Genomic DNA, 144,179 nt, shown 5'->3' with positions numbered 1-144,179 from the left:
ATTATTATTATTATTATTACCATTATTATTATTAATTATTATTACCATTATTATTATTATTATTATTATTATTATTATTATTATTATTATTATTATTATTATGGTGTTATATTATTATGTTATAAAGGTCACTCATTCCTGCTGCTACCTGATCATAGCTTTATAAGTGTAACTATTAGAGTAACGACTGCAACCACGCACCATAGCTGCAACAATAACTGTAATAACTTATGTGCAATAAGCTATTTAAACAAGGTGCTACAATCCGTGCATTAAGTCTGTGCAATAATCCTGTATAAACTGTATAAACTGTGCAATAAGCCTGTGCAATAGTCCTGTATTAACTGTATAATAACATATGTGCAATAACATATTTATACATAGGAGTGTACAGAGAATTGTATATTGTATATAACTGTATAACTGTATCTAACTGATTCTACTTACCTACTTTGACACCTTCTTCTGACTTTTGACTATTGAGCCGATGGGACAAGTGAATTTCTCCACTGTGAGATCAATAAAGCTTATCTTAGAATAATATTCCTCCACTGCATGACCAAGTTCGGAACAATTCAATTTCAATTCAATTAAATTTAATTTGTATAGCGCCAATTCATGAAACATGTCATCCCGAGGCACTTTACAAAGTCAAATCAATCATATTATACAGATTGGTCAAAAATTTCCTATATAAGGGAACCAGTTGATTACTTCAAAGTCCCGACAAGCAGCATTCACTCCTGGAGAAGCGTGGAGCTACAGGGAGAGTCGTCTGCATTGCCCATGGCTTTGCAGCAATCCCTCATACTGAGCAAGCATGAAGCGACAGTGGAAAGAAAAACCACCCATTAGCAGGAAGGAAAAACCTCCAGCAGAACCGGGACTCAGTATGAACGGTCATCTGCCTCGACCGACTGGGGGTTACAGAAGACAGAGCAGAGACACAACAAGACAGCCAAAAAAGCACAGAAGCACACATTGATCCAGTAATCTGTTCTACATTAGATAGATGGTAATAGCGGGTGAGCCGTCTTCTCTGAATGATGTCACAGTTAACAGAACGCCAGACCAGGTGTACCTACCATGAAGAAATAAAGAGAGAGAACATAATGTTAAAAGCTGAAATGACAGTCATTTGAATGTAATACAATGCAAATCTGGAGAACAGTAGACAGGAGAACAGTAGAAATCAGTAGAGTGAGAAAAATAGGTCCTGATGTCCTCCAGTAGCCCAAGCATATAGCAGCATAACTATAGAGGTAGCTCAGGGTAACATGAGCCACTCTAACTATAAGCTTTGTCAAAAAGGAAAGTTTTAAGATTAGTCTTAAAAGTAGACAGGGTGTCTGCCTCACAGACCAAAACTGGGAGTTGGTTACACAGGAGAGGAGCCTGATAGCTATAAAGCCGGGCGTACACTGTACGAGTTTTTCAGTCGTGGTACTTATATACATCTCAAACTGTGCGACGGAACCGCGGGGTTTAAAAAGTTCACCGCTCACGATCTGTGCGGCGCGACGCACGGACGAGACCGGACTGCTCACACTGTACGTCGTGCCCCCTCTGGGACCGTTCGCTGTGGTGGCAGAGGCAGGCGAGCAACGGTAGGTGACAGGGACCCAGAGCAGGGGTTCGAGCCCAGCTCTGGCGAGGCCCGCAGGAGGCACCGGGCGTCGGGGGAACGGAGGGGAGAGAGAGGAGAGACGAGACTCATCGGCGGCCACGCGGCACAGCAGGTCGCCTGGCCCGCACCCACCCCCCCAGCAAGCAGAGGAGTGCCGAAACAGGCGGCCAACGCGTTGCGCGGACCGCGGAGGCGTGCCGAAACAGGCGGCCAGCGCGTTGCGCGGACCGGACGGCTTGCCCTCCCCAACACCGGCCGGAGGTTGCTTCAGGGACGCCCGCTTTCCTCCCTCCGCTGGCGGAGACGGAGAGGAGGGGAGGGCGCCCCCTCGTAGCTCTGCTTGAACAGCAGGATGCGCTCACGAAAACCTCACGACAGCCGACTGAATTTCAAACATGTTTGATTTTCACCGATCGTCCGATTCCTGATCGGGAGGTAGTCGTGAGAAGCCAGTCCCCCCTCCTCCCCCCCTCTACGATCAAGCTGAAATTCGGCCCGATTCAAAAAATGCTCGCACGACTGAAGAATCGGCCCGAAAAGGGGAAAAACTCGTACAGTGTACGCCCGGCTTAAAGGATCTACCTCCCATTTTACTATTAGAGACTTTAGGAACCACCAGTAGACCTGCAGTCTGAGAGGGAAGTGCTCTGTTAGGAATATATGGTGTAATCAGAGCTCTGATATATGATGGAACTTGATTATTAAGGGCTTTATATGTTAGAAGAAGAATTTTAAATTCTATTCTTGATTTAACAGGAAGCCAGTGAAGGGAAGCTAAAATTGGAGAAATATGATCCCTCTCGTTGATTTTCATCAGAACTCTTGCTGCAGCATTTTGGATCAGCTGAAGACTTTGAACTGCATTTTGTGGACTTCCTGATAGTAAATAATTACAATAGTCCAGCCTTGAAGTAACAAATGCATGGACCAGTTTTTCAGCGTCATCCCTGGACAGAATGTTTCTAATTTTGTGTCACGAACGAGAGATTGAGGACCCAGTATTCAGCCAGACAAGAGAGGTATAAGCAAAAAAAAAAAAAAAAAACAGGATTTATTAATAAACAGGGACAGGCAAGGCTCAATGGTCAAAAAGGAAGTCCAAAATCTGGTACACGGAAGGCAGTCCAAAACAGGCAAAAGTACAGACAAGGACAAGGCAAAACTCAAAATATCCCAAGGCAGGTCCAGGTCAGAGAAACAGGTAAGCAATCATACAGGGCAAGAAAATCAGGTTCAGGGATCAGGCTGGCTCAGAATCCAAAAGGCAATCGGGTCGGTATCAACAGTGCTATCAGAATTCAACGCTGGATAAGACTCACCAAGTGGCTCGAAATGATCTGTCAGATTGCAGAGGTTTGTGGCAGGACTATATAGGGGAGTGAGCAGGTGAACAGGAGTGAAGACTAATTACAAGTGAGCAGGTGGAACTAATCAGGGCAAGGGAGCTGACTGATTGCTGAAAGAGAATTGGTCCAAGGACTGAACCCTGTGGTACTCCACAAGTAACCCTAGAGTTTGAAGAAGATTTATTATTAACATGAACAAACTGGAATCTGTCCGACAGATAAGATTTTAACCAGCCTAATGCTTTTCCCTTAATTCCTACAGTATGCTCACGTCTTTGTAGGAGAATATTGTGATCAACTGTGTCAAATGCAGCACTGAGATCTAGAAGGACAAGTATAGACACAAGTCCATTATCTGAGGCCATGAGAATATCATTGGTGACCTTCACCAGAGCTGTTTCAGTGCTATGATGAGCTTTGAAGCCTGACTGAAACTCCTCAAGTAGGTAATTACTTTGTAAATGTTCACAGAGTTGATTAGCAACTACTTTCTCAAGAATTTTAGATAAGAAAATAAGATTAGATATAGGTCTGTAATTTACTAACTCATCTTGATCAAGAGAAGGTTTCTTAAGTAAAGGTTTAATAACAGCTACTTTAAAAGCCTGTGGTACATATCCATTTACTAAGGATAGATTAATTATGTCTAAAATAGGACCACTGATCAAAGGGAATACCTCCTTAAACAATTTGGTTGGGATTGGGTCTAACATACATGTAGAAGGTTTAGATGAAGCTAATATTTTAGATAGCTCAGAAAGCTCTACTGCTTCTAAACAGTTCAGGCACCGTGCAGGTTCTAAAGATTCCTCCAACGCTGCCTCACTCACTGAGGATGAGGTAATCATGTTTGGGAGGATGCCAATTATTTTATTTTTAATGGTATCAATTTTATTTATGAAGAATCCCATAAAATTATTACTGCTAAGAGCTAAGGGAATGGATGGATCAACGGAGTTGTGGCTCTGGGTAAGATTAGCAACTGTACTGAAGAGAAATCTTATTATTAATGATTATTTTTATTCTCCTCAATTAATGATGAAAAATATGGTGCTCTAACTCTGCAAAGGGTCTTGTTATACAACAATACGCTGTTCCTCCAGATTAGGTAGGATTCCTCTTAGTGTGTAGAGCACCATTTTCTCTCCAATTTCCTAACATTGTGCTTCAAGGAACGCAGCTCTGAATTAAACCAGGGAGCCAGCTTCCTGTAAATAATCACCTTCTTTTTCAAGGGAGCTACATTGTCTAATGCAGAACGCAATGACGAAGTCATACCGTTAACAAAGACATCTATTTGTGAATGGGAAGAAACAACATTGCTGCTATCTGCAGGACATTTCTGCAATACTGACAATATTAAAAGGGGGACAGACTCTTTAAAGTTTGATGCAGCATTATCCGATAAAGATCTACTATAATAGAACAGTCTTTTAGGGGTGGAGAACTCAGTCAGATTAAACTCAAATGTTATTAAAAAATGATCATATAGGACAGGGTTGTGAGGAAATACTGTTAATTCTTTACAATCAATGCCATATGCCAGCACAAGGTCTAAGGTATGGAGCCAAGAGTGCATCGGTTTATGCACATTTTGAGCAAAACCAATTGAATCTAGGATAGTTTTAAAGGCTACACTAAGGTTATCACATTCTGTGTCAACATGAATGTTAAAATCACCCACTATAATAACCTTGCCAGTGTTTATCACCAAATCAGATAAGAAGTCTGACAGCTGATCCAAAAACTGAGTGTAAGGGCCCGGTGGACGATACAAAACAACAAACAGAAGAGGTTTTATTGCTTTGCAATTTGGATGAGGGAAACTGAGGGTAAATGTTCAAAAGAACTGTAGTTATTAATTGGCCTGGGACTAATTAATAAATCAGACTGAAAGATGGTTGCCACTCCTCCTCCTCTTCCCACAGATCTGGGAATGTGGAAATTTGAATAATTGGAGGGAGTTGACTCATTTAAACTAACGTAGTCCTCTGGTAGCCAGGTTTCTGTGAGACAAAATAAATCAATCTGATTATCAGAAATCAATTCATTACCTAACAAAGTCTTTGGAGGGAGAGACCTTATATATCTTATAGACCACATTTAATTGTTTTGTTTTTTGGTTCAAGGTGAGCCGTATTGATTTTTATTAGATTTTTATGATTTGTTCCTTTTAGATCAGTTTTTGATCTGTTAAGTTTTGGCCGTGGGAAAGACACTGTCTCAATAGGGTAATGGGTGGGTGGCAGTACAGAAACTGCAGAGAGGTGTGTTAAACTACGACTCTGCTTCCTGGTCTGGACCCTGGGTTGTCAGCATTTAGGAGAACTAATAAATCTGGCCAGATTCCTAGAAAGAAGAGCTGCACCATCCAAAGTAGGATAGATGCATCTCTCCAGATCAGACCAGGTTTTCCCCAGAAAGTTCGCCAGTTATCAATGTAGCTTACGTCGTTTTCAGGACACCAACTAAACAACCAGCGGTTGAATGATGACATGCGGCTAAACATGTCATCACTGGTCAGATCAGTCAGGGGACCAGAGAAAATTACGGAGTCCGACATTGTTTTAGCAAACTCATACAACGAAGCAACACCAACTTTAATGACCTCCGATCGGCGTGACCGGGTGTCATTACCACCAGCGTGAACAACAATCTTACTGTATTCATGCTCATCCTTAGCTAGCAGTTTCAGGTAAGATTCTATGTCGCCCATTCTGGCCCCTGGCAGGCATTTAACTATGGTCCCTGGTGTCTCTAGTGCCACGTTTCTGACTGTAGCGCTCCCAATCACCAGAGTTGGCTTCTCAGGGGGGGTGTCGCTAAGTGGGGAAAATTTGTTAGAAACGCAGACGGGTTGGTGGTGACCTGGGGGCTAGAATCTAGAGCTATGCTTCCTACGAACCGTCACCCAGCCGGCCTGGTTACCCGGCTGCACGGGTGCCGCTTCTGGAAGATCACTAAGTGAAGTAACGCTAGGTCTATGTGGCTCCGTGCTAGCAAAGGGGCGGCTATCAGCTGGTTTTCAACAGCACGGAGCCGGGTCTCCAATTCTGACACCCTCACCTCCAAAGCTACAAAAATACTACATTTATTACACGTACCATTATCACTAAAGGAGGCAGAGGAATAGCTAAACATCTGACACAGAGAGCAGGAGATAGGGGGAGATGGAGAAGCGGAAGAGAGAGCAAGGGGGGGAAGCCATTATGGAGCTAAAGCTAGGCTAGTCTAAAGCTAGGCTGGCGCCTTTTTACCACGCCACAAAGCAAATCGTGTGAAACACGAGGAGTTCCCAAGCACGATGTGCAGCAACAGAGAATGTTTTAAAAGTGCTTATGTGTTAGAAACAGAGGTTACAGCAAAGACATTAAAAATAAGAGCATGAGAGTCTGAAGCAACAGACCGCAAATTCACACCGCAAATTCAAACTGTGACAACAGGAAGTGACACAATATGCCTTACTCCAAACAGAAAGTTCCCACCAATGGACGCACATGTGACGTCAGCCCCACATTATTTGTTGCAGACTGTAATGCGCAGGACCCTTTAACTCTGTTTTGACAGGTACACAACAAAAAAATGGTGTTTTCTCAAATCTCTACTTTTGGTCGGAGTTTTGAGAAATAATAGTTTTTAGTGATGTGAAACAAAGTTTTTGTGTGAATGAAAGGACAAATCAGGCCTGATATCCGGCTATGTGTGGACAAGGCCTTGTGTACAGAAAAGACATGATCACTGATATGTGGAGCAGGTGAGTCTGTTTAGGGTAATGTAGAACAGTTGTGAAAAAGAACTGAGGGAAGGAGACTAATTAATTCAATTCAATTCAATTCAATTCAATTTTATTTATATAGCGCCAAATCATGAAACATGTCATCTCAAGGCACTTTACAAAGTCAAGTTCAATCATATTATACAGATTGGGTCAGATTATACAGATTGGTCAAAAATGTCCTATATAAGGAAACCAGTTGATTGCATCAAAGTCCCGACAAGCAGCATTCACTCCTGGGGAACCGTAGAGCCACAGGAAGAGTCATCTGCATTGTACATGGCTTTGCTGCAATCCCTCATACTGAGCAAGCATGAAGTGACAGTGGGAAGAAAAACCACCCAATAACGGGAAAAAAAACCTCCGGCAGAACCGGGCTCAGTATGAACGGTCATCTGCCTCGACCGACTGGGGTTACAGAAGACAGAACAGAGACACAACAAGAGAAACAAAAAGCACAGAAGCACACATTGATCTAGTAATCTGTTCTACATTAGATGGTAGTAGCGGGTGAGCCGTCTTCTCTGGATGATGTCACAGTTAACAGAACGCCAGACCAGGTGTACCTACTATGAAGAGAAAAGAGAGAGAACAGAAAGTTAAAGCAGAAATGACAACACATAATGCATAATTGAAGAACAGTAGAACTCAATATAGTGAGAAAATTAGATCCTGATATACTCCAGTAACCTAAGCCTATAGCAGCATAACTATAGAGATAGCTCAGAGTAACATGAGCCACTCTGACTAGAAGCTTTGTCAAAAAGGAAAGTTTTAAGATTAGTCTTAAAAGTAGACGGGGTGTCTGCCTCACGGACCAAAACTGGGAGTTGGTTTCACAGGAGAGGAGCCTGATAGCTAAAGGATCTGCCTCCCATTCTACTTTTAGAGACTCTAGGAACCACCAGCAGACCTGCGGTCTGAGAGCGAAGTGCTCTGTTAGGAACATACGGGGTAATCAGAGCTCTGATATATGATGGAGTTTGATTATGAAGGGCTTTATACGTTAGAAGAAGAATTTTAAATTCTATTCTTGATTTAACAGGAAGCCAATGAAGGGAAGCTAAAATTGGAGAAATATGATCCCTCTTGTTGATTTTCATCAGAACTCTTGCTGCAGCATTTTGGATCAGCTGAAGGCTTTGAACTGCATTTTGTGGAATTCCTGATAGTAAAGAATTACAATAGTCCAGCCTTGAAGTAACAAATACATGGACCAGTTTTTCAGCATCACTCCTGGACAGAATGTTTCTAATTTTGGCGATATTCCGGAGGTGAAAAAAGGAAACTCTGGAAACCTGTTTAATATGGGATTTAAATGACATGTCTTGGTCAAAAATAACACCAAGATTTTTTACTTTATTACCAGAGGCCAGTTTAATGCCACCCAGATTAAGTGATTGGTTAAGAAGTTTATTTAATCTAGATAACACAAAGGGAGCTTAGCTAGACAAAGGCACATAAGTCTAACGCTAATAAAAAATAAATCTACTAAATGTACCAATAGTAAACTATAAGCAAATAAAAGGCTAAATGGAAAAAAAAAACAATTGCTAAATAGGGCAAAACCTAACCAAAATAAAGAACACAGGAGAATTAACTGATCAAGAGAAGCCCAAAATGATCAAAACACAAAAACCATTGGATCATGACAAAAATTGATTAGTAGACTGTAGATGATTATAGTCGGGCTGCCAGTCATAGTTATCGTAACTGTTGCACTAATGATAAGAAGAATTAAATGAAAGATAAAAAAGTAGAGAGAACTTACGAAAAGAACAGTAATAATCTCACTGCCCACATAATGAAATCTTTCTTTCACAACAGACAATATTATTGTCAAAGTACCACACATTAAGCAGGGAGTCACACTGTATTCCCATGAATTCCTGCATAGATCAGTTTTGCCAATTTTAGTGAAGGTATTTTGCAATGATTTTATGTTGTTACCATATTTGTTTATTTGATTGATGAAGCAAAGCTTTCACTATACATGCTTGGGCTGTACAAGTAAACTGCCATACAGCCTCGTGATCCAGAAATTAAGATTCCAAATGTATTTTCCCATACACTGTACACTGGGGAAATTATAATTTTGTTTTATTACAAGCACAGTTGTATATTTGATTAGGTCATAAACATAGTTCTTTCTGCTTGTAGGTCTCACAGTGATTAAGTTCCACTGAGGTTATTAATCATACTGATAAAAAACTGCAATAAATATTGCAGAACAGCAACAAAGGGACAGCAGTTAATGACATACAATATGGTATATGAGCTGTTATGAATCATGTTATTTGTTGGTCTTTAAATACCAAAGCTTATTACTATATACAGTTTTTCTTTCCAGAAAACAAATCACAAACAATGCAATACAAGGTTCCAAATGGCATCACACTGCAAAGAACTCCAATAATACATATATATTAAAAAAAACTCTTTGGTGTTTTTTTTTATTTTCATTTTTGAGACTAGATTAACTGATATTAAAATCCAAGTGAGCCACCTCTGGGAAAGCTATTATTAGTGGCTAACAATAAATTCCTGTTCAACCACCATTGATTTAAACTAGCCTGAAAGCAAATATTCATGGGTGTTGTGTGTGTGTGTGTGTGTGTGTGTGTGTGTGTGTGTGTGTGTGTGTGTGTGTGTGGGGGGGGGGGGGGGGGCTATTACCTATTTCCATCTTTCATTGGGCAAGAGGCGAGATTCACCCTGGACAGGTTGCAAGTCCATCACAGAACATTGCAGGATAAAAAACCGTACACACACTTAGAATCAGAATGAGCTTTACTGGCCAAGACTGTGTGCACAAACAAGGAATTTGACTGTGGTCTCAAGTGATCACAGTATACAGACTTTTAGTACAAATATAGAAACGTTAGAGGAAATAAAATAAGGATAAGGAAGTAACAGTATGCAGTCATACTCAATAAATTAGAATATGCATTTTAAGAGGCCTTCTTTGAGATCAAAAGTACCTTTGGAAAAAAAATTATTTAAGCTGGTATTAATCATATTTTCCATTAAGTCTCCATTTCTGCCTGAAAATTGTTGCTTTTTTATTGGTCTGATCCAATATTCTAATGTTAAATAGAGGGTGACGCTTTTTTTCAGCTGGAGGTGGAAAGAAATTATAATTAACAGAAATAAAGATTAATAAAAATAATCAGGTCATGTTATATAATGCATTGCAGTGGCACAATTTTTAGCATTGTTGTTTTTCAGTAGGAAGGTCCTGGGTTTGAATCCCAGCTAGGGATCTGTGTGTGTGTGTGTGTGTGTGTGTGTGTGTGTGTGTGCATGTGTGTGTGTGTGTGTGTGTGTGTGTGTCTCCCTACGTTGCCTTGTGAGCGACTGGCAATCTGCCCAGGGTGTACCCCACATCTTGTCAAATGATAGCTTGAGTTAGGTACCACCACCAGCTCCACCTGTGACCTGACATGGATATGCAGGTATAGACAATGGATGAATGGATAGACCTCCAACACAATGCATCATGAGTGACATCATGAAATAATAAAAATAAATCAGGACACATATCAAGTTGTTTAAGCAACTGTCCTCTCTGTCGGGAGGACAGAATAGAACTACACTGCCCTGTTTTTCTAAAGTAAGGCTAAAATAAATGTAAGCTTTACATTGAATTAACTTACTAGGTTTATTGTTGCTAGCACGTACTCTGGGTGCGGGTTACCTAAAGGCTCCCACATACTCTCAGGCGTACTGTGCGCATACTGTGAGCTTTGTGGACTCCACGCTGACTGTCCACGGACGTTTTACGCTTCATAGTTGAGCATACTGGTGCCTACATTTCTTGTGGCAAATTCCTATAATTCCCACATTTTCTGCCAGCTAGCTGAGCAGCTAGAGCCATTTCTTTTCCAGCAGGCTCCCACCGCACACCTGTCAGTGAGAACAGAGAGACTGCTGACTTAGAGCAGCTCAGTGTGTCAAGCTTGGTGTCTCTTGCCTTCTCTCCAAGAAGTGCCTCCGAGAAGATTATAGTGTGACATGCACTTCAATGCGCAGCGTACGCATAGAGTACGCCTCAAGTACGCGCAGACCTCTGCAGAGTGAAATATGCTCGAATATGTGGGGGTCTTTCCATGAATGCACTTCTAGTTTCGACATTACAGTCAGGCAGTCTTGTAATAATAATAACAATAATAATACATTTTATTTAAAAGGTGCCTTTCTGGACATTCAAGGTCACCGTACAAAAAAGATAAAAAACACAATGTCAGAAACAAAGTCGAAACACAGAATAAAAAACATGCAGGAGGCCTGACAGATATGGGGGTTGCGGGCAAGGTTGTGAAGGGCCTTGAATGTCCCCATGAGAATTTTATATTTAATGCAGAACTGCACTGGGAGCCAGTGGAGCTGTCTGAGGACCATGTTGATGTGGTGGATAGAGGGAGTTCTTGTTATAATGCGGGAAGCAGGTGTCAGGTGTGTCCCAGGACAGAGCCCTGGGGCACAGCTGAGGTGACGGGGGAGGGGGTGGATTTGAGGGTCTTATGTTGAATGAACTGAATGTGGCCAGAGAAGTAGGAAATAAACCAATCCAATGTAGAGTTAGTGATGCCAATGGAAGAAAGCCTACTAAGGAGGGTCGTGTGACAGATGGTATCAAAAGCTGCACTCAGGCCAAGGAGGATGAGGATGGTGAGTAGTCCAGAATCAGATGCCATGAGGAGGTCATTGGTGATTTTGATGAGTGCTGTTTAAGCGCTGTGGAGTGGCCGGAAACCAATCTGAAATTCTTCATACAGGCTGTTGGCAGATAGGTGAGAATGGAGCTGGGAGGCAACTGTTTTTCAAGAATTTTGGAAATGAAAGGTAAGTTGGAGATAGGACAGAGGTTGTTGAAGTTGATGAGGTCAGCACCAGGTTTTTTGCACAATTGGGGTGATGGCAGCAGTTTTGAGAGGTGTGGGGACAGTTCCAGTGGTGAGGGAGGTGTGGATGATAGCGGAAGTGAGGGGGACCAGAGAGGGGAAACGGGTTTTGACAAGTTGCGTTGGGAGGGGGTCCAATTGACAGGTGGATGGTTTGGATTTCCGGATGAGCTCTGTGATTTCCCGAGAAAGTGGGAAGATGGAAGGAGGAGAATGAGTGTGTAGGTGGGGGTAGATCTGCTGAGGTGCTGAGATGAGGCTCATGAATGTTCTTGATTTTTTCCTGTGAAAAATGGCATGATGTCATTGCAGAAGGAGGTTGTGTAAAGTTGCAGGGGGAAAGAGTCCTGGGTTTTGATGGTATTGTTGAGTACAGATAAAAGTGACTTAAAGCCAGTGTTGTAGTCAAGTCACTATGCCTCGAGTCCGAGTCCAGGTTCGAGTCTCCAGTGTTCAAGTCCGAGTCAAGTCCAAGTCATTAAAAAAAAAATCCGAGTCGAGTCCGAGTCAAGTCCACTACTCATCCGAGTAAAGTCCGAGTCGAGTTACTATTGATCCAAGTTCGCGCACCGTCGCGGCTCTGGCCGGCCGGCGGTGCGCGAACCCCGCCCGCCACCGCAGATGCTGTTACGCATTTTCCTCGCCCGTCCACCGGGCGATTCCCACAAACGCGTTCGGCAGCGCTCCCACATGACTCACAACAAATCTGGTGCAGATCGGTCGATGCAGCGAGGAGATACAGCCGTTGGATAATGATAAATTCTGGCCACCGGACCGGACTAAATTGTTCGGCGGGCCGGAAAATTTATACCGATTCCTGGACGGCCGTGACGCCATGAACACGGAGCAGGAGAAAAACATCAACTTACCATTCTATCAACTTGGCCCGTTTTCCAGTCTTTCTAAGACCTCGACACTCAAGCGATCGTTTGAGCTGAACGTCGGTACTACATAGCACTGAAACAGCACTCATCAAAATCACCAATGACCTCCTCATGGCATCTGATTCTGGACTACTCACCATCCTCATCCTCCTCGACCTCAGTGCAGCCTTTGACACCATCTGTCACACCACTCTCCTCAGTAGGCTTTCTTCCATTGGCATCACTAACACTCCGTTGGACTGGTTTATTTCCTACTTCTCTGACCGCACTCAGTACATTCAACTGAAGACCCTCAAATCCACCCCCTCCCCCGTCACCTCAGGCGTGCCCCAGGGCTCTGTACTCGGGCCCCTCCTCTTCATCATCTACCTCCTTCCCCTTGTCAATATCTTCCGCAAATTTAACATCCAATTCCATTGCTATGCTGATGACACCCAGTTCTACCTCTCCACACAATCATCGTCCTCTCTTCCCCCCACCTCCCTCACAAATTGCATCTGTGAAATAAAAGCCTGGTTCACTAACAACTTCCTTCAATTAAACAGTAGTAAAACTGAGGTTCTCCTCATCGGCACCAAATCAACCCTTTCCAAAACCGACAGTTTCCCACTTGTTATTGACAGTTCCTCCATCTCCCCCTCCCCCCAGGTTAAGAGTCTGGGTGTCATCCTCGATAGCACCCTATCTTTTCAATCCCATATCAATAACATTACCCGGTCTGCCTACTTTCACTTAAGAAACATCAACCGCCTCCGTCCCTCCCTTACCCCACACACTGCTACCATACTTGTGCACAGCCTTGTCACCTCCCGACTGGATTACTGCAACTCTCTCCTCTTCGGCCTTCCTCAGAAATCACTCCATAAACTACAACTGGTCCAGAACTCAGCTGCTCGCATCATAACAAGAACTCCCTCTATCCACCACATCACCCCGGTCCTCCAACTGCTTCACTGGCTCCCCGTGCAGTTCCGCATTCAATATAAAATTCTCATGGTGACATTCAAGGCCCTTCACCACCTAGCCCCCCCTTATCTGTCAGGCCTCATGCACATTCCCACCCCCTCCCGTGCTCTTAGATCCTCATCTGCTTTACACCTGTCTGTCCCTTCCGCCCGTCTCACCACCATGGGGAGCAGAGCATTCAGCCGCTCTGCCCCGCGCCTCTGGAACTCTCTACCACCCCTACTTAGAAACACGGACTCACTTCTAAATTTTAAATCACAACTCAAAACTCATCTGTTTAAGACCGCCTATTCTCTTTAATTATCAATTTCCCTGTCCCAGCCTCGATATTTATTTATTTATTTTTTAAATGTTTTTTGTTTTGATTTTGTTTCTGACATTCTGTTTTTTACCCTTCTGTACGGTGACCTTGAGTGTCTAGAAAGGCGCCTTTTAAATAAAATGTATTATTATTATTATTATGTTGTTCCATAGTTCTACCAGTAAAATGGGCGCCTGGACATCCTCTTGTGAAAGTTTAACAGCTGAAAAGTCGGTCATATCGTTGTATCTGTTGCATGTGTAATGGCTGGTTGCTACGTGCGCTCTCACACTGTTTGCCCTACCTTAGCAGCAAGGGGCGTTGCTCATGAGATGGTGACGTCACGTGCGCGGTACGCCATTTAGATATTAAAATCATACACCAAAAATATTTTAATGACATATTAAAATTATATCCTAATGATATATAAAAAAGTAGAGTCTCTTTCTCAATTTCTGAGTCAGAATGATCTGAATGTAGGAGTCCGAGTCCAAGTTCGAGTCATCAGTGCTCAAGTCCAAGTCAAGTCACGAGTCTCTAAATTTAGCTAATGATGCGGACTCGAGTTCGAGTCTCTGACTCGAGTACTACAACACTGCTTAAAGCTATGTTGATTGGCAGTGATTAAGCTGGAGTAGTACTGTGTTTTAGTGCTGGCAATGGAGTCCTTATAGTGAAAGATGTCATTATTGTAAATTTATTCGTGTATATTGAGACCAGTTTTTCTATAAAGTCTTTCAAGATGCCGCCCTTTGGCTTTCATGTGTTGGAGATTGGGGGTGAACCAGAGGGCGGGGAAGGAGAAAGAAATAAATTAGATTTTTAGTAGAGCAAGAGAGTCAAGAAGTGTTGTAGTGAGAGACCAGATCATCAGGGGTGAACAGATTATTGAAGTCAAGGTTGCAGGAAGAGTGGATATTTGAAGTGAGGGTGGATAGATTAATGGTCTTTATGTTCCAGAAAGATATGAGGCGGTATGTTTTAGAGATAGAGAGAGTAAGATTTACTGCAAATGAGAGGAGAAAACGGTCAGTTATGGGGAGTTTACCAGCTGTTATGTTGAGAGGGATGACGCCAGATAAGCAGATTAAATCCAGAATATGTCCTTTGGAGTGTGTGGGAGTAGTGGTGTATTGCTGACATTCAAAACTCTCTAGGCAGGAACTAACGTCTTTGGTGAGAGGGAAATTGGTATTGTCCATGTGTCACACTTTCTTATGATGAACCCGTACTCAGCCACACACAGAGAAACGTTTCAAGGATTTTATTGAAGAGATGGTTATGGAGGAATGAGACCAACAATCTGAACTGGACTGCAGCAGGATGATGGAGATGGCAGGAGAAGGTGGACCAGAGAGAACTGGATGACTGCGGGTGCTGCGCAGTAGAGCCAGGAAGCCTTCAGAGCAGGTAGGTTAGCGCTGGGGTTGAGGTGGAGCTGGCAGCGCAGCAAAGAGATACTTGGAGCGCTGGATTAACAGCTGAACCAGCAGCACAGCAGAGAGAGTACTTGCAGCACTGGAGAAGCAGCAGAACCAGCAGCACAACAGAGAGAGTACTTACAAGCAGGTAGGAAGGCATAGACGAAGGGAACTCTGGCAGGCAGACATAGGGAATTCTGACCGGCAGACGAGGGAAGCTCTGACCGGCAGATGTGGGAAAGCTCTGAGTGGCAGACGTGGGAAAGCTCTGACTGGCAGACGAGGTTTGGATAAAGACCATGAGCAGTTGTGAGCAGTGGACAGCAGACAATCTGACAGGGAAGACTTAGGTGATCTTATAAAATAGGTTGAGCAGGCCAGGCTTGATTAAGGCTGACTGGTGTAACTGATCAGAAGGTGAAGTGGAGAACTGGGGTGTATGGGAGGTGGAAAGTGCCACAAAAATGCCCATGGTGCAGCAGGCAAAGCTGCACTATGACACGTAGATGTGGATATTGAATTACCCAGTAGTATAAAGTTTGGTGAGAGAGAGGATAGATGGGTGAGAAAATCAGCAAACCCAGTTAAAAAGACACTATTCGGTTTTGAGGGGCGGTAGACAGCAGCGATGATGGTTGGAGTTGGACCAGATAGCTTGCAGACAATGGATTCAAATGTGCTAGAGACTGGTGGTTAGCAAGCTCCACCTTATGCCTCTCCCAAATATATAGAAAAACTTGAAATGTTCTGAAATTTAAGGGTAGAAAAAATGTGTGAATGTTTGTTTAGAGATTGTGTCAGCTCTAGGAATTTATAAATATGGCTATTGTTTGTGTTGCAACATTATACCCACATGTACAGCATTTGGTATTTTGCCAACTGTATTTTATTCAGATGCTCACAAACATCTATTTTGTTACTGTTCAAACTGAACAGCATTTTTGAATATCATACTAAAGCAGCTTTGAACCACATGAGGCAGTTGTTTGATATCAATACCCTTTAAGGCAATGACTCACAGTTTTTCATACACACATTGTGCGCACACATGGGTATACAACTTTTCTTATTGCATCTCCATGCATGACCCTCAAAACACCCTGAAACAAAATTTATTCATTCATCAAATCATTTTGGCCCCTTCAGTGGTTGAGAGTAGGTGAATAGGCCCATTGTGCAACCTGTGTACCTCAGCCCCTTAAGCACTCTGGCCAATTTTTGCTCCCATGCTGTCCCCTCAAGAGAGGAGAGCTTGAAATGAAAAGTGTTGCCCTTTTTTCTTCCTCCTGTACACCCCCAATACACACACACACACACACACACACACACACACACACACACACACACACACACACACACACACACACACACTCACTCTGTTTTAAATACAAAGTGAAGAGACTACCTTAAGTTCCATTCATTCTCTACCCTTTCCATGGCCTTACCCTGACTCTAACCCTACACCTAACCATTACCAGTACATGCCTAACCCTAACCCTACCCTAAATCTAACTGACACCATAGTCCTAATTCTAACCCCTAGCCCAAAAAAGTGAGGACCAAAAAAATGGCCTCACTTTACCAGTAAAATAGGCAAAAATGTCCTCACTCAGCTGCAAGTAGAAGTATACACACACACCATCATCCTCCCCTTCTCCTCCTCTCCTCAAAAACAACCCATAATGGGTGACTAGAGGCTGTCTATTTTTTTTTGCCAAAAGAGGGATAAAAAAGGCTAGAGTAAGCCAGAGAGGAGGGAGAGAGAGAGAAACCAAAAGTGAGCCCATCATCCTTGATTAGGCCTGTCACCACCAGGTAGGAGGCAGCAATTAGCCTTGGCCAGGCCTGTTCCACTGAGAAACACACATGGCCACATGCCCACACAAGCTCCCTTACGCACACACGTGCATATTTACACCGGCACAACAGACAGTCATGGAGATACACTTCTGTACACTTGGGAGAGCCGCTGAATGAGTACGGCATCTGTTGGAGAGTGATTTGGCTGGCGGAGTGAAATAAAGGATGGATGAACGCACGGTAAGGAGAACCGTGGTGTGGCCCACTGGCGTGAAGAGATGAAAACGGGAAGCAAAGTCATGGTGAAGGACAGGTGAGGAGACTGAGGGAGGCCAAAAAAAGTTTTAAATAAAGGTGGTAGAAGGTAAACATGACATTAGAGAGAGGACAATGAAGGATGCTATAAATTTGAGTAATGTCAAAACTGTTCTGCATAAAAGGCTAAATTAAATAATGCAGAGAGAAGTCTACAGGCAGCAAGAAGAATGACTAAATAGCCTAATAGTATGTGTTTGGGTCAAAGGAATTGCATAGCGTTAAAGGAATATAAGGAACAAGGTGAGGAAAGGGAAGGAATGGGACAAAGTGAAATAAGAAATGAGAAAAAGAGGGAGGGAGGATATGAAGAATAAAGCACAAATGTAGAAAAAAGAGGTTGAGGTGGAAGATTCTGAGGTGGAAGGCAGTTGGTGGGTGCGGTTGGGTCGCAAGGATATTAGCTTTTTGGTTTTGATAGTGTGCCAAAGGGATTGTGGCTGACAATCTTGCAAAAGAGACACAAATGGGTGTATTAGGTCATATTCTGCTACTTCCTAAATTATAGAAATCATGAAAATATACTTTTATTTTGTTGTCTCGATGTCTAAGTGGGTAAGTTCACTCAAAGCTAAAGCTAGTTAACCTCTTAAGCCCAAAGGATTTCAGGAGCAATTTTCGCCTGAAATGACCTATGTGATTTAAATCAAGTACAGCTCCAAAGTCATAAAGTGGAAATATAAATAATAGTTTTTGTATGACACAAAGGCAATAAAGAATATTTTTCAGATGGAACCACTAATGCAAATATCACCATATCTGAGTTATAGGCGACTTAATCAAATTCCTTTCCAAAATAAACAGTATGAAACACCATGAAAACCCCTTTAAAAATGTAAGAGAAGCCTCAGACTTTATAGATCCACATCTTGAATACAACTGCATCGTCACTTCTCTTCTCATGTCGGATCACCCAGTTTGATGTCTCACACCAACTACCTTTATATATTGACTTGCATGGTAAACTTGACAAAGGTTTTACACTAGATGCCCTTCCTGATGCAAATCTGCATTTAGCTGGGCATGGGACTGTTCCAAAGTAGGACAATGTGTGGGGGGTTATAAATGCATTGCATCCCTTTTTCCTAGATAATTGGCAAATTTCCTTACTTGCGTTTTACAGTGCTTAAAAATATGTCCTATTTTAATGACTTTCCCCTGCGTTTGGCCAATGGACACTAAGTCAACACAAATTCTGGTCAGAGCCATAAATAGCAGCAGTCATACTGTGCATACTCTTCCAGTTCAGATTGCACTCTACAATGAGCCACTTATACTGCGAGGGAACACTAGCATGTTAAATCACTTCATCTGTAATTGCTTGCATTTACTTTTCCTTAGTAGGGCAAGCTGAAGAAGCTCTCCCGGGCCTAATGAAAGCTGCTGTTGCTGACCATGTTTCTGATGAAGAACTGGGGGTGGGGATTGGAGGAACAGGTTTGATGCTCATTTTTCACAAACAATTTTTTCATTTTTCTTCACAGGCAGACAGTTGGCATTAGATTAGGGGAGGCCTAACAGAGGCAGTGCTGCTAGCAAATTGTGTGGCTTGAAGGGCAAATGCCCTTCTGAATTTATCAACTTATGGCTCTATTGAGCTGCGAGGGATGGTGATGACCTTAAGATACCCTCCTAACATGATTTTACATGTACGTTGTCGTACATGTAAAATCACCGTAGATTACCATAGTCTACTAGTCCAAATAAAAAGTTTATATATTTTAATCAATCATAAGTACATGTGCTTTATTCGGCTAAACTGAATGCTGTATTTTTTTACATTAATATATAATGCCTTTATTATCATTGATATAGCATTGAGATTGCATGGATACTTTCAAGGCTTTCAACATGAATCTCTGCATTATAGTAGAATTTAACTTTTAGCTAGTTTATGGTTTACTATTATAATTTATAAAGACTAACAGCACACAATAAACCTTAGCTCTCTATTTCTGTTTTTATAACTTTGAAAGAATGAAGACATAGATGTAAACATTACATTGTTCTTTCAAAGTCTTTCAAACAATGCACATTTGTAACAATGACATGGAACATTATGCAAAGCATAATGCAAAGCAGATATAATGGCACCTTGATAGTAACCCATAACACTATAAAATGGACAATGCCTGACTTTGGCCTGGGGAAAGAGGACAAGAAGAGGGTATTGACGCACAATATTTCCAGAGAATTTCTGACACTGCTAGAAATTTGTTATAGATTGTCTTTGTTTTTTTTGGACACAAAACCAGCTTTTGTGACAGGATTTTGTGACTGTATGTTGCCCCTATAACTCCTCCCTGCTTCATTATAAATGGATTTACTGCAGTCAAGCCCATATAAATTACCTGTTGTCAGTGGTGGAAACAGCTAACCAAAAATGTACCTTTGCAAACCCATATTTGGTAAACAAAAATATTACCTTCACCCCCATTAAGCCGGGGATAAATAAGGAGGTTTGAGGAAGCTAACGCTAGCTTCTAACGGCTAACCAAAAGCTGTCACTCAGTCTGCGGCTCATGACAAACATGCACAGCACTGCATGTTTGAGGGATAGCTGACTTTTAAACTTTAACTTATACATGGCAGTGAAAGCATATAAGAAGAAAATTCCCTCCCAGGCAGCTGCTTTAAAAAAACTAAAAAAACAGTGCAGGTCGTGAAGCCACACCAGTGTTGCCAGTAATTGCGAGAAAAACAAGCATCCAGCTCTATTACTGTTACCTTGTAAACAGTATAAATGAACAAGCCCAAAGCCACTGATAATAATCGGGCCTAGCAACCTGACAGTGACGTAAATGGCAGATTGATTTCTTGCAGTGAACATTATCGAAACCCAATAAAATGGATGCTAACTGGTCTGCAAGCAATTTCTAAATTTAGATTAAACAATAATGTGATGAACAAAAAGTTAGCTTTGCAATGATCTGTTTTCATATTATACGACTGTGCCAAGCACTGCCTGTTTTCTGCCCCTCATATGCTCACTGCAGACAGAACAGTGCCAGATTATTGAAAGCTTTTTTGTGAATAGATGTCCACTGTTTCTTTTTGCCTCATTACTATGTCACGACCTAGATCTTGTTTCCTGCATTTCCCTGTCTTGCCTTCCCATGTCAAACATCTACAAACCTGATTTCTGGATGTTACCTTGATTTGTTCCAGGTTGATATGGCGTGACAGTGGTACAGGAGTTAGGGAGTTCTTCCTGTACCAGGCAGGTTGCTGGTTTGATCCCACGCTCTAACCGTCTTAGTTGTTGTGTCCTTGTCAATTACTGAATACTAAAATATAAAATCCCAAAGGGAAATTAAATGCTTGTGTAACTCAAATCGTGCAGGGTTCTTCAGTGAGTTGTTGTAGACGGTGATGGCTGCAGCCAGGATCTCTTGTACCAGTCTGTCCTACAGCTGATCTGGAGAGGCCTCTGACTAAAGACAGAGTACGTATCGATGCTCCATGCGGGATGCTCTTCTCCTTGGTCAGATTAAGTTTGAAGAGGTGCTGCAGAATCCCAGAGAGCTGTTCTGCACAAGCCTTCAGGACTCTGGGGTAGACACCATCAGGACCTGCAGCCTTATTCTGGTTCAATCTCTCCAGTTGCCTCTTTACTTGACTTCTAGAGACAGAAAAGTGGAGGGGGCAGCAAAGGGAGAATCACCATATTCTGCTGAGAAGGCATATGGCTGAGGCAGAACATAAGACATCTGATGCTTGGCTACGGGCAGGAGCGAAGGATGCCGAGTTTGTTCCTGAACTGAACCTGTTGAAGAATGTGTTCAGCTTATTGGCTCTGTCCAGATTTCCATCTATCTGATCCCCCTTCTGCTTGAAGCCTGTGATCGTCTTCATCACTGACCACACATCACTTATGATATTTTCATATTTTAAAGTACTGTAGTGCATTGAATAAACACGGTATTCCAACAGCTTCACCAACATTTATGCTGGATGGCCAGGAAGCGTCCACGATGGCCGGGTTTTGAAGACTTCCAATGTTTATTGCCTGGCAGAGAGGGGGGAGCTTTTTCCACCAGTAAGCGTTTACTAGTGAGTGACGGAAGACTTGGTGATACAATTGTGTTCATGATGTATTGTTGACTAGTGTATTTTCCAAATTTTAGAACACTGAAGAGATAATGGGTATTCAAGTGCCAATCATGCTGCTTGGTGACCCTGCTTACGCCCTTCGAAGCTGGCTGCTCAAAGGATATTCGGACACAGGAGCACTGACAGTTGAGCAACGATGCTTCAACGAATGCCACAGCAGAGCCAGGATGACAGTGGAGTGCGCCTTTGGTCGGCTGAAGGGCCAGTGGAGATGCCTTGTTAAACGCCTAGATGTGGACATCTCTGCTGTTACCAATGTCATAAGTGCATGTTGCACACTCCACAACATGTGTGAAATGCATGGTGAGGCCTACGAGGAACCTGGTGCACCTGTTCCTCCCATTGAAAGATGGGCAGAAGGAGGTGATGTAGCAGATGTGCAGCCCGCAAGAGTCAGAGAAGCACTCACTCAGTTTTTCAGTAACCAACGTTGAACTACCAACATTTTTATTTTTGGTGGTCCACTGTTTATACACATGTTCAATCATTTTTGTTCAATACAGAAAAATAAAGTTTTCAACAACATTACCTGTTTTTACAGGTAAAATAGTATGGCTCTAGTAGTGCAATTTTTTTATCAACTTTAACAGCTTTTAACAATGTTTTCGAATACAAAAATAGAGCAATCCATATGAAAAAATATTGGACCTTAAATTCAAGTAGTAACTAATAAAGTAAACTTAACCATTCATTGCAACTGCAGTATTTAAATTAAAATGCAGATCAGCATCCTTCAAAACAAAAATCAGGACTTTTCAAAAGTGTTTACATTTCATCCTCATCTTGAGACTGGAAGGCAGGAGGATAATCATGAGCATTAACTAGTGTTTCGCAAAAGGATTGAGTGACATGTGAATGTGGATGAGCATCGTTGAACAGCAGTGGTTGATTTAAATCCTGAAGAAAGGACAGAGGCTTGATGTTGGATGGACCCGAAGCTACAGGAAACGGTGAGGGAAGAGTAGGAGGTTCTCTTGGGCTGTAAGGCTGTGAAGGCTGCATTGAAGCCTGGTAAAACAGTGGCTGAGGACGGTGGCTTGATCTCTCTAAGAACTGGGACAGCATGGAGAACATTTTACGTTCATGCTCATGCTGAGCTGCTTGCACTTTTAATAAAAGATCAGTGTCTTAATTTTTTAGGGCACTGCCAATTTTGTCAACAAAGACCTCCAGTGTTGTCTCCAGCTTTGACTTTGTTTTTCTCTTATTAGCAGATCTTGCTGTATTAAGAAAAATAATAGAACAACCATTGCACATTGTTATTTTTCTGTAAGACTAAGAGAATTTAAAACTGTGATAGAATTAAACTATTTTCTTTGTTTATGGTAATAGCAAGTGTAGTTTATGGACCTTTACAATAAATAAAGGAATTTCAGGAAGCAAGCAGAAAACATTTCCTCAACAAATAATGCACAAAATGACTATGTTTTATACAGTAGTAGGTATGTTTGGGTAAACTGACAAAATATAGAGACTTTCTTACAGCCAGTGGATGTAGATGGTGTACTGCTGTTAAAGCTTGTATCATCAGTTCTTGGTGTAGAACTTTCCTCTGAGGTTGAGGCAGGAGTTGAAGGTGAGGCAAGCGTCCCATCACCTACATACAAATGAAAATAGGTCACACGTCATCACGTTATGTCACAGCTGATTATTGCGTTATATGTAAATAACCCACCTGTATCACCGCTGCCGGTGCTGCCTGTGTTTGCGGCAGGACCTGGGCTCCTCTCCTCAGGCTCCTCTCCGGCAAAGCAGCTATCCACCAGGTATAGTGGTTGAACACCCGGCCGTACAGACACAGGTCGCATTTGAAAAGATCAGATACGTATCGGATTCAGGACCACATATCCAAGTGGCTTGGGTCGCATTTGAAAAAATCTGATCTGTGTCGTTCAGACTGTTATAAAAAGATCAGATACAGGTCGCATATGGGCAAAAAAATCTGAATTGGGTCACTTCAAGCTACAGTGTGAATGTAGCCTTAAAGAGCACTGTGTTGTGCAATTATACACTGTTTAAAGTTATTTAATGTTTATTAAATAACCCTCTGTCTGTTAAGTATTGTCTGGTGACGATCAGCTTTAAGCTCATATCAAGACAATGGTTGAAAGGGATGAATTCGAGCACTAGCGATCTTTTAAGAGCAAAACCTGCACACACATAGAATAAAGGAGTGACAACTTCTTTTCAATTCCAAGAATTTAATAACAGAAATAAAAACAAAACAAACAAAAGACAAAACAAAAGTGGTTGTTCATAATCAGAGTAATTCAGTGAATCCCTGTTCACCGCAGATCTGATAAAAGAAAAACATGGAGTGGAGTTAAGAACCGGAACCGGGGCCTCGGGGGTTCCGGGGTGTGTGCCCCTTGGGGTCTGGGCCGGCGTGCGCCCGGGTGTCTGCCCCTGCACGGGGCCTCTGGTGCGCTGGGGGGCCTCGGGGCCTATTGAGGTGGTAGGGGGGCATGGTCATTAACATCTCAGGGCAGATGCTCTTCCCTTTCTTTGGGTTGGCACTCTGCTAGTGGGGCCCCCTGTCCCGGTCCTGGTCCGTGTAGTCTCTCGGTGCGGGTTTCGCCTGGGGGGTGGGGTTTGGGATGGCTGGTGCGGGCTAGCTGGCCAGGGTCCCCCCATTTTATAAATTTATTTGTTTATTTATTTTTATTTATATATATATATATATAATTTATTTTTTTTTTGGGGGGGGGGGGGGTTAAAGCCAGTAGGCTTGGTGGGTGGGCTGGATGAGGTGGAGGTGTTGGTCCTGGTGGGTGGTTGGCTGGCGGGCCCTGCGGCCTCTCCCTGGCCCCCGGGCTATGGTGGTGCCGCTGGAGGGGCCCCTTTCTCCGGGTGGGGCTTTCGGGGAGCGGGGGTGCCTATTGGAGTCAGTAGGGGAGCTGGCTCCCTGGGTTGGCTCCCCAGTCCTTTGCTCCCCATCCCCGGACTCCTCCCTCTGCCTGCTCCGTCACGCCGCCACACATGTAGGTCCTTGGGGAGGGGGCGTTACTGGAGGTTGCCACTTTCTGGTGACGTCCCTCTCCCCAATTTTATCATGCATTTTATACACTTTTACTTCAAACATTTTCACAACGCGCATTCATGTAGGCCATGATATGGGGGGGTGGGGGGAAGACGTCTGGGGGGGGCTTATGTTGTGTGAGCCTCTCTTCGGACGGCTCCCTTCACCCCCCCTCACATTTAGATATTGAGGGTTCTGGGTAGTTGCTTGGAAGGGGGGCGCTGGCACCAGCTTCCTTCCGGAGGGGGGGTGGGCTGTGCCGTGCACCCCCTTTGGCGCTCCCAGTTTTTAAACGAGTTTTCCTTTTTTTTTTTTTTCCCAGGTATGGGTGTGGTCCGCTCCCTCTCCCAAGAACATCTCAAGTCTCCGCTAGGTGCGGAGCCCATCCCCCCACGTCCTGCCCTCCTCCGCTGTGCTGGCGGGCGCCTTGGCCCTTGGTTGCTTTATGTCCGTTGGTTGTGCTGTTCTTTTTGCGTCTCTTTCCAGGTGATGGAGCAGACAGAGCACGTTTTATCATTCTCTTCCTTTTATCTCTTCTTTCTTTCACCTCTTCTCTTTCTTTTTTTTCTCTTCTTGTTCTTCCTTTACTCTCCCACTTTCCCATTGTAGTGTCCATATAATTTGAAATTCTCCCTGCAGGAATCACAATAAAGCTATTTACATGCACAAATCAAGCGGAGCATTATGGCGAAAGCTGTTTGCTCCACTTGTGAAAGCAAAATCTGTTGAGCTCTATTCGGCATTAAGACATCAATTCTTATTGCCACATTGCTAGACAGGACACTGGGAAAAAAACAAAAACAAAACTATTGGCATGTATTTCAATCCGTTCACAATGCAAAGCCCAAGTTAAACAAAACATTATTTGATGAAATAATATTTTGTTTAAGTTAAAGAACCAAAGTTCACCCTAAAGAATGTGAATCGTGGTTAAATTAGCTTAACTAATTCAGAACAACATTTGACATGCGTTTCAACCCATTCACAATGCAAAGCACAAGTTAACCAGAACATTGTTTTGAGAAAATAACATTCTGGTTACTGATTTGCCCAGTACAATCATTTAAACCCTTACGACCGAGTTTGTTAATGCGATTCTCCCTCCGGGCATCTGGGGTCACTGTAGCAAATCGGTGGCTAAGAGGCTACAACATAAAGTTATCAAAATTACCCTTACACCAACATTAATATTCAATATTAATGCGGGGATAAGGCACATTGCACCATCAAAGGATGGCGGAGCCGAACGATTAAGCATTGTGCTTTGAAACAAACTCCTTTTGAAATGTCCGGGACCGGATGTTAGCGAGGTTAATAGCATTAAGGCTAGCGTGAGCTGCCTGTTAGCCCTTTGTTCTAAAGCATTATATGTCCAACGAGTTACAGACATTTCCCAATAAACCCTTTTACTTCACCCTCAGCTCCCTGTCCAAACCAGTCAGTTCTGTCAAGTTTGGCCATTCACGGAAGGAGCATTGAAGGAGGGAGGTTGTTGGCTTGTTGTTGGCGGGCTAGCGCTTAGCTCTGCAGCACCATGTGGTCGGGTCGGAGGCCTGATGTCCTGCAGACAGTCTCTGACTCTGTTGCAGTATGATTTAAGCAGATTTCTCCTCAGCATGGGGAAGTGGCTCCTGTGCCGACTTTTCAGCTCTGCGTTGCCTGGAACCAGCTCCGTCTGGGGTCCGCTGAAAAAGGAAAACAAAGCTGGCATAGACGGATTCCTTCACTTCGGCATCTGTTTTATTCGGCATCTTGCTTATTGTGCAAAGTCAACATTAACCAAATCTGGTAGTTTTACAATATGCAGTGACCATTCCTGTCTCTGTACCACCTTTCAGCTTGAGAGCCTTGGTGTCATCCTGGACAGCCTCTCCTTCACTTTCCACATCCATAACATCACCTGGTTAACTTTCATATTTGCAGCATCAAGTTCTTCCTTCACACTTTTGCCAAACTGGTCCACATTCCACTCACCTCTCCACTTTACAGTTTCAGCTCCCTCCCCCCCCGTCCTCCAGAAAACTCCATATACTACAACTAGAACAAAAGACAGCAGTTTGCATCATTACATCATCTACTTCACACCTGAACATTAACTCCACTGGTTCCCTGTCAGATTCAGTATAAATTAATCCTATGAACATACAAGGCCAAACACAACCTGGACTATGCAGGACACATAACCAACACTATGATAACGTCATAAATTTGAGTTTAACACAGATTGCACATTACAATAATCAGGCTCTGCTTTGCCCATTATTGCACAACAATTAATTATCACAACTCATGAGTTTATAAAAAGACATTATTTAACTTTTTTGAAGTTTAATAAAACTGTTAAATCTCAGCCCTGTGACCTGTCCAGGATGGACAACCCCCCCCCTCCACCACCCTGTGTGACGTCGAGCTGCGTTTCCCCATCAGATATGGGTTGACGTTACACCTGTAGGGAAAAGCCGGTATAGAAAATCGATGAAGGATGGGATGTTACATTTTTAAAGTTTAATAAAATTGCGCAAAATTTATCAGATAAAACACAACTTGCTCCTAAATATGAACATTTTCAATTAGCAAAATGTTATTAATGTATTTTGTAAAGTTAAATATTGTTGAAGGTAATCTTGGCTGCAGTACTGTCTGTCTGGCAGGTGTTTTGGGGTTGTAGTAAAATGAGTCCATTGATCCACAGGATGCTTTTTCAGCGGTTTCTAGTACGAGTTGCTTCTACAGTGTAGTTTCATATCGCGCTCCACTCCGTGTAAAAATAAAAAAAATAACTTCATAACAGCTCTCTAAGAATCACCTCTGGCCTCACCCTGTTACGACCGCTCTCCAGTCCATGTTGTAGCTGCAGTTTATTTTTTGATGTAGTTTCCTTAATAATCTGTACACATCAAAATCCTTGTCATTTTAATAAGAGTGTCCCGGTGCGCAGCTGCTCATTAGATGGATGCTGTTGTTTATTGACTGACAGCAGCTCTGACTGCAGCTCTGCCTTCTTTGGTTCAAAAAAGCGCAGGAGAAATTATTTAATTTTCTTTTACTTTTTCCAAATTTGACCCAGTAAAATGCGGGACATTTGTTTCACTTCTGACCTTTCTTCAAGAAAAAAAGCACGTCATGCTAAATTAGCCTGAGCTAGCGCGTTACTCTGAGTTTTAAATAAAACATAATAGTAAATCATGAGGAGATCCCTGGTTGGTTTATAAGCTAAGTTACTGGAAGCCTGGGAATAAATGCTGGCAGGTGACATGGCCACAGGTGGAAATAATTAATTAATTAACTGCAGGAGCAGCGACAGACACGCTTACCGAGGGAAGTTGTTGTCAGATGGTCAATCTGCTGAACTTTCTCACCTGCTGGCTCATGAATCCAAATAAAAACTTTGACCACCGCTACTTTTATCTATGTCATCTGTGGCCAGTTTGAGACGCTCTTCCAAAAGTTATGATTGAACACCAATGAAACTTGTTGGCAGAGGTCCGCTTTGCAAAGACCCGCCCTACTCTCTTTCTGATTGGCTAATGTCCTGGCTCTGCCAGGTTTCATTGGTTGAGTGCAGCTTCTGTCTAAAACCTTGAATAAAAAGTGTAGAAGGAAAAATTTGCACTCATTTTCCAAATGACGGCGAACTTTGACCCCTGCTATAGCCCCATTTACACTACCCTTGTTAAGCCGAGCTTGGTTCTGACGACCGTTTACACATCACGCTATCTCGGTTCCTTGATTTCCTCACCTCCTAGTGATGATCTGCGGTACTACTGCTCTCTTGGATTGAAGGAGGAAATCAAGCAAATAAAAATGGCGGCGCCGTAACATTCAGGCAGTTATGTTTGGTTATATTTCGTTGTTTCCGGAGAGTCAGGCGAAGACGGCAACTTTTGGTGAATTTACTTGACAGAGTTGGCTTTTGGGAAGTGGATAAGAATAACGAACGTCTAATAAGGATTTACAGACACAGGAAACAACGACAGACGCTGAGGTTCATCACACTGCTAAGCAGAATCATCACTGGAAATCGTGTATCATGGTAGAGAAGCTAGTATTTTTCTGAATGTCTGAAATGTCAGCTGGCTGTAAGAAGATGACGTGGTCTGCTCATGCGCTCTTTTACCCCATTTACACTACCCTTTTTTAACCGAGCCGAGACCAGTCCGAGCTCGGTAACCGAGATAACTCTCGAGTGTAAACGGTAAGTAGACTGAACTGAACCGAGCTAGACATAACTGGACCGCGCTAAATGCAGACCAGTTCCAGGTGTGGTCTCGGCCTGGTTATTTCTGTCCCAGTTATCTGATAACTAAGAGCGCATGAGCAGACCGCAGATCGTCACTAGGAGGCGAGGAGCAACCAAGGAACCGGGATAGCGTGATATGTAAACGGTCATTATAACGAGGCTCGGCTTGGTTAACTGATTCAAACTTGGACTGGTCTCGGCTCGGATCGGTTTAACAAGGGTAGTGGAAATGGGGCTTTTGTCATTAGAAAACCGGGCCAGAAAAAAAACGAGCCGAACCCACACATGGAACTGGGCTGCATTTTGTGCGGTCCGGTTGTGTCTGGCTCAGTTCAGTTCAGTTTGCGCTCCATTTACACTCAATAGTTATCTCGGTTACCGAGCTCGGAAAACAGTGATTCAATGATTCGTCATTGATCAAAACATGGCGACGGTCCAAGACCTGATTTTATTGCATTTGCTCCGTAAGCGAAAGAAAAGTAAAAAAAGAGATCGACGGTGGAACGTGAGGCCATTGAATGTCAGTCGCCCTTTTGACGGGGAATTTTGCAGTTTGGTGTTGCAAATGCGGGAGATGGATGACGAGCGGCATTTGCAATACTTCAGGATGTCCGCTCCCACTTTTGACAGGTTGCTGAGGCGCATTTCCCCCCGCATCCAACATGCCGCTTCTCACAGTGCACCGATTGGGGAGGCAGAGCGCCTGGCTGTGACCTTACGGTTCTTGGCTTCTGGGATCAGTCAGCAAGCCCTGGCAGCCAGCTACAAGCTGGGGATCTCCACGGTTAGTGGGATTGTGAAAGAAGTGTGTCGCGCTCTCTGGGAGGAACTGCGAGCGGACTTCATGAAGTACCCTCAAGGTGATGACTGGGAGGTGATACGACGTGAGTTCTGGCAGCAGTGGCAGTTTCCAAATTGTATTGGGGCAATAGATGGGAAGCACGTTCGAGTGCGAGCGCCAGCCAACAGCGGTAGTTGTTTTTTTAATTACAAAGGGTTTTTTAGCTTTGTTTTGATGGCTGCCTGTGACGCGCGTTACCGTTTTTTTTTTTGTTGATGTGGGAGCGTACGGGCGGGACAGCGACGCTGGAGTTTTTGCCCGCACAGATTTTGGCGCGCAACTGATCCGAGGTCAGCTTCCCCTTCCACCTCACGCACCTTTGCCTGGAATGGATATCGTGACCCCACCAGTGTTTGTCGCTGATGAGGCGTTTCCTCAAAAGGTGAACCTGATGCGTCCATATCCAGGTAAGCAAACACATCTCATGAATGAATGAATAAATTAATGACTACCTTGTAATATTTTACATGAAATTACATTGACACAGCTGCTTCAATACCTTGTACTGTAATTATAATATTATAATGTCATCATATGACTAATAAAGTTTGTTTCTAATAATGCATTCTGTTCTTTATATACTGTTTTACAGGTCCAGTTCTATCAGAGGACCAGAAAGTGTACAACTTGCGGCACTCCAGGGCCAGGCGGGTCATTGAAAATGCTTTCGGCGTTTTAACAGCCCGGTGGAGGATCCTTGGGCGTGCCATGGAGTGCTGCATAGAAACAGCGGAGGACATAACAAAGGCATGCCTCATCCTCCACAATTTCCTTGCAGCCAACGACCAAGGTTTGACGGAGACTGACCGCTACATCCCCCACACCATGTGCGACAGAGATGGCACGCCCGGTGAATGGAGAGAGTTGGTCCAGGGTGACACCAACTTTCTGAGCTCTCGAGCATATACTGCTGCAAGGGCTACACAAGATGGAATGGCTGTCAGAGAAATCTTTAAAGAGTTCTTCCAAACAGACCAGGGCATGATTCACTGGCAAGAACAGCACGTCCGACGTGGGACCCTGGGTCATCATTAGTTGTTTATTAATTTGTTAATTGGCTGTTCAAAATCAACCTGTTTTGTTTATTAGTAGTAACAAGTACATCGAACAATAAAAATAAACCACATCAATCACAATCACTAAAGTTCGTTTTTTATTATTTAAGTGCAAAACAGTTCTGCATAAAGACATCTCTTAAGAGAATACTGTAACATTCTAGAGTAGATATAAACATAAGAGCTAAGTAAAGACAACAGTATATATATGAGTATATATAAACACATAGATAGAGAGAGAGAGAAACGAGAGATAGAGCGAGCGAGATGAGAGAGACAACCGAAGAGAGAGAGAGAAACAGAAACACAAGATATAGGAGGAAAAAGAAACAAAGAGAGATAGAAAAAAAACACAGAGACAGAGATAACCAGAAACACACATAGAGATAGGAGAGAGAGAGAGATAGTAGAGAGAAAGCAGAAACACAGAGAGATATAGAAACAGAAACACACAGAGAGAGAGAGTATAATATATATATATATAGTATAGATAGATATATAGATATATAAACATAAACACACAATATATATATATATAAACATAAACAGACATATATATATATATATATATATATATATATATATATATATATATATATATTCATTAGTTTAACTAAAATAATTTAACATATCTAATTGAACAGAACAGTAAATTGTTATATTTTATAAAAAAACATAAAAAAATGCAAAAGTGCAAAAAAACGGGTGAAGTTTGACTTTAGTGATATGTCAAACTGTCAAACATATCAATATGTCAGCATCAGGCGCTGTATGTCCTTCACCAAGGCCTTGGCATCATTCTCAGGAAGCTCAAGCAAGAAAGCATTTAGGTAATTAGTGAATGCTGTAAATACATTCTTGCTCTCATCGAGCTTCCTGAGAATGGCGGCATCAATAGGGTCGATGTCATCTGCAGACCTCTTTTTCTTCCTCTGGCCTGGTCTTGGCAAAGCACTGGGTGGAACAGAGGAGGTTCCACAGGCTTGCAGTGGTGATGATGCTGCTTCTGCTGCAGGTGTTTGTGGAGGGGAGTCAATGCATGTCTCACCCATGTCATCATCGTCTTGACACTACAAATGTGTACAAAACGTTACAGACTGTCATTAATTAACTCTAAAAAAAGGACAACCACACTGAAATTATCTTAAGAGGCTAGTCATTAAAACTTGAGAGAAAGGGGGTACGAAACAAATTTTTTAAAAAACAGAACTTACCGCATTAGGAAAATTGCTCACAGTGGCTCGGTGAGAAATATAGGGGCTCAGCCACACCAGGCGTTGTAAAATTGGAGGGCCTGCTGCAGACACCCCGTTTGCTCCATCCCCGCTTTTTTTGTTATTGAATTTGCTATGTGCGCGCACATAGCGCTCCCTAATTGCGGCCCACTTGGCCTTTGCGACATCCCCTGTCATGCCCAGAGCCTCCCCGATTTCCTGAAAGCTATTCAAAATTTTTTGTTTGTCCCTGTGCCCCGGACACGACACATCGTAGATGTGTGGGTAGTTGCGGACAAGCTCCGACAGTCGTTCCTCGAATCCCGCCATTGTTTAAAGCCCAGAATTCTAACCTTCTTTGTGATTTTGTTGACATTTTGTACTACAAACTCAATAGCGCCCCCACCGTTTCCGGTAGTATTGCTGATCTTGACAAAATGTCCCAATTCAACTAAATAAACACAAAAGTTTAGAAGCGATCGTACACCAGCTAAGTTTCTCCTCCTGCTGTCTCAATGTTCTACCCACAGGTTTCTTTAAGAAAGTTTTGCCACGTCCCTTCTGTCAGTTGTATTCCCTCAATCCCTAAAACAAGCAGTATCAAACCACTGTTGAAATCGACCAATTTGGACAAACTACTTCTGCAGAACTACAGGCCCATCTAAAATCTCCCTTTCATCAGTAAGATTATTGAAAAAGCTGTGCTTCAACAATTAAATGCTTTCTTAATAGGGCTGGACGATAATTCAATAACAATATATATTGATTAATAGACGTGTGGCGCGATAGGAAAAAATAGGGTCGATAAAACTTCGATAGAAACAGTTTTCCTTCCTTCCTTTCAGCCTATTATATTAGTTGATACTGCAGTCACTACTTCCTCTCGACCAATCGTAATCGCGGACCCAGGCATGCCGTCACCAAGCGCGGCCCTCTCAAACCACAACACTGAGCACGTGAATATGTCGCAGCAAGGAGCGGCGGAGGAAATTGTCCCAAAACGGGGTTTTACTAGTTCGCCAGTCTGACAGAAATAAACCACAATTATTTATAAAACTTGCAAGGAACCGGTAAAAACAAAGTCTGGTAGCGCAACCAACTTGTTTCATCACGTAAGCCGCTCACACCCGCAGCAGCGCGAGCTGTGTCAGCCCTGCGCAACTCCGCGGATATGCTACTGTTGTCTGCAGTTGAAAAACCTGGCTTCAAACAATTACTCGCCACTCTTGATCCGCGATATAAAGTTCCAGGACGCAAGTTTTTCTCTAACAGCGCTCCTTAAATTGTGCAACGAGTGCAGGGAATCAGTGCAAAATGAGCTGCAGTCTGTGTCCTTACAACCTCGGACCTCAGCCCTGTGTCAGCCTCTCAATAATGAAACCTGAGAAGTAACTAGTGTACTATTCCCACCTAAATAGGCTATTTTATTTATTTATTTGGCTTATTTGGTTTATTTAGTTTATTTTGATCATTTTACTGGTCACTTTAGTTTATTCTTTTTCAGTATTTAATAACATAACTCAGGTCTCTTAAATTATTTTTCTTAAAAAAAATCTGTTATGGTTAAAAAGATGGTTAAATAAAGATTTAATTGGAATTCTGTGTTTGTGTTCTTTATTAAAATTAAATCATTTAGCAATATCCTAAAATGTCCTGGCAGAGCTGCAAATAAAATATGGTTTTAAATATTTTCAATAATTATCGATATCGATCAATATGCATTTTTTTTATCGATAAGCTTTTTTTCTACATTGTCCAGCCCTACTTCTTAACAGCTGCTTTGATGTTTTCCAGTCTGGTTTCCATGCTCACCACATTACAGAGACCACCCTTGTCAAGGTGTTTAATGACACGCCATTGGTTAACCTGTCCCCTCTTTTACACTTTAAGTTTCAGGTCTCACACCCAAAAAGATTTGTGTCATGTTTAATAAAAAGCCATCGTAACCTTCTGAGTCTGCTTTGAGGTTGACTTGGGTCATTGAGTTAACTCATATGGCACTGGGCACCAGAACTTTAGAAGTGGATTGTTTATATTGTGTAAATTGTTGGTTTAAGAATTGGACCTGTATAGTGGGATCTCATGGTCTGTCAGTCATGTGGGAGCTGGAGAGCTCGTTAGCTCCCCAAGCAATCCTTATCACTCTCTTTGAGTTGTTTCTGTGCAGCTTTTTCAGTGTAGAGAACCATGGTTGCCCTCTTGGGAGATGCTGTCAGAGAGTGTGGCTGACAGGTATGCTTGGTCGAAAACCAGATTTGGATGGGTGTGGTGTGCCAATATAACATCAACATAAATGCCAGTACCCTAGGTGCCAGAACAGAACACTGCATTGTAACAAGAGGGAAAAAGAACAATTTGTATTTACTTCATCTGTCAGTGGTTTTAATGCTGTCACTGATCACAGCAGATTTAATAAAGATAGAACCTGTGATCTTTCAAAAATCAATGTGATTACTATGATGAACACATGTAAGCTATTGTCAGAGACCTCTGGGAACTGAGTGTGCCAAAACAAGAGTTCCAGCTACATGATTGCCTTTGCTTTTGCTGTTCAAGCTATCATGGCAACATTAAATTATAAACTCCCTTTCATAACCTGGGGTATTGCAGAGCTTAGCAAAGGTGCGGCTTATTCAATTCTCCTCATACAAAAACCTGGGACAGAGTGTCTGTGATCAATGGATCATTTCCATGTTACATGTCCTATGGATTTCTGGGGTGTTGAATGTAATAAAAAGTGCCAAAACCTGTAAAACTTCTTCTCACGTTGTGTGTTGGTGTGAGAATGGTTGTTCAAAGGTGTGTGTCTGTGTGTGCGTGCGTGTGTGCTTGTGTGTGTGCACGCACACACACTTTATCTTGCCACCCAATATCCACACTGCCACTCACTGCTCTTTGAGCAACAAATGGAACCAACCGGTATGGTGTGAATCCAATTTTCGGCACTCTGTAGGTGTCATTTTGTGCCTTATGTCAATCTCCACTTCACACCTTCCCTTTACATCATTATAATTAAAGCATTTCTCTCTCCTGAACTAATAATTCTTTCATTAGAGAGCATGATGTTTCATCTGTACTAATAGTCGTCACTTTTGTTAAACTTCAAGGCCATTTGTTGGCAATTTTTTTAAAGTGTAAGGGTGTTAAAACTGGAGGTATGTTATAATTTTCAAGATGTACACTTGAGGAATGAAATCTCAAAGCACAGGCTCCAAATTCTGGTTCATGTTTTTTGTTGCAAACAAATTTTGGTGCCATCCCTTCACCTATTACAAAGAGTCATATGGAGCACTAAAGTGAATATTCCATCATATTCCATGGCCATAAAACCTAAAAATCTCAAAGCAGATAAGTGATATTAAAACTTCCTTTTTTGAAAAAGTCAAGCCTCCTGGAACCAGGACGTACTAACACATACGGATGGTGAATATCCCACACAACAGTTAAAAATTATTTTATTGAAAAACAGATATCTTTCATTATGTCAAACTGGTGTGTGGCTGTTTACTGTAAATAAAAAAATCACATAAAGAAATGAGTATCCATGTTGAGTGACCATGGTTGAGCTTCCTGGAAATAGGCAGGGGAAGATGGCAAATTTGTCAACACCCACTGAAGACACTCCGTTCACTGGAAACAACATTTTACCCTTGTTTATGGAAAAAGAGGAATCTTGGATTTAGGGAGAGCAACATCCCACACCTGAGTAAAAAGGGCACAGGGGGCAGTTTCTACTTTCTCTGTATCATCAGTCAAGACAAAATGTCTGCAGATGTCATGTTAACCAATAACATCTCTCTGCAAATAGTCCTCATGCATATTTAGCCACAATAATTATCTTAAACTCATTTTTACTCTGCCTGTGGCTAAATGAACAACAAAGTGTTGGACTGTGGCTCCAGTCTAATTGTTTATCATTATTTTAAGTTCCTCTTCATCCACCACTTGTGTAGTGGTGGATGAAGAGGATATACTTTACTTTATAGATGCAAAAACATTTTGTGAGAAAAGTAGCTGTAGATATACTGATATAATTTGTGTGGTGTGACACTAGGTAATCTCAAAATAAAATTTTGAAGGTTACATTACTCTAGTTAACTTCTGTTGTGCAATTATACACTGTTTCAAGTTATTTAATGTTTAATAAATAACTCTCTGTCTGTTAAGTATTGGCTGGTGATAATCAGCTCTAAAGATGATATCAGGACAATGGTTGAAAGGGATGAAGTCGAGCACTAGCAATCTTTTAACAGCAAACTCTGCACACACATAGAATAAAGGAGTGACAACTTCTCTTCAAGTTCAAGAATTTAATAACGGAAATAAAATGAACATCCAGAGAACATCACTGTATAGCGCTGTTTATCTGAATTAACATCATATTTCAATTAACAAATCCTCTCTACTAGGCTAGTGAAACTTAACTAAACTACTAAGCAAAATTAAGATAAAAGGAAGCTAAGCTAAGGAACTACTTACATGCACAACAAACAAAAGACAGAACAAAAGTGGTTGATCATAATCAGAATAATTCAGTGAATCCTGATTCAATGCAGATCTGTCTTAAAGTACATGGAATGGAGTTAAATTAGCTTAACTAATTTAGAAAAACATTTGGCATGTTTTTAATCCATTCACAATGGTAATACTGAGTAAACAAAACGTTATTTGACGAAATAACATTTTGTTTGAGTTAAAGAACCAAAGTTCATCTTAAAGAACATGGAATTAGTTTAAATAAGCTTCACTAATTCAGAACAACATTTGGTATGTGTTTCAACCCATTCACAATACAAATCCCGAGTTACACAAAAACATTTTTTGAGGAAATAACATTTTAAAGAATGATTTGCTCAGTAAAATAATTTACTGAGGCCCGATTTGATTAATGCGATTCTACCTTCGGGAGCTAGGGGTCGCTGCAGCGATTGGTCGCTAAAATTAGTTACGGGAAATAACGGGAAATCAGAAGTTACCAGAAGCTAAATAGCATTTTGGCCAGCGGAGTTTCGGCGCTACTTTAAAAGCTTCAGCTTTTATTTAAGTCATAATGAGTGGGCCGGATAACATAAACATTAATATCCCATCAAGGTATGAAACCCTTGTGGAGATAATGCTTGTTAGAACCATAAAAACACACTCAAATCATAACAGCAATGCCATGGAACCGAATGCTAGTATGAGCTAATTCCGTTAGCTCTTTGTTAAAAAAAAATAAAAAGACACCATGTGAATGCATTACACATTTCCAAATGACCGTGTAACCTTTTCCTGCCTCAATCCTGCCCGACCTGTCGGTGCCTCGTGTGAGTTCGGTCCACTTTGGTCATCCAAGGAAGGGAGCACTGAAAAGGGACAACGTCATTTCTACAGCAGTGGCTAGTGGCTTAGCAGTGGACATGTGGCCATGAGCTGACATGTGGTCGGAATCAGAGGCCTGGGCTCTGCGGCGTCCTCTGGGTGGCCCCAGTCTTCACCTTCTTCCTTCCTCTCCCTCTCGTCGAGGGCTCCCCCTCTCCTCGAGGGCTCCAGGAAAAAGTGGTCTGAGAGTCTGGTCAGAAGTGCTCTGACCTTTTGTCTGTGGGGGAGTGGTTTGGGTTTACAGCAGGCACCCTGCTGTGAACAGAGGCCATCCCAGCCTGAAACCCCCTCTCTCACAACCCAGTTTTAATCCATCCCCATGTCACATAGTGTTCAACATTCACACAAATTAGCCATGGCATGGTGGCATAACACTTCCTAACACAAGTACTACAATGCATAAAAGGTGACATATAGTCACTGTATGAGTTGCTAATATAAAAGAGACTATTCTGATGAAGGAACAGCCTAACAAATCCCTAACCAACCATCATATTTGTAGAGCAATGCATGTAGGAACTGGAGCAGAAATTACATCTATTCTGCTTTCATAATTGTGGTGTTTAGATCAACACTTCATAACAAACTGTCATTGTGGTGAATTACGGTGAGACTAGGGTTGCAGCAGAGCACTTTTAAGTCCATGCATAGGATAGATCAAGTCATCATGCTACTTCACCCAGATTACAGTTATCTTCATTTTCTCCTCCTCACTAGATACATTACCAAACACCTCTTGATTTTATTAACTCAAATACATGCTGGAGAACTAGCTATCACTACATTTGTCTTGTGTTGTGCAATTGGTGCCAGAGTTTGACATTTCCAAATGCAGCACCATCACTCGCCAACGACTGTATTCTTGGCCACCTTATGCTTTCTGTCTTATTTACATTTTTGGCAAAATATAAAAAAACTTTTTGTCTTACTACTGTGAGCTACTAACCTGAACACAATGGATGAGAAAAACTTGTAGAAAAATTTGTGCATATGCTCTTTAAAGTCTCTTATAAATTATAAATTAGCAAGGCAAAAAAATATGGCAGCATCAGCACCGTACTTCTATCAGTGAACATAATAAACAACTTTAACACAATAAATTTACAAATGGTGCATTTCTGCTCGTTACATTGTGCATCCTAACCACCGTATTCTCTTAAGACATGAAAATGAGAGAAATCATTAAATCATTCTCTCTTTTTTTGGAGGTTAGCTATTACAGCTCTTTGTTATGTCTCACTGGTGCAGACAGCAGTCCCTCAGTAATTAAGTACAAATGCTAGAGAGAAAAGAGAGGGAGAGAACGAGATAGGAGCCAGGCTCAGCTGGTTCCTTGAACATAGAAACAGGTCTAATTAACAGTGTTGACTTCACACATGAGATTGATTCAAAGGGGAGTGAATTGAAGGCAATTACTCATACAGCGGAATATCATTTATAGGCAATTCATTTGGAAATTTATTCCAGTTACTGACGTGGAGCTGCTAGGAAAAAAACAAGCTTAAATGTCCTATAATGAGTCCCAGGTATAATAATATTTACCAATGTACTAGCCAACAAGGTGAAGGAACTGATTCATTGAGACATAAAAAAATGCTTGCAAATGATGATGGCAGATGTTAAAAAAGAAATAAAAGAGAAGTAAAATGTGAATGTAAAAAACACATTCTCCTGATTATCCAGGCATTTATATATGTGATGATAACACAAATTTACATCACTACCGAAAGGCTACTGCTGTCAGGACAAAGGAACATACCTATTTTGCCCAAAATATAGGCCAATTACACCCCTCTTAGTTTGGCTTTTTGTAAAGTTGTTCTGTTTTCACAATGGGGATATTACCTGGCGCGGGGATTCTGCTTTGTCATCAGGTTTCTCAGACAAGAGATGGAGAAAAAAATTGCCGCCGTCTCTCCCTATTTTCTTTTCAAAGTGAGGTGTGATAAATGGCTAGTCAGCGTCCCACTGGAGCACGATATAACTCCAAGCCTTTGCTGTCTGTCCATGTCTCCTGTCTGTACCTCTGCCAGTATTTTTCCTTTTTTGTCTTTTTTTTTTAACAATGCACAGACATAGAGCACACACCTCCCACCCTTTTCATTCCATCTTAACTCGGTCTTTCTCTTCTGTCTGTAAGAACCCCCCCTCTAACCCATCCCTTTTATACCATCCCTTTCCTCTCTCTTCATCATCACCCCTTACCTTCCTTCTACACAGAATAGAGAAAGAAGCCAACATTATTCTAGCAGAGGAGCAGGTGAGGGTTAAAAAGGCGACCACAGCCTAGTCTTCCAGGAATTAAAGGGAAAGAGCTTGGGGAGGCAGGGGATAAAGACAGGGCCTGTTTAAAATTCTGACACCTCTCTGCTATAAAGTAGGATTTCTGAGCCACTTGGGGCACAGGGAGGAAGAAAAGAGACTTAAGCAGATGCAGAGGGTAAATGCGAGGCTTTGTTATTTCTGACAAGCTCGCAGAATGGAAATGTCATTAACTGACTGTAAATATTCAAACTCTATCTCCGCACTCACTGATGGAGGATTTTTACATTGCTGTTTTGTCTTTAGGCATATGAACAGATAATCCATGTTGCACACTGAGAGGAAATTCTCCAAAAGTTATATCAATAATTCAGCTGCAAAGGTGGAATAAAAGAAGCCTCCGTATGCAGAATTATTCATTTCATTCATTCTAAGTGAGCCTTTCTGAATTAAGAAAAAAACTTTAAAGTGGCAAATATTTCTTAGCATGCACATTTTATGAATATTGTTATATTTTTTATGTAGACAATGTGTTTGATGTGACATAAACTGTTTTTATAAGAACTTAATATAAATTCTGCAGCAGTTTACGATGTAAACATTAAAGTTTAACTTCTTTTCTCAAAATAAATGTGACGACAGAGTATAAATTTACCACCAAAGTCTTGTAGCCTCTTTATAAAAATAAATAAATAATTAAACCATTAATCCAAAAAGACAAACAAAATTCATTAGTAATAATAATGATGAAACAAATAAAGTAAAAAAAAAAAATACAAACTGGAAATTCAACTTATCAATGCTTATTTTCAAAGTCATAACTTAAAATTTTTCAGTGTACAAACTAAATATTGAGAAAGCAAAAAAGAACCAGTTTACAAAATACTCACATATTATAGAGAAGTTTTGTTTATCTTCTGTTTTATCTTGCCAAGCTTTTCTTTGCCCACACTCATACAGATTGGCAGTGTCAAGTTAGTTCACCCTTATCAACAATGTGTTGTAAGTTCATTTCACACAGTTAAGAGTAACATCAAGGGCTCAGGTGATTACTTTAGCGCAACAGAGTTTGTTTCCTTCAGATAGTTTTATCTTTAATTTGCTGCAGGTTCAAAAACGTACTTGAACCCCAGAATGGACCAAACAGGCAAATTCTTGTCTGACTGAAAACCGGAGTCTTGGTCCATTTGGAGTTGAAAACAAGTGAGGTGCTTTTACAGAGGAAAAGCAAACAGTGTCCAGCAAACCATAGAGATGAAATGGTATAGGATTTATTGACATACAATATGTTCTAAAAAGTTTTAAATCACTGCAATATCCCACTCAGTGTCTGTGACCATAGCAACTTGTCTTGTTCTGTCCCTCCTCAGTAGCTGTTTTTCCATTATAAATGTATGCAAAAACTTTGTTGATATTCTGCTAATGTAAAAACAACAACAAAAAAAAAACCCACAATTTCCAAATTGTGGTGTTTCCACTAAATAAGAAATTAATATCACATGTGAATAAGTTTGTTCATGTGAAAAGTCACTAAAAACATGGCGGTGACAGATGTAAACACATGAGATATTCTTATTTCAGCCATGGCCCTAGCACTCATCATCAGCCAATCAGAGGAGGGGTCAGCCTCTACTTTGCTGGCTGACAAGCCCTTCATACTTGAGAGCGGCTATGTATGAGGGTTTTTTGGGAAATTGTAGTCGCGATTTTACAGAAGAGCGCTTCCTGTCATTTTTCTTTGCTTTTTTTTTTTTGCCTGTTTTGCTGTTAGAAACATCTAATTGTTGATCATATGACTTCTGGGATGCAAAAAATCTGTTTCCATTTAAATTTTGCAAAATAAACCAATTTCGTTACGGCCGAAAAATCACCTCATCATGGTGCACTTAGGAACTACTTTGTTTATTTTTTCAATCTTTGTCTCACGATCTCCAGGTGTTTGCCCTTGCATTTTCTTTTGTGTTTTGACTATTTCTTTGCTGTTAAGTTTCCAAGACTGTACACTCTTTTGTTATTCCCATTTGCTTATTATCCTTAAGTGTTTGTGTTTTTGGCTTTCTGCTTTCTAGTTGCACCCACTTTTGTTCATAGTTTTGTGGATAAGTTGATTTTGTGGATGTTAGTGGATTTTGTTCCTAGTTCATTCTATGTAAGATTTGCTGTTAGATCCATTCCTTTTTCCTTCAGTTTCCATTTGATTTCCTGCTGAGTTTGTCTGTTCCTCTCTCTTTGCTGATGTCCAGTTCCTGTGTGTCCTGTCTGATCTCTGTGTGTGACAATTTTTCTTTTCATTATTAAACCCTTTTGCCTTTCCACACTCTGTGCATGGGTCTTCCTAAAATCACACCATGACATTTTGTGTGAAATAAAGTGTTCAACAATGTGCAGACCATGACATCATAAGTTTTGTTGCAGAATCATTATGCTGTCACGTAGTAAGTAAATAAGCTTTGTCAGCTTATTTACTTCCTTCAAATTTTCTCCTGTTTTCTTTACCTAAATAAATAGTTTTATATCCTTTCACGGATAAGCGGATAAAATCAATGGCTAGATTGATGAATTCATGTGATTACCATATATATTTTTTTGCATTTGATATATTTTATTTGTAACTTTCAATACAATTTACTGTTTTGATTACTCAATAAATATTTCAGACATATATTCTGAAATTATTTAAGTGAAACACAAGGCAGCATATATGGAAAGAGCAAACCTTTTTAATCAAGGCAGACATGCAGCAGTCAACAGTCACAAGCACAACTTTCGGAGAAGAAGAATTTAGACAAGATACAGATCGCTTAAACAAGGGACAAACCAAACCAGATGACAACAATCTCAGCCAACATCTTCAAGGACAAATGGAGCTGGAAGTCACATGGCACCTCAGGACAGCCAGTAGGATCCTCTCTACCGGCATATATTTATCATTTAGCCCCTTGGCAATTCAGCCCACCTCCAAGACATTTAGAATGCCTCATCAAATGATGTTGGTGTTCCCTTTCACTGGTTTTGTGTTGTTTGCCCAAAAGCTTCAAGGCACATTCATCTTAACAATAACCCCATTCCCCCTTTTTTTTCCCCTGCCCTTGTAGGTTTGTGGAGAGGCCCATATGAGGGCTATTTGTTCCCTCATGCTGAGCACAAGAAGCACGTCTATGAGGGCTGATATTGCAATATCTTTTACACTATTGCATGTCAGGGACATTGCAAGCCTTAAACACTAAAAACACAGTAAATGCTTTTTGTTGTTGTTGTTTTTTTTATAGCTGAACTGGGGGAGAAATACTATTCAACCAGTAGGTCAGGGTTATACTTTGATTCAAACTGTAATACCATCAGGAATTTATTTTGTTCAACAGTTTGTATAGTCAAAATAAATCTGCATAAATCTTTTACAGGCTCTAGTGACTGGAGTATGCAAAACGGTGCAGGAGATCACCATTTCGCTTTGGAGATTTTTGTTTTCCTCCATTATGATCCATTCTTACTTTATAACATGAGTTTGGGTGCTTGTCCAGCTTGGTCACAGTTCGAGTTGTCATGTTTCAATTTTTGTTTTGTTTTAATTGTTGCTTGGATTGTAGATATGGTCAAGCCTGAGTGATTAGCTATTTTCTACCAGTCATTTCTTGACATATGAACAGCAACACACATTTGCCTTATGCTGTCTTGTCGTTTCCATTTTGAATAATTGCTTTGAGAAATCATCATATTTACTCCCAGGGAAACAAAAAGTCATGGATAACCAAGTAAAAGTTTCCTGACACTTGCCAATGCCTGAGGCATACATAAAAATGCTTCTGTTACATTTATGTAATAGGAATTGTTATAGATGCCACTAATTGTTGTACTTTGCTTTGCTGACTCTGTGGATGCTTTTATAAACCAAGTGAAAACTATTTTGTTCTTCCTGGCTTTTGTGTCATGATTATATTGCCCATTTTTATCCTTGTTCTTATACTATGAATAACTTAAATGCGACTTATGTTGTACATTGATTTGTTTCTGTGAAACTTGCTTTATATATAAACCTTTTGTGCTTACATACACTGGCGATTTTGTACTCAAAATGGGTTAGAGCTTTCTAAATGTATCAATACGAGATTCTGAGACGACAATCAAAGGTGAAGTTATTTTAAAGCTGTTCCACACCTCTTTATCAGGAGTGCCAACAAATATTGAGAGTGTTGTAACTTAAATAAAACATTTGGATGGATAGTTAATTAACCTTTTTTTGCTTTGCTGCTGTCTTTGCCAGGACACTCTTGGAAACGAGATCTCAATCTCAAGGAGGCTTTCCTGATGAAATAAAGATTGAATTAAATAAAAATGAAATATTTTAGGTATTGTTTTGTATAACCAAATGCTAAACAAAAACCAACATATTTTTTTTATTTAGTAATCAGAACGCTGTAATGAATTAGTCATTAATTATCCATTCAAACCCAATGATGATAATTTTATACACTACAGTTCTTTGTTGGCTGCTTGTTATAAAAAAATGGAAAGGCATTCAACATCAATGGCACGCACGACTTATTTTATGTGCTTTGCACGTAGTGAAATTGGTGACATTTGGCCTTTAATGGGTTTGCTGAAACCTCATATCCCTTCTAACTACTGAATGAGGACTTCTAATGAACAGGCAACCAGCTAAGAGAGTTAGTGGCCAGTACTCACTGAGCTGAGAAACTGAAAGAGGCAATTATCAAGGTTCCCGAAGAGCACTGTTCGAGGATCGCTGCCCCAAGCAATGTTTTTAACCTTGGTTTTAGATTCCTGCTTTTACTGCAACGACTCCACAGCAGCAGTCATCATTAAATAAATGTCAATGGGCTCTTTTAGGGACAGATTTAAAAAAAAACAACAACCTGCCATGCAATAAAAATGGGTCACTTAAAATAATATTTTTTTATTTAAGTTGATCAGAAGTTTTTGAATACATGCTACACAGCTACACAGCCAAGCCTCTAGATCAGCTCATTCATCATGTTATAAAAGGTCACACAGAGCTAACGTACTGACCCAGCAACCTGCAAACCTGCTGAAGGGGAACAAAGACCACATGTTTTAAAGTTCAGTATCACTTTCTATGCCTTATATTTTTACTGTCTGTCTGTGATATTGATCCATTAGGGAGGTTATTGGATGTTCTGATTATTGACCTCAGATGAAATTTATATATATATATATATATATATATATATATATATATATATATATATATATATATATATATATATATATCCCTCTGTGGTCTTTTCCTTGAAATGCAGCTAGATTACCGTCCACCAAAGCTTTATCATGAGCAATGCAAGGGAGCAGGACTGAACACATGACTGCCCCAGAGTCACAAGAGAGCTGTAGAAGTGTAAAGGTAAGTTTTTTTTTTTTTGTAAAGCAGCAATGACTACATCTTCTTCTCTGTCATATATTCATTCCTTCCATCTCGCAGTCCTGCATCCCCACTTCCTACCTTTCCTCTCCCTTCTTTTTGCTTTACCCCTAGTTCTCAATTATTTTCAGACTGCCAGGCAAGGCATTGCAGGGCACAGGGGACCATTTGGACTTAGTACATTAAAGAATTCATGATTTGAAACCACCACAGCCCACCCTGACGACTCTATGATATGACTTTTCAGTGCCTGAAGCTCCTTCGTTCTTTTCTGCTTTTCCACCAGACTGACTTTCATTCCCCCCGACTACTGACATTGATCTATCCTTGAGTCTTTTAGCTGCAGGACTCTCATACCTTAAACTTCTGGCTCCTGACCATTAAAAGAACAGCACAGCCGGTATTTATGAACGTGTCTGTAATGAAATCCGTGTGCTTTTTGTGTGTGTCACCTTCTGTAAATTGGCTTGTTGGTATCAGAACCATGTTGCGGGAGACGCAAAGGCCAACTCCAGAAAAAAATAAGAAAAATTTTCAAACACATGAAAGAAAGTTGGATTGGTTCTGAAGACAAAAATGAATAATGGCTGTAATTTGTGTTGATCTCAATAATAGAGGTACAATGAAAACAAATACACATACTAGAATAGATGGCTTTATTGTTAACAGGATCATTCAGATATTTTTGAAATTAGGGTATTTAAACAGAGCTCTATTTACCAAAGCCAGCCACCACAGAGACAGTTTTCCACCCCCACATTATACAGTCAGATTTTTTATTTTTAGACCATTCACATTTGCACCAAATGTGCAAATGTTTCTCTCTTTTGTAAAAACACTGTATACATCCATATTTCTAATAATTATATTTTTATTTCCCTTTTAGATATTCAAAAATAAATGTCTGTATCTGAAGCCCAAACTAAAAATGTTCATATGTGTTGGATGCAATACTAACATTATTCACTATTCTATCAAGAGTATGTTTTCTGGTTGCTATGCTAAACTTAAAGTGGTTAAGGCAGACGCTGTATCGATCCACTTCATCTGTGGTGACTCATCAGTCTGCTTTAAGTCTTAAACGTGGAATAACCATTTAGATTTTACATCAGGCTATACTTTAACAATGACAACATTTTTTATACTGATACATTTTACATTTGTGCAAAGGGACCCGAGATGATACCTTTCTCTCTTGTTGGATACCGTCATGTGATCTGACAGATTAGCTGAATAGGCAGAATTATGCAGCAGCCTCAGGCGATGCCGTTTTGTGTAGCAGCATGGACCATGTGAAAGACTATCCTGGCAGAAAAAGGCTGAGAACACAGAGAAATTCAACAACTGTCTTCTGTGACACTGTTTACAATTACTATTCCCTGATTGTTTCATCCCAGGGTTGTGAATATTTTTTTTTCAGTAAGCTTTAACGTGTCAAAATCTGCTAAAGCGGTGGGCTTCTGTCTGACTGCACAATCAACCTGTCACACCTCAGAGGATTTTGTTTTGTACAAACCCAGTGATATGAAATCTATCCACCAGAGGTTAGGCAAATGAAGACAAGTTTATTTATATACTACCTTTCAAATCCCCAGAAATCCAGATTGCTTTATAAAATATTTAAAAGAAAATATGATAGCTATCGTGGATACTAACGTCACATGAACTAGTACAAAAGACTTACCTTTTCAGCTGAACTTTAATGTGTGACTGATGTGAGGCTGCTCTACAATGCTTATTTGCATTATGAGTAAAATTAGAACAGACATGCAGAGAGTAAATTGAACTGCCAGATCAGCAGGAAAACTCAATATTTACTGATTTGTATTCAGGGTCATACCATAACAGATGAAAGTGTGTTTTTATTTGAACAACCTGAATAGTACCATTATATTTTGGTGTTCTATTAATAAATATCAATCTCCTAAAGAAACATTCACACATGTTTGCATCAGGTTTTTACAAAATTCCCAGATTTTGCCATTCAAGGCGTATCTTTAAGGTGAAACTCTAATCTGCATGTGATTCACAATGTTTTCTGCACTGGTTTCTGTTTGATAAAGACATTTTTTCCTCTCTGACTAATACGGTGCAAATCAAGGCTTGTTCAATGTGAAAGGAATACAGTGCCATCTTCTGCCCAGACTTGGTACAACTGTCTCTTTGGGTTCAGGTTTTGGCGAGCTTGTCCAACACATCTGTCTGCAGACACTGAGCCTCTGGAGAGTTTGTTTTTCCTTTGCTCGTCACCTGTTCAACCTGTTGTTGCTCATGCTGCTCAAAGACAGAGCAAGAGAAGAGCATCTGCCAAAGTCAAGACACGTGTTTTATTTTCCAGGATGCCGCAAAAATTCTTCCCGTGCTTTTGCTACGACATCCAACACAACACAGGCACCACGTCACTGTGGGCGGCATGCTACTCCCAGTATGAGCTCCCTAATGGCCATAATGGAGGACAAGGCCATTTATTATGACTGGAGGGGGTGAGGTATGTATGCAGCTACAATTAGGGAGAAAAACATCCTAGTGCTTGTAAAGGGCAGTAATGTGACTTCAGTAGTGATAGATGTGGGGGGGATGAGTCTTGCAGGCCTGTGGGAGTATCTTATTATCTGAGGCAGGTGGGAGATCCGTCATTGAGGAAAATTAGAAATAGGGGTAAGAACAAGTAGGAGAGAGTGAAAAGAGTGGGGTTGGGGGGGGGGGGGGTTGGCAGGGCTTGTTAAAATTGGAAAGATTAGACAGGTCATGTGAAGTACAGAGAGATGGGTAAAATACATGTTTGAGTTGTAGTGCAATAACAACAGTCATTACCATCATGTTACCATCTCAAATCAATTGCCAGTAATGCAATCTATTTTGTAAACTTGCATGAGATTTGGATTACTAATGGGGAAAGTACTGTATAAAAAAAATAATCCAATTCCCCCCGCCTTCGACTGAGTATTATCTCCTTGCTGTGTTTTTTTATTGTATAAATGCATATAATGGTAACTAAAGCTTTTTAAATAGTTTTACAACAAAACATACCAGTATATGTATCAGCTACTGTGTACATATTGAGCTAAATTGTGTTGTCCAAAACCACTTCCCTGTCTGCATGAATTGTGTTTGCATGCAGAACACACTTTTTAATATAATCATGGCTATCGTGCATATTTCGGTCAGTAGCCATCATCTAGTTGTATTGCATCATTGCAAATCAGCTGCCAGTTTTGTTTGCCCAGACGCCTTCTTCTATTTTTGAACAAATCATGCCTATAGGCCATTTTAGTAAACTTGTTGGGCGGCCGTAAACAAGCATCACCCATAGTAACAGCTGTAGCCTGGAACCCTGTTAAGAAGCTGACTAGGTAATCAGCCGCACGCATATCTCAATTACATTGACAGGCGATGGTGGACAGAAAAAAAATAGTCAATGTTCCTGAAGAGCACGGATGAGTGCTTTACTGTCTGCTTGTGTACCTATGTATGTTTGCGCTGGTAAACATGTTTCACATCTTGGGATGAGCAGCCATATGCATAAATTTATTCTGTGGGACAGCAAATGCCAATGAGTGCACTAATGGCACCATTAGGCTCTGACAAATGAAAGCATTAACTTCTTCCAAAGTGGAGATTCATATGTTTCAGTGCATTTGGCTTCTTAACCATTACTCCTGGGTCAATCTTATGATTATCTATCTCTGTGACATTGTGAACCACAATTTATTCAAATGGACCATTCGTGTCCATGGATCAGTGTTATTCAGATTGTGCAGGAGATTAAATTGAGGAAAGTAATGTGGACTGATTTCATTATCATTGGCAATTGGTTTCCAGCTGGAATACTGAACAAAATCAAGCAATCGGAGAAGGTTAACTCTGCCTAGACAAAAAATTTAAAATACAAATGTTTTATGAGGCTATGAGTGACAAAGACGTGCAAAATGTTGAAGTGGTACTAAATGATACAGGGTATATATATATATATATATATATATATATATATATATATATATATATATTTAAAGTGTGTCTTGCATTTGTTTTCAGCCCCTTTACTGTGAAACTCCTGAAGTTCCAGTACAACTTCTTGCCTTCATAAGTCATTTAATAAATGGTCCAGCAGTGTGTAATTTAATCTCATCATAAATCAGGAATTGATTCCTGGAGAAGATTTAAACAGGATTAGGTTATAAAACCACACCCAAGCTATAGTTATTTTAGAGCACTACAAAAGCTATCTAAAAATGAAAAGAATATGGCAAATGTACTAATACTTGGCTGTCCGTCATAACTGACAGGCCAGGTAAGACGAGGAATATTTGCAGCTCAAGGCCCATGGTAACTTTGTAGGAGCTGCAGAGATCCACAGTGGGATAATCTGTCGTTAAGACTGCTATTAGCTGTGCACAACACTAATCTGGTCTTCATAAAAAAGTGATATGATGAAAGCCATTATAGAAAAAAAGTCTTAAGAAGTCATGTTTGTAGTTATCTAGAAACTATAAAAGGGAAAGAGTAAACATGTGGAAGAAGGTGCACTGCCTATATGAGACCGGAGCGCTAAACCCACTATCCTGATTATAAAAAAGTTAAAAAATTAATGGGTTATAGGAGTGCTATAGGAGTGTTTTTTTTTTTTTTTAAATCAGGGACAAAAGGTTGTTCAGAGTTATTTGAAGGACTGAACCAAATACAGCCAAATTTTGGAAGAAAACCGGTTGGGAGTGTCACAAGACATCTGAGTGGCATGGAGCTTTACCTTCCAGTAAGACAACAACCACTTTTAGATGAATAGATATCCATGTTTTAGAATGGCCAAGTCACTTGCCAGACCTAAATCCAATTGAGATTCTGGTGAGTCAGTTGCAGTTGAAAACCTTAAGGGAAGCAATGGGAATTTCACAGATTATGGGCCATTTAAATTTGTTTTCCGTTTGTTTATACATCTTTTCCTTATCGGAATAATCCGACATTTAGAAAAAAAATGGAAATAAAATGTCATGGTTTTCTATCTCATGTTTATAGCCATGACATTTTTGGAGAATGAAATCCAGACCCGTATAGCCCCGTTGTCTGTGAATCATTTGTGTTTGTTGCATATAGCTTTGGTGTGTGTGCGTGTGTCTCTCTGTCTGGAGGTGGATATTTTAAGCTTACTTTCTGTTAAATGTCCTTTTCTATATCAATGATGTGCATTTATGCATTTGACAGCCAGGACTTTTTAATGCCAAAACAGATTATCCACAAGCCTGATGATAGACACACTAAGATAGGAAATTTATTTTTGATCAAATGTGCTTTTTCTGTGGTTACTGTCTCCTAAAAATAGAGTGGAGACAAGCACTATAGCACAGAAAGGCAGAGAGGGAAAGACAAACATTAACAGAGATATTCATGCAATGAAACAGACCCAGCGAGGGCACGAATAAAAAGCGTTACAGATATGCAGGGAAAAGAATGACAAAGGCAGTCAGACAGCAGAAGGAAGTGACAGAAAGAGGCAGATGGGGAACACTAAGTCGAAGTTAAGTAACCATCGTCTGCTTCTTTATCTCACTGAGATATGCTAATCCAGTCAGCGACTGCTGATATGATTTTAACAGCTTGCCTAGAGTGTGTGTGTGTGTGTGTGTGTGTGTGTGTGTGTGTGTGTGTGTGTGTGTGTGTGGTAGTGGGAGGTGTGGAAGAACTTGGGAATGAGTGTGAGAAGGCACGCAGTTTTCCTTTGTCATCAAGCTTCCACTGGCGATTGTTTACCAGTGCAAAACGACACAATTATAATGTCGCTGTGATCAAAAAGTGAGTATGTATTCTTTCCAAGGCACTCAGGAAAACATGACTGTGGGGCATAAAGCTTGAGAATTTCAAGGAACCTGCTTTTGTGACTTAAGTATGTGTAAGTATCATTAAAAAAGAAAAAAAGCTGATTATTACTCTTACAATTTACTTCTTTTTTAGGGAAAACCAGAAGACAAGGTTAAGAAAATTTTGTTTGGTTTCCATGATGACAAAGGTTTTGTCTTATTTACACCGGTGCACAAAGCACCTGGATTCAGGTGATCAAATTATATTATATTATGACAGATTAGCTGAATAGGTATTTTGTAAGGGGTGCTGCGGGAGTATAGGGTGCCTGGGTGGCTTTTAAGGGCTATCCAATCTTTGTATGTTCAAAATAAGAGTTGTGTCCGCATTCTAGTCAAATCCAGCTTGATTCCAGCGCAGGTTGGAATCCACCAGGACTGCCCCTTGTCAATAATCCCGGCATAGTAGTGGACAGACGGGTGTATGATTTGGAAACCTCTTGGTGTAATCTTTGGGTTTTGCAAATGTCTTTTGTTTGGCTTCTTCAGGTGACCTTCAGCATGCACAGGAGCAGTTTACAGCTGAGTGTGAGGTGGACGTGGATGAGAGTCAGACTGAGGCCATGGCTCTCGACCAGACAAAGGGTGTAGCGCTTCCTCTGGAGGTTATTCTCTGCCTCAAGCGGTGTCTTGTTCACGTAAGATGGACCAGGAGATGGAAAGATTGGGGTTTTGTCTGGAGTAACGTGAGCAGTGCCACTGTCTGCTGTGGCGAAGAAAGAGCTGGACCATAAATCAAAGCTCTTGATTTTCCACTTGTTCTGAACCTCACCTGTGGTTATGAGGATTAGATCATTAACAAAAAAAAAAAAAATAAGATCCCAAATACAAGTTGCTGAAATTAGCTTCCAGCGTAGGGATGGTCTGATAAAAGCCTTGGAGATAGGGTGAGGAGCGGTTATTGGGCAGGAGGCGCTGTACAGTCTGGGCATGGTGCCAGTTCACTACAGGGACACACTGGATAAACAACTGAGCACACATACACACAGTCTCATACCTACTGAGGAAGGAAGCTGGAGCATGGAACCAACATAGAACCAGCATAGAACCAACACATGCACACAGAGCTCATCTATTCTATTCTATTCTATTCTATTCTATTCTAAAGCATGAGTAATAAGTGTCAGCTCCCGTCTTTTAAAAATGATAATGACATTAAATCATGACCAGTTTTTTTTTAGCTCATTAGCAAACATGGCTCCATAAGACCACCTGCTCACTTTTTATTAAGAGTCAGTTCTTGTGTCAAGTTTCTTACAGAGGGACTCTTAGTATATAGCGCTGTCTGTTTTACTATAAAGATAGACTCTAATTAATGGGGTTGCTGCTGTACATATGCTGTCTGGCAAGGAATGTTTTGTGTTAGTTTATATCCATTCAGGGGATCTTTAGTAACCATTCTGGCAATTGATAATAACTTTAGACTAGTTCCTAATACTGCAATAGACTGGCGACCTGTCCAGGTGTACCCCGCCTCTTGCCCATTGACAGCTGGAGATAGGCACCAGCACCCCTCGTGACCCCAATAGGGATAGACGTGTTAGAAGATGGATGGACAGATGAATGGATAGTTCCTGATATTCTATTAATATTATGCGGTGTTATGTAGAAATGAGGCTGTATGACTTATAACAAATACTGTCTGACAGCAGACAGGATTGTGGTCTTTCATATTTCATAAGTATAGTAAGAACTAAAAAGAGGTGTGATGCAAAGTTTTTAAAAAGAACATCTCAAGTAAATAAAATGAAATATGAATGAATTATTAATCTAATCTGATTTGGTTTTATATACAGGCTTTTATAAGAAAAACAGGTCCAGTTCATGACTTCTATATGGAATCCCTTTTAGTCCAAATCAATTTTAAATAAACTAAATTCCTTTAATACATTTTAATCATATAGTTAGATCATGATAATTATGTCACCCAATGTTTCAGCAGTTAAATATGAAATGCTGCCAAAAGCAAGAAAGCTTGTCTCAAACGGAGGCGGTCTGTTAATGTTCTTCAATAATAATCCTCGTAGGAGCAGATGAAAGTGTCTCATCATCTCTCGATGCACATTGTAAAGACTCAACTGCTACAGGGGATGAGTCTGCATCCAGGGATTAATTTTTTTCTCATTGGATTTGGCATATGTCAAGGGAACTGCATAGTTAGCAAAGTTTACATATGAAAATTCCTTAATTGATGAATTAATCTAAAATGTGCAGGTTTATTTTAAGTCATCCTCTTAAGGTTTCTCTTTTTGAAGAATATTAAGGTCAGCTTTATCTTACTTTGAGGAATTTATACCATAAGTGCTATTTCGACAAAGCAAACTGTTAAGTGTGTATAAAGAGGAAATTTACAAAGTCATTGATACCTAACCCCGTTACCCTTGGAACTGCTAAATAGTCCAGGATTCCCCACCAGCAGGATCTACATCCCTCAGGGCTGTAAGGGCATTAATTTGAACATCCTGTGCTTTTGGCCTGGCATGTGTAAAGTTTAAGAGCAGGATTTCTGTCTAATACATAAAATATGCAAGCCTTTATTTCTGTTGATTATGATGATTCTCCGCTTATACCTAGTGGAAAGACAGCATTTAAGAGTATTAGACCAGTAAAAACTTTGTAATACAGAAATGCTGACTCCTATATGATATGATATATCATATTTATGTTATATCGTGTGTGTGTGTGTGTGTGTGTGTGTGTGTGTGTGTGTGTGTGGTTTTAATCCTTGACTTCCCTCATGTTCTTTTTTTTCATAAAAAGTTAATTCTGTCATATCACATAAATTAAGATTAAGAGATGTAATAAGCCTTATATTTGAAAGGTAGTGTGTGAATAAATGTGTCACAGCTCAGATTCAACCAACAGAAGTTATTAATAAAATAATGACCTTTATGACCTTTAAAACACAACATTCAAGCTATTACGATTGCTCATAGTATGTGTGTGTGTATAGAGCACTTGTCAGCGGTTTTCATGGGGGCCAGCCAGAGACCCTAAGCAGAAGCAAACTTTGCTTATACTTAAGGCTGCTGTGATTTTGAAAGCACTGCCACTGAACAGTTGCAACCCTTGAATTTTCCTTTTTTTCTTTTTCTTTTTTTTCTCACTTATAGCAATATCAATGAGACCTGGGCATACATCAGTTAAATTTATTGAGTCATTTATAACCAATAACCTTTGTAGCAAAAAGTGCACTATAAAATCCCCTGAACATATGTCTCTTTCAGAAAAATCAATGGCATTTTTCATTCTGACTTGCACATGTTTTCACATTGATGCATTGCCCTTTGCGGGTAAAATTACTCTTTCAAACCTAAATCGCTGATGTAATTAAAGCTCCATTAATATCAAATCTTCCTCTTCTTTTAGTTTTCCCCCATATGGCGTGTTTATATCCATTTCTGGTTCTTCCAGTCTTTCTCTATCCTCTTGCCTCCCATCTCTCCGCTTCCCCTCCCCAGCCTTTCCTCTAATATCTCCCCTGCAGGCCTTTTTTGGAGCTCTAAAGGGAGAAGCAATCTTAGATTTATTCCACCTCCAATTTCCAATTTGAGAGACCCCTGCTGCTCGAGGCAAATCGTCAGAAGTCCTGATGTGAGTTGTCCTGTTAAATTAAAGCCTGTAAAAGATGGCAAAATATTGCACATTTTTGTTTGTTTTTTGTTAAACAGAGCAACAACAACCAAAACATCAGCTGTGTTTTGTATGCTATACCATCATGTTTGTTGGAGTTATGGGTCAGGACTCATTACAGCTGGGTTCCCACATGACATAAGAAGTAACATGACTCAGAGGGGCTCCAACACAAGATGAGACAGAAACAAGCCCGGGGCTAAAACCGAATGGTAACTGAACCATGTGACAAACAAAGCCCCTTTAATACGGATCAAAGGAAAGACTGTAACATTTAGAGTCTGCTTCATTATGCATTATGTACAACAATAAATGCTTGTAAAAAAAAATGGTTCTCTCTGCAGCTGAATTTGTTGCATTTAAAGGAGCACGGTGTGCTTTTCAGACGTTCAGTGGGTAATAATCACAATAAAAGGAGAGCTCACTTGGTCTCTGTATTACTGCTAATCTGACCCCAGAAAAATAAAACCCCAGCTATTCCCCAAATGTCTTTTGATGCTCCATTACTGGTAAAAAAGAATGCTGCTTGCCAGATAGTCCCCATACAGTATGTCTTTTTCTCAAATCCTCAAACAAAAGAGCCACGCACAGACTATTTCTTTTTTGTTCTTGATCTCTCAAAGACACAAGCAGCCTACGTCTCTCAAAAAACACACTCACTTTCTTCAGTCTCCTATACTCACACTGAGCCAATGCATTCGCACCCACACTCTGCACAGCCCTCTATTCCTACTATAAAGCCTGGAGACAGGTGTTGGATTAGCTTTTGGGAAGAAAGGAGCTCAGCTCCTTTGATAGGAGTTGAGCTGGCCTGGAGAGCAGGGAGGCAGGTGCACCATGAGAAGAGAGCCATGGTGAGAGGCATTTTTCTGTGTGTATGTGTGTGTGTGTGTGTGTGTGTGTGTTTGTCAGAGGATACAACCCAGTGATCCTATCGGCTGGGGGGAAGAAAAGGGAGCTTTTTGGCAGAGCAAGCTTCTGTAATTGGAGAGCTTGGTGCGGCCAGAAGTGAAGTGTGATTGGCTGTTGCCACGTGGTGACATTTGTTTACCAGCTGCCTTGTCTGCACACTTGTACATCCATGGTTTTAACCCTAGAGACACACCGATACAAAGGATATAAAGAGTCCATACACCACTGTGGAAATGACAGGTTCTTCTGACATACAAAGTTAGATCACGATAAATTGCTTCAGAACTTTTTCTGATATGAACGTGAAAGGGAAAAGCAAATAAACTGGCAGGCTTAAATAAAGGATTCAAACAAGCAAATAGCACAAAAGTCTGACTGACTGACTTGCAGCTTAGCTTTACAAAAGACACTTTTAGTCTCAATAACTTACAGCAGGTAACAGTTTATTTTTGTAACCTATTTATAGTTATGACTTTTGTTGCTAATATCCATTAGAACTCTTTCTGGCACATTTTGGAAATAAGAGGGTTTGAATTTTCTTTGTTGATATTCAAACAGAAATAAATGTCCATCTGCAAAGGAAAATATGTGTTGTCTTGTTTTTCTTCATAACTTTTAGGTTGTTTTAAATTTCAACAATATTACATAAGAAGACAGCCCTTGGTTTCACTATGAAGGTGGCTCTTGGGTTATGTGAGAATTCTTGGTCTAAAATAACCCTAGAGGTCTTCACAGCAGTACCGGAGACATTAGGAATGCGACGCAGTTTAACAAGCTGTAGTTATCTTTAGTTATGTCTTCAAAACTCCTTAATATGCCACATGGAATCTCTCTGAACCCTAATTCATCTGAGGTTTTCCTAACAGTCACAATCTTGGGTAGAGGCCTTTAGAATCACCGTGAAAGGACATCTGTGGGGTGCATGATGATTAATAACTGTGAACCTCTCATAAGTGATGTCTTGCCCGCAGAGCTAAGCAGAGACTATTACAGCAACTAAAATCAATCCTCATAGAATGATGAATAATGACCTCTTGGCGTCACGCTTCGATGCAGAGCAATGTAAATGTAGAAGTAGCTGTCGATTTCGAAACATGTGTCCATAGCTCTGCACGGTTGTGGTAGGAGCTTTAAAACCTGATGATACAAAACTTTAAAACAAGTTTTAATAGACTATTACTTTTTAAGACCCAGTCAGGGAAAATATAATTCTCTAAAATAAATAAAGGATGAAGAAAGTTGATTGAGAGGCTGTAATTCATTAGCATCACCACAAATATGTGGATGAAAATGTTCAGACTATCATGATTAAATTAAAATGTTGTGCTAGTTGCCTGACAACAGCTGAGCACATGTTATCTGTATCAGCAGGGGTTTACTAAAATAGTACTGATGAAATATGAGGAAATACCCAAGAAGTTGTCAGTATTCTAAGATCTTAACTCTCCATTGCTTGGACTCTTGGATTAATCTGGTCATCGGAGTAACTGTCCAGGAAGGAAACCAAGACATCTATATCTTCTGCAAGAATCTCCAGCTCGTTCTGGAAGATGACAAAATGTTCCTGACCCAGAAGGGATATATGGTCCTTCCAGCAAGTTCTGGGTCTTCCCTTGGGCCTTATTCCTGTTAAACAAACACAAAAAGGACATACATATACTCCAAAAGGAGGCTCCCAGGAGGCATGATAATGAGACCCTGGAGCCATCCAGTGTCCTGTAAAAGTTGCAGGACACCGGCCTTTGAGGACCAGATTTGAGGACCACCGCCATAGTTTGTCATAGTTTTTGGGACTTTGGTTTTGTGTTTGCTTTATTTGGGTATTTCCCTTCTTTGCTTTCATTATTTTTGCTCATTCTCTAATTTTAAGATTCCTCATGTTTTTTTTTCTCTTATATTTAATTTCTGCTGTGAGCTGCAGTCTTAAGTTGGCCTCTCTGTAGATCTTAGTCCATGATTAATTTTGAAACTTTTCTATGAGCTTTGTTTATTTAATTCATGTTTCCTCTAGCTCTTGGTTGTTTATTTCTTTGTCCCCTTTTGGTTTGAAAGCTATTTCTAATGTCAGGTTGTGCCCTGTTTTGGCTTTGTACTGTATACGTGTTTCTGTCTTTGCTTCCCCAGTTCCCTCTGTGTTCTATCAGCCGTTTCTCCCATTTCCTCTGTTCAACTTCAGTTACTTGCCTTCCTTTGCAGCTGCATCCTTTTTCTAATGAACCACCTGCTCCTTGTTCAGTAATCACCCTCCGCAGTATTTAAGTCTTTCAGTTTCTGTCATTCTCTGCTGGATTATGGAGTTGCCCATTTCCTGGTTCCTGTTTGGGTCCTTCTGTGCTGTTATTATTTTTTTTTAATTATTTGACCTTCAGTCAGTCATGCACATCCATTTCTCTTGCTGCCATTAGCATCCTCAAAAACAACAATCATGACAAAGGTGAGGGTTGGAATGTTGTCAATACAGGAAATCAACACATGTTCTTTTTTTTTTTAGCTCAGCTCTTTTTAGTTCATTACTGACCAGCATTACTGTGGACACTGAAACAATCATTCTATGCATCAACTGCTCCATTCTGCCATAATTCATCGTCATTTGCTAAAATACATGTAAAGCAAAAACAAATTTTCCAGTGTCTTTCAAACAGCCCCTCTTTGAGAGTTTTTTTTAAATGTTGCTACACGTCAATGTGTATGCTGCTTCACCTGTGACAGCTTTGTTCCATTCCACAAAAAATATTGGTCTTGCCAAATTTTGACTCCCCCCCAGCCAGTGATTGATGGAATAAAGAATGATCTAAGTCCAAGTGGAAAGTCCAAGCTCCCAGCTCTAGTTTGACAGAATGATAGAGGGATCAATAGGATGACAGATGATCAACGATGCTAAAGGTAAGACTCGTGAGATGGATGGACCTGGTGATCCTTCCCCTAATCCTTCATGAAATGTAACCAAGGTGGGGTGAGAGGCACACATTATGTCTGCTTATAGGTACATAATTTGTCAAGCCATCTTTGGCATTTGAGAAATGTCACAAAAAACTGATATCAGTGTTCCAAATCTTGAGATGAAATCATATAAAAGGTTCATTTTGAGGTGAACTCTTAAAATGAGTCCATCTGTTATTTGCTTTTCACAGTTTACTTCTTGTAATAACATATAAAAACTAAGGCACAAACATAAAACTTGGACAAAGCACTGAATATGTTTTCCAGGAAAAGCATTGTGAATTATAGACAATATTGCAATGCAGTCTACTCAGCGCATTTAGGCTTTGACTCTGTCTCATCTCACATGATGTCCTTGTACCTTTTATCAAACGATACCCTACATGTGGCATTTTGTCTTTGATTTATTTCGCAAGTGCATCAGCAACGTTCCTTTGCAAGTGCATCAAACATGTACTGTAGAAATTACCTTATGTAGTGATTTACAAAAACAAACACTTGAAAATTTTAAAATACAGGATAATAGCGGCACACATTTCAGTGAATCTACACTCCAGAAATATACTGCTGAGAGAAGAGCGTGGTAAATTACTACAACAATTAAATTAGTGTATGTGGGCTGGGGCTTAACAAATTCAATAGACGTTCTCTCTGTGTAGATCCCATCAAGTCCAGTAGAGGTCAGTCTTGTTAGCAGAGAGTTATTACTAAAGATAGTTCACACAATGGTTTAATTAGAGCAAGTAAGGCTCTTTAAAAAATGTATAAATGATTCTTATTCTCAACAGTATCACAATAAACATTGAATATTTTGTATTATTAATGTTTAATCAGTGTTTCTAAGAAAGTTTGTTATTCTCTTTCACAATATTTTTGCATGAAAAGTGAACCTTTCATCTCTGAATTACTGAACATGATGTGGTTATCTTTACTCACCACAGGTACTGTTTTCCTTCACTAGAATGGACTTTAGAAGTTGTCCTTTAAAGTCAAATCTACTTTTTTCTTTCTATCTTAAACTTATTTCCAGTGCTTCTTCACTAAATGTAATTTATCTCAGTCATGTATCCTCTATCATTATATATTTGATAATTTTTTGATAATTTTTTTGTGTTCACTTATTTTTTCTAGTGTGAACAATTTAAACCTATGCACTTTGTCTTACATTTGTCTTTGTCCCAAAGTGCCTTTACAAGTAAGCTTTAGTGTGAACAAGGATTTACCCCTTTACACATTTCCTTTGCATCTGCTGTTTTGGCACAGGTTAATCTTTCAGTTTCAAACAAATGGATCTTTTTGCCCATTCTCATTCATTCTGACCTTAGCTGAGTGATGCCTATAGCTTTTAGATGTTTTTCTGCATTCTTTTGTGACTTTTTGATTTAGTTGATTAAGCACTCTTAGTGTAATTTTTACAGGCTCGCTATTCCTGGTAAGATCGGCGACTTTTAATATTTTCTCCACTTGTGGATGCCCCTTGTTGTAGTTTGCAGGAGCCTTGGAAATAACTTCAAAACCTTTAACAAACTGACAAGGACTTATCTTGTATCTCATCTGTTTTATGTTGTCTATTTTTAGATCAGTATATGATGTGTTACTTTTTGGGATTTTTTTCGCTTACTTCATGTTGTTCTATCTATTCTATTTCAGCCATTTACAGATTCTACATGTCTGCCACTTATCAGGCCTTGTTGTGGCTTGTCAAAACCAGCTTTCAAAAAACTCTTAATTTAAGAAGAGGGGCTACCACTTTTTCATGTAGGGTCAGGTTGTTTTGGATATTGTTTGTACCTAAGAAAAGGAAATTATCATTTGGAGTCTCCATTTAGGATTATGTTTAAGTTTTGTCAGTGTATATATAATTAAATTAATTTTAAAATGTACTGAGAAATCTTCCCTTCATTTAATATCATGGCATACTGACACAATGTTTGCCCATGCACCTGCAGACTTTTTTTTCTTCATTCTAATTTGCATTTGATATAACATATTTCCCTGCAATAGACTGGCGACTTGTCCAGGGTGTAGCCCGCCTCTTGTCCATAGACAGCTGGAGATAGGCACCAGCACCCCTCGCGACCCCACAAGGGATAGATGTGTTAGAAAATGGATGGATGATAACCGATTTCCTTGTCCTTTAACACTATTAATAAACTTAGCAATCACATCATAGTTGTATACTCCTGTAGGTCACAGCGTAGGTCACAGTGTCTTGTGTGCAGCCAACTATATTTGCCCTGTTTGTCAGTCAATCCTGGTTATTTTCTATTTAAGAAAAAAATGTCTGAAAGTTTGACCACATTTGTTAACATATTTTTTTAAATGTAGTAACTGTTGGGTATTTTTCTAGATAGTTAAATTAAATATTTACCACAGTGTTCACCTTTAGAGCATGTAGGATTAACATTGCTGTTTCAGCCAAAACGATTTAGATCACAGAGACACACAAAGTGTAAGAGCATAATATACTATTATTACAATGTTTTTTATTGTTTCCTTGCAATAACTGATATCCTTCCCAATCCCCCCCCATCTCATCGCTGTCTTTCTCTCTAATGACCAGCGGTATGTTATCAGTCATTGCAGGAAGCCAGATTATCGCAATGGCATTCTGCACACGTTCACAGAGAACTTCCTGAAGGTGACCTTTACACGTCGCCATAGAAACCGCCTCTCTGCACAGAGTAGCGCAGCTTGTACACAGAGAGAGACACTGACGGAGAGCGATAGCAGAACCTTTTCTGCACAGGGAAGTGCTTTGGTCTGTTGAGATGTAGTACTGTAGGAACATGTCTTGTAATGATAGCAAATAACTGCCTATCAGTAAACATGCTGTTCCCAACTGCATCTAACACATATATCATATATCATGTATTTTTGACAACAAATATGAATTTATTTTAATGGAATGAATCAACAGCAAGTATTAGAAAAGGCTGTCATAGGTTCATTGTGTGCATCAACTGTAAACAGAAACCACGCGACTCATCATTTTTTTTAAAAATTATTATCTACTTCATGCATACCAGGACCAGGAAATGTAATATTTTGCTCAACCATACACATGAACTTCCATTCATTTTTATACACCTTTATAAAGCTAAAGGGCAGTGGGTTCTAGACCAAATTTAGCAGGGGGGCCAGGGTGGGGCCAGTGTTTTTTCACAGGGGCACAGAACAAAAGATTGGGGGGGAAAAAAACTTAACAGGTCAATATTTCATAGTTTAAAATATTAAGTAAGCCAAAGAGCCAATTGTGGCTCTGGAACTGCAGGTTGCAGACCCCTGATCTTTTCTCAATACAGCAGGAGCTTAACGTGAAACAGCTTAATTTTGAATTATTGTTATTTTTTTATATTTATTTAAAAAAATTTTTGTTATTTTATTATTGGGTAAAAACATAAACGAAAAAAATACATGTGATCCAGATGACCAGTCAGTCATGATATCTTTGTCAGCATTTATCATCCTAAAAAATTTAATATCATGTTTTTAGTACAGGGGCCATAACAGGGGCCAGGACCAGTTCTACAGGGGCACAGGCCCCTGTTGGCCCCTGTCTAGAACCGCTCCTGCTAAAGGGTGGTACGTAGTTTTAGAGAATAAATTTTCATCCACTTCTCATGATAGCACAATTTGTTTGTTTTACTACTTTGTTTGTACATTAGGGGAATATCTTAGTGTGTAAAATATAATTAAATTATGTATCATTAAACAATGCAATTAGTGACTTATTGTAAAATACACAAAAATCCCATAACTCTGTTGAAAACAAATTAAACATTGTAAAAAGAAAAACAAATAAATAAATAAAATAATAAATTAACTGGTTTCATATTTGTTCACACCCATAACTGTATATTTTTATTCATTTTTTCTTCTTCTGGAGTTCCCTACTAACATTAATTTATCAGGATTCCAATTATGCATTAATAAATATGTATTATCTATGCCAACACTAACACTGACTTAAAACCTAGTGACAGCATAACTTACGAAGTATTTCTTCTCAAATAAATGTTGCCGCCGGTCCAACACTAACATACTGGACAACTGCAGAAATAGAATGTCAATGTCAGCTGGATCCAACAATGACAGACCGTCTGGCACAAACATGCTGTACATTAGCTTGCAATTCAAAATGATTTTAACAGTTGTCATGAAGCCTAATTGAAAGTCACTATATAACCCTCACAGCCCTTGTAACTTAGAACAAATATATACAACCCACCCAAGGAAGAAATTAAATTTCAATTCTCTAATGTTGATGACATAATTGATTACAAAATGTATTAAGAAGTTGAAAAAAGGTTTATTGTTGCAGTTGAACAGTACCCATATCTTACTTCAGAATCTTGTATTTTTGTAGTTTCTGTAAATTGTAAGTGAACAAGTGTAACAGGGTATGATTATTTGTCATTTTACTATAAAATTGTATTATTTGTATTTTAATGGCATATTTTGTAGATAGAGTATTTTTTGTTCATGGATCCATGGAACAAATATTAGTCTTATACTTAAACACATCATTAGAAGAAATGTAGTCATTTGTTGTTGGCATTGTAGTGGACTCCCTTTCTTTAATTTTTTCACTCTTTCTGTTATTTATTCACAGAACGACAGCAAAAAAAACTTCAAAAATTTGTTTACAATATTATCTGAGTCGTTAAATCTGTTTCTGAGTTTTCTAGGTCATACCTTTGGAGACAGTGACTAGCATACACGTCACTGACAAAGGTAAAAATAGTATCTATCTATCTATCTATCTATCTATCTATCTATCTATCTATCTATCTATCTATCTATCTATCTATCTATCTATCTATCTATCTATCTATCTATCTATCTATCTATCTATCTATCTATCTATCTATCTATCTATCTATCTATCTATCTATCTATCTATCAAAACGTTCATTCATAAAAGTCATTCGTCTCTGCTTTTCCTCCCAACACTCCCGCCTGGTTATTTATATTCACTGATGAATCATATGTTGTCATGGAGGTCACGCCTGCGCAGTAGACAGCGTGAAAATCTGAATCATCGACGGAAAGTAAGGGAGGGAGAGAAGGGGGGTGACTGTGGAGTGATGGGACACGGCTGAGGAAACAGCAGCGAGCGATCACTCTCCGAGCTGGTAATGAAAGGTAAATTTGATTTTTTTTTAATCGTCTGGTTTTCTGTGTATGGCAGTATAAGCGCAGGGTTGGACAGTTTGCTTTTTGGAATAGAAGTCAAAAGATCCCGCCCGCAGTGTGCTGATTGCACATCGCAACGAATCGCCTCGCAGTTCTGGAAGTGGCTTTACTCTGGACACAAATGCAGACCTGGTGCTGCTTCAAACTTTGTGTTAAGATCGAGCCGATTGCACTATCTCTCCTCGCAGGGGTTTCGGGTGTTGGTCTGTAATCAAATTAACAAAAAAAACTTCGACCATACGGCTTTAGCTGCAGATCTAATGGATTGGACAGAGAAATTGTCCCCGGGCGCATCAGACACAGTCGTACTTAGTTTGATGCAAAGTTCAGCTTTTATGAGTTTAATTGAAAAGCGTGCCGTGTCTCTGTTTGCATCTCCTCGGCGGGGCGGGGGATCGCTGAGGTCTGTTTTCAGTCTGGCGTCACACATTACGTCTGTATGTTTTCCTGCTGTGCTGGGGGCTGTTCGGAGATAATGGCGGTCAGCACTACAGACAGCTCCAGGTTATGTGCTACACACAGCTTAGTGGAAGGCATGGCTACCAGCGTTTCGGAACAGACGTCATTGCTAGTTTGTAATTGCTTTAAGGTTATTTATTTATCACTTCTTCTTTTCTTGGCGTAGAGGAAGAGAAAATTATTCAGAATTGTTTTGGTTAACCCCCCCTCAGCTACATGTTTTGGTACGTTTTGTACTCTAACGTCTAGAGGAAGTAACGTGTCAAAAAACGGGAGAAGAAAAAAAAAACAAAACAAATAATCTCCGGATGGTCTTCCTAAACCAACAGTTCCATTTTAAAAGCACTTTAAGTACGTAAAATGAACAGAGAGTGAATATACTTAGAAACGATATAATTATTCCCACATCGTGACTTCATAGTAACAGCATCTACAGCATAGCAGTGGAAAGCCCTCAGTTTTCACTGTTACGCTGAGGATGGTGTGCCTCACATGTGCAGTTGGTTTGGTTCTGCTAGAACTGTGCAGGGAAAGATGCTCATGAGCGTAAAAAGCACATATAAATTAAACAGTAATGCTTTCATTATGGACACTAGCGTTCTCATATATTGGAAGGTACATCCTCAGCTGATCCCTTGCAAATGTATTTTTGATCTAAACTTGCTGCAAACTATTCAATCTACTTTATTTAAATAACCTTTCTTGGTGATGCAGAATAAATGCTAAGCCACAGTCCTTGTGAGGTGTAACAACATCACTTCTTTAATACCATTAGCTCTTTTTTCTTCTGAAGCAATTTTACAAGAAAAAAAGCTCTATGTTTCCCTTCATATACTGTGGTTCAACATATCCAGCGGCTAACAATTACTCTCAAAACTTGGATATAAATGTTGACTAATGATAGCAAAAAAGAAAAAAAAAACAACACAAAAAAACGAATGAGGTTAATGTGTGAGAAATAAATGTTCATTGTTCAAATATTACATGCAGAACAAATAATAGGTATCCATTTGCTGTTTGAAATAGTTGTGTTGTAATATTTTGTTATGGGTAAATGATTGTATAAGATCAACAGTACTATGAAGGAAAAAGATGATTAATAAAAAAATGTATCCAATAACTTTTATTCACATAAGACAAATAGCAGTCAAAGGGCACATGCTTATTTTACAAAGATTTTAAATAGTAAATTACCAAATATAGCACTTATTATCGATAGCTCACAATACATTTGAATGGAATTGTACCAACCATGATAAACAACAGTACTGTCATGCCCAAAAGTAACACTTGATCATGCTACTCCAAATTGTGATGTACTTTGTTATGTAATACTAGATGTTTTCAATTTGATCTGGATGTTTATTCAATGGAATGTGTAAACCTGCATGTTTTAATTTTTATTTATGTCTTTTTACTTGCTAAACAAAGTCTGTCTATGTCAAACATGTACCAATTAACCTTTTGTTGATTCTATTGTCAAGTTTATTTGAGGTTTGACCTAAGGATTGTGGTTAAGGGGTGTTCAGGTTTTCTTTAAAGGATGTTAACACATCTAAACACATTTATTTGTATTTTGTTTTAATTTAGCTGAACATAACAATCACTGACATAATTAGTTATTGAGATGTATGCAATTGTTCACAAACTTTTGCATTTTGGCTTTGTCATCTTTGTTTAAGAAATACACCATACACCATCACATTGTAATTCTTTACTATCAGGAAGTCCACAAAATGCAGTTCGAAGCCTTGCTGCAGCAAGAGTTTTGATGAAAATCAACAAGAGGAATCATATTTCTCCCATTTTAGCTTCCCTTCATCGGCTTCCTGTTAAATCAAGAACTGAATCTAAAATTCTCTTCGCGTATAAAACCCTTAATAATCAAGCTCCATCATATATCAGAGCTCTGATTATCCCATATATTCCTAACAGAGTTCTTCACTCTCAGACTGCAGGTCTACTCATGGTTCGAAGATTAAAAATAGAATGGGAGGCAGATCGTTTAGCTATCAGGCTCCTCTGCTGTGAAACCAACTTCCAGTTTTGGTCCATGAGGCACACACCCTGTCTACTTTTAAGACTTGGCTTAAAATGTTCCTTTATGACAAAGCGCATAGTTAGAGTGGCATAGGTTATCCTGAGCTATCTCTATAGTTATACTGCTATAGGTTTGGGCTGCTGGAGGACATCAATATCTATTTCTCTCACTCTGCTGAGTTCTCCTACTGTTCTCCAATTTGCATTATTTGTTGTTACTTCAACTTTTTTTTGTTATTTAAACTTTTAACTTTATGTTCTCTCTGTCTTTTTTCTCTTCATAGTACGTACACCTGGTCTGGTGTTCTGTTAGCTGTGACACTATCCAGGGGAGCAGATGATCTACCATTACCCTCTAACATAGAAAAGATTCCTGGATCAATGTGTGTTTCTGTGCTTTGTGTGTCTCTGCTCTGTCTTTTCTAATCCCCAGTCAGTTGAGGCAGATGGCCATTCTCACTGAGCTTGCTTCTGCTGGAGGTTTTTCCTTCCTGTTAAAGGGAAGTTTTCCTCTCCACTGTCGCTTCATGCATGCTCATTATGAAGGATTGCTGAAAAGCCATTGACAAGGCAGATGACTGTCCACTGTGGCTCTACGCTCTTTCATAAGGAGTGAATGCTGCTTGTCAAAAGTTGATGCAATCTACTGGGTTTCCTTAGATAGCAAACATTTTGACCAATCTGTATGATTCGATGGAACTTGACTTTGTAAAATGCCTTGAGATGACATGTTCTGTGAATTTGTGCTATATAAATAAAATTGCATTCAATTTAAAATTGAATTTTAATTTAGACATTAAAACCCTAGAAAAGAGGGTGTATTTTCCTTTCATCATGACTATAGTAGTTTTGAGTTCAACAAAATAACAATGGTATGGCCATCGAAGCATGTCCCACAAACATTTTTTGATTACTATTTTAAACTGAACTGAAGGAGAATCACTGTGTGTATTAAAATACTTTTGATGCATTTACTCAACAGTGGGAAAGAAGGTACAATTATTTTGGTATTTGGCTGCCAATCAGCAATTAGAGTTGATAAAGGGGAAATTGCCCATTCTTTCTTACAAACTGATTGAGAGGTGCATCAATTTTAAGAACGATATAAATTATTCAACACTCTTTGTGTTTTGTTCGTGCTACAGCAGGGTACAGAAGAGGGATGTTTTATAATAATAATGAAAAAACACATCAACACAAAGAATCCATGTGTTTATGGCAGATACAAAGGATTTAGATGCCAGCATTTTTTGAGAAGCAATATAATAGGAAGGTAATGCTATGTGTGCAGTTGAAACACCAGTGAACATAAAGGTAAAGATGCCCCAGATTGTTTTATAACATCAGACAAGGGGAGTGCATTGTTGGACTTAGTGTACTGAGGGAAGAGTGCCTTCAGTTTATGTTACATACATGCATGGGTGAAACCTGGACAATCTGTGTGTGTTTGTTTGGTAGGATGGGTCTAGTAGGAAGTATAGCTGACAATTAAGCTTTATTTCATGCAAGGTCTGTATGTGTGCATTACAGCAGACAGGTGTGAAGGATGACTTCGTGCTCAGAGATATGTGGGTCGGAATACAGTGAGCAGGCTCAATCCAGCGGAAACCACCAACAGTATGGAGTCCGCTCCTACCTCCACCAGGTAATGGAACAAAAAAATATGTAGATCCAAAAACTACATTATGGAAGTCTTAACCCAATATAAAATATTCCTTTCAACTCTAACGTGCAACAAAGCTAGAATTATCTTAATGTGATGGCTTTATTTTCCGTGTTTTAACTGCAAGGCAAAGCAAAAAAAAACAACAAAAAACTCTTTGCTTCCTTACAGTTCTATGAAGAGTGCACAGGTTCAATTTGGGAGCGTGATGAGGATTTTCAGATTCAGAGATCGCCAAGCAGGTGGAGCTCTTTACTCTGGAAGGTAAGATTAACTTTTGGTTCTCACAAACAAATTATAAGCTACTGAAATGGAAATAACCTTTAACTTGAACACTTCCTTGAAATAAAAAAATTAAATTTTCATCACACATTATTGACTGATTTATATCCCTCCATGCAGGTCTGTCTCACGTTTGGCACATTGATCCTCATTACTGGCCTTATAGTTGTATTGGTGGGTTACGCAACACCGACTAAGACTGAAGCATTTGGTGAAGATGATCTCCTCTTTGTCGACAGGTATAAAACTGGTATCTATGTGTATCACTAAGACAAAGCTCATAAAACCATCATTATTAGTTAATAGCAACTAAATAGATCTGGGTTTCACAAAAGGTTTGCTCAGTGATCCAAACCAGATTTCTAGAGTTATATGGCTTACTAAAATTATAGCAATAATTTGTTTTAGATTATTTAGTTTAGATGCAACTGATTTAACCTGATTACATGAAAAAGACAAAAATCTTAGATTTTTGTTATGAGTTGTATGTTTTATGTTAGAGTAGGGGTCCTGCTAAGGATGACCTAAGAGACATGTACATCTTTCAGAGCCCAAATTTTATTGCGATTAAATTATTTACATGTTTTAAAATGTCATTTAGCACAAGTACTGTGCAGCTTCTTTCTGTCAGTCTGCTCCAGGGCAGCTGGGGCTACAACGTAGCTCACCACCATGAGGATGTGAATGTGTGAGTGAATGGGTGAATGATATACCAGTGTAAAGAGCTTTGGGGTCGACAGACTTGATAAAGCGTGCTATACAAGTACAAGCCATTTATATATATTGTTGTAGTCCTCAGGCATGCGCTTATAAATTAATAAACGTATAAATAGAGCTGCTTTTCAAAAACAAGGTAGAAGGTAGAACAAGAAAGCTGGTAAGAAACCAGCAGAAGCCGTGCACTGCAAAGGACTCTACCTGCAGCTGATAATGCCAGCGGAGCAACAGCACTCCAGAAACCAACTTGTAACGCTCAAAACCAAACAAATTGTTTGAAAAGCGGCACTTACAATCTCAGATAAGCAGATCCCAAAAATACAGCCAGACAAACAGATGACATACAGTAGGAGTAACAAAGACGCACACCGCAACCTGCATAACTAGTCTGCCCACCCATCAATCAGTGATGTGCTCCGATCAGCTGGCACACACAGAGTGGGACCATGGAACAGCATCTCAGCTGAATTGAAAAATTGTACAAAATAACTTGGTTTATTAGTATTTTTTTACAGGTCAGTTTAGATATTATATATTTTTATATTTTTTTACAGATCAGTGTAGATTTTATATCTAAGCTGCATAGATTTGTTTTGCGCTGAATCCAGATGCATGAGCGCAGCTTTGAGCGAACAGTGCATATAACCCTAAACAGTTTTAAGTTTTAGCAGGAAAGTATAATTGGTACTTATTTTATAAGAAACTTTACCTTGGACTTAAATAAGTGAATTATTTCTAATGCCTCATGAATAAAGAGACATTCTTTAAACACAGGAATAAATAAAAAACAAAAAAAACAGAACTGAAAGAACATCAATATGCAGCATTAAATGGCCTGTAGTAGTATTGTTAGTGTGCTCAACCTAACTCACTAATCAATTTTCATGTTAAGGGTGTTGTTTTAAATAGATCAATAATCAATATTTATTTCCCACAGTGTTTCAAGGACGTATTTTATAAAGCTACTATAAAAGCGACATAAAACCTTCCCTGAAACACATAGAATTGTATCTTTTATTTCTAAAGGATTATCTGAGTCTACACATACAGCTACAAAAACTCTTGAGTAAATGTACATCTTGCTCTGTTGGTGATCTTTGCACAGGGAGAGGTTAGTTAAGGTGCCGTGCTAGCATTTGTTTGCTTCATCTCTGTTTTTATATGACTTGCTGATAATTTGCCACATAACATGATTCCTTTGCAAATCCATGTGTTTACATAACTGACAGAAAGGGTTGTTCTCCCGATTGATTAAATGGGATTTTAGCTTTGAACATTGTGAATCTTAATGAAAGGTTTTATAGCAGCTTACGCCACAGAGGTGAGGTCTTTCCTTGTTTGTCAGTTGAGCCCCAGCTGAATAAGTCCTAAAAATAAGGTGTAGTCTGGGTTCAGATTGACTTGTTATTTGGTTCAAATCTGGGATGAGGTATAGATTTTGAGAATCACTGATAAAACTGAAACATGTTCCAGATACGTGGTTCTTCTATGCAGCATGACTATTGTGATTGGAAAAATATCAATGCAAACTCTACAGCTATTTTCCCATCTAAACTGAAATAAATATGGAATGTTATTTAATTCTGTTTATTTTTCAGTTGTGTAAAAATAAAGAAAACCTATATTTAACATAATTAACAGTAAAAACCTGCTTTGGAACAGCCACGCAGTCAGTTTCAACCATGCCCTGGATGTCTGCAAGCTGACTGGTGCGGTGCTGTTCTGTGTGGGCGGCACCTCAATGACTGTGGGTCTTCTGATGTCCGCCTTTGCCAAAAGCTACTCCAAAGAGGAACTATACCTGCAGCACAAATTTAAGGAGCGGTTAGCTGATATCCATGCAACTGTTGGTAAGCTGCCATACATGATGAAGAGATTGATGAATACAAACTTTTACAAGGCATATGTGGATTTTTAATGAAAACAACTAACTAGCAGGAACTGTTTGTGTCACAGGTTCATCAATAATGAGAGCACCAACTCCTGGGGAAGGAAAGGTGCCTGTAACTCTCTCCAAAGTTCAGAACATACAACCTGTGGCAACAAAACCCGAAACCTGATCGATGCCCAAATAAACAAAGACATAAAGTTATATTGGACTCAGGACTGATCGAAGTGCAGAATGCGTATGAGTGAGTGCACATGTGGGTGTTCTATCATCATCTATATGAGCAAATTATCTTTTGAAAAGGTCGGCTTACATGACAACTGTTCCTTCGCCATCTTTATTAGCCATTTTTAATATTATAGCATAATTTTACACAGTGAACACAGCTGAATAGAATGTTCTGTCATCATTTGAACCACAGTGATAACAACTCGGAGAGCAAGGATGACTTTATGCAGAAAACAAGGCACAGAAGCAAATGAAAAAGCAGCATCTAGTCAAAAGCAACACTGCATTGTTTTTGACTGTGACTCACTTTTTGCACAATGACAGAGGATGTTAATGAGAAAGAGGGGCTGAAGGGAGTAGACCAGCTCATTTCATCCATAGCTCGACAGGAAAGCTATGATAATTAATATGGCTATTAGTGTGATACCTTTTTAGATTACGTATGCTTCTTTTCGGTGCTAGTTGTCAACAAACCACAGATCTAGTATTTCAAACCCCTGAGAAAAGTGAAAACTCCTATTTGGCACAGAGGCACATTGGAATAGAATTCATAGGAAGAACATTGACATTTTCCTCTGGCTTATTACTCCTCTAACCTTGTTTCTTCAATAAACCTTCAGACAGGATCAATACACGGAGCTTAGGCACAGAGAAAGAATCTATATTGCACAAGAGAAAACATGAAAAACAGAATTGCTTGGTAAAAAAGGAGAAATAAAAAATCCCAGTGTCATCCACTATAACTAGAACTTTTGGTTACCCCAACCTCCCCATTCTTTGTTACTATTCAAAATGTAAGGATATAGAAACCCATGTATTCATCAAAGTCATAGCTCATTTTATACTATGCTGAATTTAAATATTGCTAGCAGCTTTTCACAATCTGGCCTTATTTGTGAAAACTAAAGTAAAAAAGGCCTTGCAGGGAGACAAACACCACAAGCAGGTTGCATAATAGGTAATTAGATGATGATGATCAGATGCTGATGAGCAACAACATGCATTTGACAGCAGAAAAGGATGAGCTGCTGTGACTCAGATATGCCCAATAATGGTTTCACTTGCAAAATCGGAAGTTATACAATCACACCCAGCTGTACTTGATCATATCTATTACAAAGTAACAGAAAATATCAAAATATCATCAAAAGTGTGTTTTTTTTATCTATGTGCTGTGTGTGAGATTCAATGTTAGGAGTGTTTTTTTTATTTTATTTTTTTATTAAGTCATTAGGGTAAATCATTCATACCTTACTGTGGTTTATGAGAACAGATCTGGTATTATTGTAAATATATTACCAAATTGAAATCCTCTCTTTTAAAGTTGTTTCTGTTTTTACTGCTGTTATTCTTTTTGTTCCGTCTATTGAATTATGGATGAAATGACTAATAGGACAGATTGTTTGTACTGTACCTGATCAGAACAATGCTAGTAGACAAGATCCTGCCAAGCTCATTCACAGTGTCACTATCAACTAAAGCAGAGGCATCATATGATGAATTGCTTTGCTGGTCACATATATTCATGTAAGTTGACCTTTGACTATCATTTATACAACCTGCAGTCTTTCTACAAAATGCAGCAAATAATTTTTAGGTTATTTGGTTTCAGACATACATGTTGGTAATGACATAACAATATGTAACAGTAGCTATTCTTATGAGGCTTACTGAACCACGGAGCGGTGAGAAGAATCTGAGCTATTAAAAAAAAAATTGATATGTATAAACCCTCTGGTGTGGTCTGAATCTTAGTAACTGATCAGTGATTGATTATGAACTGATGTACTGTTGTATGTTAGCTTAATGTTTCAAAACCCCAAGATATGTTTTGTTTTTATTAATTTATTTTTATTTTTGAACTATTTTCTTCTGATTTTCTCCATACAGACTCGTCTGTACAGATGTAAGAGCCACTTATCCCAGTCAATAATAAGAATGGCATCTATTGGATTAAAACAAGATATATGGGTGTCTACTGTATCTGCAGTATGCTTATTTTTCAAAGGATACAATAAAAATCAAATTTTAACAGCTCAGAAAAAGGTGTGTAATGTGCTGTTCTGATTTATACCTTCAAGTACATGTCACTAAATAACTGCATCATAAAAAAGGTCATTTATTTTAGTAATTCAGTTTAAAAACTGACATTCAAACAGTATATAAAGTTGACTTAATGTTAAAGTTGACCTTATTCAATTAGTAAATCCATCCATATCATCAAGTGTTTTTCTCCAGGCTTTAAAAACAGCAGTTATTAAGCCACTGATAAAAAAAGAGACAATGACCTACGGCTTTGATGTTTTTCAGTCCGGTTTCTATGCTCACCATAGTACTGAGACCGCCCTCGTCGAAGTGTTTAATGGCATCTGTATTTGCATAAATACAGATTGTATTTATGCGTTTTTGTTGGACCTCAGTGCAGCATTTGACACTGTTGACCATGATATATTATTAAACAGACTGGAGATCTGGATCGGACTCTCTGGTACAGCACTCAAATGGTTCAAATCCTACCTAAAGAACAGGGACTTCTTTGTGTTAATAGGTAACTTCTCATCAGAGCAGACAAAAGTCACATGTGGGGTACCCCAAGTTTTAAAGCTAGGACCCCTCTATTCAATATCTATATGCTCCCAAGCATAACAAGAAACAAGACTAGTTGCCATAACTACGCAGATGATACTCAGCTCTACATTACAATGTCATCAAGTGTCTCTGAACCCATTCATGAACTGAACAGATGCTTAGAACAAATCAATGCATGGACATGCCAAAACTTTCTCCAGATGAACAAAAAGTTATTATCTCTGGACCTAAAGAGGAACAAACTAGAGTCAGCACGCAGCTTCAGTTATTACAACTACAAACTAGTGATTAGACCCTTCAAGTACATATAAAGACAGTTACAAAGTCAGTCTTATCTCACCTGAAGAACATTTCTAGGACTAAAGGACTGATGTCCCAATGAGATCTAGAGAAACGCATCCTTGAGTTTATCTTTTGTCGCATTGATTACTGCAAAAGTGTCTTCACAGGTCTACCCAAAAAGAAATCAATTAGACAACTGCAATTGATCTAGAAAGATACTGCTTGCATTCTCATTAAAACCAGGAAGATAGAGTACATCACCACAGTTCTAAAGTCATTACACTGGCTCCCTGTAGCTCAGGGAATAGACTTTAAAATACTTCTGTTATTTGATAAATCACTGAACAGCTTAGCACCAAAATATATTAAAGACCTGTTGTTAATATATTAACCCTCCAGACCACTCACATCTTCTGGTTCTGATCTACTCTGCACGCCTAGAACCAGAACCAAACATAGAGAAGCAGTATTTGGAACAAACTTCCCGAAAACTGCAAATCAGCCAAAACACTGAGTTTCTTTAAGTCAAGATTGAAAACCCACCTGTTTAGAGTTGCATTTGGCCCATAATTCCAGGAACATTGGCCAATATATTTGAGGTGTATTGATGTTTTCACCTGATACAATTTAATGTTTGTTACTGGTCTCACAACCAGTGACTGTTTCAATGGGGTTATGGTGTTTTTATGTTTTCATGATGTAAAGCACTTTGAACTGCCTTGCTGGTGAAATGTGCTATACAAATAAACTTGACTTAACTCATTACACGCAGAGTGATGTGTATATACATAAATAAAGCATATGTTTTAATTTTTGTTATCATCATAACTTATATTTAATGCCAACCTAACATTAAATTTCTCACAAAATGTGAATGTTATATACATTGTTATTCTCACCCTACATTAGGCGGGTAAATCACAAAAGAAATCTTCTTTGAAAGCTGTTTTTTCACTCAGTGCTCCATCCAAGAATATTAATGAAAAGTTGTTTGAATGGAAAAAGTGGCAGGAAATTAGTTCAATCTACAGGGATAGCTGTAGTGTTGGGAGGTTTGAAAAGCAAAGGGCATTCTAGAGTTTTGGGCATATGGGCAGGTGCTGTCAACATGCCCAGATTCATCCAGGACATGGACTGCAGCTGTCACATTCCTTGTGGTCAGCACCTCTTGAACCAAACAAAACATTTGAATAGTATTGCTCGTGCTAAGGAGTCTAGAGGCACATGATGCAACTTCCTTGTGTTCCAGTGTGAGGTTTCTGTTGCCAGTGATGATTTGGAGAGCAAAATCATTTGCTTGTCATGTCACAAGTCAGTGCAGCTGTCGACCAGAAAATATTGGAGCACTTCATTCTTCCCTTTAAAGGGAACCTTTCTGGAGGTTCTGGTTTAATTTTCCAGTAGGATTTTCAGCAGCGGAAACTACAAGGAGAACCAATACCTGGTTTAATGACCATAGTATCAGTTTACTTGACCTGACCTGACCTAAACCAATAAAAAAACCTTTGGAGTGATGTCAAGAAAAGGGTGAAAGACATCAGACCCCACATTTTAGAAAAGCTGAAGAATCCTCTTAAAACAACCAGGACTTTCTTAAGAATACCACAGACTGATTGCCTCCATGCCATGTTTTATTGATGCTGCCATTTATGCAAAGGGAGCCTTAACTGACTATTCCTACTTTTAACAAGGGTGATATTTCTATATTCAATATATCCCTTTATTGCACTGGTGCTCTAAGTATTCTACGTGTTGTGAATACATTTTGGGTTTTCATTAGCAGGAAACAAAAATCATCAAAATAGTAGCAGGAATAAACACTTTAGATACACTCCTGATCAAAATCTTAAGACCAGTTAGAAAATTGCATGGATTTGCATTTTGTACTGTTGGATCAACGACAACGGTGGAACTACTCATTACTGAGGTTTTTTTTTTTCTTGTTTTTTGTTTTTCTTGAGCTGTGGTCTTAAACTTTTGATTAGCTGGTGAACAGCTTACTTGAGTTAAATTGTTGTTTTCAATAAATTATCGGCTCACAACCTTTGGATTCTTGTTCCAAATTCTTCTTTTTGCATTTTCAAGCTCTACTTAGAACTTTCTTAAAATTCAGCATAGCAAAATGTAATTTACATTTTTCAACTGGTCTCAAGATTTTGATCTTGAGTGTATATAGCTTTTTGTAATGAATTTATTTAAAATGTAAGTCCACTGTAAATTTATCTTTAAAATCTATTCTAATTTATTGAAATACACATCTGTATTTGAGTCAGTCAACTCAGTCTGCAACAAAAAAGACGACAAATTCAGCTTTGGATTTCTTTGACTGTATTTAAATAAATTTTGATTCAGGATATTAGTATTCACAAATGTGTAAAATCACTGGCAGACAAAAGTGAAGAAAAATAATGTATTTAACAGTAAATAGAATCACACGCAGAGAGAGCAGCCTGCCTCAGCTTATTGGAGTGTGGGAGGAGAAGCCATGCGCTCAAACAAACACAAACTCATTAGGCCTGATATTTATGTGGTTTTATAATAAAAGCAAAGCAAAAAAGTTAAGCGCAGCATTAATAATATACAAGTGGATAGAGGAGAGACGCTGAGTGGATAATCTCCCCAGTAGTCTCCACTTACTGTTTGTATTTCACTTTATGCAAACTTTTATAACATACAGTCCAAGGCTCACATGTTTAACAAAGGCACAAAATGATGAAGAGAAATAGGACAACAAAATCCAAGGTCTAACAATAAAATTGTAGTAAGTAGCTGCATTTATCGATTAATGTCTGGGGAGAGACATTTTTTACAATTTGTATTCAGCACTTTTTTAACATGTCCTGTCTGGCAGTGTAGCCCTCAGAATGGTTGTCTGAGTGTCAAGAGGAAGCCCAACAGCTTTGCTTTCACAAGTGGAGTACTACAGCTTTCGCTAAAATGCTCCCCTTGATACATATGTGGAAAACTTTATTAGAAATTGCTTTGGGATTTATTCCAATGCAACGGACGCAGAGACGGAAGACACAGGCACATTAGCTTTGAGAGACTGATGTTGCCTCATCTGATGGACATCACAGGACTCTTGTTGCACCCACTGCAGTTTCTCTACAGGGTAAACAGGTCAGTGCTGCTCATGTTTACTGTTCATTGTGTCATATTGTACGTATATGAACATGTATGTGTAATGGATAATGCTGGTGAACCCGATATTCAGCCTGACACAGAATTACATTTTAAAAGGTTTATTGAAAGGGCTGAATAGTGGCAGGTGAGGCAGGCGAGCAAAACCAGAGACTTGACGAGATGCAGGCAGTGACAGGCCAAACCAGTGAATAAGGCAGGAGCTGATCAAAGCAGGCAATGTGGACCGGGGAACCACCAGAACGGGCAGAGCGAGTGGCTGGAACTCATGGGGAAACAAGTAGACTGAGGCAACTTTTATCAGAAGAGTCCAGCTGGCTGAGAACACAGGATCTGGTATAGGTAGCGCACATCACAAAAGACAAGACGGGAAGTTCTGGCAGGGATGATTTGACTGAGGCAGGTATATATAGACAGGTGAACAGGTGAGCAGTGTGGGCTGTAATTAGTGGCAGCAGGTGGAGCTGATCTGGAGTGGTGGCTGGAGGGAGACTGAGCTGTTTGGATAATAACTGGTGGATGAAAAGTGGACAGAGCTGAGTCTAGAAAAGTCCAAAATAAACAAACAAAAACCTTACTCATGACAATATGTTACTATGTGTAGGGCAAGGCAAGTTATAAAGCATTTTTTCAGTAACAAGAGTATGAACACCTGTACATCATTCCACCTCAGCCGTGTACATAATAATATTAACAATGGCAATAATATTTACTCCTGCATCTTTTGCACTCTGCTCATTGCATCATTGCATTATTTTCTCAGTTTGTATGCTTGTTTTTGGTGTGTTAATATATATTTTCTATACTGCAGACTGTGTTTGATGTTCATTACTGCATTGTTGTGTTAATGTATAAGTAAGCATACATGAGCATTGTACTACCCAGAGTCAAATCCCTTTTATATGTACACATACTTACCATACCATACAATACCACCATTATTTATAGAGCACTTTAAACACCCACAGGACCAAAGTGTTGTACACAGAGTAAACAAGCAGCAGTCATTTGGTACTATTAAACCAATATTAAAATCAATAAGGCCTGAATAAATAAAGCAGCACTATGCTAAAACAACTGATCAATCATAGCATCTCTAAAACAAAGTAAAATGGAAATAAATAGTCTAATTAGTAATGAAATAAATTCAACAAGTTTAGAAGTCAGCATCTCAGATGGTCTGTGTCAAAGTCCAAGGAGAAGAGATGGGTTTTAAGAAGGTGTTTAACATCAGAAAGTGAAGAGGCCTGTCTGATGACCTGGGGAAGGCCATTCCACAACTTAGGAGCAACTACAGCAAAAGCACGGTCTCCTCTAAGCTTAAATTTTCTTCTGTGGAACACTCAAAAGCAGCTGATCAGCTGACCTGAGGGAAGAGGAGGGTGTACAGGGATGTGACAGCTTAGATAGATATGGTGGGGAAGGGGTATTTAAAGCTTTCAAAGCAAATAAAAGCTAATTAAAATTAATCCTAAAATGTACAGGCAACTGCACCTGAGAGTTTAAAATAGAGGAGATATGGTAAAACTTTTGTGTGCCAATTAAAACATGTCCAGCAGCATTGTGTACTTTCTGCAGCTGAGAGATGCACGAATCACTGACTCATTTTTAGAGTGCATTACAGTAATCCAGCCGAGTGGTTACGAAGGCATGGATTACTGTTGCAAAGTGCTGCTGAGAGAGAATAGGCTTTACCTTCACCAGCTGCCTCAAATGGAAAAAAAAATAGATTTGACAACAGCTTTAATATGATTTTCTAACTTTAGTCCAGCATCCACTTTGACCCCTAAATTAGCAACAATTGCCTGATGAGCACTGCGGGACATTTCATAAAGATGTGTTGGTCTTTCGTTTTTTTCATTAAATAAAAAATAAACACTCTATAGCTTCAGCTGCAACTTATTTTAATAAGTGTGACTAAATGTAACTTCGAACCATTTTGACAGCATCAGATCATTATGTTTAAACAAAGCAATATGATTATTTTATTTATCTCTCTTCACTTGATTATTGATGCCTTTCTTTGAACATGCTATACTATGGGCTGCACAGTGGCGCTGTTGCCTTGCAGCAAGAAGGTCTTGGGTTTGAATCTGACTCTGGGTCTACCCTGCCTCTTGCCCGTTGACAGCTAGAGATAGATACCAGCACCCTTTGTGACCCCAACAGGGATAAGCGTGATGGAAGATAGATGGATGGATGCTATACCACAAGTTTTAAAAGCTTAGGAAACTGTTTAAAGATTACAAAATGTTGGAAAATATTGGCAATTACACTGACACGGATAGACAGTTTCAACTACTGAGCAACACAGAAACATTACCATACTTGTACATGGTCAATGGCAGGGGACCTGAAAGGGCAGCTCCTGCCGAGCATGACCTAATGCTAAGCTAAACGGGTTGAAAAGAGGGCTCCACATGGGAATGTGAGCATTTTACCTACTGACTCAAAGTTAGATGCTTATAAAGATTTAAAGCAAGAGAATCTTGTCTAGAAAGTGGTAAACTTGCAAATCTTAAATGGTCTATGCAATTTTTACGACTTGGCCTATTTGTAGGATGCTCAGCAGCTTTTGACGCTAAGAGTGTAAGGAAGGACTGCGATTAGTCATATTTACTTTAATTTTCACCAATGAGGCATATTTATTTTGAAATATATTGTTTATTTTTATTTAAATATACCCCGAGAAATGAAGGAAACTATTGTTTTAAGGGGATGTATCTTCCGGAACACTCCCAACTTTTAAGGGTGTTTCTCATAGCTTTCATTACATCTCGCAGAATTATAATCAATCAGGCAGAGTGCTGCACAGAGTCCTATTAACACACCCACGCAGGCAAACAGACACACTCACATTCACACGCACACACCCTCACACACACATATACACAGCGCGAGAGAGAGAGAGAGTAAGTGGCCTGGGGAAGCGATAAGATTGAATTGATGGGGACTCCGGAAATAGCATCTTGAGCATCATCACCTCCACCAGTCGGGTCTTATAACTCACACCCGCTCCCACCTCCACCTCCTCTGCGTTTCTGTGTCTTTTGCCCTCTGCTTCTTCCTAACCCTCGTTTTCACACACAGTCTCCAATTGTCCCATGGGATGGTGACTCACAGACAGACTGACTGCATAAATCTTAATTTGAACATCTGTAGGAATAAGTGGGTGGCGGAGCTATGAAAGAAATCCAATTAGATCATACTTTACATTAGGGTATTGTTTCGCCCATAGGAGACATTTTTTTATGACTTGATGTCACTTTCTTTTACGGTAGAACTATGAAAAAATGTTGAATGAAGTAAGCAGTGGGAGAGTGTTTACTCACCTGCCAAGTCGTCTGAAACACACCTAATTGGTGATAAATGTCTGCGTGTGTCTGCTAAGGTTATGTTGAGGACATGTAGAGGTTTTCTAAGAATTTATATAGTCAGAATAGAGTTGCTATTTGTTTCTCTTGCAATTGTTTTTTTCCACTTTTCACAGCAATGGCCATTTTTTACTGACATTTTATGGCTACCTGAAAAGTGTTTTGTGATCATGAAGTATTGTATTGCAGCTACTAATGAGATTTTTGGAAGTCATTTTTGGATAAGGTTTCTTTTCTCTTTCATCTTTTGAACCAATACAAATGTACAAAACCAAAGAAAAAGTCCCATTTCTTTCATCTGTTTTCATTTCGAAGCACATCTCTTATTTAGACTGTCCAACTGCACGCCTTGTTGAGTTTGTGCAATAAGAGTTCATTTTATTTTTACATTGTTAAATTTTTTTGCAGGCTTCACTATTGACTTAATCTTGCATTTTTCTGAGAGCCCTCTTCTTCTTTTTGCCTAATCTGCTGGTGGTTGCAGCTCTCCATACCATCTTAAAAAATACACATTTTACATTCAAGATATTCGCTGTATTAAAATAGTTTTGAAAACTGAAGCAGGGAACAAAAACAATCATTCTGATTTTCTTTCTACCTCTCATCAAATTAAGTTTAAAAATCACCAGCTAACCTCAGTGTCAAAATTAAAAGACACCTGAGGACCAAAAGAAATTCTATGAAGGCATGAAAGGGCTGTACAAATTTTACATGAGGAGGAAACAACTAAAATGATGGCCCCAAACCACTCAAAGGGACTTCATCAATTTCAAATTTTAGAGGAATCAGGGTGAGGCCTTAAAATCTGAGAACTATGCCAACTGTCGTGCATAGTGGTGGTAGCAAAATACTGAGGGTCACATTAACTGGCAATAATACTGACACTTGGCACTTAGGGAATGGTATGTTGAAGAAGTAGGACTACTGCCAAAATGTCAACTTTACCTAAAATCACCAGCTTCTCCCTGGTCCTGACAAAAGTGAAAACCAACTTGCTAAAACAACCCCAATCAAACTTTATAAAACATTAACATGACCCAAACAAATGTGCTTTGTATTTTAAGTTTTATTTTTTTTCTGGTAACAGACAGATACATATAAATAAATAAATGGATTTTACATTCTGACTGCACAGTAAGGATGCAGCCTCATTACAAGTTTATCAGATCATGTTGACTTTTTAGACGCATATTGGAGTCTCTATGTTCACAAAAATATCACCATCATCATTAACAAACTATAGTCTCAACAGGTTGTTGCATGAAACAAGAAAGCACCTTAAGAGTCAAAAGTATTCTTTAATAGTCACAATAATTTTTCACTTATAGCTTTTATTAGTTTATCTGTGTCTGTATAAATTATTTAGTCATTGAAATAATTTACCTCCTCACAATTATACAGTACTTTTTTGTTAATAAAACATCTAGGGAAACCTTACAACAATTCCTTTTATTAGAGTCTTGTTTCTATTTTGATTTTGTCTTATTCCTTTTTTTGTTTCGTTTTGTTGCTTTTTTTTGCAGATGCTTATTTTACTTTTACAATTGCTTTTTCTATTTCTTCTCTAATCATTTTCATTACCACTTTTGTTGTCTTGGTTATCTTTAGCAACATCCTGCTCTTTATCTCTTGCTTCTGTGGCATCTTCACAATTAACTGAATTCTTGGTTCCCTGATCTGCTTGCCTTTCTTCCTTTCCATTATCTCCATTCACCTCTCCATTAATTTTTGTATCTTCGTTTACTAACTCTTTGGGAGCCTCATCTTTTGATTTTGTCACATCTTCCTCCTGGTTACTGTTCCTGGTGCTGCTTCTAGTATTTCCACTTCCTTTTCTCTTGTTCTCTGGCTGAGTCTCGCCAGGGTTGCTGTTGTTTTCAGTCTCTTCTTGTGCCTCCCCTGTGTCTGCATCATTACTGTGGTCATTGCTGCTTTCCTCCCTATTACCACCAGCTTTCTCTTGCTTATCCTGCTTATCCTCATCTATATTATTGCTTTGCTCGTTCTCAGCCTCAGAGGATGTAGTTAGACTTTCCTTTTGCTCTTTATTGTCCTGGGTCTTATCACCAACAGCACTGCTAGTAGATCCTTGCTCCTCGCTATTAACCTCATTCTTACTCTCTTCTCTGACCTCTTCCTTCACTGTTTCTTTAACGTCATCCACCATCTGCTCATTTACTACAGTACCTACCCCTTGTTTTTCATCATTTTGTTCTTCAATTGCCTTCTTCTCCTCTCCTTTTTCATGTTTTTGCTCATCATCTACATTTTTCTCCTCTATGTTTTCATCATTTTGTGCAACAGCTTCCTTCTTCTCCTCTTCTTCTTTTACAACATTTGTATCATGGACCTCCTCCTCGTCATCTTTGCTTGTCGGTCTATCGGTTTCTGTGATGTTTTCAGAACAAGGTTTTTCTTTGTCCTTTTCACTGTCCTCCTTTGAGGTATTTTGACCATCAGACATATCGGATTTCTGTAATACAGCAAAACAAGAAAAAACATATCTTGTTGCCGAGACAGTGTGAATTGATTTGAAAAAAAAGGACTTTCAAAAAGCAATTTACACTTTCAAGGGTTGCAAATGTATTTTTGTAATTTTATTTATTTTTATAAAAGAGATTTTAATTTTCTATTCAGAGAATTCAAGATGAATCAAAAACATTTCACAAAATAAATTAACAGAATCAATTAACCTAAACATTTCATTTCATTTCTTTGCAATTAGCATTTTCTTTAGATCCACAGTGCTGCATGTTCATACCTCTTCAGCTTCCTGATCTTGGGACGTTTCTGCCTCTATGTTTTCACTGCCAACCTCTCCCTCTACATCATCTGGAAATGGCAAGAAAGACAAAACATGTGTGAGGCTAACTGTACAGACGGGCAAATGCTTATTTACAGGACACTTTATGACTTACATGGCCCAAAAAAGTACAGACCAGTCTTGTTTAATTAGGACTGATCATGGATAAGAAAATCTCTGCTAGTGAATGATTTGGCTTTGTAGCGGAAATGTAGATATCTTTTTTAAATTTAGAGAAAAATAGTTGCTCATTACTACATTTAACTTCATCTAACTTATGAATCATTAAACATACAGTCACTAGCCAGACAGCTTAGTGCACCTTGCTAGTACTAGGTAGGGCCCACTTCAACCTTCAGAACTGCTTTATTTTTCCATGACAGATTCATACAAGGTGCGGCAAACATCGCTTAGAGATGTGGTCTACATTAAGGTGTCAGTAGTGACTCCAGATATGCTGGCTGCACATCTATGATGCAAGTCAATTGTTCGTGTTCATGGCAAGGCAAGTGTATTAGCATTCCGCAACAAGACAATCAAAGTGCTTTACATGATGAAAACATAAGAAAGGAAAACATCAAAGTACAGAACAAGTACATCACTGTGGCATAATAAAGACATGTTGGACAACAAAAAGTATTATTTCAGTTAACAGCGTTAATAGAACAGTCAAAGGCAACTCTAAACAAATGAGTTTTTAAACTTATTCTTTAAAATCAACTCAGGGTTTCAGCATTTTTGCAGTTTTCTGGGAATTTGTTCCAGATCAGTGGAGCATAAAAACTGAATGCTGCTTCTCCATGTTAAGTTCTGATTCTGGGGAGTAGAGTACACCTGAACCAGAAGACCTAAACGGTCTGGAAGGTTGATAGAACAACACCACATCTTTTTTGTACTTCGATGCTTTCTTTAGTTATTATATAATTTGTCCTTAAGAGCTTGCTTACATTTTAGTTCTTATGTTTGGGGATTTTGTTCTTAGTTCATTCTATGTACCTTATGTTATATTTCCTGTCTTTCCCTTCAGTTCTTTGCTTTGCTCTCCTCAGCTTTTTTCTTTAATTTATCTCAGTTGTTCCTCACTTTCCTCCTGATTACTTTCACCTGTCTTCTGCTTCACCTTTCTCAACACCTCTCTCTGTATTGAAACTCACTGGTTTCATTGCTGATTGCTGGTTTCTTCTACTGACTTCATTGTTCCTGTAGCTTTGTTGCTCTGCTGGGTTTCTTTCATAGTAAGTTTTCTTTTCTTTTATTCCATTAAATCTTTTGCCACCACTGCTAAGACATTAGTTGCTTAATCCTGGAAATGTTAATCAGATGATAGAAGGCCAACTGTCTAATTGTCTTTATGTGCCTCTGAATGTTCAGGTCAATCACAACACCCAGATTTTAGGCCTGATTAGTAGTTTCTAGCTGTAATAACTGAAGATGTGCCCTGAATCTTGATCACGCCTCCTTTGGTCCAAAAATTATTACTTCAGTTTAGTTTATTAAGTTGCAGAAACTTCTGGCACATCTTCAAACTGACTTGTTCAATGCATCTACTTAACACTCGAATGGCTTCGTACAGTGACAGGTGGCATTGTAATGTAAAGCTGTGTGTCATCTGCATAGTTATGGTAACTTGTTTCGTTTGTTATAATCTAAACCAGTGGGGACATGTAAATATTAAATAGATGGGGGCCCAAGATGGAACCTTGAGGAACACCACATGTGATTTTTTTTTTTTCAAATCTGATGTAAAGTTACCTACTGACACAAAGAAGTCCCTGTTGTTTAAGCAAGACTTTACCCAGTCAAGAACTGTACCAGAAAGACTAACCCAGCTTTCCAGTCGCTCCAGCAATATACCATGGTAAAAAGAGATGAATGTTGCACTGAGGTCCAAGTATAACGGCATAGTGGCTCTTCCACAGTCTGTATTTATGCAGAGTGGAAGAATTCCAAGTGGCTGATTGTAGTTAAGAAGGTATTTAATTGCTGAAACACATATTTTTCAATAACCTTACTGATGAATGGAATATTTGAGATGGGCCTGTAGTTTTGCAATAGCACCTTGTCCGTATAGTTCTTTTTCCACAGTGGTTAGATAATTTTTAAGGAAGGGGGTATGTTGCCTGACAGAAGGGATGACTGTTTTGTTTTAACAAAATCAGACACTGACAAGCAAAACCTTTTTTAAACAAAGCTGGAGGGGGGCAATATCTAGACAACAGGAGTATGAGCTTAATTGAGGTATAATTTCTTCTGAGCTTTTGTAGTTAATTTGGTAGAATTGTGTAATTTTGTCCAAATTTGTTGTGGTCGGCCACAAGAGAACAGAAAACAATAGAACGCACGGCAAATGTGCCCTTTTGTATTCAAGTCTGATGACTGTTGGGGCCATTGGAGTACAATGAAGTCATAGTCATGTACAGTTTGAGATAATCAAAGCTTTGTGACTGTAGTTAATTTAGACATAGACAGAGTCACACGGACTGCCAAGCGCCCAAAATGTGCCAAATAATAATTACCCCACTACATTACACTACCACCACAAGCCTGAAATGTTGATATACGGCCAGATGAATTCATGCTTTTATGCTCTTTATGACAAATTCTAGCCTTACCATCTGAATTTTGCACCTAAAAATGAGACACATCCGACCAGGTAACAATTTCCAATACACTTTCCATTCCAATTCCCATTTAGTTGGGCCCGATTACTAGTAAACACTATTTGTGTTAACCAACAATTAAAGAGATTTACCTAATAAAGAGGCAGGTGACTCAATGAATAAATCCACGTGAAGAAAAGGTTGGAATTTTCAAATTTTTCAGTGTGAAATTATGCTACTGTAATATAAGATGGACATATTTTAAAGCTTTTAGCCCATGTTTACCAACACTGCCAGAACTTGGGGCTGTCACAGTAAAGGAAACTGCATAATTGAATTCTCAGAAATAAATAGCTTATGAAAAATAAAACACAGTTCAAATAATATTTTCAGTAGGATCACCATAGCCACTCCAATTGTTTAAAACAGAGGCGTATTATTTCATCTAATTTTAAACTTGTTACTTTTTATGGACTCTGCTCAGCTTTTTAGAACCAAGGAAAAACATTTCCCAAGTTTCCCAAATTAATTATTTTCAAGCATCCATAAAACACATAAATAAGAAAGCTTTTTTTCACCCTGCAGTGAGTTAATTGTTGTTACACTTGTTATGCTTTAATTTAACTGCTGTGCTGTTATGGTTTAGCAAACAACACAAGGCTGACACCTTGTGGTTAATGAAAAAAACAAACACACTAAGGATAATCTCCACAGAAAAAAAAAAGCGAGTAAATGTTTCACAAACTCGTTTAGGTATAGATGTCTGGCATTTGATTTGTGTTAACTATTTCCATGTTAATATAAAGTGGAGGTCATCTTGGTAATATTTTGTGAAGAGGATATCTTTACATACTTTTAAAAAACAGACAAAATTAACACCATAGTGTAAGTTCTGTCATTAAAATTAAGATATTCTACAGCAGCTCACTAAACACTCATTTATTTTAAACCAGTCAGCCCATCAAAGAAGGTTTGCTGAAGTGAAAATACATATATTGCTTCTTTAGTTTGCATGTGAGCGTACTCCATCAAAAGCTTTGGAACTGTTACTGCTGAACAGTATAGGACGGACACAACTCTACGTTCTGATAAACAGCATAATTACACACTTGTTCTCCAACACTGGCTAAGACTAAACTTTCCAAACAGAAATAAGCTGGGAAAAAAAAACAGAAGAGAGTAATTAATGTCTTTAATATTAGTTTCCCTTTCTACACAAAGCTGTTAAGGAAGAAAAATGACTCGAGTAGAGATTAGAAGAGTTTATGGAGACATTTAATGCATTTAAAATGCAAAACTGATTGAAGTTTAGCCATGGTGGGAGATGAAACGCTATGGTAATAATAGCGGACCTCTTTAAGAATATTTTATGGAAATCACTTGCATTCATTAGGAGCGTTGGCCAGGCAGCTGAGAGTGAAGCTGCAAGCAGAGGATGAGCTGCTATGACTCCACACAGTTTAACGTAATTTGAGGAGGAAGAGGCTCGGGCTCATGAAAATGCTAAATCACATTGAAAACATCATTTTAAATATCATCTTCTTGCCCTTAATTAAATCTAGTATGTCTGGGTTCTGCCGCTGTAAATATTCAGATTGTTTTATGCGTGAGTGTGAAGTGGTGCACGATAGTGTGCAACTTTTTTTTACTATTTCATAGTCATGCAAACACATGCATACATTAATTTTCACACAGCTGGCACAAAAACAGATGACACCCACAATTCAAGTTTAAAGCCAGAGCTCATCCATCCGTGCGAGGTAAAACAAGGATGGAGCTGTAAGTGGGTATAATTACGTGTACAAATGACTCTTGCGGTCATTATCCTGGAAGGGGAAAGTTGTAAATGGTTCTTGTTCAAAACAATTGTAACAAAGCAGAACTGCAGATGAAGATAGACTACGATCCCTGAAGGTATAATCTCGAGCGATGTTTACAGACGCAACGTTTAAGACTTTCTGCTGCCTGCATTTTGATCACGTATATGCTAAACTAAACATGAAGCAACTTTTCATGTCCATGTCTTGTGTTTTGGAGATCTTTGCAACAGTTTTTTGTTGCTAAGGCTAATCCTTTACATGTTAATAAAGTTTATGATTACTTGATTAAGTGGTAATTAAAAGTATTATTTTAACAGGCTCATAAACAGCAGCAGCCAATGTGAAAATGATAAAAGAAGTTGCACAAAGCGAAACAAAGCAAACTTAATAGAGGGTATCCAATGATATGGGGTTGAGCAAAATAAGGGAAAAAAAGAAAACCTAAGAAATACAGAACACACAACTGCTCAAAACCAGGTCTGCAGGCTAGTTCTGCTCCTTGTACTCTCATGTGGAATCTATGCATCGCCATTTCAGTCCAACCTGCTGCCAATTTGTAGAAATGTGATTATTGCATATTAGTTTAAATTCTTTGAGAGATAATGAACATCAATAATAGCAGAAATGCTCAAATCTAATTTAAAATTTTATTTAATTGTATGTTACTTTCTAAAGATTTAATACATAACATTCTATTCCATTGGTTGTGTTTTGACTCTTATTAAATATGACTGATTTGATATGCCATATATGAATATCCAGGAAACTGACATTTAGATAATGGACTCTTATAAGTTCCTGGGTATTCCCCTGAACAATAAACTGGACTGAAGTCATAATGCTGATGCTCTTTACAGGAAGGTTCAGACCAGACTCTACCAGGTAAGGAGACAGAGACCTTTTGAACTGCAGGGTTCACTCCTGAATACCTTTTTAGACTTTGTGGTGGCATCAGCCCTCTTCTAATGGTGTAGTCTCTAGGAGCAGCAGCTTATCTATTGCCAAGATTGAAGCGGTTAGATAAGCTTATTCAGGAAGACTAGCTCTTTCCTAGGAACTAGGATGCCCCCTGGAACCAGTGCAGGTGGTGGGAGACAGAAGAATTCTGGCAAAAATAACACCACTACTGGACAGTGGCTCCTCCTCTGTGCATTAAGCCATTCCAGAACTGGCGAGCTCTTTCAGTGACAGAGTGACAGCTGCATCATAGGTGCACAAAGGAGCGTTATCGCAGATCCTTCTGCCCAGCAGCTGTTAGACTTTAAAACCATAACTACACTCAACAAACTCAACAAGCTGTTTGTGTGCTGCTGCTGCTGCTGCTGCTATCAGCACAGTTTTTTTTATTCTGTTGTTTTTTATGCACAATTATACTGTGCATACAGATTTGGTTTGTTTTCAAACTCTCCTCACTCAGTTGCACATTTTATTTAATCCTAGTAAGTCATTTATATTGACAGTACAGTATTTTTTTCTTAAGTTGTAAACTTTACTCTTGCTTGCCGCTGATATACCTGATTTTCCCCACTGTGGGACAGTAAAGGATATTTCTATTCTATTCTTATGTCTACTATGGCAGCACGAAGCATGCCATAGTAGACAGCTTATTTTTGTTCCTGAAAAAGCCGCTTGTGAAAATGCACAATAAGGTATTAAATGGTCAAGTAACAAATTATTGAATCCACTCCAAAACTACCTATGTTTGACAAATGCTGCTCGTTCATCCCTACAAAGGAGATAATGTAAACTAAGGTGCATTAAGTCCACAGCCTATTAAAAAATCAATACATCCTTTTTGCTTATGATATTCATTGTGGAAAGACGTGGTCTTTCAGAAACGTTCAGTATTTACTTCCAAAACAGTGAAACTTCTAAACTGTTTAATCCCAGTGTCAACCCATACTCAACAATAAATGCAAATTACTACTCTTCAAAGTGGAGCAGCTATAAACCAAAGCATGAAAAACTGTTGACATAATTACTTCTTGAGGTGGTAAACACCAAAATCCCACCACATAACCCGCCTGCAGATAATCTTACAGAACAATTTATGGCAGTCAGTTGATTAAATGTTCTTAGTTACAGAGGACTTACAGTGAAGTCTAAACAAATAATTCTGCCCCTTAGTATTTAATGACTCTATAGTTAGCTTTATTTGAAAATGTTGGTTGGTGTTTAATTTAATTTGGATAAAAGGGGAAATTATCCTGCAATTAGACGCTAAATATTTAAACTATGCATTTTTATGTTAAATCTGCCTGCTATTACAGACAACATTTCCAGAGTTCTTAATCTTATCTTTAACCAGATTTTAAACTATAAGTAGATCTACTATACATTTCTGAACAGGTCAAGTTTCAGTTACAGAACCTGCAAAAACTGAGACTGTAAGAAAGTGGAGGGATAAATAGATGGACAGACAGACAAACAGATGGACACTTTGTGTAAGCTAATAAAGTATGGACATACAAATAAAATTTCTAAATATTTGTTTTAATCTTTTTTCTCCCACACTTTGTGATGACAGTAGGAAACCACATATCTCAATGTTTGTCATTTTTTACAGTTCAGGTTCCAAGTCCTGATGTTCTTTCACTTTAGATAAAAGGTTGCAGAACACCTCCTGGGGTTTGGAGGAGCTTTTTTTAAAACATCCTTTTTGTTTTACTTAAACAAACAGTACACCTGTCCTGGAGATTGGCTCCTAAAAGGGAACAACTGTTCATATAACTTCACCTCTACTGAGAGAGAGAGAGGGAAAAAAACACATTTTAAAGCAATAGCCATCTATTTTCATATGAGTGGTCAGGACAACTCCTCTTCAAGATGTAATAAATAAAGGATTCCTCTGCATTTATATTTCTTCAAGCATGAATCTGAATAAATATGTAAATGCCCCCTTGGAAGAGCTATTTCAGTTGTTTAGTGTCATATCGATAGTAGTGTGCAGCCTTGTGTTGAGATAGCGCTGACATTAAATCAAAGCCTAACAATGTTGCAGGCAGACAGGCAGAGTAATATTTATAAAGGTCATGGCTTCAGTACAATTTTTTTTATATTTAATTGAGAGTCTTCTGTCTCTCTCACACACATAGCCCTTTTCCCTCACAATTCCCTGAAAACTAGGTTTCTCAATTAGTCAAGGGTTTCAGTCTGAATGGCTTTTGTTTTTTCTGGACACTCCAGTATGACATTGTTTTACAGTATAATGTATGTCTTCTGCCCTAAAGAAAAATGAAGCAATAATAACAGGTTTTAAAAATGTTATTTAAATCAACTATGCCTTCACTGTTTTTTTTATTTAATTCTTAGTTGATCAATGATTTGATTTATTCTAATTTCCTCTTACTTTCGAGTTACTTAATTAGTTTATCCTCAAGAGAGCAACAAATAGCCAAAAACTTGTTAAGAATGGAAACAAATTTAATATGCCAAGTATGAGTTCAATACACTGCCTTGCAGACGTATTCATACCCCTTGAACTGGTACGTAAAGTAGTGCATAACTGCATAGTTATAAATAGTAGATACATCGTTTACAAAAGTTTTTCCATATAAAAATGTGAAAAGTGCAGTACTCATCTGTTCACTTAATGCACGACTTTAGAAAGCAATTCATTGTAGAATACTTTATTTAGATGTGTCAGAGTAAGGGGGCTTGATACACATGAATATCACATTTCACATTTTTATTTGAATCATAAAAATGTGAAAACCATGTATCATTCTCTTTATCTTTAGTTGCAACAAGATAAATCAGTAAATGCTAAAGGGGTATTAATATTTCTTGCAAGTCGCTGAGCACAAATCACCTTGGAGAACAGCAGTTTCAAATACCCCCTTCAACAGAGATTCAGCACAAGCATCAGATTCCCTCAAATGTCAGGTTTTTACTTATGTAATCCAGGCTGGATGTCAAAGTGGGTTTGGTGTGCTGCGCTGATTCAAACTCCACATAACCTGATGCTTTTATCACAGGCACACAGATGGGCCCAACTGAAAAATGTGCCATGCAAAGTAGATTTGAGGCGAAAGATGTGAGAAAAACATCAGAAGCACTATGTATGTCACAGGCAACAATGTTTTATGTTGGAGCTGAAACAAGCATAAGAAGATTAACGTGGAACGTTAGGACAGTTACCCTGCTCCTACTCCAGGAATACTGAATCAAAGGGTCATGAAGAGCCTTTTTTTTTACTGTGCTAAAACAAATGGAATAAAAAAAATGTAGGAAGGACTCTCAAGGAAGGCTACGTTGTCTGACGTGTGACATGTGAGCAAACACATAGAAACACTTTTCTTTAAGTGTTGCCGTCTCTCACCTGTTACTGCTTAATTTAGCTTTTAGACACTGTCCAACACCAAGCAACCTCTGTCTACCTGCTTGGTGCTCCCCAGACCTGTTTTGATGCCTACTTCACCAAGACAGTCATTGTAAACACATAAGCTAACAGGGATGATTCCCCATCAAGACAGCATCACGTTTTATAACAACAGAGAAAATAAGTTGAATCTGCTTGTACTGGACCTCTTGTTGCGGACACAGATCCAACAATCCGCTACAGCCCTATATGCAGCAATCTTCATTTCGCTCTTTCATTCAACTTGCGAACAATACGAGGAATGCTCCCATTTGGGTTTTTTGAAGCTGACTTCCGAAATGAAAGAATTGGTCTGTGGGAGACAAGAATAATGCACATCCTTGGTGAAACTGAACTGCTGCTCACCGATGATGGAGGCTGGCAGCTGAAAGGAGGGTAACAGGCTATTCACAATATGAGATTTTGTGTAAACTGAAAGACCCTAAGAGTTCGATAGAAGCACTTCCAGCGGGTTACCTAGGTTATCGGGAGCCAGTCGTCTCGCATTTGTGAAATTACAAGCATAGTGAAGTATACCTACAACGACTTCCGAACAGTCATCAAAGCAACATAATAAATTGGAAAAATCTCCAGAAGGTTTACTTCAAGTTGCAGGGAATCAAATGCTGCCTAAGATTTATTTTAATTGTTGCAAAAGTAGATTATGCTTCACAGTAGACAGTGCCCAGTTGCTGGGGTTAAGGAACACCAAGGCTTCTCTAAAGTTCTGAGTGTATTTCACAAAACATTTCTGTCCTAAATCAGCAAAGACAAGCTACGACTGAGCTTCCTCTCTTCACCCATAAATCCCAAGTGGAGGGTGCAAATGGTACCTGGCAGTGTGGGACTGCATTTCTAATTAACATTCATTTCTTTTCAAACCAATAATGGCAGACGAACATGGAACAACAATCCTGTTGTTGGCCGAGTAAATACTTTAAATTTAGATGATACATCTGACCTTGTCAGGGAATGATGAGTATTGACACTTGTACTTACAAGTGTCAATCCTGCAGCTGGCCGGTTTCACAAACTATACATCATCACTACATCACTTTTACGTTTACTCTGCACCATCCAGGCAGTGCAAACCTTTGACTACCTCTATTGACAAGTCAATCACATAACTAAGAAAAGCCACTGTTTGGTACATTGACAAAACACTTTGAGATTACAAATAGGCACCTAGACGTGTTTTCTGAGCAAACTTATGGTCTAAAATCTGTAAAAATGTAATTAGATTTGGCTCCTATGGTTAAAAATCCCCTTATTGGGATGCCAGAGAAAGTGCTAAAAAAAAACATAGTTTTTCTTCACCTGTTCCCCTTGTATAGAGCAGCACTTTTCCCAACTTGTGCTAGACAATGCCAGTCAATTAGCTGAAAGAAAGCAGTGCCTTTCCCTCCCTTACAAGAAAGACAAAATAAGCTGTCTGGGAAAATGTTTGGGCCAAAAAAAAAAAAAAAAAAAAACACCATCAGGGTGTGGAAACATCTGGCATCAGCCGCAGACAATACTACTTACTTAGAATTTGGCTGTGTTTCTCTCCAAGATCAAATTTTAAAATGAGGTGGTTCCTTTTTATTGTTGCCACATGCTTGTTCAGGGCAAGCTGACTGAAAAGTCCATAACTTGATGCAGTCAGCTGAGCGTCCTTATAAAGATAACTTTTTTGACTGCAATGTATGGATTTGAATTTGAATTGTATGTGATTGAATGTCACTATGTCCATATGGTTGTTTTTTTTTTTGTTGTATTGATTTGACTGCATATCTCCCAAGGACAGACACAGTCTGGATGGCCCACTCCACCACCATGCACAGACCACAACTACCCTTGAACCACTAAGTGTGTGGATGTGTGATATGTAAAACTGGGAGTAGAAGGGGGCTCCCCCTGGATGAAAAAGGGCTAGAGTAGGCATCCCCACTCCCCAGCATCAGCCAAAGGGCAGGAGGGATCAAAGTCCACTAGGTCAACGGCTTTTGCAATAGCACCCAAGGAGCCAGAGTTCACCCCGGAGAGCATCCACAAGCCTAACCAAAGGGGGTGGAGCACAGGAAGAGGGAAGGGATAGAGAAAAAAAAAGTTAATAGATTAAAAAAAACACTCGCCAGAAGGGCATAGAGCAATGGTCCACCCAATGACCAGTCCATCCAAGGCAGCCCTGATGGTAAGAGATGTGCACACACTCCTACCCCACCCACCACCATCCCTTTTGGATTACATGTCAGAGACCCAAGTGCACCCGGTTGGCCTTGGAGACCACACCACCACACCAGCATGTGAGAAGCGGTCCAAACTCTCCCGGGTGAGGACAGTACCCCCAACAGGCACCAGTGCACCAACCCCACACCACAACACACCCCTGAGCAGCCCATTCCCCAGCACAGGGTCGGCAGCTGCCACCAGAGACACACACTCCACAGCATGGCAACACAACCCAAAGGTCACCAAAGCCAACCAGCAGATCAGATACCCCCCCCCCCCCCAAAGCCACCAACCAAACAATTAAGCGGTTGAAGTGCTTAAAAGTGCTGAAAGCCTGAGTTCTTTTAAATCAAGATTAAAAACACATTTGTTTAAAATTGCCTTTGACTGTTCTAGTTAAACTGCTTTTAATGTTCTTCTTTGTTTCTACATTCTAGCCCTACTTGCTTTTATTCTATTTTATATCTACATTTTATTCCTACTTGCTTTTATTTTGCTATATTTTAATCATGTAAAGCACTTTGCATTGTCTTTGTACAGAACTGTGCTATATAAATAAATTTGCCTTGCCTTGCCTTTCCTATTTGGGTGTAAGCTGACATGAGGAGTAAATATTTGGTTATTTTTAGAAACTCTCACTAGGCTGCCAAAGAGGAGCTGATGGTAATGCCTTCTAAAGTATTTATGATGTTTAATGTTCAATCTAATAAATGACAAGACAGAAATTTCTAGAGTGCCACACAATGTTTTTTTCCTATCCATTATCTATCTAGTGGGCTAGCTTCAAAACCATTTTGAGAAATATTGGCTTAGAAATTATGCTAAAACATTGGTAAATCCAATCTACCACAATCAAAACAAACAACAAAAATCTAAATATCAGTGCACTTTATTTTTGCTTTTGTATTTTCCACCTCTCCACATGTGCATAGCTGCTTGTCAGTCCATCCCGCTTGAAGCTCAACACTCCTTTGTTGAATATCAGAGCAGCAATTTGGATACAGCAAAGGACACAAGCAAGTAAAAATCTGCTTTGATGACTCTAAATGGAGAGATTATCCAAATGAAAGGCAATTACCAAAACCCCACCCATCACCTCAACCCTTCGATATCTCTCCATGCCCTTTTCCCCCACTCAGTACTCACACTCTATGAACTCAGGCTATTCATCATATTTACAATTTGATTCCATCTACTGTATGTTCCTCTTTCGTCCTTTCTGCTTCCTCATAATGCTTCAATAATCTCATCATATTAGTCCCTCTTCTTCAGCCCTCTCTTTTATCTTCCCCTCTTCACCCTTTTCAGATACATCCTTTTCTCTTTTTACTCTCAGCTCTCCCTTCTCACGCCTCGTCCTCTTACTTGTTCTCCCTTCTCAGGGGAGCCATTAACTGAATTGGTCACAGGGGCCCTTAAGGAAGAGAACACTGATAAACATCCTATTTCTATTCTGGGGTCAGAAACAACTGCTAATTGCTTCTGTCCTGATTGAGCATGAACGTGTTTTTTAAAAACAAAAAAGCAAACACGCGCCAGGTCGAATCAGAAATCTGCCTCAATTCGGAGGAGGCTTTTACATCTGTGTTGATACACAGAGCGTGTAGGTTAAACCTCTTAATTTGAACTCGAGCTTAACCTCTTAAAATCAAGTTCAAATTTATTCCACAACATTTATTGCTTGAGTTCTTGCACCAACACCATACCCCATTGTCCTTGTCCTTACTCTCCAGTGTGGTTGCTCTAATGAAGCAGAAGAGGTTATTGCCTTTTTGACGCACCATACCGTGACTGCTACTTGCCAGCAGCTGATAGACAGTGTGTGTTTGGAAGAAGGTTACAAACACACACCTGCAAACTGAGATCATACAGTCACATCAGAGCATAAGGTGGCATCTCACATTACAGGTCTGTCTCATTTTAATTCTCTTCCTCAATCTACCCCATTCAGAAACATGTACAATGATGTAGTTGTAATAATTTCATGTGATTACATCAGGTTGTGACAAGTTGTGTCACTCTGTATGCAAAGCAATTACCTTATTGATGATTTTCTAATTTAATGAGATATTGAAACAATAGTAGACTGATTAAAAATTTATCATAAAAACTACATAAACAACACAGAAACATTGCTTTACTTTGCTTTTTAAACCAACAGCTTCTAATATTTAGACGTCAATCAGCACCATGGACAGATACAAAAATGATGCTATAGTCTTGCTACAAAACGAAACACATAAAATCAAACCAGTGTATCTTCTTAACATGACAGCATTTCTGAAAGACTTAAAAGGTCAGACAGAGGTGGGTGGATGTGTGTGAGCAGAGTTTGGCTGATACAATCTTGATAAAATGCTTTCAAATTAGTCAATCAATACTGGTCCATGCCTGATCTTGTTTTCCAAGCAGTCTGTTTTTTTTTTATAACATTTGTGCTTTGTGTCATACAATGTGACCAATAATGTAACATGATTTTCTGTAACTGTAGGTCATTGTACCAAAAGAAGACAGAGGATTATCAGGGTGATATTACCAGAGGGGTGAGGGGAATGCCAACTAAAGAGCGCACACAGCAGACACAGATGTTTCGAGCCCTCACTTTTGACTTAAAATGCCAGCTCCCCTGAACCATAGACACAAATTATCCACACCTCTCTGCACTGCTGCCATCAAATGGTGCCACAAGTAAAAAAAAAAAAAAATACAAACATAAATCAGGAAATACAAGGTGATGTAATGTGGTTCAAACAGTAATGGTTTCAATCAGGTTGCCTGCATTGCGCAAAGAAAAAAAAAAAAAAAAACGTCTTTGTGATGTAATATGTTTCATTAACAGAAAACATCTGTTGAGGAGGAATAAAAGGCTTTCAGTTATGAGTCACAACTAAGAACAATATGTAATGAAAAAAGCATTTTTATTTTTGTATTTTTTTTTTGAGAAGTTTACAGATTGTTGCTCACAAGCCTGAAGAATGATGTAATGTGTCCCTTGTGATAATGGTCAAAGTCATCATGCAAGACATACTTCTGTAGTTTAGCGTTGAGACTGTTTTGCAGAGCAACAGTGCCTCTTAGTGGGCATCCAGGCAGGCAGCAGGTTACATAAGATTTAAAAGGAAGCACATTACATCATATTGTCTTTAATTGGTCTTACCTCCTCACCTTGAATTGCTTTAGTGTTATTATTGTTAAATAAATTCATTATGAATCATAAATGAATTATGTTGCAATTCAAAATATTTTCAGTGAGGCCATTTTACAATGTTTTAAACATAGAAGTATTCCTGCCGACACAGACAACCATGGTTTTCCATATAATTTTTTTAACCATTTTTTCTTCACATGTGCTGAACCGACACAGCTGTCATCAGACTGAACTGACTCACCTAATGCTTCAAAATCATACTGATAGCCAAAGGACCACCTTTAGGTTTGCAATTATCAATTCATTTCATTATTGTTTAGATTAATATATAATTTTTATGTAGTAAATATGTATGTTACCGTTATCCGGTGGTCCATCAGTGATGCTTTGTCCACTCTTCTTCTTACTGAGGGTGAGGAGCCTGGCCTGAGAGATCTCTCTTACAGCAGATGCCAGGTGTTCTTTGCTGTTGCTGCGGGGGTTTGAAGGAGATGCTTTGGAATCTCCATCCCCACTGTCGCTAGAACGACCAGTGCACTTACTCTGAGGCAGAAGAAAACCCAGCTGAATAAAGACTTGGAAAACCTCAAGATTAGACATAAAGTCCAATGTAGTAAGAAAATAGAAATCAAGGTAAAACCTTTATTTGCTACAACACATGTAACTGAAGGGTATTGAATGGCTTTTTCAAAAGGAAGGTGTTTCCTCTAAACTTGGCTTCATAAAACATAAATCTTCATGACACAAAAAGTGTTACCAGCTCTTACATTTCCACTCTGTTTTGAGAATCGATAGATTGGTGGTAAGGAATGAGCCTTCATTCTGTAAAAAAAAAAGAATAAATAAAGAAATGTATGTGTATATGAATGTCATAAATAATACAGTATAATGCTTATGTAGCCTAAATAGGTTGAAGGTGTTTACTCTTAGACAAAAGATCAGAACAAAATGGTAACCAAATACAATTGCAAAATTGAAAGAAACTCTCTAATGTTTAGAGGTTGTTATTTATCGGTTTTGCTGCCAGGTATGCATGCTCTTTAGAAAAAAATTATGCAACACTATCAACAATATAAAGTTTCATGACATGTAAAAAAAAAATAGATATTTTGTTCAATGTTTGTACATGTCAAATAACTAACATTGTACATTCTTATTTCAAAAACTTATTGTGATGTTCATAGTATTCCTAAATCATAATATAAAAGGATAGAATTCAAAATAATAAAATTGCAATAAAAAGTAAAATATCAGGAACATTTAATAATTTTTCATCTCTTTCTAAATTCTGAAGGCTACCAGGAACGCATGGCGCAATGTGATCTTTTTTATCTTTATCTAAAATTTGATAAACCATAGGCACACTTTATAAATAACCCTACATATGTCAAATGTGTCTGCAAAGACTCCTATGCAAAATGTTTTTATTTATCTTTGTGCAATGAAATAACAATAAATTGCATATTTCATAGTTTTATGAAGGGCAAAGTGATGTCCAATAAGGAAAGATTAAAGGGTGTTCAGACTTTTTGAACTTTTGATCAAGTTATTTTCATGGACTTTCTGTAGCACAGAGCTTACCCTCTGATCCTTCTTGTTCCTTTGGGCCTAGTGAAGAGTAGGTCACTGTATGGAAGCTTCTTAAATCTCTCTCTACCCACAGCCACATAAAGCTGCCCGCACTCCAGCTTATTCCCATCGGTCACCTGTTGGCCTTCATAAGTGTAGAGACTGTGGAGCAAAAAAAAAAGGAAAACCCCTTTTCGTTAGACAGATAGTAAAAGGTACCAAAATATTTTTTCAAGTTTTACACTCCTGCTAAGTGTTTTTTGTAAATAGTGAAAATATGTGTTTAATTTCCTCCAGTGCAGCTGTTTGTGTTCAAATGTAACAGAATTTCATGAGAACAGCTATAAAAGATTCTTGTAAGATGCTCAACTTAAGTCCATTTCTGCAATCTGTGTTTACCTACGCACACCTCCAAGGACTCTCAGACCCATCTTTTCTGTGATCATTTCAAGTATTCTGTCGAATTGCCCCATCATCCTCTGGTGGATCAGCATTCTCATTGCAGGGTTCAACACATCACCGTTTGCTACCACACTATCCAAAAGAACACACAATGTAATAGAGGCATTCTGTGCTTTTATAATCTATGGCAAGATTACTCAAGGTCAAAAAAATATATATATATGTGGGTTTGAACTGGCCAACAGATTGAGTATGCAGTGGTGCACTACTTACAATATTGTGCATGGTTCTTTGATTGGTTTTAGAAATCGTGCCGACACAATGATTCGATTTTGTGGCAGTGGTCTGGCCTGAAAAGAGAAATACAATATTGCTATATATATGTTTTAATGTAAATTCTGTTATGTTACAAATATCTTGCAAACCTGAAGATAAATATTTGAAATAAATAATGATGTTGGTCAAACTTTTATGCAGCCCATCTGCATTGTTCCAGCAGATAACCCATTCGGAGCTTTCTGCCAAGTTAGGACTCATTTGAGAGTTAAAAAATAGCCAGAGGCTCAGAATGATATCCTGATTGTTTAGGTAAAAAGGAATACAATGAGAATAGTATTGTCCACTGACATTACTCCCATGTATAAGCTGTATATTTAAAACTACAAGGACATGAAGCCACACCATGGGATCAGTTTGCAATTAAAGGTAGTATATTGAAATTATTTTAGACAATAGTCAAATAGCCAGAAAATTGTAAATTAATTCCAAAAGACTAGAAGCTAGAAAAGAGAAACTCCTAAGAGAAAAAAAATATCTAAAAACCATCTGCCTCTGAATTATTCGGCACCAAAAGGATAAGCTCCTTGAGGTTCTCTGAGATGGCAAAGGGTGAGTCCTGTCCCTTAACACCCGTAATCCAATGGGACTGAAAGATGGAGACCCTAGTGGCCAGGGAATGGAACAGGACACCTGAGTTAAGGGTTAAAAAAAAAAATCAAAATCAGTCTGAAAACAAAATTGTACTCTAAAAAAACTGAAAAATACAATATGCCAAAAAAAATGACAATACAAAAATACATAAAACACTTGTAGTTGCTTCTGTACAAACCAAAACCTGGGAGACGTACGGAACCCACTAGTAAGTGTCCAACCAAGACAAGACGTTTTATTGTGTCCGTCAACTTCAAATCTCCAAAGTTTATACCCGGAGATGAATACAATGCTTAGGCCAGCTCAAGCTAAATACCTGATTGTCATCTGAGAACTCTATTGTAATAAGACTCTACATTTTGACTGTGGAAATGAAAATGATCCATCATTATTTTACTAGCAAAAGTTTTTTTTCAAATATCAAAAAGTTTAAAAGAACTACAAACTTATACGTGCACGTCTATCATTTCAGTCTACTTTTGAGCTCCCTTCCATTGCATGCCGAATAAACCTAAAGGTCTCAGAATTTTTCCTGACCACAATTAGCCTGTTATTGGGACACAGTTAGTAGTACTATTGCCTTGCATCAAACATGCCATGGGTTTGAACCCGGGGTTCCATCTTTCTGCAGTTTGCATGTTCTCTCTGTGCAAGCATGGGTGATCTCTGCGTACTCTGGCTTAATCTCAAGTAATGGCAGCGTGGTTAAAAATAAGTAAAGCTGAAAATCTTTTCAAAAACGTTTTTCTATATGAAATATTAAATATAACATATTAAATGTATATAATACACTACATAACCACTGTTTCTGAGAGCCACTTTGCATCTGTGCTTCATAAAGTTGACCAACATCTGACACCTGGATGATTGAACTACATACCACAATTCCTTGGCTATTCTTGGCTTTGCCTCAAAAACAACGGGCTTAAAACCACCCCACAAGTTTTCTATTGAATGAAGGTACAAGGGCTGTGCTGGTCACGTAACATTAATCTCTTTAGTCTGGAACCAAGATGCTGCTCAATTCCTGCTAGGTTTGGAGTGGTGGTTCTTCTTTGAACCATTTCAAGAGCATAATCTTATTCAGCATAGGACAGCATGACCTCGTCAAGTATTTTGATGTATTCAAACTGACCTCCAATACCGGCTATGTCATTAATAGGCCTAATACTATAGTATGAGAAACATCGCTATAGCATTATGCCTGAGCTTTGCTTTGCAGTTTAGTGGGTCTTAAAATTAGTGTTTTGAGGTTGTATGACAAACTCTCCGGGACCTGCAGACCCAAACAGCAAAATCTTGCTTTCATTAGTCCATAAAATGCTTCACCATCTCCACTGTCTGGACCAACCCAGTTAAATCAGATTTTAAGAGAGAAATGCATGTGTACAACCTTTGTCTTTAGTACAGCACCTCATGTTTCATACCTGTATTTTACTCAGAATGAGTGACCTCACTGGGTGAAACTGACCCTGATAAATCTTTTCGACATGATCACTTTCATAAATGATACGCAGAATTGGCAGCATGTATGTTACATGTTATGAATGTTGTGTCTGTGGATTTTCTAATGTCCTACTTAGCCTTCTAATGAATTATTTGCCATCTAAACATATACATTCTACACAAAGCAGTGACCTATCTGCATAGTGATGTTGGACTGTTATAATTTTGAACAGAAAAGCAAGAACATGCCACTCAATGTCAAGATATAAGGGTTTGGTGGATCATAAATGCTCCTCTCTGAATAAAAGTCATTTCAGAAACCTTCTCAAGGTCCCTGGTGTTTGGATAGAGTGCCAGCGGGTGAACTTTAAACCACATGAACCTGAGCACAAAGTGACTTTTAGCTGCTCCAGCTTTGGCTGTGACTTTATAGCTGGTGATTAAAGATGCATTGAAAGAAGGGATGATTATGATACATAAATCAATAATGCATGGCCAATGAGACAACAACAAAACGTTTTTTTTTTTTCATGACCAACAACAGAGGGAGAAATGCTTAACACCACACCTTGACTTAAGTATCTTTATCAAATTTTTAGAAACTCTATTTATGTATCTTACATTTAATCATAGGTTTAAATATTTAAAACACAAGGAACAGAAAGCTAATAGTTTGCCTCAGAAAGACCTGAGGTCTTTTTCATTTTGGTTTGAAGGCTCTAGATATGCAGCTCCACTATTTCATATAAAAAACCACTATCAACTGAAAAGGTTACAGTGTCTACAGTGTCTTATTCTTAGTATCAAATGACCATATCTGTTTACTTCTTGCTTGAAACATGAGCAGATGATTGCTGCCTCACACCTACAGGAAAGTAAACAAAAAACTGAGATGCACATATAAGTTACTGTAGTGCAGGAACCTTCAAATAGTTTGCAGCATGTTCCTATGCAAAGATCACATGAAAACAGTATTCACTCATGGATCAGCAGGTTCTAATGCTGCACTACAGCCAGAGTCAAAAGTATTCATATCTATTAGTCAAGTAGAAGTATAGCTACTAGGGTTTAAAAATGCTTCTGTAGAAGTATGAACTCAAACCTTTTGTTCAAGTAAAAGTATAAAAGTATCGGATATAAAACTACTTAAAGTATTGAAGTAGAAATAATCCCCGGCATTACTATTAATGTATGATATTAATATTGAAAAAAATTGGGATTGGCTGCTTCACCCACATAGATGTCCATTGAAAACGAATAATTTAGTACAATCCAAATATATTAAAGTAATTGTATATATATAGTAAATTATATTGTAATACTGAGCATCAACATGGGTTTCATGGAGCAGAAACTCTGATGCCTTGTTGCCTATAAATAATGGTGCCAAAGGTCAAAATTCAGACAGATTATCAATAACCTTTTACTTGTTATTATTGGAACGTAAGCATCCAAGCATATCTACAGGCATTGATGAGGGCAACAGATGTAAGATGACTGGACATAAAAATGTGTGCATTACCCTCTTATAACAATTACCCTTGCATGGTTGTCTGTATACAGTAGACAGTGTTGTCAAAATGAATGATTAATCCTAGCAGTTAGTAAAAAAAATTAACAAAAAAAAGAAAAGTGACAAATAATCCTACAAATGCAATGTTCTTTTACATTTTGTTCTTCTTAAGTTTTTGTTGGGGCAAACAACTTGGTGCAGTCACAATCAAAATCTGCCTGTTCAGGTAGCGCTATTTAGCTAAATTTTGTTTTTGTTTTTTATTGACAAGCCAGAATAAAAACAAACTGAAAAAATAGAAGTAATCAGGCTATTTTCAAAATGTAAGCAGTAGAAAGTACAGATAATTGCATGGAAATAAGGAGTATAAGTAAAAAGTAGGCTTTAAAATAATTGTTCCACTAAAGTATAAATAACCAAAATTTCTACTTAATTAAGGTAACAAAGTATTTGTACTTAGTTACTTGACACCTCTACTTGACTACATCTACAATAATTTAAATCAGTTAGTAGGAACTTTTCCCCTCTCCTAACGAAGGACAGCACATTAGAAACTTTATCTGCCTTACCTGGGGTGGCAGAGTCTGCATCATCCTCTTCTTTCTGGTGCCAATATCTAGATAACTGGGAAGACAGCACGAAAAGACAACAACAAAAAAACAAAAAGCAGTAAAGATTAGTTAATCATACACCCCATTGTTATGTATGAGTGAATATAGTTCACAAGTACAAATACATTTACATTTACTATACATTTTATCAACTATAGTCATAGTTACAGTTGGTCATACCAACTATAACTTTTATCTAAGCTCTGAACTAATTATGTTGTATGTATTTTGAAGTCATGTTTAAAAAAAACAATAAATATCTGTTACAGGACTGTTTATAATTGGTTGATAATGTATGTATCTATTACCTCTGATGTTGTTTGTATTATATGCAACCAGTCAACATTAGCAGAAGATAGTGTGTTTTACGCTTGTAGAAAGCTAATGCAAGTCTGCTCTTAATACAGCTTAGCATTAAGTATAATGCAAAGAAGATTATAAAAAGCAGGGAGGATGGTAAACCAGTATTTTTATTTTTATCTCTATCCAATGTTGTTCTCTGGATATCTATTGACCTGACTTACAACCTGGACAACAGCTTAATGCATATATAAAAGCTAATATGTTGATACACAAGTTCAGTATCACTCAGGATAGAGCTTTTTACAGCCTACTGCACCCCCCAATGCCCATTAGTGGAAGTGCCACAAAGACATAAGCATGCAGAAACTCACTGTGGTGTGTAATGATGAAATGAGGTTGCTGCTTACGATCCCCAAATGGAGCAGTGCGAGCCAAATGTCTGTTTGTGCTTGTTTGTATTGTTGTATTACAGTGCCTTGTCTTTTTACCTATTTTGTTACATTACCCCCATACTTAAATCTTATCTTATGTGATGGATCTGCACAAAATAGTCTAAGTTGGTTAAGTGAAATAAGAAAAATAGATTTTGAACAAATATTTTAAAAATAAATAAGAAAACTTAAAGTTGGCATGTGCATATGTATCCACCCCTATTATCTTGAGAATTCCCTTTATTACTGAAATGTAGTCGACCTGTGAGCAATCTGTGACTTACTGTCAGTATAAATACTTTTTCCTAAGGCTGCAGCATCACTAAGCAAGATGCATCACACCATGAAGACCAAGGAGCTGCAGAGTAACACTGCAGAGAGTGGAGTCCATTGGACCACAATAAGTCATACACTCCATAAGGGTGGGCTTTATGGAAGAGTGGCCAAAAGGATATACTAAAAATTATACTAAAACAGAACCTTTTGGCCACCAAGGAAAGCACTGTTTGGTACAAACCCATTACATCCCATTACCCCAAGATCACGATCCCCAGAGTGAAAAGTGATGGTGGCAGCATCATCCTATGGGGATGTTTTTCAGCAGCAGGGACTGGGAAACTGGTCTTAGTTGAGAGAAGGATGGATTGTGCTAAATACGGGGATATTCTTGACTAGAACCTGTCAGTGTGCCTGTGATTTAAGATTGGAACAGAGGTTCACCTTCCAGCAGGACAATGACCCAAAGCATGCTGCTAAAGCAAAATTATAAGGGTTTAAATTTGAATGGCCTAGTCAAAGTCAAACTCTAAACAATACATAAATACATAGGCACATTCATGCCCATATTACTGGACCAAGGACAACAGTAAGATTTTCTGACGCATAACCTGAGACACTAATCATGCTTCGGATAAAAATATATTGTATGTTAAATTTCAACAAGCTCCTCTGGTTAAGGAGTTGTAATACACTTTGCAACCATTCGGTGAATTAAAATCAAAATGAAAAAGCTGCGGAAACAAGAGAATAGATAAGTAGGAAGACAAAAAGCAAATAGAAATTACTAAAATTAAAATAAACCTAAGCATGCATGCATATAAAATGCTCTATACATAAAAGTGCTTGCTGGTAATCACACCCAGGACCTTCTTGCTGTAAGGCCTCAGTACTAACAACCGTGCCACCATTCAGCCTCATTATGAGCATGGTTATATTTAAATATCACTAGATAAGCTTTAAAAAATAAAGAAATAAATCTATGAGCCATCCACAATTTGGCCGAAAGGCAAACTTGCAACTCCATAATGGGAATATGGTTGTATAAAAAGATTATGTTGTGCTGACGATGACTTGAAAGCCTCTGATTTAGACCATCAATTGAGAAAGCAGGTAACAAAGCTGTTGTTTTTTTTAAAGAGTTAGCCCCTTCTATTCAGTTCTGTTTGCTCTGTAGTTTTTATGAGTTTGGAGCACATCATTAACAATGCCAGACAGCCTGAGCAAATGTTTGCATTATATAAAAAAAAGAAAAACATTGACAGCTGGAGATAGGCACCAGCACCCCTCGCTACCCCACAAGTGATAAGTGTGTTAGAAAATGGATGGATGTATGGATAAAAAATAATTAAAAAAAAAAAAAAAATTGGGATCTTGTGCCCCGGTATTTATTTATGTCTAGCAGCGCCCCTGTATAAAATTGTTTGTAGCATGGAAGAGGAGCATTTCCCACTCAGATACTTCAATATCAAGTTCTATAAATACTTGAAAGTGGAGATCTAATTGTCTTATCCATAAGTCCACTGGTTTTTAGGCCAATGCTTCTCTTCAGGACTGATCTGACCCAGATGTGACTCAGCACCCGGTAAAACTGTTGAGTCACAATACATTCTAATACCATGATTCAGTCAGCAGGTATGAATGCTGAGCCTCAGATTGCCATAGATGCGCAATTAGCTCATCCCTACAATGACTGACCGTTTTAATCAAAGATGACACGTGGATAGGTTTGTGGGATAAGGTCACGCCAGGTCATCTGGTGTATGTGATCATTCGCATGCTCCATATTGGGTAAAACTGAAAAAAAAAAACAGGCTGTTCTTACTCGAGCTTTTTGAATTTCTCTTTTCCTGCGGCGACGTACTGCTCCCCGCTCTGCAGGTTCTCCATCCGCTCCACCTTATGCCCCCCTCTCGGCGTGTAGATGTTCCTCACCGCCCCGAACGGAGCCTGTACGCCGCCGGTCACCTCTCGCAGTAGCGTCTCAAAGTTGGACACTCTCTTCTCGTTGATCACTATGCGTCGGGCCTCATAGAATGGATCTCCGTTCCGGAACATAAAGACGTTCTTCACCACGGGCTGCGAGAGAAAGTTTGGCTTCTCCGAACCCATCTCTGTGCCGGGAGAGAAAACAAAAACAAACAAACAAAAAAAAAAAAAAAAAAGGAAAAAAGTGACAAATGCGCAACTAAGAAGGATCGGCTAAGCGTTAGGATACAGTCATGTCAAAGCTGATCCCTGCTGTGAATCGCAAGGCTGTGTGCCATGATAATGTCATCAGATCTGATCCATCCTTGCCAAATGTTTACGGTTTGGTGGCGGTGAGCAGCCGAGCAGGAAAACGCAGCGCGCAGGCATCCAGGCAGGCGCTTTGCGCGCTCAGTCGGGAGGAGTCCACGCCTTAAAAACACCATCAAGTGTTCAGAATATTCCGCAGAAGTTGCTAATGTCCATAATCCATAACTTGTATGGCTTCTTGATTACTGCAAAGGACTGTGAGCTGAGCAGGTGTGAATTCACCCTGCTGGGCTTCAGGTGATTGTTAAGCCGGCGTCCTGCTGTAGCTTCCTCTGCTCTGTAACTAGGGGTGCCAAGGGAACTCATCTGTTGGGACATGTCTATGAGAACAAGTCGTTCTGTCACAAATTACATGGGACTTTCCAATCATCAGGTGGCCAATTATTAACTGATGGGCAAAAGACTAAGCTATTCAACATTAGTGATACTGTACTCCTATAAATAAAAAAAGATGCAGTTTATAGGGAAAGAGATGATCAGGGACAAAGATGCAAGCCAGTGTGCAAGACTTGATCATGTCCCTTGCAGTGCTGTGAGAAGTTAATTGGGTGCCAAGGGACAGGAAACCAAAGGGTTCCCAGTGACATCCTGAAAGGGGGACTAAAAAACATGTTTGTTTTGTGAACTTTAATTGTGTTGCGGAACAACAGGGAGAACACTCTGTCCTTTGGCTTATCCGTGTCAAAGGCGACATGGAGGCGATCAAAAGTCAGCAAAATGTATAAAAAAGATTAAATGCCTTGGTTGTTGTGTTTTGTTATCCAAAGGTCTCAAATCAATAGATAGTTGTTTCCAGCAACGTCGTCTAAAAAGTGCTGTGTTGAAACAGCCCCGTTTTGACAGGGTCAAATATGGACCAATCCACCCCCAGGTCCATTTAGCACAGCAGAGTTGGATTACAGGTTAGGTTTTCAGCCTCCAAAAATAGTTTAAAGTGCCTCGCTTTAAACAATTATGAAATACAAAATGTTGAAATTATGAACATGGATTAGTAAATGAGCAATATTTGAGTAAAAAAAAAAACATTTTTTTTTCATGCCGCGTGCTATTTGGACTCTGAAGTCAGATCTTGTGTGTTCTGAGCCAGAAAAAGCACAAAACATTTAAAATCTAAATTCTGACTGGGAAAGTCAGAGTTCACCGAGTTCAACATGACTGCCACACCTTTCAGATCTAGTGAAGGTGGCAGGTATTGCATTTTTATCAGCAGTTGTATGTGTTTGCTCATTGCAGGCTGCTCTGCCACAGCACAGAAAAGTGTTTTGAAAGATGTAGGTGGGATGGGGACAGCAACAGGTGGTTTTCTCTGACCACTAATCACTACTTCCGTCCAAGATGAAGACAGGTTTGGAGTAAAACTTAACGTCAGTTGTTTTACTGAGCATTCCCAAAGTTGTGTGTTGGATTGGAGGGTTCTGTGTGGATGATTGTCTTTTCAGTTAGATGAAACAACTCTGGGCAGTGGAGGGAAGGGTGCATTCAAAAGTATCAAGTACATATCTCCTCCATCGAATAGAATAGAAAGATAGAAAAGTCCTTTTTTGGTCCCCAAGTGGGGAAATTTAGACTCAATGCTCGAAGGAATTAGGCTGGGTTTGAAGATTTATTTTTTTAACACAAACTGCTGGCATTAACATTGTTGCATTCTCTCTCACGTAAGAACTGTATCACAGTTCTTATTTCATTCTATGGAAGAGTTGGTAAGTCAAGTATTGAATTTGAATGAAATACAATTGAAATTAACTACATGTATGTAGAATGTATTACAAAAGCAAAAAAAAAAAAAAAATGAATACCAAAGAAGAATATAATTAAACACACACACACACACACACACACACACACACACACACACACACACACACACACACACACACACACACATAAAAGAAGAGAAAAAATAAAAACCCAGCATCAATAATCTTCAAGAATATACGATCAAAAAGGGTGAGAAAGAAGTATAAACTTATTTTAACCCACCCCTTTTCCAGCAATAACATAATTCCAATCACTTCATAGTCCTTTTGATATTAGCTTAATTATAACATTCTACTTTCATAATAAATTGTTTCATCCAATATATCTATAAATAATACAGTGCTTTTCATATTTGCACACCTGTATAAGATAGCATCAGTAATTTCATTCATAATTACCTAGTTAACATGCAATGCTAATGATATAATGAATAATAAAAACTAATAATGTTAATGACTGATAACAGCAATAATAGTAATAGCAACAGCAGTAATAGCTGATTAATTATTTATCATATTTATATGCTGTGATAGCCATGTTTTTTAACAATGCCTCAAACTGTTTATGTATGGAAATTGCTCCATCTCCACTTTTAAGCTGTTCCACAGCTTCAGCCCAGATATCAGTAGATACAGGCTCCTTCTTGTAGTTTTGGGTTTCCAAGTTTTAAACACACTCGTCCCTTAAGTCATAAAGTTTTTTTCTTTTTAAGAATGTTTTAAAATTTTATTTTGAGCTTTAGATATTATTATAGCTGTTTGCAGTTAGGCTATGTTAGTAAATGTTAACAGTTCAGGTTTTATGAATAGTGCATTAATGTGAACCAAACAATCAACTTCACAGATTACAATATTTACAATCTGCAAATACTGTTTTGTGTTTTCCAAATAACTCATGACCCAATATAACACAGTCCCTTCTAATTCCATAAAATTCTAGTGTATTGATTGATTGATTGATTATTGTGTAAAATGTAATGTATAGTTCTGACTGTAATGAATAATGCTGGTGAACCCAGTATTCAGCCAGACACAGAGTTACATTTATTTTTATATTTATTGTAAGTGTTGAATGGTGGTCGCCGAGGTGGTCGGCTGGTCACCAAGGCAAAAACTCGGGCGTGGGAAGAGTTCGGAGAGGCCATGGAGAAAGACCTCCGTACGGCTTCGAAGCAATTCAGGTTTACTATCCAGGCGTCTCAGGAGGGGGAAGCGGTGCAGTACCAACACTGTTTATAGTGGGGGTGGTGTGCTGCTGACCTCAACTCGGGATGTCGTGCATTGGTGGGCAGAATACTTCGAAGACCTCCTTAATCCCACCAACACGTCTTCCATTGCGGAAGCAGAGCCTAAGGACTCTCGGTCGAGTTCTCCCATCTCTGGTGCTGAGGTTGCCGAGGTTGTTAAAAAGCTCCTCGGTGGCAAGGCCCCGGGGGTGGATGAGATTCGCCCTGAGTACCTTAAGGCTCTGGATGTTGTGGGGCTGTGTTGGTTAACGCGGCTCTGCAGCATTGCATGGACATCAGGGGCAGTTTCCCTGGATTGGCAGACTGGGGTGGTGGTCCCCCTATTTAAAAAGGGGGACCGGAGGGTGTGTTCCAACTACAGAGGGATCACACTCTTAAGCCTCCCTGGTAAGGTCTATTCAGGGGTTCTGAAAAGGAGGGTCCGTCGGATAGTCGAGTCTCGGATTCAGGAAGAGCAGTGTGGTTTTCGTCCTGGCCGTGGAACACTGGACCAGCTCTACACCCTCAGCAGGATCCTGGAGGGGGCATGGGAGTTTGCCCAACCAGTCTACATGTGCTTTGTGGATCTGGAGAAGGCATTCGACCGTGTACCCCAAGGGATCCTGTGGGGGGTACTCCGGGAGTATGGAGTACCAGGCCCTTTAATAAGAGCTGTCAGGTCTACACTGCCGGCAGTAAGTTGGATTCGTTTCTCGTTACTCTTAAAATACTCACAAATTTAGTTTTGTAGAAACGCTCACAGTTCTACTTTAGTTTTGTATTTCCTATATTTAGATTGTCCTCCTTTAGTTTTTCAATCTTATGAAGTTTCTTTGGGGCATAGTTTTATTTTTTACAGGTGTTCTGTAAACCTTTTGTGATCAAAGGAGAATTGTGGTAGTTATTCTTTTTATTATATGTCTTAATATGACAGTTTTTATTATAAACTATGAATACTTCAAGAAATGTTTCAGAAGATTGGTTAGTTTTTTTGTTTTTTTTCTAAATGACCATTGAAGTGGAAAGCCGTTCCTTTATCTGCATTCAGCCAGGTTTCAGATACTGTAATGATATTGAATGGTTTTAAAAATGTAAGTAAATAATCTCTAATGTGATCAAAATTAGAGTACAAACTTTTGCTGTTAAAGTGGATCATGGAAAAATTGTCCATTGTTGTGAATTTCTGATTAATCTGTTCACTGGTATGATTACAGCATTTGATGTCTATGGTGGAGAAAAAAAATTAACATCATCGTCAAAATCTTTCCTACAATCTTCATGACTGTCATCAGTATAATTCAGTGGTGATAATTTCAACTGATCCTGTAGGTTAAACTTTTGTATAATGTTGTTGTGTCCAGAAGCAGTAATGCCAGTCCTATCCATGCTTTGTGTATTTCCTTTGCTTCCTTCATATCAAGTCACAGTCCTCAGATGTACTTTTTCAGCTCCCTGACTTTTCTGATCATCACCACTTGTGTGTCTTCTGGTATTTATTTTAGCTTAATGAAAACGTTACTATTTACTGTCTAATATTTTTGTATTTTCTTCTCTTATCTTTACTCTCTTGCTTTCTTGGTAATCTCTGTGTTCTGCCTGATAAGGTGTTCATTCAGAAAAAACATTTGATCCCCTGAGTGTTTTTCCCCATCTTCACCAGCTCGGATTTTCATTGCATAAGAATATGATCATTTCTTCTAGGTCTCACTTGTTATCACTGGCACTGACAGCTTGGATGGAGGATCACGGCCTAAAGGAGAGCCCGTTGACAGTGACATAATTAAACCGGGAGTATTGTTCAAACTTTGCCTCTCGATTCTCTTGATAGTCTAGCCTCATACCAGATGGTGCTGGCTGAGCTTTTACTGTGACTAACTGTCTGTGCTCTTTTCCATCCTCTAGACTTGAAAACTGACTCAGAGCTTATCTGCTTGACTGTGTTTGTTTTGAAATGAAGCCAATAATACTGCCAATACTTTTTTTCCTTCTCTCTCACATAATACGTTCTCTTGGATCAGTGCTTCTGGGGATATGTCTTCTCAAACCCCGGGGGTTGTGGCAGATTGCTGTTCACATTGAGCCTGGTTCTGCTGGTTTTCCTCTCCACTGTCGCCACATGTATTCTCAATATGAGGGATTGATGCAAAGCCATCGACACAATGCAGACGACTGTCCACTGTGATTAAAGGCTCATCCAGGAGGAGTAAATACTGGAAGTCAATGATCTGATGCAATCTGCTGGGTTTTCTTCAACAGAAAACTTAGTAACCAACCTGTCTGTATTATTTGATAGCACTGAGTTTGTAAAGTGCCCTGAGATGACACGGGTCGTAAGTTGGCACTATCTAGTTAAACTGAATTGAATTGTCTGTGTAGGCTTTTGCATGCAAAGATGAAACCAAATATGTATCTGCATTTTTGTCTGACATGAAATAAAAAACAAATATGTTTTAGGTCAGTTATGATGATATAAATTATTCTATTTTGCTGTTTTTCAGAATGTTGGAATGTCTCAAACTTGATGCTGTGACGCAATGAATAAGTCATATGCTTCTATAATCTGGACAGTGTATTCAAACTTCTGACAAAAGTGAAAAAAGTAATATGCAGTCTATCTTTTGGCCAGCAGAGGGAGGTGCACACAAAGTAACTGATAACATGAGCTTTATGAAGCCATTTGTGCAGAAAAAAAACTTGTTAGGTTCTTATTCACCATATCAATCTTGCCTTTTCTGAAGCAGTGAAATCAACAAAATTAATTATATTAATAAAACATTGAAGTCAACCTACAAGTGGAAACATGGTGCGCCCAGGACTGCTACATTACTCACTGCTCCCTAAGTTACAGACATTCTACAGTCTAGTTCAAAGAGCAATCCTATTCATATCGCTAGTTTCCAGCTATGGAAGTGTCAAAAATCTGGTAAATATGTGCTTGCATAAATCTTTTTTTAAGTGCTAATATTCAATTGGTAAAAAAGTGTCCCAATTAAAACACAGACGTTTGCTGACTGTGGTCTGTCCATTTGACCCAGTCTCAAGACAAGGACATGATAAACTACACAGCACCTGCAAACCATACAGTTGCATTTCCTCCTGTCTCTCCTTGTGTGTATATTTTCAGTTTCAACATCAATGGTGAGACATGAAATTATACATAATTGCTGTTGTTTATTGGATGTGATAATGGCACCTTTTAAACCATATCCTTGGATGGGCTAAATTGCCTTGCAATTGCTCTGGGCTGACAACATTTGGAAAATTCTCACAGCAAGCATTTGTCACTGTGTTTGAACATTGTCAACAAACAGAGCCAAGGTCAAGCAACACACATTTTACTAAATATGTCCTTCTATATCATGAACTGATACTATAGCAGATATCAACATGTACACTAAAGCTATACCTGCTTTCTCACATACTTTAATATAGAAGATGTGTTAGGAACTGAAACTGGAAGCAGGTCAGAGCAAATAAAAGCTGTGAAATACAAACATGACAGGGAGTGATGACAGTATGAATGACCAATAAAACCCTGTTTTATTGAGAAGAATACAATTATTTATTATTTTTAATAAACTGTGCACATCCTTCAGCTTGCAAGAAAATAATGCAAGTAGAGGCAGAGGGTTTTGATTTTACAACTATACTTATTTGTCAGATTAAAGCTACACTCTTAAATGTGTTTTTATTAACTGAAAGTGGAAATAATTCTAAGATATTAGGACTTGAACAAATACTTCCCTGAACCCAGGAAGCTGAGAACAGGGAACTTGTGGACAGCTTTGTGGCATGGTGTAAAAACAATCATCTTATACTGAATGTGGATAAAACAAAGAAGATTATTGTGGGTTTCAGGAGAAACAGGAATAGTACCAACACTATTACCATTCTGGGAGAAGAAGTGGAGGTGGTGGAGCAATATTAATATCTCTGTGTTCACCTGGACAACAGACTGGACTTGAGGCTCAACTGTGAATCTGTCTACAAGAAGGGACAAAGCAGACTGTACTGTTGGGGAAGCTTAGGTCTTTCAGGGTTTGCAGGGTTTACAGGGTTTGGTGCAGTTTCTCTATAAGTCTGTTGTGGAGAGTGTGATTTCCTCTGCCATCATCTGTTGGGGTCACAGCATCAGAGCAACTGACTCAAAGAAGCTCAACAAGCTCATAAAGAAGACCAGCTTTGTTCTGGGGACTGTTCTTGAACATCTAGAAATGACTTTGCAAAAAAGGATTCTTCATAAAAGGAAGATCATTATGGACAACCCTGATCCTCCTCTTAATCAGACTTGATCAACAACAGTGTATTTTCAGTCAGTGGCTTGTCCAGATCTGCTGTAAGACAGACTGGTACAGGAGATCCTCAGCATCTACAAGAACTTGTTTAAGAAACCCCTATGACATGAGTTACGCCAACATTTAATTTCCCTTTTGGATAAATAAAGTATTTTTTAATTTTATTTAATTGTGTTACTAAAATGAATAAACTTTTATTTTTAATTGATCAAATATCACTATACATTGTTTTTTAAAAGTAAGTGAATATGGCAAAAAACTTCTTGGTTTCTTGGGATATTTAAATGTATTAAAATGACATATTGCAGAGGCCCAGTGGTAGAGCTTTGACTATCCAAACCAAACAAATCCTCAGCCGCTCCCCTAACATACTCTGAAAACACAAAAGACCAGCTGAAATTGGGCTGATTAACCTGTGCTGTGTTTTTTATAGCTCAAGATTTTAGCGATATCAACACACCCCCTTTCATTTTACAAAATTGTGAAAACATTTTTACTAATTAAAAACTTTATTTTAAAGAATCTGTAATCAGTACAGAATAATTGAGTCTGATCAGTGAGTACAGTTAATTGTATCCTCATTTTAATAAAAGGTGGTCATAATGCCAAAGAAGCAATTAATAGTCTTTTTTTTTTGTGAGTTCACTGATAAATTAGAGGTTTCATAAATCTCAAGAAGTATTTAAAATATTCTCTAATCAGCGGAGAATAATGCAATTGAGGTTTAACCAGTCTAAGACTTTAAAATACTTCTGTTAGTCTATAAATCACTGAATGGCTTAGCACCTAAATACATCACAGACTTGTTATCAGTGTATCAACACCCCATTCTACTCAGGTCTTCTGGCTCCAGCCTACTCCGCATACCCAGAACCAGAACCAAACACAGAGAAGCAGTATTTAGTTTTTATGCTCCACTCATCTGGAACTCCCAGAAGACTGTAAAAGTGCTGAATTCCTGAGTTCCTTTGTCATCTGTTTGAGGTTGGCTTTAAAAGTTAATGTCAAAGTTTGAGTCCAAATTGTATGTATCTTGACATGCTGCTGCTATTCCAATGCAACATGCTTGCCTCTGTAATGTTTTTCCCTCTGTCTCTGTAATGCTTTTCTTTCGTCTGTTTTTTGTTTTGTTGATGTACAGCAATTTTGCACAAAACAAGGAACACCCATTCCCTAATGAAAATATGCAAACAGGACATGGAAAACTTTCTGGGGTATACAGCTGACAGATTGATCATGATGGCCCCCGGACTGTGCCATCCTGGGTGGTTAGCCATATCACCTGTATCAGTAACCAGCAGAGCAGAGGCCAATTCCTCTTTGCCACTTTTCAAAACAGGAAGACACAGTGCCATTCCTGGAAAGTAGCTGCATACATCCTCCTCAGTCGGGAAACGGTTAAAATAAATTAGTTCTGCTTCAAAACTGGTTCATATTTGCTGTCAGGACAATAAATTAACAGTTTAAAACAACTAGAAATGTGACTAATGAAGCCAGACGAGGACTTGAGTTTTCTTGTTACCACACACAATGACAAAGGTACTGAAGGCTAAATAAATTTACCAAAATCGATGTTAGAAAACTGAACCAACTTTTTAAGTGTGACATAACGCTTTACATAAGGATTAAGTGGGTCTAAAAAAACTTCATGATTGATGTAATTTCATTTTCACCAAGGTGCTTGTCAGCAAAATTTGCATCGGTCAATCTTTTTGTATCGTAGTAATCATCCTAGTAAAGTAATCATCCTAAATGTTATCTGCTGTCGAAATCCGTTCCTGCCTCTGAATTTTGAGAGCGTGTTCATTGTAATGAACGATGAAGATTCGTGGTCATGCTTAGAAAAAATTGGAATGCTTACTTTTTATCCTGCAGAAGATGTTAGATCGAAAAACGCTTGTGCATAAACTATGTCTGAAGGCTACATGATCAATGTTTCATTTCGGAGAGCTAAAAACTATTAGTATGAATCAATAATCCTAAGACGTCCATTCATTGGATGTAAAACAAGCTTCACTGGGTTATTTTAAAGTGAATGGGCTTTAGAGTTCAATAATCAACATTTACTTTAAGCTATATACATAAACACCCATATAAACTTTTAGGTAACCACTAGAATTTTAAATACATAGGTACAAAGAATACACCTTTTATTAAAGTAATTCAAGTGAAGGCACCAAGATATGTTTTAAAGTAATAATTTTATTGTTATACTTCATTTGACAGTACAAAACAAAATCATACAGTCAGAAACACCACCAGGCACAGTACAGCAGCACATGCATACAACTTGGGACAAAAAAATAACCCTTCAGTGTGTTACATGTACCATAAAGGGGAAAAGCAAGTCGTGGCAGACCTATTGTGAAGGGTTTTGTATGAAACAGAAGCTTGACGAGAAAAAATAATATATACCTATGATGAATTTTCATCTTATATTCCTCTTTAAGTGCTTTGTTCTGAATATTTATATATATATATATATATATATATATATATATATATATATATATATATATATATATATATATATATACTCTGCTATACATTTACTTTACTTACACATATAGTAGTTTTAAATAACTGTATTAATTATATGATACATGGATGGTTGGCAGTTTGATTAAAAAACATCTTAAACAGTCTTAAAGACAGTTTAGGTTTATTTAAACTGTAACATTAAAGCTTGGTGCCTTTCAAAGGAAACACGACAGTTAAAAGTTTCACACAACAACCTTGGAGGACAAAAAAAAAACAATGACGTGGCAGTGATTTGGTAACAGTTGTCTCTTTAAGGAAAATATCTTGGTAAAAAATAATCTCATTTAAGGAAGCAACATCTGTTCTTTGGTTGATCCATGATGAATCATGTCTGGGTAGAGAGCCCTCAAAAGGTCAAAGTGAGTTTTGGAAGTTTTGTGAGCAAAATAAGATCTCTGGTACGGAGTCAGTTAATGGATTAGTTTCCTGTTTCCGTTGGTAGTTTTAGCCTGGCAAATCTAACGATCCTCCTAGCGTTCCCTAAGGGTCAATTCTCAGTTCTCTTCTGTTTAATTTATATTTGCTTCTATTAGTTATGTCCATAGACCACACAAATACCTTGCATACGCTATACTGACAATAGGGAGTTATACAAGTAGTTTCTGTTTCTGCTTACATTAAACAGGTAAATGGCCTCTCTGGTCACTTCTAATATGTCAAATGCTAGTTGTCCAATGACATCTTAATGCTAATGAGGTCCAAAGAGATTCTACTTTTAGATCCTGATAACCTAAAAAAAAACATATTTATACCCACTGTTGAGTTGTCTGTTTCTTAAAACCTTTGAGCATGACTTTTAAACCAGGTGTCCCTTTGGATTCTGATCTTGATATTGAGGTACACATATTACGACACTACATTGGAATACATTAGAGATGTTTATAAAGTCATAACCTTCCTAATACAACCTAATTTAGATAGTACATAAATATTCATATATCCTTCTGATTAGGAAACTGTGACATATATTTGATGGATAATAAAAAGCAGTTAGTACATTAATTTGAACCAATTAAAACACTGTATCTAAGCCTACCAAATAAAACCAAAAGGCACATTATTTTAAATAAATAGGTTAAACAAAGAGACCATTTTAAAATATACCTTTTTGGTTTGCAGGTCAAAACAGTCCTGCTCCTTCCAATGTTTTAAGACCTGTTCTAAATACATCCAAGAAATAAATGTAACATCTTCAAGTAAATGTCTTCTAATTATACCTAGAATCTGGTTATGTGGAACTCTGTTACAAAAATAAGATGTGTTGCTACAGTTTCTTTCTTTAAAAAGTAACTGAAAACATGTTTTTCCAATCTTGTGGTTTGGTTAATGTACTCTAAATGTATACTTGCATGTCATATGTCATATGTTGTATATATATATATATATATATATATATATATATATATATATATATTAACATTTGGAAATATTTTTTAATAAAAAAAATTATAGATACTTTGTCCAATTTTCTCCAAGTTTAAAACATTAAATCTCCTAATTCATTGTAACAAAGACTTACCAATGATTCTGTGTAAGAAATAATTACATGAACAATCTATCTTGAATAGCAAGAAATGTGTTATGATGTTATGCTACCTTTGTTATACCTTTGTATTCTCCCACAAATTCTGTTCCAGACTGATCTAGAATAATCATAAATTTTGGTCTTGAACAGTCCAGATTTATTTACAGTCTAAAGATATCATGAAATGCAATGATAATGTAATGCCTTATGTGATGCTTTTAAAGAACATTACCGAGTACCTGAGCTACCACCACTAAGTGATGTAGTAGAGACACAATAATCTCCACCATAGCCAGCTTTCTTTACAAGTCAAATAAAATACCAACTTAATTATTAAACCATTAATATTTTTGGGAATAATTAAAAAGTGACCTTTTGGGGGCTCTGGAGTTTCCTTTTTTTAAATGTTTTTAACATATATATATTTATACTTTAAAATGGTGCGACAAATGGCCAGTTTATATAGCATATTTTATGTATTTTGTCACCTAAAAGAACATCAACTGTAACATGTTATAAAACTGTAAAACCAAGTTTTAAGAAACAATAAAACATTGTATGTAACTAAGCAATTTTCATGTAAACAAAGATCGTTAAATTCCATAAGGCTACAGCAATCATAACAGTCTTAAAATTAAAATTATTAACTACATAGTCTTGTTCAGATTTAAGAATTACGGTAGTGTGTTCTTTACAGTTAAATTATTTTAGAGCCAAATAGTTTTCAGGAAATGTGGAAATGCACAAAAATAAATTAAGCTCTCTGTTTTAAGTCCATTAGAAAAAAAAAGAATGTTTCAGTGCAGCACCTCTACAACATCATAAATTTAACAAAACTGTCTCTGAAATTGTGCTACTAAGCACTTCAAATAATGTTCACAATATCTTTTTGTGTTCATTCAGCAGCAGTAAGAAATGCCTACTGGTATAAAACATAGGGAAGATTCATCACACTAATACATAGCTGTCTAAAACTTCCATGATATGCATTCATGGACTTTTTGCATTTACGGAAATAGCAGGCTGAACACCAAATGAACTATTTCACTGAATCCCATTCATGAGCTTGTGGAGAAACAGTAGATAGGGGCCAATGCACAGTTTTACACATCCACTATTAAAATGTAACAACACTACAATTTCTGTGGATTTTTTTTCTCTTTTTTTCTCTTGGCACTTTTAAACTCTGCATCCTAATCCCTGCGATCAGTTCACATGGCTGTCTTCACTCTGTAGCTCTTTAGACTTCTATTTTTGCATGCATCCAGCATCCACTCTGACATTCTTTCTCCTTTACCTCTTCCATGTTTCTTTCTGCACCTCTCAAACGACCAACCAGTGATGCAGCTGTGGGATTAAAACATAGCATGCCCTTAAAGCTAAACACTGTATTGTGGTACAACAAAGATAGAAATCTAACAGCAAGCTGTCCTAACATCAAGGAATTAAAGGATGTCATTTAAATGTTGAAGATTTGATCAGGTTTGAAAATGTTATTGATTAGGGTTACACTCACAGTGAACTGCCGGACTTCTCCGTTGTCTACCAGATGATGCTCTGTCTCAGGAGTGATGGCATAAGCAAGCCGCTGTTAGGGAAGAGTGATTAGTGCCCGTCCTTAAACACTAGAACCCCACTTGCAAAAAATGTATTACTGTACCAAAGCAAACTAAAGATAAAAAAAAAAATCTACATGCACACGGACGATAAATAGTTTTGACCAAGAAGACTTACGTCGCAAAACCTTCCGGGCAGTATGCAGAGCTTGTAGATGGCATACAGCGGCACCATGGTCATCGATGACATGGCCAGACACCACCCCAGCATGTTAGCCCATTGAGGAAACATGTAGGATCCATAATTTGGAGGGTTGAACGTGGCAAAGCTCACCACAACCATAAACTATGATCAGGTGAAACGGAACAAAACGGAAACTTTAGAGTATCTTCCTAAAAGGAATTTTTAACAATTTGACTAGAGACGATTAGCATCAGTGGCCACAAGCAGAAACACAGGTTTGTACAAGTTTCTGTACAAAACAATACAATTGAATGTCAGCTTTATGCATGTTTCTGTTATAATTTGAAAGTCAATAGTGGCTCAGACTCACCAAGAGGAAGCAAGGGCTAACAAACTTCCAGCACAGCCTCCAGTACCTCCCAGGTCTGTGGCCAATCATCTCCTTTATGTCGTCGCTAAAACGATCCACTCCTAAAACACAGAGTGATGTTTAGTACTACAATGGCAAGTTATCAACTTTTGGGTAGAGCTGGAAGTGTGATGAGGCTGTTGGGGAGGAAGGGGGAGGGGAGGTAAGTATTAAAAAGGTATGATGAACAAATGCCAGATTAGCACTGCAACCACCCCCCCCCCCCCAAAAATAAATAAATAAACACATTACAAATCACACCAGATGTGTTGCTCTAAAGTTAAAGTTCAAGCAAATTATCACAAAATCAGCTTATACATAGATCAAGGGTGTTGTGCATATCATCATATAAATATATATTTTTAGATAGTATAACATAAGTAATCAGACGATTATGGCCTATCAAAGCTTTTTGGCTTGATGGGATGTAGACATTTATGTTTTACATAATTTATTCTTAACCTTTTTATTTATATGGCTTAAATCTTGTGTCATGTATATTGTAGATTTTCACGACTGCAATGCAAGTGTTGCAGTATTGACCCATTAATCTCACTGTTGTGTCTACAGAGATCATGATTCAAATACCTAGCATGCAACTAATGGTATCCCATTGTCTTTGTGATTAATTTGTCTAATAATTATCTGACCAATTGGGGACATCCATATATTTTTTACTTTTCAGGTATACACTTAATTCATCAATTCAATCATTAAATATAAAAGTATGACAGAAATATAATGTGAAAAGTAACTTTCCCCATCAAAAAGCAGTAGAGCACTGTGAATTACACACTCCTGATCCCAAATTACATGGACTATACAGAATGGGAGTGCCATACTTGAAAGGTATGACAAAACCTAACCTTTTACAGAACCATCTTCATTTTCTAACTTTCAGACCAACATACTGCACATTTTTAAATATTCCAACATACATGTTTCCTGTCTACAGATTTAAGAATCACATTACTCCTTAGATGATATAGGATGGATAATTTAATAGTAGCGGTATCACAAACTAGTGGCTGTAGATCCTGAGGTGCCTGCAGTTAAACACGTGCAAAACTCCCCTACTTGGAAGTGGTAAACTCCAGCTGTAAATAAAAAAGTGAAAACTGGAAATGTGTTTAGAGAGGTCAATCACAAATAGCAGAATGGGAAATAACAGATTTTTCTTTGAGTGCATGTACTTTTCACTTTTGGACTGAGATGTCTGGGTAGAATGAAAGAGTAAGAAATAATGGAATACCTTTTATCTCATGTCAATATTTTAATTGGCTCAGTTACCTTAATGATGGATAAATAGTAAATTTCATGATGGATGAAAATGATGTCTAGATTTTTTTTCATCCATTTCCTCTCTCCAGTGGCTAAATACATTAAGAAAAATTCAGTATCAGTAGAACAGTCAAAGAATCGTATATTTTTCTCAACAAGTTCCAGTATGATATCCGCCATATCAGTTAAAGGAGGAAAACACAAATTGTACTTTGCTTAAAATAATTTGGCGAAAGCAGAGTAATTCCCTTTACTCATTCCATTTAATTGTTTTAAGATTTTTTTTCTCCATGGTGCCTTATTGCCTGAAAGGCATTCCTCAGCACAGAAAAATATATCCAGACTGACGACCAGGTATTCAGTTCAACAAATAGTTCTAAGGTATTGGACAGCAGAATGAAAAACCACAGTAGCCAGAGGGTCAAGGGTTTCTGTCACTAGTTATAAAGATATAAAAAAAGACCAACTAAAGTCCATTGAGGCCTCAGGCTTGATTTATCAGGCTTGTCAAGGTCAAGACCCAGCAAAGTGGGGTAATATCCTTACGCCTTTGCCTGGGGCCTTGGTAATAATCAGACCTGCGTTCACCTCTCCACATTCTCGGTTAGAAGCCATGGGGGAGAAAACTCAGTGTGGAAGTTCACGTCAGTTGTTCTCCCAGACCTTTATAACTTTCCGCTTGTTCATATTTTCAATTCGTAGAAAACAAATAAGTGAATAAAAAAAAACTTTCTGATGTTTTTCGGGAGAAAAAATCTTTATATGCCCTGTTAAAACAAAGGCTATAGTGCATGTTTTGCCTCTGAAAACATGTAGGGTGTGCTGGTTACTGGTTCCAAGGTACAAAGTCGTTTTAAAATTGTTGCAAAAAAGCTAAACGTATTTTCTCATGCTTTTCTTATACTTGTTCTCTCTCACCTTCCTCTCCCACTCCAAATTATGGACGATAGGTTAATTGTTCTCCTCTTGAACTTGTCCTTAGGAATACAGGTACATGCATTGTTGTTGTTCTTCCCTTATAACATGCATCTTTCTACCTATAGGTAAAAACGTGCTAACCACTACTCACTCTTCCATCAACCCATCCACCTTTTCATTGTCTCCAGTCCTCAGTTCCCACTTGAGCATTGCAGGGAGGACCCGAGGCCCTTAAAGTCATCCCATGACTCAGCCTGTCTCCAGCAGTTAGTGGGCAGAAACTGGGGTAAACCCTGAACAGGTCATAAGTACATCACGGGACCAACAGAGATCAACAGGACGGGACACAATGCATGCACACATTCACATCTAAAGGCAAAATGGAGGGAAAAGTTACTGTAAGTATGTTTAGAAAATGTTTAGAATGAGCGAAAATGTTTAGAAAGAGCTAGGAAAACAGAGGGAGAGGGAACCCTCAAATGCAGGGCAAGAACATGCAAACTTCATACTGAAAGGAGATTCACGAGATTCTTCTTTTCTGGGTAGAAAATGACTTATTTGATCCCAACCATAGCTACAACCACTGAGTTTGCTATTGGAGATTACACAAAAGGAAGTGCCTGGTCCTGGGCAATGATTTTCATTGCTGGTTGACTCACCATTGCTGAGTGAGCAGAGACCTAACACAGTCATAGGTCAGACTCTCTCTCTGTTTGTTTATTTCATTAACACCACACCGACAGTTTTCCTAATAACCCATGACCAGTTTGGGGGCAGACCTGAAGGGGCAAAAACTGCAAGCAGAAATAAACCTTCTACCTGGAGGTTTCTTATATCTTATAAAAGGTATGTTGTATTTGGGGCACATAACACCCAGACCAAACAATTTCTCTTCACACCCTTAATAAAGCATCAGCTTTGCTGGTCATGAAAACAAAAATGTATCAAGTGGTTTCTCTCCTTGTTACTTTAGCTCATCTCACCATAGAACCAGGCGATGCCGATGGCTTCAATAAGCACTCCAAAGAGAATTGATGTTCCTGCTGCAAAGTGATCCAGCAGAGTAAACACATACATCCCTCCCTTAAAGAGAGAAAGAAAACACAAAGTGTGTGAGTTTTATTTGGTATTTTGATAGATTTTCACAAGGTGGATTGCATATCCAAATATTAACATTTTGGCAGAACATTGATGAGATATTTGCTCCAATTAAGGGTTTAAAGTTAGTAGAATTGACCAGTGTTGCAGGAATAAATATTTATAACCAAGCAAACAAATATGGCATGCAAAAGTCTTACTGGTAAGAAACTCACATTTGTGACACATAAGAGTGATATGAGAAACGTCGAAACAACGATGAAGAGGGTGAACAGCTCTCTATGCTTGTGAAGGAATTTGAATTCATCAATCAGTCCTGTGATCACCGACTCCATACCCCCCATCTATGGAGAGAACCACAGAAGTCAGAAGGACACACAAAGTGAGAGAGATTCAAAAAGCAGATGTTTGCTTGAATGACATTAAAAGACAAAAATAAGAAAAAAAAAATCGGATTATTATTAAAATAAGAGATGCACGGACGTATCCACTGGCAAACCGAATCGGACAACTTTCAACTTGATTGGCCCCGAACAGTAGACATCTACACAAAAAAGTAAAAAGCTGATCTTTTTCTGATCATGAATCCAAAATACTAAGTCTTAACAGGTCACGTTGTCAGCAATATTCTGCAGTATAGTTCCTCAGGGAGAAAAAATGGACAGTTAGCTATTTTCATTGTGCAACATCCTGTTAAACTAGAAAGGTGTATTTTATGTCTGCAGGTCATTCTATCTCCGAGAAAGTAACAGAGAGCAAAACTACAGGATGGGTATCGGGAGTACACCAAAGGTACTTTGTTTGTTTCCTTTCAGTTTGGCACCTCTGTCATGGACTGAATTTGAAAATGTTGGCAGAATTAAAGCAGCACTAAGTTATTTTCAAGTGGTGCTCCCCCTACAGGGGCCAGTTAATATAGCACTGTCGTAAACACTGACTGCCCTCCAGGTGCCCCAAACCCCCCAGCTGCAGCACACCACCACTTTTAAAGCAGCTGAAAGACGTATGTCACGACCAAATGTCTGAAGATGTGGGTAGTATTGTACATTGTCTAATATATATAATGTAAACTAGTGTAAAAGTGTTTTATGATAACCTGTGAGTAGTGAAGCAACGGACGTGTGGCTATCCCAGTGACCTTACATTGGGCTGCCATAAAGCTGTTTGTCTTACCGTGAAAAGGAGAACAGCATAGAAAGTTACAAGTGTGTTTTTTCTGCCAGAGACAGTGGGGGGGGGGGGGAGATGGCAGACCTCTTAAGGGTCTCCTAAACACTTAGATTACTATCGCAGGGACTTAGAAGAGGATATATTAAGTTAAAATGTTAGTAAGTGCTGCTGTAATACATATTGAGAGTGCTCTTTGCCTGAAAGGCAAAGAGCACTCTTTGCCTTTCAGATAAAAAGGCCAGTTTAAAATCAACTTGAAGCATTTATTTTTGGTTTTGTTTTTAAAAAAAAACATTAATTAAAATTTTAATTATTTTATTTTATTTTAACTCCTTAGTTACACATTGCCTTTGGTCCTTATATCAATAATTAGTGACTGATTATGATAACTGGGTGAATTTTCATTTTTTATGTTTTAATATCTTACTATAATAACGTTATTAATTAGAAGTTGTTATTAGAATGCCAAAGCTTTAAAAAAAAACAAGCTTGGTAACTGGACACAAAATTCTGGTTGTTACATCTCTAAGTAAAATGTGAATAAGTTACCAACAAATGTTGGCAATTTGCATCCCAGTCACTCTTACAGTGGTTATTCCAAATAATGAAGTGTTAATTAGATAAACTAATGTGTGCAGCTGGATACTTACTGCACTGTCAAGGCCAAGTGTCAGCAGCATAATGAAAAAAATCACCGCCCACACTGATGACCCAGGTAACGTTGCAATGGCTTCTGGATAAATGACAAACACTAATCCAGCACCTAAGGCAGAGAAAAATCAGATAAGTAAACAGTAGCACATCCCATACAATGATCAGCCATAAGATTAAAAAATTATGACCACTGATGAGTACCACTGATTATGTTTTTATTGCACATTCCTTCATTCATTCATCTTTATTGACAGGGACAATGCAAACAAACATAGTGTTTTGGTTGGTCTTTAACCAGTTTTTAAGCCTGGAAGAGAACATTTTAAAATCAGGTCTTGATGTCAGATGCTAATGAGTTTCAGATCTTAGAGTCATTAATGGACAGGGCCGTCTGTCCAAAGCTGGTCCTAGAGTATGTTTTTTTTTTTTTTTTACAGTAATGATTTAAGAGCTTCTAGTGACTCGGATGCTGTTTTGTCTCTCAACAAATGTACTTAGTGGCTCAGGTGCAAAATAATTAATGCATTAGTGAATCAATTTAACAAAGTAAAAATTGTCACAGCTATCAAAACTCATTAACTTATATTTCTTAAGGATGGTACAGTGACAATGGCGTATTGGCTTTTCATCCATAGTTTTAATTCCTTGGTTGTATAGTGAGCATATGTGTTTGGTTGCAGTAGGAACGGCTTGTGCCCATGCTGCCATGCAGGGAGATATATGAGACAACAATCCTAGCATGCATGTATAGCAGGGCTGCCTGGTTTGGTATGTAGCTTCTGATTAGTTTGAAACTGTTGCGATTACTTTGTATTGTTACTGAAAATTGATTCCACCAACACCTGTTTGTAGGTGAAATATATATAAGTGAAACATTAACTTTTTGTCCTCACATTTAGAAATTGCCAAGCATGAGGATTTAATGGCGTATGACAGGGGCCAAATAGTGATGTTGATTTCACTAGCCACAAGACAATCAAAAATGAATCTTCTGTGGGTTGTTCCCAGTCTGCAGTGGTCAGTTTCTATCAAAGGTGCAAAGAATAAACTGTGGTGAACCTGCAACAGGCTCATGGGTACCCAAAGATCATGGATTCATGTGGGGAGAGAAGAATGACAGGTTTGGTCCTGTCCAACAGACAACCTATTATAGCCCCAATGGCTGAAGAGGTAATATTGGTTTTAATATAAAAGTGTGTAAATAAACAGTGGGTCCTTTGCATTTGGGTCTGCAAAGTCACAATGATGCCAGGGTGCAAATAATATTCCCAAAGGGCAGTGGTCTTTTTCAGCAGTATGAAGTGACCTGCCACACATCAACCATGGTTCAATAATTATTTGAGGAACACAACAAGTTTGAGATGTTCATTTGGCATCCAGATTCCCCAGATTTCAATCCGTTCATGCCCTGTTGGAATGTGCTGGACAAACAAGTTTGATCCATGGCGACCCAGCCTCATGACCAACATCTTAGTGCTGGATACTACACACACCTTCGATGGGTCAGGGCTACTTTGGCAGTAAAAGAGAGAACAACACTCCATCGGGCATGTGGGCATAATGTTATGCCTGATCGGTGTACACTTTGGTTATCTCAAGTTGCATCCAAGACACATTGGTCAAAATAATAACTCATACAACATATACCAGTTTCAAAATCATATAAAACGAACATAAATTGTATAGTAAGAATAGTAGTAATAGTAAAAAAAACTACGTATTCTTCCTAACACATTGAACCAAGAAGTTGAGGTCATAATAAGAACATACCATCTCTGGCGACTTTATCTAGAGCCACGTTGTGTTTGTGGGACATGTACCCAAGAAAGGAGAAAACAACAAATCCGGAGAAGAAACTCGTCAAAGAGTTGATGGAGCTGGTTATGATGGCATCCCTAAATGAAACAAAGAGAAGCCCAGAATGATAGTATGAAAACTGTTATTCAGCCAGCACACAGGGACATCTTACCCTGCTAATCATAATCATTAATTCATTAATTAATCAAGTTATGCCAATTAAAAATGGTCCAGAAAACAGTGACTGTCTTTCTGATCATTGTATGAAGTTGGTGGGGGACAAACTGTCAATGTGAGCCCGAGTTGCTTTTGATAAAGTCTAGAAAATGGAAAGCAGAGAATGTGAATTTTAGATAACTTTTCTGAATGAAAGTTATCCAAAGCTTTACCTGTAGAGAATCTTGACCTCGAATTTGAATTCTACTACAACTGTGATGGGGTTTTATCTCAGCTTTCAGGAACAATATAACACCAAAAGGGGAGATGAAAGCCTTTCTTTGGGTCGCTTTTCATTTTCCAAGAATTTAACAGTTTGTCTTGTCGGTGAAGCTTTATGTCGCACCGCTTCTTGTCAAATACTCGTTTTTAGAAGCTTCAAAGGTTATTCTATTTTACCTGCTTGTGCAGTGTGCATGCTTGAACAAGAGAACAAGTTCTCCACCTCCTTCTGCCTTGATGAACCCCCACCTGCCTATCACTGCATTTGTGTGTGTGTGTGTGTGTGTGTGTGTGTGTGTGTGTGTGTGTGTGTTTGTGTGTGTGTATACCTGTAACAGTTGTTGCTGAATTTGTTGTAACTGGAAAATGCAATTAGCACACCAAACCCGACGCCCAGCGAGAAACAGATCTGTGTTGCGGCCTCGATCCAGACCTGGGGAGCGAAAGAACAAGCACACTTGTGTGAAGCGGCAAACAAAAGGTGCAGGAGAGGAAAAAAGCCATTATTAGAGATAATTGCAGGAAACTCATTCAACAGCAGTAGATGAAAGACACATATGAATACGAGGGGTAATTTTGCAAATTGCTGCTCCATGCATCTATTTAGTCTAATTTGCCAATTGCTCACATAAATTTCTCAGTGTCTCTCCATCAAGGTTTCTCAAGCTTGGTCTTACATGTTGGCTTTTTGAGCTCTATGATACCTAAAATTAGTCAATAGCAAGTGTGGGAAAGTGAAAAAATTATGAATGTAATAATCCTGTTAAAGTGCCTGTCTGAGTCAATATAATGCTTAATCAAATTCTCAGACTGGTTTGCAGCAGGGAAGGACTGACACCTCTCAGATCTTTATAACAGCCTTTTGATTTTCCATTACATAACAAAATAATACATCATGAAATAAGAGGTGAATTGCCAGAGGAAACTGTACATTATTACATAGAGTCACAACCTGAAAATGTTAATGGGAAGTTTTTCATTACAAAAACAATGGCTACTACCATTCTAAGAGTTAACGTGACTTTCTACTAGTATAAATAGTATGTACCTTGCACCTGTTGACACTGTCCATCACCTTTCACTTTCAGTAATTTCAAGCAGCAATAACATTACTCTGTAGACCAGCTTTCTACATAGTGCAGTGTTTAAGCCCATCAAATACAGATACCTATCACTTGGCACCTCTGAGAAAGTTGTGTAAAAACAATCATAAAATAAATATATCTTTTATTCCTTTGACATAATCTCAGGGTGGAAATTTGAGATTTTGAGATCTTTTTAATCTGAGTGCTTTTATTCAATTGTTCAGGCGGAGTCCCATGAGAAAAAACAACCTATTTGTCTAAATCGCTGGTGGTGCTGCCAATACTCTGTACAACATTGTTTTGCCTGTAACATTTTGGTAAGGTTTGAGCAAAGAAGGAAAGATTAATATTTGATCATTTCTTTAGTCTTGTGTTCTCTCTTATACGTTCTTCTATTCAATCCCACTCCACAGCATTTCTATGGTAATAGTTCTGGGGACTGGGGTAACCATGAACTCAAGGACTAACAGTTTTCAGTTGTATAGCAGAGATCACCAGATTTTTATTTAAAATATTACTTCAGAGACGTCAAGATGCCATGCACTTTAACAAAGTTCCAAGGGACTTTCAGAGAGGACAGGTCCACTGATTCACGATATTTTCCACCTAACAGTGGGCATGAAATGCACATTGTTAAGTACAGTGGAAGACAATTAAGTTCTGAAAATAAATAAATGAATTGTGACACGACACCATTTTTTTTTTCAGAAAGATGTATTTCTCAAATACTCAGATTTCAGATCCAGAGTGAACGTTTCCAGGGAGCCACCACATCCTGAAATATATGTTAATATTTTAATTGGAAGCATTACTGTCATGGCCTTGCTTTAAAATTACTTTGAGTAAAAACTAGCACCCTTAACCCCACTCCTAATATACTTACAAAAATAATACGCCAAGTTATTCACACAGAAAAAAAAGGCTTAGCAGCTATCAGGGTATTTACAGCTATCTCTCTATGATATTTCTTCAAGCGATAGGGGTTGATTGATTTGATCACTCTGGGATAAAAAGCTGTTTTTTAATCTGTTGGATAGGGTTTTTAAACTCCTAAACTTTTTACTGGATGGCGGTGGGGGAAAAAACAATGTGTCCTGGGTGAGTTGAGTCTGTTGCAATAATGCTGCCGTTTTTTTTATGAGTCAGTGTTAATCTGAGAGGGCAGCTGTGATACAATTATGCATTCAGCTGACCTCACTACGCGCTGCAGGTTCTTCCTGTTCTCCTGAGAGCTGCTGGAGCACACACACTGCAGCTACACACCAGGAGGCTATGTCGCTGACCGGCTGAAGTTCATGGGAGAGACCACGCTTTATTGAGAGGGGCCTATGTCTGATGTACTAAGGTATGTAAGGCATTTGGCTTCACTGGCTGTTGACACGTCGATTGTATCTAATGGCTGTTAAGGAAATTTTCAGCGAAACCAAGATGCCCTGCTTTGCTGCAGTTTGCTAACATTAAGCTTTAGATATTTTTTTAGCATCCCTCCCCATCCTGCTCTCTGTGAAAGGTGTGGAAATAAATATGGGGGCTCATTTAGCCTAATCGGCAGGGACTAAAATAATGCTTGTCTATGTCATGTCATATTTACACGCAAAGCAAACAAGATGTCAGACGGTCCAAGAAAAGTCTGATCAATATAAAAATAAGTACAACATACTTCAGTTACGTTTATTTCAAAGGAATTGTCGTACACATGTGACATTTGTGATTTCATTGAAACTAGTTGTTTCTAAACATGCAACCCACCTGTCACCATAAAAGTCCCAAGTCAAATAAAATGTTTAATTCTTTTAGGACTCATAGTGAGTCTGTGCTTTTGCCTTAAAGGATTGCTTGGCTCTAAGGCTTTTTACCCATCTGTGCCATGGGTGTCAATGGTTGTGGCTGGCAGTGTATATTAGAAAATACAGAACAATATATTCTGTTTTTTAGGACAGTTAATACTTTGTCCAATTTCAGGTGTCTTAGCACTTTTTAAGCTTATGCTAGATGAAGAAATAAACAGACAAAATGTCAAGGCGTTTCTTCTGAGAGCTTTCAGCCACCACTGTCCTCGCCATGCAGCATCCCCTTCAAATCTCCCTTGTATCCGCCGGTTGGTCTGTCTGGACTCACCTTGGCATCACAGAGTCTCAGGAAGTCAACAGAGAGGTACGCTTTAATGCCATCGATGGCTCCAGGCAGAGTCACTCCGCGGAGCAGCAGGACAGTCAGGACCACATAGGGCATGGTTGCTGTGATCCAAACAACCTTAAAGAGCCACATGGCATACACACACATCATCAGACACTTATGGGTAACTCAAACCTTTACAAGGAGATTAAATAAAAGCTGGCAAGCTGATATTCATACACATGCTGGTAAAAGTAATGAAGCAGGGCTCAGTGCTCTTTGAGTAAACACTTTAATTAATTCTAGACTTAGGATGGTGGAAAATAATTGCAATAAATTTTAAATTTCTTTTACTTTAATATTTTGGGCTATATGTCTTACCTTGCCTGAGGTCTTGACTCCCTTCCAGAGACTAAAGTAGAGTAGAATAATCACAACAGCCAAACAGGAAGTTAGCTGCCATCGTGGACGTCCAAGGTCATCAATACCATTACTGTCCTGAATATGGAGGACCGCTCGTCTGGTAAACAGAGGATTCAGTTTAGTAACATGCCTTTTGCCCAGTCACCATTGTAGATATACATCAAATGTCTTGTGAGCTGCTGCCCCAACTGTGGCAAATAAAAGATCACAATCCTACAATCAGAAGCACTGACTTGTTGAGAAAATGTATATGTAAACAATCCTTATGACAATTACCATACCATACCAGCTTAATTCATAGATCACTTAAAAAAACACAGGCCCAATGTGCATACAGAGAATAAATGAAATAGCAGTCATATAATGCTATAATAAACCAATAATAATATCAATGACCTAAAACTAGATAATACAGCACAGTATGACACAAATAATCATGCAGTCATTCAAAATGAAATAAAACAAAAATAGGGTAAAGAACATATTAATGTCAATATCTGGTAGACCTCCATACACTACTTTCATGATTTTTGTGTTCAGGACGATAGGGTATTAAAAAAGTATAGTATTCATTGTGTAAGGTTGATTCTTTGATGCAGTGAACAAGATTTTGTTTAAATGTGTTTGTATAAGGACCATGACGTATTGACGATACATGATAAAAAAAAGTATTTCTAAAAGTTATTTCTAAAAAAAATATGCTTACAAAGTAGGACAACTATCCCCAAAACATTTACCAAATTACTGTATTTAACAATGTTGGTTTGAATAGCCAGCTACTTTTCTTGACCAATAGTGCTGAAAGAAACTGCACATCATGATGGCTGTAGGATAAACTTCAGTGATGTCTGAAAATAATGGCAAACTGACTGAGATGGGATGCAAAACAGCAACGGATGAAGGGCTAAGGCCTGACCTAATAGAAACAACTGGACCAGTCTGCACCTGCTTGTTCCTTGGATAACAGGTTGACTTGTATCTTTTGTAACTATATGGGAAGCATATGCATCCTCAGCTTGCAGACACAACATCTTTTTAGTGCGTAAACAAGGATCTGGTCCATGCAAACATTTTTAGCAGCAGCCCTGTAAAATTTAGTTCTAGTAATGTTGCATTATATTTCCTATATTGTATTTTTTTTCTTGTCCATCTGTCTTCTAGAAAAAAATCCTCCAGACAAAAATTATGTTAATAAAATAGCTTGTTAATAGAAAGGGCATATATTGCATATATTTTCCTGGCTCGACAGAAAAATATATGCCTATCCAGCTGGAGATTAAACTTCCAGCAGCGGATCATTGTGGCTGCAGGGAGGATAAGGGAGAGTCGTCCTTTTGTCAGCAAAAGGACAACAATTAGGGCCAAATGTGAAAGGTCCAATTTCTATCAAATTTGACACAAATTAGTATCTTTGAATACTTTTTTTCTAATTATATTGATATATCAATTATTTTCACCACCCTAGGACCAACAGCTAACACCCGCAAACAGACACAACCTTGCCATCTGAGGAACACAGGAGCTGTGTCTGAAAAGCACACATATCTGACCGCCAGTAAATATCTACTTAAAAAAAACTTGTCAAACATTTCCTTTACTTACTTAGCACATAGAAACAAATTAAGATTTAGAATCTGACCTCATTTTGTTCACGTACTTTGGTGGAATCTTGTGACAGACTGCCGTGTAATGCCATGTAAATCAAAACTAGCTAAATCTTTTTGACATAATTGAGCAACTTTGTAGATGGTAACTTTAATATTCAACCCTCTCAGCAGTGAGATTTCCAATTAGTTTTTGAGAAGTGTTGGAAAAAGGAAGGAAGGGCCGAGCATAACGGGCAGCTGAACATCACAGAAATTGAGAGGAGAGAAGAAGAGAGCAGAGAAAGTGACAGCAGAAAGAGATATAAAGAAAGCAAAAGCACAAAAATGTTAAACCAATTTTTGCCTGTGACCGAATTACTTAATCGGATTCTTGCCCATTCTTATTCAGATGGCAGTAAATGCTTGCTAGTGATATGCATTGTATTTCCTACCTTTAACACCCACACACCCACCAACAATGGAATGGAATTACCAGCCTTGAAAGCAACAATAAATAATAAACATACATAAACAGACTAATATCTGGATTTGGTAGCTGACTGAGGCTGCGTTTACACTGCAGGGCTTGATACTTAATTCCGATTTTTGGCTAAAACCAAATTGTGCATGGTCAAACTAATCAAATGCGACCGCCATCAGATTTTTTTCTGTGCAGTTCAAGACTCCAAAGTGACCCGCCTGCGCAGATAACAGATGAAAACATCATACAGCAGTGCTCTGTGTATGGAAGTAATGGCGGATGTAATTGTTACTTGAAGTGTTCAATAATACTTCGTTCAAAAGAATTTCAGGATCTACCTGCATACTAGATTGTATTATGCTGTATTACACTCATAAGCTGAAAGACTGAAAGTTGACATAATACTTATTATACTTTGATCCTGATCTGATCAGAGACACCCTTAAGAGAGAGAGAGAGTAATGCCATTTTTTCAGCTGTTGTGGTCACATTGTTTGCAGGTGGCTCTGTGGAAATAGCTCACTGCCACTTCAGCCATTCTGGGATGAAGAGCTGTGACTGTCACAACAGAGCAACCCCTTACTTGCAAAAACAAAGGACACCTGCTCAGCTTTATAAAGAGGGAGGTAAAATAAGCAGGAAAAAACCTTGGAGTTATCCTCTGAATATACTATCTCTCTGTAAGCTCTAACTGGAAATATGTTTGCCTTTTTAATTAGGTTCAAGGGAGGGAACACATGAATGGGCGATTTTTCCATTGATATTGATTTAAAGAGCATCTTTGAATAATGTATTTCTTCAATATCGATTATATCGGGGTAATGGCTATTTTGACAACCCTAGTATACCAGAAGCCAACACCTGCAGACAGATAACTGCCATCTGAGGAGCAGAGCAGCTGTGTCTAAAAAGCACAAATAAATGACCTCCAGTAAGTAGCTACATAAAAAATGATATGTCACACATTTGATTTACTTGCAGCTCTAAATAAAATATAACACGTTAACATTTAGAATCAGACTGCATTATGTTCACCTCATTACTTTGGTTGAATCTTGTGATAGACTGCCGTATAATGCCATGTAAATCAAAACTAGCAAAAGAATTTTGACAGATTTGAGCTATTCTGTGGTTGGTAACAGATATTTATTTAATATTTAACCCTCTAGGAACTAAGTGTTGAAAAACCGATGTTTTTTTAAAAAGAGTTTAAAAAAAGGAGGGGTTGGGCTGAGCATTACGAGCAGCTGAGCCTTTAAAGAGAGAGGGTTTAGGTTAGGTTCAAGGGAGAGAAAATATGTTTAAATCAGACAAGCACACTTACTCAAAATACTCCTGAGCAGGCGTGGCTTTGTAAATGTCACCGATTGAGCTGTTGTCAGCCCAGTCTGAGCAGTTTGGGCTGTTCCAGGTGTTGTTGCAGTGGACCCATGGTAACTCATGGGTGAATGAGGAAAAAAGGTAAAACAGTGCCCAGGAGATGATGACGTTATAGTAGAAACCAACATAAAGGGAAATGAGAATCACTGTGAAGCCAACACCTGCGGGGGACAGAAATGATAAACATCAAAGACATTATACAGAAACAATCTTTTGAACTTACTACCCATAATGTTTAGTCTCAGAGGCCAGTCATATTAGAAAATACAGCTGGGGTTTCAACAAAAGCTCTTATTTTTCCATATACCCCACTATTTAATAAACCAAAACTTTGGCTTATATAAAAGTATATATAAAAAAGTTTTGCAAGCATTGGTATCCATCCCCTTTACGCTAATCCTGCTAAATATAATACAAGATAACCAAGTATCTCTGTTTTTTCCATTTCGCTTTGGACTATTTATGATGAATTTGATGGATACATATTTGAGAGCTTTTTAACTGTTCTTAAAAAGGTATGGTTGGATGGTGTTTTCCCACAGATATTGTATGGTATTTACAATAATACTGTTTTGACCACATCAACCTCAGTATCAATGTATATATTATTTGATGTTTTACTTTTCTTCAGTATTTGTATACTATTTAAACATTTCTTCACTGTCATTTTTGACCTGCCTAGGAATTAAACTCTACTTTGATTACAAAACTTTTGGATCTTCAGTGATAGCAGAGTGATGGAGAAGCCCTTTCACTGCAGTTAATTAAATATAGCATTCTACTTGCTTGTCTGTGTTACTCTTGGATGTTTTTCTTGTTATATCTTAAAAAAAAGATCTCACAGCAAAAACAAACAAGAAGAAAAATGAAAAAAAAAACGTTTTTTTCCCCTCACTGTGAGCATACAGTCATCTGTAAAATCCGCCTGAGGTCATACAAAACCGAAAACTAAACTTTTAAGGACAGACACTTTACGCCTTAATTATCAGTACATCTGCCCTTTCCCTAAATCTGAAGCAGTGTCCAGTCTTCTAAGGCTGTAGTTAATTGTTGACCTTTGCTGACAAGCCTGACCACAACTGCACTCTATTGATATCTTTGTAGTGTGGATGTGATATTTGTCCAGTGAGCAATCCCTCTTATTAACGCCACATGATGCCATGCTATCTCTCAATCACCGGTTTTTCGCTCCTTTTCTTCAAACGCATTGATCCTGAGAGGAAACCAGCTTGTTGATCAGAATAATTACTGTCAATACGGGCATGCGTACATGCATTTGAATAATTACTGTTATCCCCCTGCAGTGAGAGCGAGAGAAGCGTGTTATTAGAGCGTCAACGTACACAGTGTGGTCCCTGACAGGGGGCCCACACTCTCAGACAGACATACTGTAGATAGAACTACACGGAGCAATGTGCACACTGTGGGAAACATTCAAACCTACAAGACACAAAACAGCACTGTGGCAGATCATTGTGGAGCAACAGATGGTCCACTGGTATCATTTTATCTTTCTTGATCACTTGAACACAAAACAGAGTTAAAAAAAATATTGATTTAGGTCATTTGCTTCAAATTATCAAAGGGAATTCCCTTAAAAGCAGGTGAACAAAGAGCTTATATTATAAAAGATCACAAAGTGCATAAACCTGTATTTTATTGAACTGAACACAGCTTATGGTTATTTTTTCTACCTGTAAACGCACTCAAAAACAAAAAAATGGGTCTTAATGTTTGAGTCTCCATTAGTGTATGTTTGGATTGGTGTTCTCCTGAAACTGTGCTTTGTTTAACGATGTGTGGAAAAGTACTCAGGAAGAGAGTGTCAGCCAGCATCACCCCGACTGGACAATCAGGGAAGGAGTCTAAAAGCCCAATTTTCATTTGCTTTCCATCTGAGTGGCAACAGAACCTGATGTTCTGGGAGGGATAAATAATGCCTGTCGCTGCTCAACGACAAGACAGGCGGACAAAAGAGACTGGCATGTGGACAGGCAGGCATGTGGGCAGACAGAGAGAGAGAAAAACATGCAGACACCGGGAGAGGATGTGTGTGTGTGTGTGTGTGTGTGTGTGTGTGTGTGTGTGTGTGTGTGGGGAGGGGGGGGGGGTTGTCAAACAGGAATGCAGGCAAATGGGCATACGGAAAAGAAAAAAAAATAAAGAAAAGCAGTTTTGCAGGTGCAAAACCATTCCTGCAACAACAGGTAGTATTTTAAATTTAATTTCAGATTTTAGCTTGTTTTTTGTTTGTATTTGAATACCAACATGTAGGGCATACAGCTCTTGAAAAGTTAATTTAGACTGTGGAAAAAGTCCATATTTGTTGTTGGAACCTTTTTGTCTCCCTTCGACAGGTGTATTGTGTATTGCTCAAGTTCCAGAGTTTATGGACAAGTTTGCCCTCTAAGTTGAAATGACACCAAAACATTGTGCCCCAGCAGACAGCAACTAAAATCTTTTTTTTTTATTTAAATTTTACTTTTACATGTTGGTCAGAGAGCAGAGAAGAGTTTTATTTGAATTCCTGCTTCCCTGGTGAATAAATGTGACACAGATCCCTGTTTCTCTCTGCCACTCTTCAAAAGGCGAAAAGACAAGAACATATGATTCAGGTAATGTCTTCCCAAGCCAGGAAATGGCAACAATAACTAAGTTACTTAAGAAATGTCACAGTAAGCATATCTGACAACAGAATAATAATTAAAGTAAGTGTGACAGACAAGGCTAGAAGACGTCCAAAGTTTACTTTGCCAACGACATACAGTGGAGGGGATGGTAAGGGGCAGGAATAAAAAGCTCTGCAGAGAACTGCAGCAATGTTTTTAGTGTTAGATATTTCTGCAATATTAATTTTGAGGCTTTGCACACAGCCTTACCTGAGAAATCAATGTGAAGGGTGATTTTTCCGTCATACCTTTAAAGATGGGACAGATCTTCCAGACCCCTGCTGCTCCCTCTCTGTTGTACTGCCCCAGGGCCAGTTCCATGTAAAAAAGAGGCATCCCTGCGATCACCATGAAGAACAGGTATGGCACCAGGAAGGCTCCTGCACAAAACCCAGGAATATGTACATTATTTTACCAAAGCAGAGTAATTGAATAGCATTGAAAATAACCTATCAAATCACTTTATTCACAGAAATAGGCACATATTTCAATTACCTTTGGTAACATGCAATATGGCTCAGTTATGAAGGCTGGTTTGCAAGGACACCTTTTAATTATTTGCAAGTAAATAAGACCATGAAATTTAAATATTGCAGAATTTAAACTGTTTTAAAATACTGTTGCAGTTTCTGGCCCTTTAAATGTATGCCTGTTCCTGTTCCAGGACCTTAATGAATTGCAGACAAGATTTTTGAATCAAGAAACAATTTCTGTGAACATTATATACAGATTATATTACATGTTTAATATCCTTTTATAGAAAAGTCACAAACCATCCAGCTGACGAACAGCTTCTTAACAAACACTTATTGATGCTTTAATTGAATCATTTAAACATGTACTATTTACATCTCAAGATACGAAATGAGGTGTTTAGTGTGGTTCGGACCAGAACTTCTGGAATATATTTTTATATACTATCAGTTTTAAATGCTTATTATTTAACTTATACATTTTGATAGATTTCTTCGTGTGTGGTTGCAAACATGTAAGAGATAGGTTCTATTATCATTATTATTAAAAATGCTAATTTTATGTTGCAAAAACGTACAACTGCAGAACGTTTTTGATACTAGAATTAATTCAAATCCAAATCTGTTTATAGGTTGATGCCAAATACAGCTGTTTGTTGATATTCTTTAAATAGTATCTTTTAAATACAAGGGTAATGTTTCCATCAATATCAAGACACATGACAAAAATGTCATAGTCTTTAACTGATGACAAAATACAAAGACTTACGTATGTGATTAATACTGAACTCTACATAACAAGGAAAATGTCACAGCTCAGAACTTGACTGCTTGATGTTTGTTTATATTTGTTTTGTTTTTAACCTGTTAGGTTGATGGTGAAACTATTATTCAAACACACGCACACACATATTAAAAATGCCTGTTGTTGTATGCCCTGCACCCAAAGCACAGAAAGTAATTCTCAGAATTAGGATAGAAATTTTAAAAAGTCTATGTTAGCGGGCTTTTTTTATTTTCAAATTTGGTCAGTTTGCTTTAGATCAAATACAACAGCATGTTTCTGCAAGTTGGTGATGTTACATAGTGGATGTCAGCCCTTAACATGGCTAAAATGCCATTTCATTTTTAGCCACAGCCCCGTTTACAGCCTCTAAACATAATGACAGCTCTATGTTAAACAGCCACAATTAGTGACACTGATTGTTAGAGCTAATCTATGCAGAGCAGCTGCGACGTTTTTTCCTCCTAGTTTGATCTCTGCGAACGCTTGGGTATAAAAAAATAATAAAATACAAACGCCAGCCAACATAAGCCAGGATGTAAGCCAATAGGACTTGTGCATGACAAAACAAACAATATTACTCAGCATCTGTTTAACTTCTACCCTCGCAAAGACAGCCTTGAGCCTTATTCTCCTCACCTCCTCCGTTCTTGTAGCAAAGGTAAGGGAATCTCCAGACGTTCGCAAGATCCACGGCAAATCCAATCACAGACAGGAGGAAGTCGATTTTCTTCCCCCATGTCTCCCTCTCATCCACGCCTGTGGGCTTAGTCTGGGCCGGAGCTACTAAGGTGGTGGAGGTGAACTGGACCCCATTCTGCTCCTTCACGAGGATCAGCTCCACCTGAGAGACCAGGCTTTGTCACACTTTTTATGTTTTACAAGAAAGCATGTGATGGATTTTTCAGACAAAAAGAAACAAAACCCAAACATGTTGTTTTTCCTTCTTGTTCTGTACTTCTCAAATGCAAAACTATGTTCAATACAGATCTACAAGGAGATGCATAATTTCCATGTACACTGATACATATGATTTAAAACGTGTCTGCGTTTGCTAAATCAGTCTCCGTCTCCTCCCTGGTTTGTCCATGCATAACACCATGCCCCAGCCAAAGGATTTTGTTTTTTCAACTGCAACTCATGAAAACTTACAGTAATAAAAATACTAATAAGGAGGACTGCAAAAAAAAAAATTATACGTATCAATATTTCCAGAAAAAAATATTTTTGGTTCTTATTTACTCTCACTAAAACTGTCTCTTATTTATCTTCTTACCTCTTTGGGACCCATTGTGTTAGACGAGGATTTTTCTGGGGCTGTAAGAGAGGACATCTCTTCAGCCGTGAGTTGCCAGTAGTCAAGGAAGAGGAAAACGAAGTATAGGTGCAGTTGATGAGTCTTGAACGCAGAATGACGCAGACAACATAAAAGGAGAGATCAATTATTCTCTTTATAAGGAATCAGGTTAATCATAGCAATTTAGAAGGTTTCCTTTGGGATACCGCACACTGCTGCCATTGAGTTGCAATGAATGACATAATAATAATAAGTGTTTCATCAGTTTGAAATATGATTACATCTGAATAACATGTAAAGTCACCTGTGGGCAACTCTATAGCACAAATTCAATATGTAATAGATATGAGTTCATGCATGATTTATTTATTTAGCTTTGAAGTTATTATACATGAAATACAGACAGAGTGAGCAGCAAATGGAGGAAAAACAACAAAGAGCGATGAGGTCTGGACTGAGAATAACAAGAGGAGATGAAGGAGCTTCTTTAAAGGTTATCACTTAATTATGACCATTTTGAACACAGACAGTTTCAATATGCCGTTTACCAGTAATATGACAACATATGATTCCTTTTCTTTGGTATAAAAAGTAGTAAGTGAGGCATGTAGAAGTTTTTTTTTTTCTTTTCTTCATAAGTGGGTTTTCATTAATGAAACAAGCATCTATAAGGGCTTATATCATTCTTGTTAAAGGTTTTGTAAATTAGGATCTATGAAAAATGCAAAATACTGCAAAGTATTCCGTAACTTTTATTTCAAATACAATGTTAATTGCAGCTAAATATTATAACCCGAAAACGAGACACATTTTGAACAGAAGAACCTTACGTGAGTAAAACACTTACCTTTAAAACAAAAATCGATAAATCTCCACCAGCTGCCAAGTTTATTTAATTCCGATGCTTATGCTATGGTGTGCTGCGTATTGATGGGGACCATCTTTGTGCAGACCTTCCCTGATGAGTTAGGCTAGGGTCAGGATTTCAAAATTGAAGCAAAAATAGGAATCAACAATCGCTGAAAACCGACTTAAGAAAGGAGAAGAGGATTAAGACAGCAGGAAAAAAAGATGACAGGGACTGGCAGTGTGATGAGCTGTGGAAATACCTCCCACCCCCCTGGTCTCTGGTGGCAGAGACAGAGATCAGAGCACCCCGTGGTCTTATATGGAGATCTGTCTGCGGGACCTCTCCTGAAATATGAGGAACAATCAACAACACTCCCCCATCACCGTCACTCTCCTCCCTCCCTCTGCCCTCACATAAGCCTCATTCTTCCTCACTCCTCTCTCACCCATCTCTGCATTTTCTTACCTGATGGAAGAATTTAGTTGATTCTTACTTATCTGTGTTATGTACATCTGCCTGGTAAAAATGATACAAGAGTAACAACTTCAACATATGCTAACCTACCTTCAACATAAATATCCATGAGTAGCCTAGTTTATCCTTTCATGGCCTCATAACAGGAAGTGCAAGTGAAAGATTCAAGTCAGAACTTGTTGCAACCTCAGCATGTCCATCGTTCATCACTGTAGTTAAATAGTGGGTTTCATTGGGATTGGGACACTTTGGGTTGTGTAGTCAACTTGCGCCTCTGTGTCATAACTGCAACACCAAAAATGATGGGACTATCACCGTTTTTGCCATCTTTACTGCCAAAAATTATTAAAATTGCAAAAAAACTATTGTTTTTAGGGGACTAAATTGCAGGAACCAAAATTTGAGAGGATTGGGCATAGCAGAATGGGTATTGCTACAAATGAGAAATTTATTGTAAATAATACTGTTAAATATGTACCTAAAATAAATATTAAATGACTAAAAAATACACGTTGTGTGCCTTTTGTTAATGAGAGCACCTTGATGTGATTTTTGTGTTACAGAAAATAAACAAAAAAATAATAATAAAGACATTTGATACTTTTCACAACATTTTTCGCATTTATTTATTGTTATACCTTCATCAACAGCTGCAGTGAGGTAAAAAAAAAATCAAAATCGCACACAGGAAGCATAACTGGTTGCTTACTTATATAAAATAAAGTCAATAAATAGACGCGCAAAAAATTATATGACACTTTCAGACATTTTAAAGTGCAAATACATCAAGCATATGTTCAACAAAGCAGATATAAAAAAATAACTGGCTGCTACTGTTTGAGGAAAATTCAATTTTTTAAGTAAAAATAACCCTAAAAAAATAACAGAATTTGGTCACATGCAGAAATTAATTTTGGGTAATACACTTCAGCGAAGCATCAATGTGGACTTCACCAAAGTGTGGATCGAGGCAGCAAAGGGGCAGGGTGAAATGATACTCTGGAGAATTGAGACACACTCACACCCTTAGTGGGAACACACTTTTGAGGGGCTCAAGGGTGGAAGTCCTGCATGTCTTAGGTGTCTCTTTGCTACCACACACCTGACTTATATGAATGAGTGATCAAGAAGCTTCTGCAGCCATTGACGGCTGCTGAGAAGGCCATGCAATCAACTGAATCTGGTGTGCTGCAACAGAGACAAAACATTCAGAACACGGGTACTTGAGGACCGAGTTTAGAAACCACTGCACAAGAAGGTCAACTGGGTATAGACAATGAATGGTTGGAGCAATATTTCTATTTTTAAAAGATCCCTATTTTTAAGACACCTGTATTTTGAAGTCGATTAACATGATTAAAAGCAACAAATAATCAAAATGAAGCTTTTTGAAAAAAGCCAGCTGACTTTTTTATTCAATAGTGAAAAATGCAAGTGCTACAATATGGTCTCATATGTCTTAAGAGGGGCCATAACAATACATTTATTTCTTCTGGGATCTTTTGGGGGTATACGATGATCTGTTGTGCACTGATGACGCTGTGTGGATGTCAAGAGTGAACACCACAGCACCTGCTCAGGGGCAGTCAGCCTTGGTTCTTTGCTCAAAAATGGTCAGATCAGACAACGGGTTGTTTTTCTACATAATTCATATTCTCCAGTCAGAGCACACCATCAAGCAAACAGCCTTCCCTTCTCTCATCCCCTTCCTCCAGCTGATGCACCGGCTGTGAGTCTCACTAGCATATCTGACTGCTCCACTTGAGAAGAGGATGGCAGAGGAGCAAGCAGACAGCAGCTCCAGATCAGCCTCCCGGTATCGGCTCAAAGAGAAGGCAGAAGCTACGGAGCACAATATCCAACATTCAACTTCAAGCCAACGTTCACTGCGGTTACTAAAAAGGGGAGCTGATATTTCCAAGGGTGGTCAAAAATGCATGAAGGTGTCACTTACTCCCATAGGATAGTCCCACTGTTGAATTACGCCACCAGGTTAAAGCCTTTGGTCAACTTGGCCTCACTTGTCCGACGCACTGCAACACAAACGCTTCCACTAGCCATAAAACCAAAATTAATGGTTTGATCATTTTCAAAAAATGATTGTAACTAATCACAGTGAAGTCAGCTGGGTAGCGCTGCATATAATTACCTCACTCAACCCTTTTACTAAGGAGGGACATTTGGCTTGTTAAAACAATAAGCGGCCATTCATTTTTTATGAAATTCTTTGGAGAATTTACATATGCAGCAATATCAACAACATGAAATGGTTTATTCAGTAATGTCATGGCACCTTTAATACACTTCTCTGGCTTTGCAACTGAAGCTGTATTGGTGGACATAAATGATAAGCCCTATACAAGTCCATCTCAAATAATTATGTCATTGAGATGTTTATTTATTTGAAGCTTCTCCATGTTACTTTCAACCTCTAGGGGGCACTAGACCTGTGACTTTCAGGTTTAGCACAGCTGAAGGCCACTGGTACCACTGCACTGTTGCAAAATTAAACAGTCTCCTTCCGTGTTTAGGAATCTGATAGTTTACCACTTTGGACCAGCAAATTGAGAAGTCATCAGCTGACATGCAAGTTTGAGAACTATATTTAATGTATGTTGTAATAATAACCATGGCCTTGACAAACTTTGACTCGAGGATGAGAAAAGTAGAAGCAAGTAAGGTTAGTGCTGGTATTTAAGGGGAGCTCAGACTGCCATAAAGCGGCGCTTTAGGTCACAAGACCCATTCAGCAACCCTCTTGAGTTACTTGGGTGAGTTATTTAGAAGGGCAGCCTGCACTGAGCATCCATACTTGCCAAGTCCTGTATATTGACCTGAAAACAATAATTTAATATATCTCAAATAAAGCTAATACTCAAAACTTACATGGTGCTGTTTAAAGAAACAATAGTTTCAATAAGTGAAGATCATATTTTATGTATTTAAAATTT

At 38.7% G+C, this 144,179-nt stretch overlaps 3 protein-coding genes and 1 long non-coding RNA gene across 4 annotated transcripts; 1 reads left to right on the top strand and 3 right to left on the bottom strand.

Annotated features, from left to right (window-relative positions):
- Positions 1–22,654: 22,654 nt before the first annotated feature.
- On the bottom strand, positions 22,655–23,167 carry LOC118557778. The gene is made up of 3 exons (XR_004927996.1): positions 23,128–23,167; positions 22,936–23,049; positions 22,655–22,672 (listed from the first exon to the last, which is right to left on the bottom strand). It is a non-coding gene; the product is annotated as an uncharacterized LOC118557778 (long non-coding RNA).
- A 40,041-nt stretch (positions 23,168–63,208) lies between these two features.
- On the top strand, positions 63,209–73,706 carry nrsn1 (neurensin 1). Its single transcript, XM_036130713.1, has 6 exons — positions 63,209–63,327; positions 67,408–67,522; positions 67,712–67,804; positions 67,943–68,061; positions 70,202–70,389; positions 70,496–73,706. Exons 2-6 carry the CDS (start codon positions 67,424–67,426, stop codon positions 70,597–70,599), a joined length of 603 nt encoding a protein of 200 aa, XP_035986606.1. The 5' UTR covers positions 63,209–63,327; positions 67,408–67,423; the 3' UTR covers positions 70,600–73,706.
- A 7,835-nt stretch (positions 73,707–81,541) lies between these two features.
- LOC105918273 (doublecortin domain-containing protein 2) lies at positions 81,542–107,016 on the bottom strand. The gene is made up of 9 exons (XM_036130705.1): positions 106,290–107,016; positions 103,413–103,467; positions 99,228–99,304; positions 98,952–99,086; positions 98,565–98,714; positions 97,751–97,805; positions 97,343–97,526; positions 82,803–82,873; positions 81,542–82,514 (listed from the first exon to the last, which is right to left on the bottom strand). Exons 1-9 carry the CDS (start codon positions 106,574–106,576, stop codon positions 81,606–81,608), a joined length of 1,923 nt encoding a protein of 640 aa, XP_035986598.1. The 5' UTR covers positions 106,577–107,016; the 3' UTR covers positions 81,542–81,605.
- A 10,979-nt stretch (positions 107,017–117,995) lies between these two features.
- slc6a3 (solute carrier family 6 member 3) lies at positions 117,996–141,384 on the bottom strand. Its single transcript, XM_012853327.3, has 16 exons — positions 140,752–141,384; positions 139,884–140,006; positions 139,247–139,451; positions 137,599–137,730; positions 134,626–134,842; positions 131,193–131,331; positions 130,815–130,949; positions 127,941–128,044; positions 127,147–127,271; positions 125,373–125,485; positions 123,768–123,896; positions 123,438–123,537; positions 120,217–120,317; positions 119,841–120,008; positions 119,623–119,694; positions 117,996–119,453 (listed from the first exon to the last, which is right to left on the bottom strand). The coding sequence occupies exons 2-16, from the start codon at positions 139,938–139,940 to the stop codon at positions 119,430–119,432; spliced, it is 1,821 nt and encodes a 606-aa protein (XP_012708781.1). The 5' UTR covers positions 139,941–140,006; positions 140,752–141,384; the 3' UTR covers positions 117,996–119,429.
- Between the last annotated feature and the right edge of the window lie 2,795 nt (positions 141,385–144,179).

This window comes from Fundulus heteroclitus, chromosome 3 (assembly GCF_011125445.2).
Source record: "Fundulus heteroclitus isolate FHET01 chromosome 3, MU-UCD_Fhet_4.1, whole genome shotgun sequence".
In the NCBI taxonomy this organism is placed as follows: Eukaryota; Metazoa; Chordata; class Actinopteri; order Cyprinodontiformes; family Fundulidae; genus Fundulus; species Fundulus heteroclitus.
The sequence above is the reverse complement of the archived record's forward strand: the minus strand, read 5'-3'. Positions and strand labels throughout refer to the sequence as shown.

Excerpts from the sequence above, each read along its gene's own strand:
- LOC105918273 (XM_036130705.1), bottom strand. The coding sequence starts at position 106,576 with ATGGGTTCGGAGAAGCCAAACTTTCTCTCGCAGCCCGTGGTGAAGAAC. Across the intron at positions 97,806-98,564 it reads GGAACAAGAAGGATCAGAGG|AATGAAGGCTCATTCCTTAC; the intron begins GTAAGCTCTGTG and ends TTTTTTTTACAG. Across the intron at positions 82,515-82,802 it reads AAGATCAGGAAGCTGAAGAG|AAATCCGATATGTCTGATGG; the intron begins GTATGAACATGC and ends GCTGTATTACAG.
- slc6a3 (XM_012853327.3), bottom strand. The coding sequence starts at position 139,940 with ATGTCCTCTCTTACAGCCCCAGAAAAATCCTCGTCTAACACAATGGGT. Across the intron at positions 120,318-123,437 it reads CGGCATCGCCTGGTTCTATG|GAGTGGATCGTTTTAGCGAC; the intron begins GTGAGATGAGCT and ends TCTGTGTTTTAG. Across the intron at positions 119,695-119,840 it reads TGCCCGGAAGGTTTTGCGAC|CGGCTTGCTTATGCCATCAC; the intron begins GTAAGTCTTCTT and ends CTTCCCTAACAG.
- nrsn1 (XM_036130713.1), top strand. The coding sequence starts at position 67,424 with ATGACTTCGTGCTCAGAGATATGTGGGTCGGAATACAGTGAGCAGGCT. Across the intron at positions 67,523-67,711 it reads TCCGCTCCTACCTCCACCAG|TTCTATGAAGAGTGCACAGG; the intron begins GTAATGGAACAA and ends GCTTCCTTACAG. Across the intron at positions 67,805-67,942 it reads GGAGCTCTTTACTCTGGAAG|GTCTGTCTCACGTTTGGCAC; the intron begins GTAAGATTAACT and ends CCCTCCATGCAG.